This window comes from Lycorma delicatula, chromosome 1 (genome assembly GCF_047948215.1).
Source record: "Lycorma delicatula isolate Av1 chromosome 1, ASM4794821v1, whole genome shotgun sequence".
Classification (NCBI taxonomy): Eukaryota; Metazoa; Arthropoda; class Insecta; order Hemiptera; family Fulgoridae; genus Lycorma; species Lycorma delicatula.
Window position 1 is genome coordinate 293,445,182 of NC_134455.1, and position 144,179 is coordinate 293,589,360.

The following is a 144,179-nucleotide window of genomic DNA, read 5'->3' on the forward strand; positions in this document are numbered from 1 at the left end:
CCCAAACACTAAATAGTTTCCATCATATTTTTGCTTTTTTGTACTGCCTTCTGATAACTTACATTTCTTCATATCAGGTAAATGTTCTTCGGTTTCAGAAGGTAAATTAGAAGCACTTTTTTCACTTATTGTTGTGGCTGTGGCAGTATTGTTGTCATTTCTTTTTAATTGTTCAGTTTTTAACCAGAAACCCATCTGTAATAGATTTATTAAAATTATATAAATTTTATGATTCAAGTACTAAAACTACAAAAGGCTTTCCTTGAGTACTTTTACTGCAATATATGTTGCAGCAAAATAATTAACACAAACTTCAGAACCAATAACAGCCAAATTATAAACGTACAATTTACACACACTTTAACCTTTTAACTGCTGACTACTGAATAAATAGTGAGTAGATATATGCTAGATACTGATCGAGGTCACTGTACCCACCAGTCTCAATACTTTTTCTATGGGCTAGAAGAATTAACATAGATTCATAGAATATATGATAGATTGCAGTACAACACAGTAAAAATATAAACTGAAAACATGCATATTTATAATGAAAAAGCTGTAAATACATAATGTGTACATAGTAAGACAGTCACCATTACTGCCAAACACATATAAATATGATACATGTTGATACAAATATGAAATAGACACATATATATGTCTATAGCAAGTCAGGCTCTACTATTGCTGAACACATATATGTGCGTGTAGCAGTTAAAAGGTTAATTATGGTAAGCAGGTTGAAATGCACACTATTCATGGCTGGAACAAATTCTTGCATTCATATGTGACCGGTTGTCAAATGAATATGCACATTGATGATAGTTTGGCACTCGAGCAGTGTTTTGCTTCCCCACACCCACACTTGCACTAGTAGTGACATATCATTGTAGTAGCTAGTGCATAGCCATGGGCGCCACAGGCTCATTCAGTCAATTCAGAATGCTTCATTTTATTTTAATAATTTTATGTATGTTTATGGAACCCTTTATGACATTTCGTGGAACCCCAGAGTTCTGTAGAACACAGTTTGAATAACACTGATCTAAGGTTATTATTCAATATTTTTTTGTTTATTTGCTACAGGGCAAAGGTGGGTGCAAAGATGGTTTTGATCTAAGAGTTTAGCAGAATGAATGATATGATCCTGTAGTTGAATGTTCCTACTTTTTTTAAATTTAAATCCAAAACTTACTTTAATTTTACATCTTACAAATTTTGTTTACTGGTAAGAAAGGTAAATAAAATTCTTTTTATCATATTTGATTCAAATTTTAATCATATGGTAGTGTATACCGTATGTGTTTACCCAAAATTGGTACTTCTTTACCACAAAAATATTTTTACCTAATTTATTTTTATGTGCACTAAAGCAGTTGACTTTGAACATGACACGCTATTGAATGTACACAACCTAAAATGTAAAACTTAACAACTCAAATTGTCATAATATTTTATAATACATTTAGTTTTTTATTGATTCATTTTAACTTCTGTAAAGAAGGTATTTGTTTTCTTTCACATTAAACATGGAAAGTTACATTAAGATAAGCATTTTACATAGAAATACAATATATTTTAGTGCATATAGAAGGTAATGAAAAAGATGGCGCTGTAGAGAAACTTCAAATGGATTTAAATAAAATTACCAAACTGGTAAATCTAAATTAGCTAAAGTTAAATGTAAATAAAACAAAATTTATGGTATTAAATAACAAAAGTCAGAAACAGCTTTCAGTAAGATCAGATAATCAAAATACTAAAAGAGTAGAGTATATTAAGTATTTAGGGGTAATATAAGTATATGTATAACTATTTATCAATTATTATTGATGATACATTGAAATTCAACATAATTGATCAAATGTAAAAAAATTTCAAAAAACATTTTGTGTTAGAGAGAATTAGAAATAGATTATGTTCAAGTTATTAATTTATATAAAAGTATAGTGGCAGCATATGTAGATTTTTGTGACTCAATATTACATGGATGTAATGAGGTACATGATTGTAATGTAATTGGTAGAATACAGAAGTTACAAAATAGAGCAATGCGAGTAATTTTGAAAGTTAATCAATTTACAAGTGTTAATTTAATGTTGAGGACATTATGTTGAATGAAAATAAAGCAAAGGATATTGTTCTTAAGCTTAATATTAATTTTTTAAGTAAGAAATTGAGAGGTTCATATGTACTTATTGAAAGCTATCACATTTACTGAAAATGTTAGCAGTATTCTTTAAGGACTAAAACAGGTCTGAGGATTGAAAGAATGAAAAAATAGCCACACAAAGATCATTATGTTCAGAGAATTTAAATTGTTTAATGGTATGCTAAGAGAAGTAAAGGATGAAGTTAAAATAATAAGATCTAGAACAATATTTAGTAATTATGTGAGAATGAACACTCAATAATCATGTAATATACAAAATGGAAATTGAATTAATTTTTGTTAATGTGATAAATTATTAGCATTAGAGTTTATCAGACAGTGATGATTTATGGTGATGTATTATGGTGAAGAATTATTTAATATTAAAGTTTAGTCTTTAAGGTTTGTCTATGGTATACAAAAATATTATGTAAAATAATCAAAATGGTTTAATAAAATTCTCAATCAATCAAAAAAAATAAAAAATAAATAAATATATATATATATGAAAAATTGGTGAAAGTTCCTTTGCGAATTATTCAGAAAACCAGGTTAAGAATGCTACAGACAAGAAACAGTGGAGAAGACTTTAAGATTTGTTATTTGAAAGTAACAAAATCAGCAACAGGCAATAAAGTGAAGTGTAAACATGTCCCTAATTTTGGTGGATAGTTCCTTCATCAGATGAAAAAAAAAATAACTGAAAACATTTTAACAACTTCTTTGCGCAACTATTAACAACTTCTGAATTTGTTTATTTGTACAATCATATTTAAACCATTGTGAAAATATTCAGAGATAATTTACTAGGAAAATGTGGGTGAAAGAGTTTTTGCAATATTTTAAACATGTTTCACATATTTAGTTCCAAAATATGAAGTATGCACTATAACTCATGAAGTTGTTAAGAGTGTTTTTAGAATTGCTGAAGGATACTATAAAAAATTTAGAGCAACTATGATGAATCGAATCTTACTGAAAATCCAGAAGAAAAAGACAGTAATATGTAGAAGAGGAATAAAACATCCCCTGAGCCTTAGAGGCTCTGACCAAACAATGTTTATCAAACACAATGTTAATAGGGAGAACAATTTTGTATAAAAACTGGGCTGTAACTGGAGCCTAAAGGAGCAAGACCAGTTTAAGTTTAGAGCCTAAAACCAGTTAAAAATTGGCTGATTTACAAGTGAATTAACTGAAGATTGCTAAGGTAATACTTCTTCGGAAGTGATTTAACCCATTGACACCTCAGTATTTTGTACAGTCTCAACTTTCATGTTATGCCGCCAACCTCCATAAGAAATATGGTCTGGTGCATGACATACTTCGCACTGCCCACGTGTCCTCAAGGTCGAAGTTAGAGAGAATCTGACTGTGTAGCATTACAGCTAATGTAAAACTTTGGTTTCATATGTCAGTGACCGCATTAACATCATTCTTATTTACAGTATTACATCATTATTGTTAGCATAAACTAAGATGTAGAATCCCAGAGACCATTTATCATTATATGTTATTCTATCCTTCAAAAAAATTCCTTCAAGAAAATTTATGTTCAACAAACATAGCAGCATGTTCATAAATTACACGGTACTTTACAGGGCATACAGATATTCTTTTGTTCTGCTGTAGAGCCATATAGAACTTGCTTCTGGAAGCAAGTTCACATTCAGTGGGTTAGGACTACACATTCAGTCTTCTAATCGACACCATGGCTTCCTCAAGTAAATCTTTGACTGAACTGATCTTGAGGAGATTTTAAGTGATTCCAATGAAAGTTTATTTTCTGAGTGACACTGGCATTGAAATTAGTGAAAATCATGAAGATGACATTGGGGTTGTTGACGTTGCTGCTAATGAGGAAGATAGTGATGGTGAAGTGAGTGTACATAATGTTTTCAATCTCCATTTATTTGAGAGGACATGGGAAATTATCGGGGGCAACAGGAGTTATTTGTTGGTTATTCTGGACCACAAAATGCTTCCATAAACGTAAATTCAATTGTGTCTGTCTGTCTTTTGTTTTTTATGGAAGAATTAGTAAATACCACTGTTGTAGAAACAAACAGGTACACCAAACAATTTATGAATGCAATTTTGATATCTTGTACACCAAACTTAATTTCTAAGGTAAAGGATGCACATATTTTTTTGTAAAATCTACATAATGCTAACAAAGCTTGCCGAAAAGAAAATGCAATACGTGCTTTTCACTATGTTGTAAATAAACACACACATATTAAATATTTTCAGCAACAACTATTGTAAACACATGCTGAAATGTATGGTAATTTAATTACGAATTATAAAATCTTAAAATAATGGTGAGTTTAGATGTACAATAGATTATATTAAGATGTGAATTATTGTTTACTGATGTTAGTGACGCTAGATAACATTCTGGGTTTTTTCCTTGTGTCATTAGATATAATCAAAAGAGATGGAGGATTTTCAGACTGCTACGATGAAAGGTCAAATTTTAGAAAACAATTTTTAATGCATTTCCTACCAACAGGTCTAGACTTCTAGGTGACCTCTAAATTTAAAAATCCTACTAATCTGTTGTACTTCAAATTGTTAATTTAAAAATTCCCTGCTGACTGGGAACAATGAGCTGGAGTTTTATCTTGCAGCTTAATGGCACTTAATTATGTATCAATTAATCAAAACTGAGGAATAGAAAAATTTTCAAGCATGTTAAATGAAATACTGTTAATACTTAAAAAAAAACATATTTGATATATTTACATAACCTGTACATTATATCCAGGAAATTGATTTTGTTGCCACTCTAGTATCCTATTTTAAAGTTGTTTTTTTTTTTTTTCATAATGTTAAATTATACATAACATTACAAGTTTCTCAGAGTTACATAATTTTTCTATGAAACTTTTAAGATTCTTCCATGAAACATTATCTTAAATCTTTTTAATTCATTGCAAGTCATTGTTCACAGCCTAGGTGTCTTTATATAAAGACGCTAAGATGCTAAAGGTGCTAAAAGCATAAGCCAACTTATTTTGTGGTTCATCAAACGATTTTTACTACTGGGTCATTATCTCTAGGTAAAAATCTTGGAGTGTTATGGCTTTAAGGGTAGATGCTTAGAGCTTATGAGAATTTATTAATGCTTTGGTGCTGGAAGATTTAAATGCCCTGACTTCAGTCCATGGATGGAAGAGATTTAAATAATTTCAGTACAAAATGTACATCTTTATTAAAACTTCTATAATACAGGAAAAAAATCTCCATCAGATTAATTGTTAAATGTAAGAGGTTAACCTTCTTAAACATATCATTTCATCTAGACATTCTATAACTACTTTTATACGGATTTGAATACTAGATCATGGATACTAGTGTTCTTTGGTAGTTGGGTTCAATTAACCACACATCTCAGGGATGAGCGACCTGAGGCTGTACAAGACATTTCATTTACATTCATACATATCATCCTGTGAAATAATACCTTATGGTGGTTCTGGAGGTTAAAGATATAAAGAAAGAAGAAAATCTATAACCAATTAAGTGGCGTGTATACAAGGTTTCTGGAATGAACTTTTCACACTTTGATAGACTGCTGTAATTTACTGGAATCCAGAATGTAAACCATTAAATATTTATAGAAAAAAACATTCGCTAATGCATTTTTCTACTTATTACCTATCTTTACGCATGCAATGTGTGTCAGTATAACATTTCTAATTAATAAAATATTACTATTACGAATAAATTGTAGAATTTTTTTTTAAATTTAGCGCTTTTTCAAAATAGTAAAAAATAAAAATTTTTTTTTTCTTAATGTTTATTAAATTAAGATAATTATGTTTCAATAATTTCTTTAAAGATGTATAATTCATATTTAGTCAAAACAATATTTTTTTCACATATTACATGTATACACATTATTTAAGACAAGAAAATAATTTCAGCAACTAGAAAAATTACATCAAATATTTCAATAAAATGCATTTTAACTTGTAAGTTTAATAATTTCTGAAAAAAATTAACTTCAGGAGAAATGCAAAATGTTTTCAGCGATACGTAACGACTGCTGTTGGTGCGGTAACTTATAGATCCAAAGCAGGTAACCTCGTTTTTAAAAAGTTGAGATGTTACCTAGATAAGTTCCGGTAAATATTATAATATTCGTTTATTTAGGATTTTATTGCAATTTTTCACAACGTCTTCCATTAAGTTCCTTAATAAGCGTATGTTGTATTTTGGGAATGATAGGAACCAAAATATTTGTTCTATATTTTTATTTATAGAGCCGTTTTGAATTGAGATGAAAGTGGCCCATTGTGAGGTAATCTTATATTAATATTTTTATTTGATTAATTAGTTAATCCCTTTTGTTTTTGTTAATTTCATTGTGTTCCGATAACTAATTAGTTTTAAATTACTTATTTATAGATTATGAATGAGGTTATACAAAGTATGATCCAATCATAAGCTGTTACATGTGTCTTAGGGGAAACGAAGAATAGCTTTTTTCAGATTTTTTGTTAATTCAAAAAATAATTTAGCCACAATTTTGTACGTAATATTGTTTTTACTTGATCCACTACTTTTGGTTTGTAGATCCAACTGTAAACCCGACCTTTCCTAGTTTGGTTGTATGTCAGATAGAATATACATCCGTTTTTATTCCTTTGCTTTTTTAAACTTAATTATCTCCAAATTAGCCTAGACTTTTTTTTTGCTGTTTCCTATATTTTACTGTTTCTTTATATTTACTGTATAGCAATGTCAACTGTCAAGGAGTAAGAGCATCTCAGAATTTAAATTCATTTTCTGTTTTGTAGTACTGTGTATCTGTAAACGAAAATGGTAAATATTCTAATCAGATTGTTATCAAACAATTATTTATCCTTATCTGAAATGATCCTTTATTAAAGGCAGTTAAAAACCCTTCACACTTATCCCATACAGTATAAAAAATTAGAGTTAAAAAAATTAAAGCATGTTAAAAGTATGTTTTATTTTTTCAGTAAAACTGTTTACTTTATTGCCGAGAAATATCTGAATATAACTGGCTGTAGCAATATTATTAGGCCTAATTAATATAAGATAATAATGGTCATTTTTAAAGAATGTACAACTTGTAATAATGAAATCATGCTTGGTAGATTTCAGACCTACTCCACAAGGATAGTTTCATAGGAAATATTTCAGTGCAGATGTAACATGCTAACAATTAATTTATATATGTTAATTAAAAATACCAAATGTATTCAGAGCTCATTAGTATGATCTGCTGTGACGATTATAGAATATAAATCTCATTTTGAGGTAGTTATTGTTTTTCTAAATGTCTTTTATGAGCAAATGTGTTTTTCTTTTTTACATTAACTTCAAATCACACAGTTAAACAAAATGTAAGTAGAGGTAATGCTGCTAAATAATAGAGTAGCTATTTATTTATTTATTGTGTATATAGTTATAGTTGTTGGATACTCAATCAGGTATTTCTTTTCCTTCCAATGATATGAAACAGTAAAAAGTATACCTTGACTATGGATTGTAGCTATGACCAACTGGTTTAGACATTCAGCATATTATCTTTCTACTTAAAAATTAATATAATTCTATTCAAAACAAATGAGATAATGTGATAAGTTAGTTATTGGTAAAAAGAGAAAATTGTCTTTTATTAACTTTTTATTGTATCTTTAATGGATCATAAAAATAATCTCACTGATTCTTTTAGATGTAAATCCAACTTGGATCATCTGAATTTCTTTCTTTCTTTTTTCCATTAGAGAATTGAACATAATCTTCTGAATTTGAACATAGAATAGAATTGAACATAGTCTTCTATGTAATTAGTTTAGGAATTTTTTTCTTTTTTTGATTTCTAATGCCAACATTTTGGCATATAGAAATAAAAGATTATGGAGGTAGAAGAATTTTGTTATTTGGGAAGTAGAATTACTAAAGATGGAAAGCAGTAGCGATATAAAATGCTGAATAGCCCAAGCTAAACGAGCCTTCAGTAAGAAATATAATTTGTTTACATCAAAAATTAATTTAAATGTCAGGAAAAGATTTTTGAAAGTGTATGTTTGGAGTGTCGCTTTATATGGAAGTGAAACTTTGACAATCTGAGTATCTTAGAAGAAAAGATTAGAAGCTTTTGAAATGTGGTGCTATAGGAGAATGTTAAAAATCAGATGGGTGGATAAAGTGACAAATGAAGAGGTATTGCGGCAAATAGATGAAGAAAGAAGCATTTGGAAAAATATAGTTAAAAGAAGAGACAGACTTATAGGCCAGATACTAAAGCATCCTGGAATAGTCGCTTTAATATTGGAAGGACAGGTAGAAGGGAAAAATTGTGTAGGCAGGCCACGTTTGGAATATGTAAAACAAATTGTTAGGGATGTAGGATGTAGAGGGTATACTGAAATGAAATGACTAGCACTAGATAGGGAATCTTGGAGAGCTGCATCAAACCAGTCAAATGACTGAAGACAAAAAAAAAAAAAATGCCAACATTATTCTCATTTGTATACATGAGCTGTATTGGAACATGTATGTTCATCCTATCCCTAATAGAAAAATCTGGCTATGTTACTCAATTACATTGTATTCTTTAGTTACTACAGGCATATATAAAATATGTTATCAAAGAATTTAAGTGATATAAATAATATACAAAAATTAGAAAGATTATTTTTGCAAAAGAGTATTCAACCAGCTGTATGTAATTATAATAATAGAAAATCTCTGTCAACTGTTGCCAATCTTTTGTGCTTTGTTTCTGATCATATGCAAATCATCAACTCTCACTTTGAAAGATTTTGTCCCTTTTCATCATGTCCATTAAAATCTTGATTTATTGTAATTACATTGCATGAGAGGGAATGTGGGATGAATTGTGCAAGAGTGGTCTGAAAAGTTTTCGTCTTGATAGTGAAAATGAGAATTTATGTTTTCAAAGAATTGTTATTTTTCAACATAATTCCTTTAATATTAATACATATCATCCAGCAGTGTTCCAGCGCCATTATCCTCTTTAAAGTGTTCCTCTGAAAGTGCTGCAAAGTACCTGACTACATCCACAGTTGCTTCTTGATTTTTTTCTTCTGCAAGCTGGGTTTGCTTTCACAAATTTTTGTATCCAAGTTTCATTAGAAGGTTAAAATAGTATTCCTCAGTTATTGTTTTACGTTTTCAAGGTAGTTGTTTAATAGAATTCCTTTTGGATCTCATAAAACCAACGCCATGACCAATCCCACTGATGCCATCGTTTTTGTCATCTTCAGAGCTGAAGAATCGGCTTCTGTCCACTATATAGATTGTTGTTCCATTCTAGTCTGCAATGGTGAATCCACGTTTCATCATTGTCACATATCAACGTAGAAAATCACTTGTATTTTTGTGTTTTACATAAAACATGTCAAGCATTGTTAGGAAAGTGTTGTGCAAATGTGTTTTTGATTGCTGTGAGCTCGCATGGCACCCATTTTGCACAAAGCTTTTTTATGTGCAATTCTTTGTATAAAATGTAACCAACATGTTCTTTTGAAATCTTTACTGTCATAGAAATTTCACGCACCTTTGTACACTGATCTTCCAAAATCATATTGTGCAGTTTTTCTATGATTTCCAGTGGGTTTCACTTTTCAGATGTCCTTCACGTGGATCACCTTGGACATTGTAACGGCCACGTTTAAACTCAGCTGCCAATTTCTTCACAATGGAAATTGAAGAAGAGTCACCATATATATATATATATATATATATATATATATATATATATATGTTTACAGCTCTCAGTTGAATTTCAGTTGGTGACAAACCTTTTTACAAAGAATTTTATCACTGCACGATACTCAATTTTTTCCATTTCTAACAACACACGCATTACAACTAATTCAGGTAATTGTCTATAACCAAATGCTGGATGGAATGACTTGCAGTTTAACATGGCACCTTCTAACAGTTGTGCTAACATGTGGAGGGAATAAATCATACGCTAGTGCGGCGATCCATGGACTAGGTCGAGAACTTTTCAGACCTCCCTCGTGTATACTGTTTTCATTTATTTAAAGCTTTCCATATATTGTATAGTATTTTATGTTTATAGTGTATATAGTTTTTTCTCCTGAAAATGTACATGATCAAAAAATGTTATGGCTACAACTTGTGGATAGTTGCCCTTTTCACTATTGTCTTCACTATCTGTATGCAGACAAAATTTTCAATAAAATTTTATTGACTTGTTCTTCCTTTTCATGCTTATCTGACATTTTTAATAGAAGGTAATAAATATGAGGTGTGTAGATGCCTTCTTGCTTGAGAACTGAATACATATTATTACCACTTTGTACATTCTTTGAATGTTTTGTAGTGTATTGATCCATTTTTCTCTAGTTGAAAAAAAATTAAGCCCTAAAACTCTTGGTTCATTGAGTATGTGCTTTTGAAACTCAGTCCATACTGAACATCTTATACTGGTTTTAGAACTACTCTTCTGTAAGTAAAAATTTCCTTTTTTCTATAATTGATATTAAGTTCAGTTTCCTTAATGTAAGCATACTAAGTATTAAATAAAAATATATACTTCTATTTCTTTTGTCGTTTTGTTAGTTTGACTATAATAACTGCATTTTACTATCTTGTACGAAGTAAAGAAAGTATTGTGATTACAGAAAATTTTGGTTTTCAGATTTCAACGGCAATATCCATTTTGATCATCGTTGAATTCATTTTGACTAGTTTCGGCATACATATGTATGTACATATGTATCTCGCATAACTCAAAAATGATATGCCGTAGAATGTTGAAATTTTTGATTTAGGACTGTTGTAACATCTAGTTTTGCACCTCTCCTTTTGATTGCATTTGACTGGACCAAAAATGTAAAAAAAAAGGCCAAAATTCAAAAAATTTGGATTTTGGACTTTTTTAACTGCAGTGATAAGCCCTCATTGAGAGCTTTTTAACGATATATAATATGGTACTTATTTTTATTGGTTAGAGTTATAGCCAAATAAAATTTTAATTAATGAAATATTTGGATCTTACAAGGGGAAGGCTTGAATCCAACTTCATCTCACTTTTTTTTTTTAACTTTTATATTTAGATTTATTAATAATGGTTAACCTTTGATAATAAAAAAACGTTTTACAGTAAATAATAATTTAACAAAAAAATAAAAGATATCAGAAGTTATTAATGAAATAAAATTTTATGTACTTTTCATTTGAAAAAAGTGTGTATATGTAATTTAATGGGTGTACAAGGAAGTCATAATACACCATATTTATAAAAAGAAATATTTTTTATGTAGATTATGATAGGCCTATAGTTGAAGTTGGTATAAACATGGGATATATATATATATATACTAATTCTGTTATTTCAGATTCAGGAAAATAATATAACCATAAGCAGTATGTTGGAAGTTGTTCCCTCTTGCCTGTATTCTTTTACATAATATCTATTTATTTATATATGATTTATATTTCTGTTTTCAGGTATTATAATGCATATTTCTACATCTATTATTGTTGTTTCATAGTACATATACTGTTAATTTTTCAATTTGGTGAATGGACAGTGCAACGGTTACTGAAATTGAACTCGGTGAAAACCAGTTATCAGTGGTGAAATTAAATAACTCTGCTACAATTAACAGTTTTAATAATAAAAACATCATAAGCTCCACTTCCAATATAAATAATAATAATAATAGCAATAATAAATGCAGAGTCATGGGAGTTGAAAATACATGGTACATTATAACATTTTTTTTTATTACTGTTTTATCAATATTAGTTTAATATAGGCACATTTTGGAGTAAATAATCATTTTTGATATATCAAGTTTTCTTTCTGTTTTAATTATTTTGTTATTTACTGTTTAGTACATATTAAAAAAATCAACTTGCATTTGTGTCAAATTAATTGATTATAATTGTCAATTTGGCATGTCAGAATGATTTTACGATGCGTCTCCATTATTTTCCATCTTTGTAATTGTCTAAGGACAGTTAAAATTTAATTAAAATTAAAATATATCTTAATAAATTTTCTTACTTAAAAGAAATTGCCCTATAACGTAAATATTTAACATTATAAAATTTGTTTAACGCAGTAAATTAGCATATTTTCTATGTAAAGTAAAATTGATATTGCAAGTGTAATGGAACATTCTGCAGTCGGAAATGCAGTGTTTATTTTGTATAAAGTTTGTTCAAAAAGTAATGAAACTTTAGTCATATAAATATTACGAGCTAGTCTGAAAACAGTTTATCTTATCTTTCTTAAAAGAAGTCCACTCCCTCTATTGATACACTTAACCTAACGTTTTTTTTCCTTCAGGAAGCAGTTATAAAAATTTTCATGGAATTGTCTGCACCGCTGTTTACAGGTTTCTTTAATTTCTTCGGTTGTGTCTGATCTGCGTACTTTAAAATTGATTTGGGGAGAAAGGTTTTCTGAGGCCAAGTCAGAAGAGTTTAGAGGCTGCAGAAGTACAATCATCTTAATTTGTGCATAATTATACTGAATGACTAATAATTATACACATGACTACATTGTCATTGTGGAGCAGCCAAGACAATGTTATACGTAAAGCCAGTTTTTGAAATCATCTATTTGTACATGAGAGTTTAGGTCTTTTCCTTATGACAATTTCTCATTTTTATTTTAAAACTTCAAAGATAATAGTGTCAATTTACAACTTTCCCATAAGACAAGTATTTATAGTGAATACAGTATTGAACTATTTAAACTTTGGACAGCTTTGAACTCTTACTGTCAAAGCTCTCAATTTGACAATGACATCAGTTGAACTTAACACACATTCTTTGATATTGGAAAAATTTTCAGTGAATGACAAAATTTAGAAATAATAAATAAAAATAAAATGCTGAAGAAAAACAATAAAATAGACTAATTCACCAAAAATATGTTTAAGTATGCTTTTATTTTTTGTATGTTTTCTATTTAAGAAATCGTATCAAAAGTTTCCAGTAAATCTGAATATATACTTCATAACAATATGCTCAAGTAAATTTTTCTTTTTTTTTAAACAAAATATATTTTGTTACAAATGAAATCAATCTATTTTTACTGTTGCCTAAATCAGGTAGTGAATTAAAATTTTATTTTGTTTATTTTTCATTGGCAATTGACAATGGACAATGAATACAATTAATTTATTAATCTCTTGTTTTACAGGAATGAAGAGGAAAATTTCTGTGTACCAACTGCAGCTGATTTTCCTATACCTCTGCCTCCACCACCAATTGGATTTGATGATTTGTCATCAACCGGTTGTTCAATTGATGGTGTTGAAAGTGGAACATTAGAGGTTCTGTTTTCAACTAATGATGATCACCAGAGTCAGACTGATCTGATTATTAATGATGGTGGGGGTGATGTATCAGGTGAGAATGTAAAGAATGATTACACGTTATATAGCCATATGTATAGGTGTGCTTCTATGAATGTGCAGAGTTCTGTTGTGTAATGTGTCTAAACAGTGGTAGTAGAAATTTTATTACATTACAACTTTCAGGATAACATTTTTATTATTAAGGGAAAAAATGTATTGTGAAATTGTAGAATTGGATGCAATTATGTGGTTAGTTTACCCCAAAATGAACAAAATGCAATCCCTGAAGATAAGTTTTTTTTTGGTAGCCTGACATAAGGCATCTTATGTCACTTGCAAAAATAGAAAAGCCATTCTCAAGAATAACAAACATATTACAGGTTCTATGAATGTGCAGAGTTCTGTTGTGTAATGTGTCTAAACAGTGGTAGTAGAAATTTTATTACATTACAACTTTCAGGATAACATTTTTATTATTAAGGGAAAAAATGTATTGTGAAATTGTAGAATTGGATGCAATTATGTGGTTAGTTTACCCCAAAATGAACAAAATGTAATCCCTGAAGATAAGTTTTTTTTTGGTAGCCTGACATAAGGCATCTTATGTCACTTGCAAAAATAGAAAAGCCATTCTCAAGAATAACAAACATATTACAGGTTTTCTAAGGTAAGTGTGGAGTGAAGTGACCTTCACTGAGCCAGATATACTGTTACATATCAACATGCCAAGTCCACACCACTGACTGTAGGCTATTTCAGACCAACAAGTGACAATTTATTCTACGTTAGATTAATTTATACATTACATTGACTGACTGTATAATAAACATCTTTTCTCTCAGAAAGAGAAATTTGTTAAAATTAGTGCCATTTGTTCCTTAGATGTTTTACATGTATCATAGTCTTAAAAAGCAGGGGCCAGAGAAGGGAATTAATGTATCACTTTCCTGAAGAAAAAATTAATTGTTGAAGCTCCCCACAAGTAAGGGATTCATTTTTCTTAAATTTTAAAAGCAGTTTTTGTTTGGTGAATGTTTCTTTCATGAAACATTATTTTTAAATATCCAGTGATCAAATTGTTATGAAAAATTTTTTTATTAATTTTTATCAGTTGTTTTGGTACTATTCTTTGATTTATCATTAGAAAATATATTTTGTTTAATATATTTAGTTATTTGTATTTTTAATAACTTTGCTGTTTTAGCCTTTTACTGCTTCTTTTGGAATATGTTTGTTGTTAATTAGTACATTTTTATGATTTTCTTACATTATTTTATAAATTAGCATGAACATTTGTAAAACTGGTTAATCTATAGAAAGTTTTTTGTATATTAACTGAAACAAAAGATTTATATGTTTCTGAAAACACTGTTTGTAATTTTTTAGAATATAAATAAATATTTAAATAAAAAAACAATTTGAACAGAGTTATTAAGTAGCTATTGTGGTATTACACCTATTATGAATCCGATTCTCATATTTTATTTTATGGCCAGCATTTTTAGTGCGATTCTTTATTTTCGCATTATCTTACCTCCTTATTCTTATAAGCAGTTTGATCCTCCATCTTTTTCTTTTGTGTGTCAATTTCTAAATCTTAATTTCTTAACATCCTACATTCTTAATTAACTATTTTCATTTTATCCTAATATTTATTTTTCAATACTGTTTTTACCTTTGCCCTTTTTTTTATCGTCAAAATTCCTGACTGCCTTAATATTTATGTCCACCAGATTTGTCCTTTTTACTAGACTGCCTTTAACTCTTTGTTCTCCTATCATATCCTATCTTAAAAGACTCTCCACTATTACATTTCTCATTTCCCTTTCTTTTCATATATCACATTGGGTGCTGCACTCTATTCAAATACATTTAGAATTTCTTTCTAATTGCAAACTTATGTTTTGATACCAGCACATTTTTTTTTCCTGTATGAAATCTGTTAGCTTACCAGCTCAATTTTTTTTATTCATCTTTGTACTCTGGACATTCTTCATAATTTATTTCCAAAATTATATTTTATGGCTTCTTGTAAACTCTATTCTATTCTAATTTTTAATTCTTCATTATCCATCTTACTTTCTGTCCCATTGTATTAAATTTATTAATGATGTCATTTAAAATAAACTTTTTCTTACCTAAAGAGGCTTAATAAGTTGCTGTTAATTGAAATATGGTTGTAGTTAATTTTAGTATGAGTTGAATTATGACAGAACACTTCATTCTATCTAAAAAAAATTCCTACTGGAATGAATTATGAAACTGCTGTTGAAGAATTGGCTCATTTATAGACTTCAAACAATTAAACCAATGTTAGTAGTTATATTGGGTTAAATAATCAAGCGAACTCATGTTGGCAGTTTGGCATTATTGGCGATAAATGAGAAAAACCTAGATTCAACAATAAAAGATTATCATAAACACTGGATTGAAACACATTTTGTATCTTTTTAAGAAGTATATAAGACATTGGTAAATATAAGTATCTTTCTGAAAATTCAAATATTTCATCAACTTATTGACCACTGTGCCAAATAACAAAAACAACCACCAAACTCAGTAATAAAACTTAGAAAAATAATACCAAAAGTCAACTTCCGTGGTATCCCGCATCAACATTCAAAAACAAAAAAATAAATGAATAAAAACTAAAAACTTAGAAACGTAAACTTCAGTACCCTCAAAACTTGAAAAACATAACCTAATGCCAACTGGAATGATAATAAATTTAAAATTTTAAATGTATCATCACCAGGCGTGACGATATTGAAGTTTATGTTTCTAGTTTTTATTTATTTATCATTTGTTTTTGTTGATGTATTTTTAGAATTTTGTACCAGCTGATGATGCAGTATACCGTGAAAGTTGACTTTTGGTAATAGTTATCTAAGTTCCGTTACTGTGCTTGGTGGTAATTATTTAAAGTATAAGTATGTAAGACATGTTGATAACATTTCTAGATTTCAAGAAAGCTTATGACTGCATCCACAGAGAATCCCTGCTAAAAATTCCAAGACACCTTGAACTACATACCGAATTAATAAACATGATGAAACTGACCCTCACAAATACTAAGTCAAAGGTAAAATTCAGAGGTGAGCTCTTGGAACCATTTGAGATCAAAACAGGACTGTGCTAAGGCAGTGGGCTCCCACCGCTTTATTCAACTGCACTCTAGAAATGGTAATAAGGGAATGGATCAAAAAATGCCCCCTAAAATTAGGTTAAAAAATCAAAATAAACTGTCTTGGTTTTGCCAACAACTTGGCACCACTAGCAAACGACATCGATGAAGCTAAATTACTGATATTAGAACTTCAAAACGTTGCAAATAAAAAATTGGTTTCAAAACATCATTCGAAAAGACAAATTATGCCCCAAAAACCAACATGATAACATCAAGTTAACATAAATGATAATAAAATCAAAATAGTAACCCAATTTAAATAGCTTGGAGAAATAATAACAAATAACCTAAACAAAAAAAATGTCGATCCAAATAAGAAGAAACAAACTAACTAAAGCTAAAAAATTAACTTGGTACTTTTCAATAAAAAATGTTTATCAATAAACACAAAAATAAGGCACTACAACACAGTTATAAAACCAGAAGCCACTTATGCAGCAGAAAGACTCTTCTACCTGAACGAACACTCAAAGACAGACAGACTCCAGAATATTGAAACAAGAATTGGAAGAACCTGCATCAATAAAAAGTACCAGAAAGATGGGCGGGCACTAATGTATTGTGCCCAACAAAGACATGTACAAAGTGTTAGAACATGGCTTCATTGATACCATGTGTAAGAGTAGAATTGGATTCTTCAGATATCATGATGATGCGAAATTCAAGACTTCTGAAACGGCTGGTACAGTACAATCCAAACTCAAAAAACACCAAGACAGGATGTAGATGGATCAGAGAAATAAGAGAGGATCTGAAGGAAATTGGCCTTAGACCAGAAGAGACCACAGATAAGATAAAATTAAACAAGAAAATCAAGAGAAAAAACACTCACTTCACACTTACAAGAAAAAAATTCAGAACACAAACATTTTCAACAAGAAAGGGCACAAAGATCGGAATATATGAAAAAATACTGAGAGAACTGCAAGGCCCAAACAGTCTTTTGAAGAGACTTGGATAATGGACTGACTGAATGGATATGTTCTTGTGCGGTCATAAAAGATAATAATATAAGTTATTAATTCTAATGTTAAATTATTCTTAAAACAAAATTAAAATCCTGCAATTTTTAATATCTTATAATTCTTGTTTAACTAATTTTAAAGATCTTCCATTATAAAAAGTATTTTTAACTGCATATTTAATGTGTTAATTAATAATCCACTAATAATAAATATTTTTGGTGAATCATTTCATTTATTGTGGATTATTTAATTATTGTGAAGTTATTAAGTAACACAGATATCTTACTCATGATTAATTACCATATGAGTAATTATCTATTATTTATTTAATAGAAACAGTTTAGGTATGAAATATTTTTGATATATATTAAAAATATATATATATATATTTTTATATATTGTATTTTCTATATTAAATTCTTGATTTTTCTATTTTATGGTTAAATGTGTTTAAAAATTGCATTTGAATGGAAAAGTAATTCCAGGAAGCTACTGTGAAATACTGCAGAAAGAGGTGGAAATAATGTCAGGAGTGAAAGAGGAAGAGAATGAAAGTTAAAACATTAAATAACATAAAAGCGAATTTAGGAGGCTTATTTAAGTAATATTAAAAAAAAAACATTAAACTTAAAGAAAGACAAACATATTTTAGGCTATATTATGTATTATCGCGTTTACATTTTCGTAACTAACATTGTTCTAATTAACTACAACTATATTAAAATGATTCATGCTATTTTGTAAATTAAAAGAAACTTTTAGAAACTAAGAAACAACCTTAGTAAAAATAGAAATTTCATTTTTAATACTTAAAATTCGCCAAGGAGTACATTCCAACCCCTGTAGGGGAAGACACATTCCGGTCACCACAACACCCTCCCCTCACCCCTGTTCATAGCCCTGATTGGCTTTAACAGAGGTCGTCTTTTGACCCTCGAACTGATTAATTCTCACAGTAATCGGCCACGCCTTGGTTGGGATACCACTGATGTAAATGCCTCTGTAAACATTTACATTAGTGAATATTTTGACTCGACCTTCACCTTCGCTGTAGGCTTCTTTCGAGCATCTTGAATGTCCTACTTCATTGCCCTCTGAACTAGCTAACTGAGTTTGCAGAAGCACAAAACCCACGCCTAGTTCTACCATAAAGTAAGTAAGCTAATAACTGTAAATGTCTCGTAAATATTCGAGTTCTAACAGCAAAATAAAACATACCACAAGAAAATGTTCACAACAATGAAATTTATACCCAGTTCCCTTAGTGAACTCAACTTATTTGAAACCTTTGGTATTATAACAGTATGGACTCTGGTCTCCCAGAGAAAGGAGGACAGACCTCCTGCTCCCACTCAGCTCCATCAAAGAGACCCGGGTGACATTTACTTCATACTTCCATCATCGAGATGATGCTACACCTCATGGCTGCATGGTAAAACCATGCCCTCGGCAGTGCAGTCACCAGCTCGCTGACAGGATCTGCCCTCGTGAAAACGGTGCTACATCTCTTGGCTGCATGGATAACCATACCCTCGGCATTGCAGTCGTTTTTCTGCCGACAGCTGTTCTGTCATTTTTAGGTATTTCTCTAACCGTGGTTCGATGTCAACATGCCTGTCTCCAGCTAATCAACTGTCCAGGTGGTCTCTAGCCACCCGGGGTACTATGCTACTTGTACCCCCCTCAACTGTTCTGCTCAGTGTGAGGAAACTGATGAAGCCACTATAGTCCATTTTCTGCAGGCCTTCCAATTGACCCGCAGATCAAGAAAGTTTACTCTCTCACAAAGGAAGTACAATTTAAAGTATGAATATTACTGTGTATCTTTATTTAGAGAAAACATAACGCTTATTTAATTTTAATTTATTCAAAATATATTCTAGCTATGTTGTTTTACTTAAGCTAATTTAGTACTTCTTAATTAATTATACTTTCGGATATCATTTTTTCCTAGAGAAAATTGTCATAATTTAATGTACTAGAAACTGCTGCTTTAATAAAATTTAATATTCATATCATTTCCTTTTACTGTAATACTACTGTTATTTTCCTCAATATAGCTATTTCACTTTGCCATTATGGTATCAGTAGTATTCAGTCAGATGTGAAGAATGAATTAGGTTTAATTCACATAATGCAAAGATCGTATTGTTATTGTTACTAATAAAAACGTTAATCATAAGTGTTATTTAGTTTCTGTCATGTTATTAATAAATAAATATGTATATTCAAATATCAGTTACATAAGTTAAATACATGAACTATACACCACAAGTCAATCAAAACAAAATAAGTTAAAACAAATGTCAAAACTGATTATCTTTGCAAAACTATTTCTGCTGAATTGTTCATAGTAGATTATATTGTTTTATATCTTTTCATAAGTTGCTGTGAATATAAATGAGAATTTTACACAAAACATTTTGGTGTCAGTAATTTGTTGAGGGTTAAAATTATAACATAGGTTCAGATTTTCCTTTTTACAATAAACTCTTGACTTTTTTAACACATTCGCTCATATATCTTATAGAGTTCATCTGTGGTGCAGTGGTTGTTGTAGCTGAGTTACTGTACTGTACCTTTGTCCTTGAATATGTTGCAGCCGGTATTGTCCTCATGATGATGTATGTCAGCTATTTACTTTCATTCATATACGCATGATCAGTAATAATTTAAATTTTGAAGCTTACATTTGATGAATTGTTATGAAACATAGCTCTTTGATTTGTGAATATCTGTGTATTAATGATTTTTCAGTTCACAGTGTATAAGAAAAAACTAAAAACAAAAATTAAATCTAAATCAATCTTATTCAGGAGACACTATTCAAGAAATAGGCTAGTAATAATTTATTGTTACACATTAATTAAGATCACATTTAATTTCATTAAAACTTCCAAATTATAAATTTCTTATATTGATACTAAAGAAAAAAAATTAATTAAAAAAAATCATAAATAATTCATGACAAGGTAATTTTTTTTTCCAAATAAGTATTAATTTTGGCAATATTTAAAATAAAAAGAAAAAAACAACAAAGAAACTACATATTTTTTTTATAATCATGAACATATTTCTGCAGCCATGATTTGCATCTGATATACAATATATAGCTATTTTACCACATTAGCTTTAAATTGTGTGAGGATTACAGTGTTTTTGATATGCAATGAATGTGTTTTATATGTAGATGAACAGCATCTGCAGTTATGGTTTACTGAACACGATTTCAAATTTTTATTAGAACTGTTATTGATATATTCTTTAGTCTATTTGGTATTGGCCCATCAAACTGCAAGTACAAAAATAAGTAAAATAAAAGGAGATAAGTTGCAATTCAAGTTTGAGATAAAATTAATTCATTCATTAATCATTCTATATTCCTGATTTGTAATAGTTTTAATTTAGTTTGGTATTTCTCTACTTATAATATCTTTATTTTGAACAAATTCATATACATATGTAATATTTTTGCCCAAGGATTTGTTTAAAATTGGGGTTTGTGTTTGTACTTTAGGCATGGTAATTTTAAAAAAATTAATTTATCCTGTGCTTTTTATTGAAAAAAGTAAGTAAGAAAAATGTTAATAACAAAAAACATGTAAAAGTAAATAGTTCATTTTTTTTGGTTTTGATGAGTTGGAGGAACCCCATTTATGGGCAGTGTGTTGGACTTGCTAACAGGTTCTGCAAGGTATTACTAAAAGTGCATATGTATGCTTGTGCCCTACCGACTAAACCTCCTATCTCACTGGACTGCCCTCCTGGGGCTAGATTGGCAATTAAGCATTACTCAGCCCTGGGAGGTGCCTTTGGGCTTGGGAGGTTAGGAGTCCTCATGCCTCATCACCAATGCCCATCCTTGCAAGCGTTTATGAACGATGGCTCAGCAGAGGGCTCCATCACCCCTTCGCCCTCTGGCTTTGAACTTATAAGGATTACCTTGAAAGTCACATCGATCACTGAGGTCCTCTGAGGTCCTGCTCTTTGGCTTTTAGAACTTCCTTGATGTATTTCTTGACATCTTTCAATTGTTTATGGCCGGACAGCATGTAGCTCACAACTGTCTCTGGTAATAACCTGTCTAGTCCTGGTCTTTCCTTGATTTATACCCATCTTGGGCATTTAAAAAAATGTGTGTGCCGGAGTGTCTTCCTCGCGTAAAAACATGTCGGTGAGTCTCTTCTCCCAAATTTATGGAGATATGTGCAGAATACCTCGTGCTCAGACAGGAACTGGGTTAGATAAAATCCCACCTCCCCAAACTCCCATCTGAGCCAGGGCTCTACATGAGGCATCAACACCTAAGTCCATCTGCCCAAGCTAGTGGCTTCCCATTTCACTTGCCACTCCTGGATGATCTGGGATCTGTCTTCTTTGGTGCTCATACCTGCTTGCAACTTCTGTAGTTGGGCAGCCTTCAGGTGGACTGTGTGGTCCCAGCAATCACTTGCACAGCATTCTCCGAGACGGTCCTACATGCTGCAGAAATCTTCATGGCCATCTTTCGACAGGGTTGCCATTTTTTTGATATTCCTTTTAATCCTAAATGCATCAGTCACACTGGTAGCACATGGAACAGGACAGATGCGGTCGCAGAAAAGATTATTCTTCTCTTACTGGCACGCAACCCCTGTCTTGGTCCTATCAGCCTGCCAACTTTCTCCACGACTTCTTCAGTTCACTTGAGCCATATCCTTGATGTGAGAATTAAAGAGCCTAGACTTGTCCAACCACATGTCCAGGTATTTGATACAACTGGATGTGGTGATTGGATAACCGTCCACTATGATCTTAATCTGACAAATCTTCCTGCGTCCCACCATGGCGACAGCAGAGGTCTTGTGAGGTGCCAACTGCAAACTTCTACAGCCAGTTGTGGATTGTACTGATGGCATCTGCTGCAATGCTGTCAGCCTCATCCTTCGTGTACTCGTTAACTAATAGAGTAAGATCATCAGCACAGGCAATGGCAATAGCCTTGCCAGGCAGTTCCAATTCCAGTAGGGGATTAAATACCAGGTCCCATAAGATGGGGCTGAGCACCAAGCCCTGCGAGACGCAGCCATGCATAGAAAACTCGACCTCACCCTCGTCAGTCAAGATTCTCACCTCCCTGTCTCAAAGGTAACTGCTCAGTGTTGCTGTGATGTAGTCATCGAGGTTCTTTGTTTGATACTGTCAAGGATGATGGACCAGGGAATCCTATTAAAGGCTTTCTTTATGTCCAGTGGTATGATTAATGGTATCTTCCTGGTTTGCCAAGTACCAGCCGCTTTGTCCTTAGCCCAGGTTAGGACATGGGAAATCGCATCGACCATAATTGTATGGCGAATAAAGCCATATTGTCGAGGCGAGAATCCACCCCTAATTTCCACCACTTCTCGGACCCTTTCAGTGATCATAGATTCATACAGTTTTCCTATAGCATTTAATAAACATACAGATCGAATGTGTCTTTATCCTTCTTCAGGATTAACATTAATCGTGCCTCTTTCCTGAGCTTAGGAAATTGGCAGCTAGACAGAGCCATATTGAAAGTGTCTAAGATCTTCCAGAGTCATTGTGCTATCAATGACTTCAAGAGGGATCCCTGATTGCCATCGGGTCCCGGGCTCTTCTCGGCATTAATCCTTGCAGCCACACTCTTCAGTTCCGTAATGGTGAATCTGTGCATGTGTGGGCATTCAATTTCCAGCAGGTCTTGCGTCAATATAAACAGGTTTGGGTAGGAATGCATGAAGCGCGGAACTGGTAGGGTGGGAGGGGACAGCCGAACTTCCTCATCACTAGCCTATATGCTAGCCCCCATGGGTCCACGTTAAGGCTGTCAACTACCTTATGCCAGGCTTGCTGCTTTGCCCTTTTAATAGCAAAGCTTAAGTTGTTTCTTGCTACCGTGTACTTTTTTCAGCCTATCGCATTTGTGCGCCACCTCTTCTCCTCCTCTACAGGTGCCTTCTGGCACATGTGGTCGTTGCCCTTAAGATGGCAATACTTGCTGACCACCAACGGACTTCATTTATGAGGCCCTATTATTGATTTAAGTTTACAACATTCCTCCTTCAAAATCAGAGTAAGGTCTTCAGGGGCCCATATTAGCCTAGCATCAAGCCTGGTTGCAACAGATTCAGTGAACTCGTTGATCTGTATAACTAATGATTTCTATCTGTAAATCACTCCTGAACTGGATTGTCTGTTAGAAAGTATATTGAATTTGATGGCACGATGGTCACTGCCACAGTCTTCTGTAATTATACTCCATTCAGGCACACGTGTAACTGATCTTTCTGGAACTGCAGCGATATCGAGCATGTAACCATTTCCTCTACTTTTATAGTTGGTTGGCGAGGGATATTAATCACTGTCATGTTGATTGCCCCAAGCATGGTTGCCAGTACATGGCCTCGTGCCATGGATTTCGTGTTGCTTAATTTGACGCTTTTGGCATTTAAATACCCCTAGAGAGTAATTGGTTGACCAAGGTCCTAATTAGTGTTTCAAGTTTTTCAATCTTATCTCCAGGCCGCAGTTGGGGGATACGTTGTAACATCCCACAAGTAAATCTGTGGTTAGTTCCACCTACAGAGCTACACCTTCCGCCCACACCTGCCACTGCAAATCTACCAAACACATTAATAACCGCCATATCCTCATCACAGTCTACCAGCCATCTGCCTGAGGCAATTGCCCTCTGATTGGATTCCGTAATGATAAGAAATCAGCATCACGGTCTATTAGGCCCAGTCCATATCATGTGCGGTAACACTCCTGTTAGTATTAAGAAGTATACATCTCATTATTTACACTGGGTACTGTCCCGGCTTCCGGTCTAATGTCCATTCTTCCCACAGAGGACACAAAAGGGTTTTTCTCTTCAGTCGGCCCTTTTATGCTCTTTCCTGCTGCAGTTGTGAGCAAGGGGGCCGGTCTTCCCCCTTGCTCACAGCTGCCACGTGCCTGTGCTCCCAGAGCCTATGGCAGGCTGTGTTGGGATTGCGTATTTCCAGTCTGCAGGAATGCCACCCAATCATCACACATCCCACTGCAGCTAGCAAGTTGGCCTCCGACTTGGTATTACCATGGTAGCATTTTGGCAGTTGCCTGCATGCCAGTCTGAGGGAGGTTATTCGCACTTCTACATGCTATTTTAAGGCTGTCTTAACGGCCTCCAGCACTTCTTCCCTGGTGGAGTCTGGATGTAAGTCCTTGGTCTGAACAATAGCCATTTTGGACCTAGGTACTTTTTCTGTGGCCATAATATTATTTGTAGTTGTGGCCTTCAACGTGTCTTTCAGGCTCTTAGGGAATGGTGAACCCTTCCTCAAGAAGAGTATCTGCAACGCCATATCGTTCCCAATTGTGGTTATATCAGGTCCGCATAAGATCTGCCTTCTTGCTTAAAAAGAATCGTTTTTGTCAGTATCACTGGTTGGTTAATTTGTTTCTGGTTCCCTTGTAAGAGGTACAGTATCACTTCCTCGCCTAATATTCTAGGACTTTGCATGCGCTAGTCCCCAACTTGTCTCTAGTGGTTGCCCCCCTAGTATATTCTCTACAGCAATCTGTCCATATCCCTGAACCAAGAGGATGTAGTTATCACCATTATTCATCATAAAGTCCTCCTTACCGAACAACCCAGTAGTGATGGTCTCCTTTATGACAGCACCAGGAAGGAAAGATCTCTTGTGTAGCCACCTCCTGGCACCCAGTGCACTTATACAGATATGTCTCGCAAAGGTACCCCATTTGTCGCCTTGTAGATTTCATTAAAAAATCTTAGCACACTCATTGTTCTGACTAGGGAAACCCTCCATCTCCTTTCAAATACCGCATGTGGCCACCTTTTCTCGACAGCGTCCATCATTTCTCGACAACGTTCATTTCATTTAAAGGGAACTTTTGTCCTAGGGTGGCATTCAAAATCTCCAACAGTCATATCTTATGTTATATCCATATAGTTTATATATAGAGTATATGTTGAACTGGATATTGTTGGTTAGTTATAATTGAATTTGATATAATTAGATGCATTATTGCTGTTATACTTCATTAAAGTTTACTTAATAATTTACTTATTTTTTAATCAACGTATATTTCTTTTATGTAAACTTTATAGGCATTTTGGTATTTTATTATAGTCAATTAAGAAGTTTGATTGATAGACTGTTTATTGCTAATTGTAGCCTGTACTATATATTTTTTTAAATGTATTAACTGTTAATTAAAGTATAGTTGTAAATGCAGATGATTGCAGCTTGTAATATCTTACATTTATATGGGTCATAATGCACAATGAAGCAGCTAGCTAATTTGTCACTGCAGTAAATGTGTTACAGAAGTTTTAAAAGCTATTTTGTTGTTGTGATGAATGCCCTTTATGAATAAAAATGTATTTAAATATTATACTTAGATATATTTGCATCTTAAAACATATATGTTCTATGATTGTGGAAATTGAGACATGCTATAACTAAAATATAGATTACTTTCTTGAGGTTAGATGATAAAATTAGTTAACTTATCATTATATTTTTATAGTAGCCAGAACTGCTTAAAAACATTGTATTATTTTGATGATAATATCACGTTGATATTTAGGCTATAGCATTGTTGCTATTAATGTGTATTAATCTCCTCCTAGTTGCTCTTTGATAGTAGCTGATGGTAGTCCAAATTCTGAATTTGTTTTGAACAATTACCAATCCTGCTTAATGAAATTAAACAAATATTGATTAATAACTATAAGATTAACCAATGACTAATTGATTGACGTTTTAAATTTTTCCAGACACTTATATTATTTTATAATCCATTTTTCAGATGCCAGTAGTGAAGCAGGTGTTTGTGGCCTTCGTAATCTTGGCAATACATGTTTCATGAGCACTGGTGTTCAGTGCTTAGTGGCAACTCCATCACTAGTACACTGTTTGTTAAGTAAAACTATGTTAGACACCGATGTCACTGTGTCTTCAGATTCTCTCACTGCCCAGCTGGCGGTATTAACTAATAAAATGTGGAGTGGCGATTATTCTTCTGTCCAGCCAGCTGATTTTAAACATTCATTAGGAACTCATTATCCACAATTCAAAGATTTCAGACAGGTCTTTTCTGTTATTTATTTTGTTAGTAGTATAAAATTAGTAAGTAATGATAGTTATTAAAGTAGTAGAAAATAAAAAAATAATATAGTCAGTTATTTTACTGGTATTGGATTTAGTAGTGACGGCAACGTGGTTTATAAGTTTCTATGACATTATTTCTTAAGTTTTCCAATCAATTTACATGTTTTTAGGAAAATTGGTTATTTATTTATTTATTTTTAATAACAATAACAGAGTTGTATTCTGCTATTTAACATGTGATAGTTCGTTAGGTGAGATATATAAAGCCTTCACCTAAAGTTTCATTTGAATATAATTATGGGATTACCTGTTGATACAGTTCATTAGTTAAGGATCATAATAATGTTGTTGCATCATAAAGCGTATTTTCATTGTTGATTGAGAAACATCAGTCATTAATCAATTATTTTTGAAGATATTCGAGACCACTGTAAAGTAAATCATTTACTTCAATTCTGTGATTATTAAAATTAAATTATTGATTGCATTTTGATTTAAAAAATCAATATAAAAAAATGTATGTCTCCTATTCAAGTGGATGATCCCTAGACATAGCCCCTAAAATTAGGGGCAACTAATTCCTGAATTAGTTGAATCATATATGGGTGTTAACCAAGATCTTTATGCAAAATTCACCCACCATGTTGTTGGAGAAAGGATCAATTCCTGTGAATGATGTGAAGACAATAACTTTTGATTTTTACAAATACTTGCACTTGCAGCAGCAATATTCTCATGATTCCTTGCATTTCTTATGTGAATTGTTTTAACATCAAGTAGAGAAAAATTCTCTTTGAAATTTTTAACCAAACGATGAATTTGCTTTTGTTTGGCCAATAATTTTGATTTGTAAACGTTACTGAGGTGTGTAGTGTTCCATGATGATTTGGTCATGAACTACTGAAAAAAAATAATTTTCAAAAAATTAAAAAAAAATCGGTGTTGCCCAACAATCATTCAATTTTTTGTGCTCAAAAACACCCATATAATGGTCACTCAGTTATACTGCTATTTCATGTAGCTGATAATGTTTTTATAAAGCAGACATGATAATTAAATGCTTTTAGTTTGAAAAAACAGTTGTAGCTCATTGTTTGGTGAACTTATATCTGCAACAAGATTGCTACAGCATTTTATATATATATATATATATATTTATTCTTTTAAAATATGTAATGTTAAAAGTTCCTACTAATATTATTATATGATTGAATCTAAATAAAAGTTTTGTGTATTAATAATGAATACAATGTTTTAAAACAAGTATTTACTGAGATTATTAAAAATCCATGTTCTGATCAAGGTTCCTTTAACCAGCATAGGTAAAAAGTTGAACTTAATATTTTAGTTTTATCTATTTGAAGTAATGGTGTATTACTGATATCCAGGATCACATTTTGTACATTTATAACCATTTTAGTTTATTTATAATTATCCCTAATGGATTTTTAAATTATTTCATGTACTTTTCTTTACAAACTTTTTTAAGTTTAGATGATTCTGTATCATTTGATATTTAATATTTGAAAGGGAAAGGGGAAAATGGTAAAAATGAAAGTGGGAAAATGGGAAAGATTACATTTTGTGAAGTTCCGTAATGTTAATTTTGTTAATGTTTTATCAGACTTTCAATTGTGTTCATGTTCAGTGTGTTAGAAAGAGCGAACCAGTTTGTTTAGCTCCTTCGTTCTGCTCTGTCATCAGTAGAATCATGAGTAAGCTAGAGGTTCTGTTTGTTGCACAAAGTATGATTATAAAGTTTTTAACTAATGAAGGTGTTATAGCCGCAGAAATTTTAACTCGTTTAAAGTTCAGTTTGGGGATGCTACTCTGTCACAGAACCAAGTGTATAAGTGGGCCAGACAATTTAAGGGCGGCAGAGAAAGTGTAGAAAATGAGTCATGATCAATGTATAAGATCAAGTCTTATAGCTGACAACATCTGTGCTGTTCAAGAGTTTATCGAAGGTGATAACTAGTTCACTGTTGAAAAAATCATGTCAGAAGTGGGTATCAGCAATGGGAGTGCTCAATCCATTATCACTGATCATCTTGGCTTTAGAAAAATTAATACTTGATGGGTTTCAAGGTTGTTGACCGAAAATTAAAAACAGGTTAGGTTGGAGATTTGTGAGAGACTTCTGAATCGATTTTGGCAAGAAGGGGATGATTTTTTGAGACGCATCATCACATGTGATAAGACATGGGTCCGTCATTACACTCCAGAGAAATGGTGAGAGAAGATGAGAGTTGCACAGTGAAGGCCAAAACCTTTCTACCAGCCAGAAGATTCTTGCAATGTTTTTTATTCACTCAAGGTGAGTTTTACTTATTGATTTTCTTCACAATCAACAAATTGTGAATGCAGCTTACTATTGCCAGCTGCTAAAGTCATCTGCCGAAACAAAAGACAGGTATGCCCATTAGAGATGTCATCATTCTTCATGACAATGCCCGGCCGTACACTGCAATTTTGACAAGGGATAAATTGTAAAAAATGCACTGGAAAAACCTTAAACATCCTTCCTACAGTCCAGATTTGTTCCTCTGTGACTATTTTTTGTTTGCGCCCTTGAAAGATTTGCTTGGAGAGGAACGTTTCAAAAACAATGAAGATGTCAAGGAGTGCATGCACAATTGGTTGATGGCTCATCCTCAAACTTTTTATGAACAAAGAATATTCAAGCTTCCAAATCATTGGCAAAAGTGTGTAGATCATGCAAGAGGCTATATAGAGAAATGATGAAGGTATGAAATATATATATTATTAATCAATCTGTAAAAAAAAAATCACTGTTTATATTTGATTTACCCTTATGCGCACACATATATATATATATATTGAATGATTTTTTTATGAGAGTATTATGTGAATAATTTTAATAATAATATTTGTAGTATTCTATAAAACTTCAATCATGGTACTAACTTAATCTCTTACATTTTAAAAATCTATTAATTGTTATTAATTTTATTTAAATTTATTAATTTAAATCTTTTAATTTTATTTTAATCTATTAATTTTTATTTTTATAGCATGATTGTCAGGAGTTTCTAGCATTATTGTTAGATGGATTACATGAACAAATGAATTGTGCAAATAGTAAATTATCGACTCTAGTCAGTAGTAATAACAACATGACAGAAAAAATGGAATATAATAATTATAATAATAACGATGAAATAAATAGTTGTGATATTAAACAGGTATTTTATTTATTGTTATTATAATATTAGTATTTATTTAATTTAAAATTGTATTGTATGATGTGTGCTAAACCTGGCTTGCACAGTTTTCTTTTATTAGTAAAATAATTATTTAATAAAACAAATACTGTAATTTTGATTCATAAGCTTTTATTGTCTGCTAAAAAAAAAAGTGCCTGCAGTATGTGACAAAGTTGGCAGTATTGTAACTTACTCAGAATAGTTTGAATTTATTCATTACATTTAGATCAATTACACAGATATACATTAAAGTTGGTCCTTGTTTCTTTGCAAATAAGTTCCTTTTCTTCATGACTTTAAACAAAAATTGTATACAGTAATCTTGCTTTAACCTTGAATTTGGATTCGTGGTCGTAAACAGTTACTCTTGTAGTGTTACTTTGGTTTTGTGATTTCTTTGTTAGAATTGCAATTTACATCCAACTATTACTTAGGAATCTCATTATTTCTGTTCCTAGTCTATCATTGTGCCTCAGTCTCTTACTCTTACAATGCAAATGCCTGTAAAGTATTAAGAAAAATTTAGTATTTTATAGGTGATGAAAAATTAAAATTTATGTACTATGATGTACTACCACTGCAGTACATCTGATCTACTGTACCATTGTGTGTATAGTTGTATATAATTTGTATATTTAATGATAATTAGACAAGCAAAGCGAGTGTTAGGTTAAGTTTGGTTAGGTTATGTTGATGTAACCCACCGGGTTGGTCTAGTGGTTAACGCGTCTTCCCAAATCAGCTGATTTGGAAATCGAGAGTTCCAGCGTTCAAGTCCTAGTAAAGCCAGATATTTTTACACGGATTTGAATACTAGATCGTGGATACCGGTGTTCTTTGGTGGTTAGGTTTCAATTAACCACACATCTCAGGAATGGTCAAACTGAGAATGTACAAGACTACACTTCATTTACACATACATATCATCCTCATTCATCCTCTGAAGAATTATCTAAACGGTAGTTACCGGAGGCTAAACAGGAAAAAGAAAGAAGGTTATGTTGATGTGACCCACCGGTTTGGTCTATTGGTAACTGAGAATGTACAAGACTACACCATTTACACTCATACATATCATCCTCTGACGTATTATCTTAAAGGTGGTTACCAGAGACTAAACTGGAAAAAGAAAGAAAGGTTATGTTGATGTATTTGGAACTTCTGACCCACGTGGTTGGTCTAGTGGTGAATGCATCTTCGCAAATCAGCTGATTTTGAAGTCGAGAGTTCCAACGTTCAAATCCTTTATACGGATTTGAATACTAGATTGTGGATACTGGTGTTCTTTTATGGTTGGGTTTCAATTAACCACACATCTCAGAAGTGGTCGACCTGAGACTGTACAAGACTACACTTCACTGACACTCATACATATCATCCTCATTCATCCTCTGAAGTAATACTTGACAGTGATTCCCAGAGGCTAAAGAAGGAACCAAAAAAGGTATCTTGATATCATACAAAGTTTAATATGCAGAAATGGCATTACCTAACCAAGCTTAGTGTTACCTAATACTCACTTCGCTCTCAATCTCTTCTATTTAACATTAAATGTACAAATTATGTATAATTTGTTTACAATTTATGATATTAGTTTATTATTTAAAATAAATTAGGTAGTACAATGCTACCTTAAAATTCATGATGATGGTAGACCGTATACCAAAGTAGCACCTTTTCATCAACTTGTTTAACATTAAATTAATTACAGTAAAAAAATTAGATACATTTTTATATCTGTATGAAAACGCTTTTCTATGTAAAAGAAAATTCTGCAGTATAGGTGTACACTGAATTAGTTATCGTTTACTTGATTCATCTGTTTTAAGTCATTGATTTTGACTTAATATTATTGTTTTCAAATCCACATACTATTTGATAATAAACTAATTTAAATTACAATTGACTATTGGTCTTGTTTGTACCCAGTTTAATTAATTTGAATAGAGTCATTATGTTAATCAGTGAAAGTTTACAAACAATGCAAAATGTTATGAACTACCTCTATCTTACCCTTCTGTTAGTTGATTGATTCCTTCATTATCTTAATTTTGTTCTTTCTTCCTTTGACAGCTATCTTGAGAGTTTTATCAGGACCAACCTGATTCCACCATTACCATTCTTTTAGCAGATGCTGCTTCTAGTAGCTAACAGAGCAGTTCCTTCTTTATTTCTCCACAGTAGTATGGTGACCATCTAGGTATCTTTATATCTTATTTGGTGAGAGGTTGTACAAAAAACCAAATCCTACTATCCTTCCTAAATTCTATATCCATTTGTATCTTTCTTGGATTTGAACTTAGGTCATGTAATGTTATTGTACAGCTGGGAAGGGCTGTTAGAGTAGAAAGGACGACACCCCCTACACTGTTCTATGCTTAATTGTGGGTCTGGCGTAGGGAAAAAAAAGTACAAGTGCAAACCCGCCGGGTTGGTCTAGTGGTGAATGTGTCTTTCCAAATCAGCTGATTTGGAAGTAGAGAGTTCCAGTGTTCAAGCCCTAGTAAAGTTAGTTATTTTTACTTCGTGTAAAAATAACTAACTTTTTTTTTTTGATTGTGGATACAGGTGCTCTTTGGTGGTTGGGTTTCAATTAACTACACATCTCAGGAATGGTCAAACTGATACTATACAAACTACACTTCATTTACATTCATACATATCAACTTCATTCACCCTCTGAAGTATTATCTGAACAGTAATTACCAGAGGCTAAATAGGAAAAAGAAAGAAAAGGTACAAGTGCAAGCCCTGAAATAAAGTAATTTAAAATCTAATAAATTTACATTTGGTCAGGTGAGTTTGTTGCCTTTTTTTTGTTGTATTAGATAATATTCCTTTATTTGCTATTTATATTTTTTTGTTTTCTTCATTCTTTGTTGTTTGTTTTTACAGAAACTGGACTGTAGTAGCAATTTGCAGTGTAGTGAATATTGGTCTCCTAAAAAAGGAATCATTGATTCGAATAACTATAGCTGTAATAGTAATAATAATAACAATAACAATATTAATGGTATCTTATTATGTAAAAAAGAATTAAATGATGTTAAGGAAAGCACGGGTTTTACAACACCACAGTCACTGTCGGTGTTCACTTTACAAACATCATTACAGCCTAATGTCAATAAAAATACAATTGAAGCGGAACAGAGTGATAAAAAATTATTTATAGCAAATAGTAACAATAGTAATAATAAAGTTGGTGGTGTTAGTTATACTTATAATAATAATAACAATAGTAATAGTTACAGTGGTAGTAAAACTAATAATTTTAATAATAGCAATGGTGTTTTGTTAAGTGATAAATTAATCAGTGGCAATGAAGGAAACGGGGGTATTGGTGAAGTCGGGGGAAGTGGTGATGCTGAGTCACTGTTGATGAGCAGTAGTGATGATCATCATAATCACTGGTATAGTAGTACGTGTTTAACAGACATACAAGATATAATGAAAGATGCTAAAACATCAAATGTGAATGTGTTGGTTACAGAACAAGAAACTAACAATGAAATACGTTTTGATTCTGATAAGTTTCCAAAAAGTGAAAATTTATTGCGTAGAAGAGAAACATTAAATTTCAGTGCATTTCATATTTATGATAACAACACTGGTAGCAGTAACAATAACAATAGTTGTGGAAAACGTGTTAAAAGTACAGTAACACATTATAATTGTGTTACTGAATTTAGAGAAGGTTTGGATTTAAAAAGAATTAAGATGCATCAGCTTGATTCGGATGATGGTGAAAAAGAGAAAAATCGGCTTATGGAATATCAGAATATTAAAAGTAAAACATTAGATATCAATTTAGTTGAGAAAAATTTAAGGTAAGTTTTTCAGTTCTTAATGTTATAGTTTTATATATATTTAATCAATTTGACTATTGGTTTTATCTATTATATGTCTGTGATTTTTAAGTTTATTCTTGTTTCACTCAGTTTGTATTGCAGTAGCAGTTCCAAAAATAATTTGAAATTATAAATTCATTTACTTTCATATTTTTAGAAATTTTTTATTATAATTTTACTTAATCTTAGATTAATTATTTTTGTATCATGGTGGTGATGATGACTTCTAAAACTGTCTTGACTTCCTCCTGGTGGGTAAATAAACCTTCATCTCTCAACAGATCACCTCCTTACAGCCAAGTCAGGCTGTAAAGGTAATGATAAAAAATCTACCATTTGATCTATTTTAATAAAGACTTTGCGTGATCTGTTCTGTGGGGGCCACGCATTATCATAAAGTATGTTTTATGCTCATCATAAAGTATGAAAAAACTTTCTTCATGTGCCATTTGTTTGCATTTGAGTATTTCACAAAAAACTTGACATTGTTGTCCAGATTCCAAGAATTTTATTGGCAAAATTTTGTTTTGGTTCCAAAAAACTAAGTCATGTTTTTCATCTTACACACACACACACACACACACACACACACACACACTCTCTCTCTCTCACACACACTCTCTCTCTCTCACACACACTCTCACACTCTCACTCTCACATTTACATTACTTGTTGCCCATGGCTTTGCTCATGTGGGTTTTGGAAGTCAAAAGAAGACTAAAAACAAACCAAAATACCGTAATAAACAAACATACTTCTTTATAACCAACTTGAACATTACCATTTAATTCTAATTTCACTATATTTCAGTTTTGATCTTATCCACTTGCAATGTTGTGTGCACTCAACATATATACATATATACAGCTATATGCCTGTTTGGATGGTATATTTGCTGATATTCATTTCATGAGTTTCAAAAACTTTCTTCATTTCTCATATGTGCATATAATGTCAGTTCTTTGAATTTAAAATGGTAGTTTTAACATGAAATGAATCAAATATCATCTTGAGTAATAATAAAAATTCTAAATTAGATGTAGATAAATTTAATAAATTAATTAAATCATGTGATATTATCAATTTAACAAAGAAAAAAAAAATTAATCATATATACAAGATTCAATTTACTACCAATTTTATTTTATCAAACAGTTTTAAATAACTTTAAATTTGTCAATAAAGCCACAGCATGTGCCTTTGTAATCCAATGTAATTTGTTTTCGTACATGTGTTCAAATATTTATGAACTTAAATTGCACCATGGAATTATATAGACATGAAAACATTACCAAATGGAATAACACAGGGCAAGCCCATGCAGCAAAAATAAGTTGAGTGACAGAGTAACAATATTTTGTATCAAATTTGAACTATATAAGGATGAGAAAGTTGATCTGAGTCGTCTCCTACATATTACATATTGTTAAGATTTAGAATTTTTATACAAAATTGTGGTCTGCCCTTTTGCTCTCCAAATTGGATTTTTGAAAAATGAAATGTGCCTTTTTCAAATACATGAAAATTGAAATACCAATTTTGGTATTATTGATTGTAACACCTTACAATTCATATAATTTCATAGAAACTTTGCCATCCTCAAATTTGATTTTTGAAAACTGGTGAAACTTTGTCAGTTTGTTTTTGAAGAAGTTGTTAATGCCAGTTTTCACAATTGTAACACCTTTCTAAGATAGAATTTCATAAAAAACTTCTCTTTCCCCCTTTCACTACACTATTATTATTATCATTTATGATCATATAGGATCACTAGTCTGTCCATTATCAAAGTTTCTTCTCTGGCATTCTTTGGGCCTTGCAGTCCTCCCAGTACTTTTTCATATGTTCAGATTTTTGTGCCCTTTCTAGTGTTGAAAATGTTCGTGTTGTGAGTGTGAAGTGATTGTTCTTGAATTTCTTTTTTAATTTTATCTTATTTGTGGTGTCTTCTGGTGTAAGGCCGATTTCCTTCAGATCCTCTCTTATTTATCTGATCTGTCTGTATCCTGTCTTGGTGTTTTTCAAGTTGAGATTGTACTGTACTAGCTGTTTCAGAAGTTTTAAATCTTTTACATCCTCATGATATATCTGAAGAATTCTAGTCTCTATGCATGGTATCAGTGATGGGTTCCAACTCTGTACCTGACTTTGTTGGGCACAATCTACCATTACCTGTCTTTTTGGTACTTTTTGTTGATGCAGGTTCTTCCAATTCATTAGATTTTCTGGAATCTATCTGTTTGATTGTTTGTTCAGATGGAAGAGTGTTTCTGCTGCAAAGTAGCTTCTGGTTTTATAACTGTGTTATAGTGCCTTATGTTTGTTTGCATTTATTGATAGGCATTTTTTATTGTAAGTGTATTAGGTTAATTTTTGAGCTTTAGCTAGTTTGTTTCTTATTTTAATCAAGGTTTTTTGTTTAGGTTGTTTGTTATTATTTCTCCAAGCTATTTAGATTGGGTTACTATTTTGATTTTATTGCCATTTATGTTAACTTCTTTTAATCATGTTGGTTTTTGGGACATAATTTCTGTTTTTTCAAAGGATGTTTTAAAATCAATTTTTTATTTACAACATTTTGAAGTTCTAATATCTGTGATTTAGCTTCATCGATGCTGTTTGCTAGCGGTGCCAAGGTTTGTTGCTTTCTTTGGGGAGTAAATTTAATTTTATTTTTGATTACATAGTGATCTGAGCCTGTGTCTACTTCTCAGAGGACTTTTACATTGTAGATCTCCTTGTGGTGGTGTTTGTCTGTGAAGACATGGTCTAGTTGCCATTTTCCTTTAGTGTAGTCACAGTGTTTCCAGGTTTTGAGTTTTTTTTAATTTTCTCTTGAATATGTAGATTTAAGGATTAGGTTGTGGTTTCTGCAGAGATCAGTGAGTATCTGTCCGTTTTTGTTTCTTTTTTCTTAGGCTGGCCATTCTTCAATGATGTCACAGTATTTTCTTTCTCTGCCTAGACGAGCATTGAAGACTGCTTAATTGTTTAACATGGTTTTTGGGGATGTTATTTATAGTCAGTTCGAGTAGATCCCAGAACTTTTCTATTTCTTTACTGTCTTTTGGAAAGTTGTTTTTATTATTAGTGGGTGCATGGTCTTTTATTACAGCGTAGATTTTATTAGATGCTTTTAGGGTGAGTGTTGAGATTGTGACTTGAATTCTTGTATTGTGTTTATTATTTTGAAGCTGACTAAAAAACCTGTTACAAACTGTGGAACATTTTTCATCACTGTATTCCCAGGTATGCTGTTGTATAGCCTATATCCTTGAGATTCTATGCCGTCCTGATTGGTGTTTCTTATTTCCTGCCGACCCATGATGAAAATTTTGTTTGGTTCATTAAGCCTGTAATTATTTTTAGTTTACTAGTCTGCATGAGGGAGTTTACATTATGTGTAGAAATGTAGGTGATTTGCTTTTGTGTGATTTTGGACTTTGTATTCTTTTTGTTCATGTGTAGTGTTGGGGCATTCCAGTGCTTTTGATTGCATGCTATTTCAATCCATTATATGCCTACATATTTTTTAAGATGTAGACATCCACTAATTCCTTAGTGGGATGTCATAAAAAACAATGTACCCTCCAAATTCTTCTACCAAAGGTAAGCAGTTAAGATGTATGTGTTGAGGAGTCAGTCAGGAAACTTTGTTTTATTTATATTTAGATGCATGTGCATGTATTTTATATATTTAAAAAACATCATGTATATTCTATTTGAATATTATTATTAATTTTTTTTTCTTTTGAATTAAATAGCAAAGAAAAATGTTAACAACAAGGATAAGTAGATAAACATAACAGTATTTTGTTAAAATTGTTATAATTTAAAAATAATTAACTTTAAAATTAAATAAATAACTACTAAATATGCTGATCTCCGTGGTGGAGTGGTAGCACCTCGGTCTTTCATTTGGGGGTCTTGGGTTTGAATACTGATCAGGCATGGCAATTTTCATACGCTACAAAATTCCATTTCCATATTCCCTCATAAGTTTTTTCTTCACTGTGAAGTATTGAGTTCTTGTATTCATCTTTAAATAAGTGTAGGTTGTTAAAACTGTAGTGCAATGATTTCTGAACAGCACCGCAGCTCCCTGGGGAGCCTTGGCCTCTTCACAGGGGTGCCACAAACTATTATAAAAGCTTCATAATTAATTGAACCAAGACATTTTAATTATTAATTTAATCTTAAAGAAAAAAAATAATGAAGGTGCATGAGTTTTATTTATTTTTGTCTCTTACTTACGAGTAGTCATACGTTTACTTAAGGTAGGACGCCATGGAAAATTTTTAATTGAAAAAGGGGGGCGCCACGACTCAGAAAACTTTAGGAATCACTGCTGTAGTGAATGATTCAACTTGACTTGTAAGTAAAGCTTCATCTTGAAGAATGTTTTGGATAATTAGGAAAGGTCCATCATACTAACATGTAGCAGAAATTATTGTGATGATTTTAATAGTCTCATAATTATTCAGCTTCATAAATAAGCAGGGAAATTGACAATAATTTCAATCTCACTAAGAGTAAAATGTACTTATTTTCTAAAATACAAAATTAGTACAGCAGTACTAGTATGTATATATGCATTTTAATTTTAAATATTTTAAAATTTATTATTACATTTATTTATTACAATTTATTACATTTGACATTAGTCAAATGTTTTTCACTTAGATTACTCAGGTAATGCATAGACTGAACAACAGATCTCGGTTCAAGATTTTATCCTTGATTAAACTAAGTAAAGTTGATTAAACTTTACTTTTCAGGTATCCACTAATACAGAAATGTATCAGGATATCTTATGGCTATTGCTGTAGTGGTAGTGGTGTTACTGTCATGAAAATGAGTCTGTTGGGAAAAAGTTACTGTAGGCATTCATTATACTTTTTTTAAGTCTACATAATGGCACTGTCTTGTTAAAATCAATTCACACCAAGGTAGTCTTATCAGATAAGTTGTATCTGATCATTAAGAAACATATAAATCGTGTGTATACTTTTCAGAATTAATTATTATCGCTCCCTTCTTTGTCTTTTAAAAAAAAAATGGACCTAATATGCCAGCTGATGAAGTAGCACTATCATGCAGTTGCTCTTTCACTATGAAGTGGTAGTAGTTCGTGGAGTAGTTTAGGATTTTCATACAACCAAATGATTCTTTTGTTTATTGACTAAACTAATGAATTAATCAGGTGCCTCATCATATATCCACAAGTCATCATTAAAATCTTGTTCGTCTAAACATAGGAAAATTCTCAGAAGCAAACTACCCAATTTTCAATGTCAAAGTTTGACTCTTGAATGATATAAATTTTATGTGAATGTTAATCTGAATTTTCATACAAGATCTTCATAAACCAGTTACAGAAATGTTTAGTCGAAGGTGTTTACTAGAAATGCTTTGGACTCGATTGCTGCACTGAGAAATAATGTTTTGAATGGATTACTTTTGATTGCTGCACTAATAGAATAAATGTTTTCTGGCATATGAACCCTTCATTTTCCACCTGGTGACTTTATTTTTGTAGCAGATCCTATCACTTCAAATTTTCTGACCCAAGTTTCATTAATAAGGCCAAGTTTCAATGATAAGGATGCAATCTTAATGCCCACTACTTTGCCGGACACCATTGCTTAGTTCCTTCTCATAATAGTGAGGAATAAAGTCAGTCCAGTGTATACTCTTTAAGGGTCAAAACACACATACTTTAAACTCATATTATGAGTTCATAAATTTCAAGATTGTTTTCTGTGTTATTTTCATAGTATTTATAATGAAAGTCTGATTTTCTCCTTAAATAATTGTAAATGTTTGTTGGTTGTCAACAAATGTCCAATTTACGATTAGCAGTAACGTTCAGTGTTTTTTATAACACAAGAGGGAAAAAGAAATTCACTATAAGTTACATCCCATGCCCAGCAATATTTACAAGTTAAATATAAATCCATTACAGCATATATGTGAAAGTATTATATAATCATTATTTCCTTTTATGTTTTTCCCTTGTGTTTATAAGCCACAAAGGTCTCTCTGTATAGAGTTTTCATTGCTAAATATTTAAGTTTGTATACTGAAGGCTTTGCATTTTGAAAATATTAATTTATAAATTTATTTATATATATATATATATATATATATATATATATATATATGGAGAGAGAAAGGTTTTTTGCTATTTAATTTTTGTTCCAGTTTTATTTGAAGTTTTTTTTTTATGTAAAAACTGCTGTCTTTATTGTTTATACTAGGTCCCTGTTGCAGCTTTGCCTATGCTATATGGTTACTTGTGTTTCCCGCAGCGGTCACTTTTTATTTTATGTTTTTTAGTCAAGTAACCAGAGGCAGGTATAAGACAGTCACACATACCTTTTAAGGTAAAAAAATTTGAACTTTCAAAGTCGAATTTCAAAAATCTAGAAATTGGTTTATTGACTTGAAGATTTTTTTACCTCCAGGACCACTGTTAGGTATTGCGTCAGAGGATGATATGAATTTCAAGTAGCATGTGAAAATGCCATCCCTGACTGGGATTTGAACCTGGGACCTCTGGATGAAAGGAACATGAACATTAAATACCACATTGATTTCTTCATTTGTTACAGAGAAATTAATAAAAGAACAGGGTTTAAAAAAAATTTCAAAAATCCATTTTAACCCTTGAAACTCAGAATATCTTAAGTTAGAAATTGGTTTTTAAACATTCATAATCATTCAGTTCAAACCCAGCTCACATAGTAATACATACTCACAGTTTACAATTCATTAAGTTTGTGCTTCAACCAGCAAATCTCCACTATTTCATATATATATATATATTTTTTTTTTTTTTGAAATGAAATCTATCTAGAAAAACTCAGTTATGCCAAGGAACAAAGGTAAATATTTGATTTCGAAGTCTGTCTCTTTTAACTACATTTTTCCAAATGCTTTTTTCTTCATCAATTTGCCACAACACCTCTTCATTTGTCACTTTATCCATCCATCTGATTTTTAACATTCTCCTATAACACCACATTTCAAAAGCTTCTAATCTTTTCTTTTCAGTTACTCCGATCGTCCAAATTTCACTTACATATAAAGCTATGCTCCAAACATATCCTTTCAAAAATCTTTTCCTGACATTTAAATTAATTTTTGATGTAAACAAATTATATTTCTGACTGAAGGCTTGTTTCGCCTGTGGTATTTGGCATTTTATGTCGCACCTGCTTCATCCATCTTTAGTAATTCTACTTCCCAAATAACAAAATTCTTCTACCTCCATAATCTTTTCTCTTCCATTTTCACATTCAGTGGTCCATCTTCATTATTTCTATTACATTTCATTACTTTCGTTTTGTTCTTGTTTATTTTCCTGCTGTAGTTCTTGCCTCGGACTTCATCCATGCCATTTAATGTTTCTTCTAAATCCTTTTTACTCTCAGCTAGAATTACTATATGATCAGCAAATTGTAGCATCTTTATCTTTTCACCTTGTACTGTTACTCCGGATCTAAATTGTTCTTTAACATGATTAACTGCTAGTTCTATGTAAAGATTAAAAAGTAACAGGGATAGGGAACATCCTTGTCAGACTTCCTTTCTTATTACGGCTTCTTATGTTCTTCAATTATTACTGTTGCTGTTTAGTTCCTGTAAATGTTAGCAATCGTTCTTCTATCTCTGTATTTGAACCCTAATTTTTTTAAATGCTGAACATTTTATTCCAGTCTACGTTATCGAATGCCTTTTCTAGGTCTATAAATGTCAAATATGTTGGTTTGTTTTTCTTTAATCTTCCTTCTACTATTAATCTGAGGCTTAAAATTAGTTCCTATACTTTTTTGAAACCAAATTGGTCTTCTCCTAACACTTCTTCCACTTCTCTCAATTCTTCTGTACAGAATTCTAGTTAAGATTTTTGATGCATGGCTAGTTAAGCTAATTGTTCTGTATTCTTCACATTTATCTGCTCCTGCTTTCTTTGATATCATGACTATAACACTCTTTTTGAAGTCTGACGGAACTTCCCTTTTTTCATAAATATTACACACCAGTTTGTATAATCTATCAATCGCTTCCTCACCTGCACTGCATTAATTCTACAGGTATTCCGTCTATTCCAGGAGCCTTTCTGCCATTAATGCTCTCTTAAATTCAGATCTCAGTATTGTTTCTCCCTTTCATCCTCTTCAACTTCCTCTTCTTCCTCTATAACACCATTTTCTAATTCATTTCCTCCATACAACTCTTCAATATATTCCACGCACCTAACAACTTTGGCTTTCGTACTATAAATCGGTGTACCATCTTTGTTTAAACCATTATTAGATTTTATGTACCCCAAAATTTTGCTTAACTTTCCTGTGTGCTCCGTCTATTTTACCAGTGTTCATTTCTCTTTCCACTTCAGAACATTTTTCTTTAATCCACTCTTCTTTCGCTAGTTTGCACTTCCTGTTTATAGTATTTCTTAATTGTCTATAGTTCTTTTTACTTTCTTCACCACTAGCATTCTTATATTTTCTACGTTCATCCATCAGCTGCAATATATTGTCTGAAATCCAAGGTTTTCTACCAGTTCTCTTTGTTCCGCCTAAGTTTGCTTCTGCTGATTTAAGAATTTCCTTTTTAACATTCTCCCATTCTTCTACATTTTCTACTTTATCTTTTTTACTCAGACCTCTTGTGATGTCCTCCTCAAAAATCTTCCTTACCTCCTCTTCTTCAAGCTTCTCTAAATTCCACCGATTCATCTGACACCTTTTCTTCAGGTTTTTAAACCCCAATCTACATTTCATTATCACTAAATTATGGTTGCTATCAATATCTACTCCAGGGTAAGTTTTGCAGTCAACAAGTTGATTTCTAAATCTTTGCTTAACCATGATATAATCTATTTGATACCTTGCAGTATCGCCTGGCTTTTTCCAAGTGTATATTCTTCTATTATGATTTTTAAATTGAGTGTTGGCAATTACTAAATTATACTTCGTGCAAAACTCTATAAGTCGGTCCCCTCTTTCATTCCTTTTGCCCAGCCCGTATTCACCCACTATATTTCCTTCCTTGCCTTTTCCAATGCTTGCATTCCAATCTCCAACTATTATTAAATTTTCATCTCCTTTTACGTGTTTAATTGCTTCACCAATATCTTCGTACACACACTCTACCTCATCATCATCATGGGCGCTTGTAGGCATATAGACGTTAACAATCGTTGTCGGTTTAGGTTTTGATTTTATCCTTATTAGAATGATTCTATCACTATGCATTTTGAAATACTTTACTCTCTTCCCTATCTTCTTGTTCATTACGAAATCTACTCCTGCCTTCCCATTATTTGAAGCTGAGTTAATTATTCTAAAATCACCAGACCAAAAGTCATTTTCCTCTTCCCACCTAACCTCACTAATTCCTACTACATCTATATTTATCCTATCCATTTCCCTCTTTACATTTTCTACCTACCAACATTTTTTAGACTTCTAACATTCCACGCTCCGACTCGTAGAATGTTATTTTTTAATTTTCTGGTGACCCCTTCCTTAGTAGTCCCCATCCGGAGATCCAAAAGGGGGACTAGTTTACCTCCAGAATATTTTACTAAGGAAGGCGCCTCCATCACTGCTATATGAAAATGCAGAGAGCTACATTTTCTTGGAAAAAAAGCAGCTGTAGTTTTCCATTGCTTTCAGCTGCGTAGTTGTCAGAGAACTGAGTGATGTTGATATGGCCATTTAAGTCATCCTGACCTATGCCCTTACAACTACTGAAAGAGCTGCTGCCCTTTTCAAAAATCATTCCTTAGTCTGGCTCTCAACAGATCCTCTCTGATATGGTTGCAGCTTTGGTCCAACTACTCTGTATCACTGAGCACTCAAGCTCCCTCACCAACGACAAGGTATCATGATTCATAGAGGGAGATTGAGAGTAATGATGCTATAATATTTCACTACCTTCATTTTTATGGATTATCACATTATCACTTGATAAATATTCAGACATGAGGGTATGGCATCAGTGCCAACAAATTAATGAAAATAGATTTTTTTCAGTGCAATGAAACAATTTTTTGAACATTTGCAATGGCTGCATGTAAAAATCACAAACAAAATGCAGATAAAAATAATTGAATCTTTCTAAATATTATATTGTTATAACAGTCATAATGTGGTCTAATGCCTCAACAGTTGAGAAACAAGAGATAGACTAGAACACAGATTTAAAGTGTAAGAAGTCAGGAAGTTCATGTTATCTGCTGTGTTGATTTTATGTCTGGTTAAATCAAATACCATGTTTTTAATTATATTTTTGTTTATTTATTCTTCCTTAGGTAGGCCTAATCCCAATTATTGTTGCCATTCTCCTTTTCTTATTTGAGAATAGAAATTAATTTGTTGTAGTGTGAATAAATGCTGAGTATGACCTAGATTTGAATCCAGAACCTTTCAAATAAAAAAAAATGCTATCAACCCATCACAGAGGTCGGTAAAGAATTGCTTGTGTGCTAGGATTTTGGTGTTAAAAAAAAACTCAAAAATTAATTATGTGATCAACTTATGTATAAATGTCATTAATTATTATGATCATTTCAAGTGTTCTTGAACTTATATTTTTTTGAAGTGGAGGAACCCCATTTACGGGCGCCAAAGCAGTGTTGGACTTGCTAACAGATTCCGCAAGCTGTTACAGAAAATGCGTATGTATTCCTGCACACTGCTGACTAAACCTCCACCCTTGGCAACTCCACCTCTTGGGAAACCGCTAATAAAGCATTACTTATATCTGATTTTATCATATGCCAAAAATATAGTCATTTATTTTTAAGTATCTTATAGCATAATTTACTTATAAGGAATTTGTTAAAAATTCAGTTAAAAATATTTGAGAACTCAAAGGACCCAGGGTCTTAAGTCCCGTACTCACAGAAGTTGAGAATCCCTGACAGAAGCTGTACAGTAACTAGAAAATAAATATTTCAGTCATTTTTGCTAGTAACTCATAGGTGTTTTTGTGTGTCCTAAAAATTTCATAGAAATAAATGGTTGGAATATGTGATTTACATTGATGATCACCAGCTTGAAGTGAAATATGCATGATATATGGCAATCTATATCAATATGCTATATGGCAATCACTTTTAGATGATAACAACAGCTAATATACCATCCATTTATACCCTTCATCACCTTAAGTAGAATAAATGAAATAATCATCACAGTTTAGAAACATCAAAATTGTTTAAGTTTCGCAGTTTGTTACTTATAAATTTGTTTCCTTGTTAATATTTTTATGGACATATTTCATAAGCTTTTTAATTATTGTTTTAGAATTGAATGTGAGAGAAAACAAAGAGAGTTAGATGGTGGTGGCCATCCTATTGATGTTATGGCTGCTGTTAGTGAAGCAGTAGCTGGAGCCAGCAGTGGTTACTGTGCTGTTAGTCATGCTCACAATGATAAAATGCACATTACTGCCACTACTGATTCTTCTGATCGTTTCCTAATTGCTGACAATGCAGATGAAGATAATAGTGAAGGTGAAAAGCACTGGGAAAAACATTTGGCTACTAATCAAAGCGTTATTGTCGATACTTTTCAAGGACAGTTTAAAAGCACTGTACGTAGAGTAAAGTATGAACTGTTTGTTTGGTGATCATTTAATTTGTTAGCAAAGTTTAAATTTTACAGTTTTAAATTACAGTTTAATTCTCAGTTAGTTTGTACTTAAAGTAGTTATTTCTTACTGTCTTGTAATGAGTATATTGTATTCACATTATTGTTTTATTCTTTACAATTTGAATTACCGACTTCTCTTCAGTTAAGAAAGCCATCGTGAATAAAGATTTTTAAATATGCAAACTACAATATATTTAAAAATTGTTCCAAATTAGTTTAGGTGTTTCTCCTATCTTTTTTGGGATGTTGATAGAAGTGATGGTTGGAATTCATATACCCAATTTTTCTACTTTTTTAATTTATTATATTTTTCAATTATATGGTTTTTCAGAAGATTAAACATTGTTATGAGAGCAGCTGTCTGCATTTTTACCTATTTTGTAACTTCAGTTTGTTGTTGACAACTACTCAGATACTTCTTAAGAAGTTAGTATATTTCAGGGAATTAAGGACAGTCCATAACGAACATTTTTGTAGGCCCTGTGCACAAAATAATCATTCACAAAAACAGATATCCATTAAATATCCTGACTCGCTTCTTAACCATGGTACCAGTGTCATATTTTCACTTTCTTTTCACAGATATTTGATGAATTTCACTGTACTACATATGCATAGCATCAGGAAACAAATTTCAAACTTAATTTCACAATTGGTGAGCTGTTCCAATCTTACAGTTAACAGTCTCTAGAATCTCTCTGCTCTGCTCTTTGTTAGGTGAACATGTTACTTTACACTAACAGGCCATTCGCAATACATAATGTGTTTTCTACCTTCTTGTGTCTGAGCCATGTATATTACATTCTGTTTATGTAAATCTCAGTCTTATTAGTTTCCAAGCTCTGAGTTCTGTTTTGTTGAATAATATATAGTTATTTTTATGAAGTATACCATAACAAGTATTTTTTTTTATACATTTATTTTCTTTTAACATGAATTTTATTTTATTTATTAATTCAAATATTTGTTTACATTATTATATTTCTTGATCTAAAGGAATAGCAAATGATACTGGGATTGAATTAGAAGACTGACCAGTACAAAAGAAGTGCGAAAGAAAAAACTTAAATTCATACAATAACTTGGAGAAACCTGGCGTAGTCCTTAAAGTTACAAAATACTGCAAAGGATATTGAGGAAAAACCACAAGGTCTTATCGAAAGAAAAAAATTTATTACCAAATGTTAAATGTGATGATAACCTTGAACTGTGATAATATTTCTTTGAACCGTTTTAAAGGATATCATAATAAATAAATTGTTTAAGGATCATCTAAACTGATAAATTTTTTATTACTATTATTATTATCATCATCTCAGTTTTTATTTAAAAATGCTTTTATGTGTTATTTAAAATATCAAAATGAAAGTTATTTTTTTCAATATTTTGTATGTTTTTTGTTAGACACCAATTTTGGTTAAAATAATGCTTTGTTTCATTCTTATGTAAAAAAAAAAATTAAAAACAATTTCCATGATTTACAACAAGCGTTGTGCCTAACAGGGCCAGAATAGTCTGATAAAAATTCACAGTTAAATAGTTTGAAGGACAGCATAACAATGTAAACCAGTAACTGTATTGGCACATATGTTGGCGCAGGGATTGAAAGCCTACGTACTAGCATTTTGCATGCATTGGCCTCTGTTACAAGCAAACTAAAAATATTGTCGTTTTCTATATTTCTTTTGTGGTATGGTAATATATATACAGGGTTCATAAACTTACTGTAGCATATGTAATTGTTGAGTTTTATTCTAAATTATATATTGATGTGATCTAGGCCTACTTCCTGTTGTATAGCAACTAATAATAGTAGAATCATACATGAATAATTTGCTATTTATGAATTATAAACACAACACATAATTCTAAGAATTTCATTTACTTATTTTTAATCTACTCTGATCATTGGGCTGTGAAGAATCATGTCACACATCGCTTGTAATTATTTTGTAGAAGTTATTATAGAAACATTTATGGCTGTGTATATTTTACCTAATGAAGTGAATAGCTGTTAGCAATTTATTTTTACTACTTGTGTTGTTTTCATTTAAGGCCTTGTCATAAATTCAGTCATTTAAATTTTTAATATTACAATACAGTTATTTTCTTTTAAAATGCCCAAGTTAGAAGGAAAAGGTACAGTAGTTCATAGTCAGTGAGGGAAATTTTATTCAATGTTTATAATTTCTTTTACAAAACAATGCCAGAACCGGAATAATGAGGAAAACTGAAGTGCTGAATATGATTGTACAAGCGACAAAAGTATCAAAACGAACAGTACACAGAATTATAGCAGTAAGGAAATCAAATGAAACTGAGAAGCCATCCGTGGCGAATTCATGAAATTCCTTTAGAAGTCATTCATGAAATTAATTTCAAAGGGAGTTAAAGATCTTTAAGGAGAATATTATGTAAAATGGGATTTAGATGGAAAACAACAGAAGACAACTGGAAAATACTGATAGAACGGCATGACATTAAATTGCAAAGATTGAAATTTCTGTTACAAATTTCCCTGTTTTGCGAAGAAGGAAGACTGATTGTACACGCAGATGAAACCTACATTCACAGTAGTCATGTGACATCAAAATTGTGGGTAGACACAACAAACCTTCAAGAGGGACTGAAAACGCCAATATCCTAGGACTCACTATTAATAATTGTTCATGCCGGTTGTAATAAAGGACTCATTAACAGTACTTTACTTATGTATGAGTCAAACAAGAAAAGAGATTATCACAAATCGATAGATTTTGAAAAGTACATGAAATGGTTATGGAGAAGTGTATTCCCAACTTGCCATCTCAGTTGGTCATTGTAACAGATAACACATCGTATCACAACGTTCTGCCACAAAAGCAGCTAAATTTTAACTCTTTAAAAAGTTGTATGATAAATTGTTAGCCAAACAATGAATTAGCTGTTCTCCTGCAATGATGAAGACTGAATTGTATATTATAAAATTACACAAAGAAAATCAAAAGAAATTTCTAATAGATGACATTTTCAAAAATTATGGTTACACATTTCTGCGGTTGCCACCTTATCACCCTGACTTAAATGCCATTGAAATGATTTGGAGTCAAGTGAAAGGGCAGTTAGCTAAAAGAAATACAACTTTTAACATGTCAGACGTTCTTAAGTTAACTGAAGAGGAATTTCGTAAAGTGTCTGGAGCAATGTCTGCAAGCATGTTGTCAATGTTGAAAAAATACAGTGAAGATGAACATTTATATGATGTGCACATCGACAATTTTGTGATAAATGTGAATTCAGATCACACACAAGATCTTTAGAATCTACTGACGATAGCAACTTTTGAATTTATGAGCTACAGCAATAAAGTAATTAGAAAAAATAATTATTAAAAGTATTTCTAAATATAATATTAATTGGGATACTAAACTAGTTTTAATTAAATAGCATCTTATGTATTTTTTGTTATAAATATCATTTATATTAAACTGCCAATGTTTTCAGTTGGCCTAGTACCATGCCAAATGTTTGCTTAATGCTAGTAGTTTTTGTGCCAACTTATATCCTGATAGTTCCAGCAGTCTGTGTTTTGTATTGACCTTTCAGATGTCAAGTTTTGGTCTCTAGGGACTACTGTGGTTTAATGTGTTAATAAGTAAGTGTCTAGTAAAACAATTTCAAGTTCTGTACTTTGTATTTTTTTATTTTGTAATATTTTTTTAGTATTTTTTATTGTAAAAATATTTTGTTTGTAGTATTTGAAAATATTAAAATAGAATATTTAATATTATGCAACAAAATCTGTTTGTAATGTTATGTTAAAATTTAAAGGGGAAGTCAGTATTTTGACTAGAATTAGCAAAATTATGATTATTTTACACCAATAATTTTGTTTGAATAAAGCAGTTAAAAAATTTTGTGTAACTTGGACCTAGTTCTCATTTAAAAAAAAAAAGTTGCTTCCTAGCCTCTTTGAGATGGGCGTAATGCCTTCTATTTTTCAAAGTGTGAAAATATTTGCCCCTCGAGTCTCAATTAATCTGTTATGTTAAGATTTAAAAAAGTCTAAAATAAAAAATTTTCTTTAGAATTAATAAGGACCTGCTATTTATCAATAAAGACATACATTATGAATTGTTTTAAAAAATAAAAAAAATATAAAATAATATATTCATGAAAGTTTTATGTTAATGATTAACAAATATTTAATATTACAATGAAGCATTATTGTGGTTATATATGAAAATAGATATCATAATTTCATTGAAAAGTATTATCTAATTTATATTCAAATTTCATTCTCAGGTACTTGAGAAGTATTAAATTATTAGTTTCATAATATGCGTAGTAGTGATCTTTCTGCTGCTTATATATTAAATTTATCTACTTGATAAATACAGAAATAAAACAATCGTTCTTTACATTACATTAGGGCTTTTTGGCCTTATAAACCCCTACTTTTTCTATGTGAAAGCTTTAACACTGTAATTTCCTGTTATATACTGTTTGTTCCTGTTTATTTGTTTAAATGTGTGATGCTGGTTTTAATTTTAAATGAGCAGTTGGTAGTTGGTATATTTAAATTAAAATAATCTGAATATGTATTTATATATATATATATATTTTATTTTTTTGTATAAAAATCTGTGTTAATATTTTCAGGTTGTTTGCTCAGGTTGTAAGTATGTATCTGTTACATATGAGCCATTTATGTACCTCTCTGTTCCATTACCACATGCTATGGAAAGACAAATATGTGAGTATATGATATCTAAAATAATATAAATTTCATTCAATTTTTTAACGACAGCTTAATTCTTATTTAAGAATAGTTATACCAAATTCTGCTGGATTATGATTAATATGAATATGCCCGATGTTTACATAATTTTCAAATGATTAAATCTTTGTATTACTGAGCTGATAAAATAAATCTATATTTGTCAGGATGGCTTAGAACTGAAGTGCTTATTTTATTCTAAGAAGTACCTCTCTGCTGTTATGATTGCTGCATAACGGATTGGATGCTCAATCCATATGTCATAATACTGACAATTTCTTTAGAAATGTGAAGATAAATTCTCAGAAAATTGGAATAGTTGCTATGACACTGACCCCCAATTTTTATAAAATAAACAAAAATTAACAGCTTATAGCTTTTTTTATAAAGGTGTGTACATATTTTATTTAAAGAGAAATTTATTTTAACAGTTAATAAAAATAAGTAAAGGCTTTTATTTTAAATAAAAACAGAATTCAATGAACTCTAATTAATATTACTTGATTATATTTTTATACTGTACCCTATTAAATTTTCCCAGGGGGAGTAATCATTGCAATTGATTTATTCTAATAGTATAAAAAAATTAACATAATTTTTATATTCTGTAAAGAAACTTGCAAAAGTTCAATTAGAAATAACTGAATGATTTTGTATTATTTATTTTGGTTCTTTGTGTAACTAGTAAAAATAAATGTGTGGATTTGCAGGAGATGTCTCCTGCAAAACCACAATCTGAAAGATAGTCACAGATTTATGACTTCCCTCTGTAAAGTCAGAAATGATTCTAATTATTTTATCTGTGATTATTTAGTAATTTTATGAAGTGATTTTTTTATATGTAAAAATTTTTTAATTGCTAAGATTTAATTTTTTATATCTATTTGTTTTTAAAAGGTGTAACATTTATCTCTGGTGACATCAGTAGTAATCCTATACAGTATTTAATAACATTGAATAAAAGAGATAAAATATCTGAATTAAAAGAACAGTTAATTCAACTTCTTAATAAAGAAGACAAGAATGGTTTGACTATCATATTAGCTGAAGTATTTGATAACCACATTGCTAAAATATTAGTAAGTATTTCACTAGTAATCTGGTTTTACATTTATTTAGGTGAAAACTGTTTAAAATTTTCTCATAGAGTAACATGAGGTTTATCTAGAAAGTAAGTTCTGTCTATAAATATTGATGCTGCAGTCCTACAATTTGTATCCTCCTCTGAGTCAACTGATACATTAGGAAGAGTTGATAACAATTTTATGTTGTCCCTAATCTGATTCTTCTTAGCATGTGTTTATAATTTTTGTAAATATTATACTTGCCACAGGTGAAATTCAGTGTGCAATACATTTTTAAATATATTCTAAAATTTTTAAATTCACTGTTAGATGTGCAGCGTTTATAAAGAAAATGCAGTGAGTGATTCCATAGTACAAAGATGGGTGCAGCTGTTTAATGAAGGATGCAATAACTTGCATAATGATGAACACAGAGCAGGCAACCATTTTGATTACTGATAATTTTTTAAGTGTAATTGATAACAAGATTAAAGAGAACAGACTATCACATCTCTTTCTGTGTGCTTTCCAGAAATCTTTCTGATATAAGAAATTACATATTAGTCTGTTGTAGTTAAACAATATAGATATTGACAGCATTCACTACAAAAAAATTATGTCGCCTAATAAAGAATAACATTTTCTATTATTTTATTACTGTTGACTCAAGAATAGTTTACCTACTTTTTATAAATGAAATGTAACTGTCCTAGTTATTAAACTTACTAGTGTAAAATTTATATATATGTAAAGAAAATACATACATCTGCCTGTGCTGAGAATATTTTGCACAATATTTGAGGCTTTATTTCTAATTTATTTATTTATTGTACTACATTCAAATATTAATTTAGGGGTTTTTCTGTTAAGAAAGCTATTTATGTATTTAGAAGAAAACTTGTGGGTTGTAAAAACAAAATTCTGCTGGGTTTGTGAAACTAGTACAAAGGCTACTTGTTTCTACCACTATTTACAAGAGAAAAATCTGGTTATTTTCAGACTTCTCTTTTAGCTATAACAGGTGAAGCTGAATTATTTTTGTGTGAATTTTTTATAAATCTAAATGGATTTAATGGGCTGTGTTCATTAGCCACTAAACTGCAGCAGAATGGATTTGCCAATCAAAGATTTTTATTTTATTTTTACTTCTTGTCCTTATATTTTTATGATCTTACTCCCTGAGACCAACTTGAAAGTGAAAAAATTTTCGAATAAATAATGACCTCAACATTCATTAAAGGTATTATTTTATATGGTATTATTTTTGTTGTAAAATTATTTACAATGTGTCATCACCTATATATTCAAAGTATTACAAGAATCATCTGGTTCTGAAGAATGCAATTTACTATCATTTCCAGAACCTGTTTTTTATTCTCATTCTATTTTTTTAATTGCACACAATAAAAAACATTGACAATGTTTTAACAACAAACATATTAAAGCTTTAATAAACTAATTAATATAAGTTTTATCCGTGACTAATTACAATATATGGATGCATTTATCTTGCATTAAAAATGTACATGAAATTTTTTTACTCTGTTTTAGAATGATAATCATCTAATACGTTATGTGGATGATATAAATAGAAGCATTTATGCTTTTGAACTTTTATCAATTGTTACAACATCAATAGTAACAAATTATGATACAATGGAGCAGTCAACTGGTGACAGAGATGCAACACTTTCTTCAGAAGTTAACATGAATGGTGATGATAGCAACTTTTGTGATTTTAGTCCTGAAAAGGTAATATTTTAATTAAGTGTACTAGCTGTTATTTATATGTTTGTATTATGATTTTAAATTTCATTTTTATAAAAAAATCAATCTTTACTTAAAAATATATTTATCTAAAACAGTTTTTACTACTGAGTAAAATGAGTTTTTTTGTATTTCTTTAAATTGTGTACATTTTATTGATTTACATTTATAAATTCATAGTTAAACATGGTTCATATTTGTTATTGATTTCAATTTTTCTGAACTAAAATTAGCACCTTTAATTTTTATTTTAAGCTATATGAACCAGTTTGGGTTAACAGCACGTACATTACAACATTAGGGTTACATTTTCCCAAACCTATCCAAGAATTGAACCCAAGGCCAAGCATACTACTTCCTGTGCCTCTAAGGATTCCCAGTCAAACATCTATTTTATATATAAAAGAAATTTGGTGAATAATAAAGAAAAAAGAAATAAAACAAACAATTATTAATAAAAAAAAAACTGGTGTAATTTAACTTAGCTTGTTGTGCAGTTAAAAAGGTTAAATTTTAACCCTACAGCTTGGTTTAACATATGTGGTGTGTTCTTTTTCAAGTAAAAAAAATACTTGTTCCTTCTCTCTTTGTTTCTAATTAAATTTGTAGTTATATATATTTAGTTAAATTTAACATGGAAATATATATATATATATATTCTATCCTACTAAAGGGAATTTGTATATGTTTCTGTCTGTCTGTGTGTACATCTCCCTTAGCTGTGAACATGCTTGCTTACATGATCGAACATACTGCCTGATAAAATATCATAAGATTTTTTTCTTAAATGTTTATAAACAGTAAATAACAACTGTAATAATAATTGTAAAATAAATTAATAAATTTTAATAATCCATCCATTCAATATCATAGATCTTAAAACAACTATTTTCTATATAAATAATCGGTATTGAAAATCCTATTGATTGTGCATTTAGATTAACTTATTTTTACACAATGGGTAATTAATTTTGGACATTTAATAATAGCATTCCAAGATGCCACCCACCCGGGTGTGTATGTGTGCGAGCGTGTGTGTATAAAAGTTAAATTTACTGTATTAATTCCAAGGATCGATTTTCACAGGTTCCCTCAAATTCAGTTATTAAATTTATAATTATATTAAAATGTATTTATGTATGATTTAATTTGTCAGAATTGTTTTTTGAAAATTTTTAAATTTATAGTGGATTACTGGAATTCAGTTACTGAATTCTAGTACTGGACAGCTTTTTATTGTTTTTTTTTTTTTTTTAAGTGATTAAGAACACAAAAATGAGTTATATTATAGCTGACCATTTGTTAGAATGCAAACTAGTACTGATTATAAAAATAATTTAGAGATTTTAAAAGTTGGTAATAATGTTAAAAAAATTAATTACTCGAGAAATATTACATTTATAAATATAAACAAAAATATAAAGTGATGAACCACCAAATCACATTTGAAGATTTATGTGATTAAAAACATATTAAAAACATTTGACAACACCACTATTAGAACAAAGGTAAATACAACCTTTAAATATTACATTATGTATTCATCTACAATAAATTAAAAATTTTCAAAAAAACAATTTTCTTAAATTAACAAATCATAAATAAATATGTTTTAATATAATTATAGAATTTAATAACAACTGAATATACAGGATTCTGCAAAATCAATTTTTGGAATTAATATACAGTGAAATCTCCTTATATATGATTTGTTATTTGTGATGCAATATTTTGCAATGTCTTTTCTATATTCACAGCTAAATTTTTCCGTATCTGCATACATTACATTATGCAGTGACATTAAAAAATAAAAATATTATTATACATTAAAAAAATAATTAATACAGTATGAATGTACACTGCGATTGTGTACATACTGTACTGTGCACAGTACAGTGTTTGTTTTTAAAGATAAAATAGAGAAATTTCTCCATTGTATTTGCTTTTCAATGATGGTCAGGATATAATTTGCCTACATAAATAAAAAATTGTCAACATTGCACATGTTGAATTTCAGATTACGGCAGTTCAGTACATAATTCAACTGAGCAGAAGTATCGGTCATGTAACAGTTATTACTGTGTGCGTGTTGTAAATAAGTAGGAAGTGTTTTTATTCAGTTCAGTATTGTCGATCTTTCCGACTGTGATCGTTAATCTATTTTACTGTATGAACAGAATAGTAGGTCTACTTTGTATTTTTGCGTGGTTTTTGTTTTTAAACTTTAATAAAGTTTATTTTTTAATTTAAATCAGTTTTTATAGTGTAAGGGGATTGAGTTACTGTAAAAATGTCTTCAACCAGTTGCAATGAAAGAAAAAGGGTAAAAAGTTATGTCGTATAATAAAGTTGAAATCCTGGATAGACTTAAAGAAGGAAAATCAGTACCTTCTGTTGCTTGAAGGTTTGCAGTAAATGAATTGACCATTTGGTACATTAAGAAATCTGAGCAACAAATTAGGAGCTCAGCGGCTACTTCATCATCTCAGAGTGTTAGTATAGTTAGGGATTTTGCTATTGAGCAGATGGAAACTGCACTAAGTATTTGGATCGAAGATCAGAATCAAAAATAGGTTCCAATAAATAAACCTATTATTTGTGAAAAAGCTAAGACTGTATGGTCATTTTAATCAAGGCCAAGCCAAAATGATGCCGTTACCATGTTCAAAGCTTCAGAAGGCTTGTTTAATAAATTTAGTCAGGCAATCTTTACACAACGTAAAAATTGTAGGGGAAGCTGCATAAGCAGATAAATTAGCCCCAAAAACTTACCCAGCAAAATTTTTAAAAATCGTTGAGAATAATAAATACAAGACAGCAAGTTTTTACCGTGGATGAAACAGGGCTGTTTTGGAAACGAATGCCTGAATAAACCTTTATCTCAAAAAATGAATGATCAGCACCGAGTTTCAAGCTAACAAAAGACAGAATAACAATTTTGCTTTGTGCAAATGCAGCCACTTATTGTTTAATTAAACTGCTAATGATTTTAAGTCCCAAAATCTGCACGCATTGAAAAATAAAAATAAGATGCTGTTGTCAGTTTTTTGGCGATGCAATAAACAAGCATGGATTAAACAAGCACTTTTAAGACTGGTTCAATAACTGTTTTGTACCTGAAATTGAAAAATATCTAAAATCAAAAAACTTTGATTTTAAGGCTCTTTTAATCTTAGACAATGATTCCAGTTATCCATAGGAAATCCAAATAGGTCATCCCAAAATAAAAATAGTTTTTCTGCTGCCAAACAGTACCGCTTTATTGCAACTGATGAATCAGGGAATTATTCAATTGTTTAAATTATATTACATCAGAAGAACATTTAAAATTATTTTAGACATGATGGATTCTGATTCTGAGCTAAATGTTACAACATGTTGGAAGAAATTAAATATTGCTGACAGCATTATTTGCATCAAATCTTCATCAGATGAACTGAAGCATCCTGACTCCGTAGGGGAAGACATCATCTATGTGGCAGTTTTGGTTGCCATGCCACCCTCCTCAGTACTTAGCCCTTATGGGCTTTACTAGAAGTCATCTTCAGAACCCTGACAAAAAGCAGCATCCCAGCCTTGTTCTTGCCTCAGTCAGGATGCCATTGATGTGAATAACATGTGATATTCCCATTGGTGTACTACTAGGAAATGAACTCTATAAAACAGAATACATTAATGTAGAGTCTTTAACAAGACTAAGTGACATGAAGGAACTGAACTTAAAAATGCAACTACCAACCCAATAGGTAAGAAATTGAGTTCAACACGCAACCATAACATAACACAAAACAAGCAAAAATAAACTTAAAAATACAACTAAATAAACAAAACACTACAAAAACATCATCAAATCTTATAACACAAGAACAAAACCAAGACACAGAAGAGACAAGGTGGAACCCTAAACTCCCTCGGAAATCCGTTCTTTGGCCAGGTACCTGATGAAATTTTCAACAGTTACTCATTTGACCTGATTTTTCCCAATTCTCATGGAGATCTAATGTCAAGCCGACAAATAGTCTCTGTGCACAAAAGTTTGTATTTTGCGCATTCGTAAATTACATGGTATGCATCATATAGTTGTCCACAGTCTGGACATACACCTGAATCAACCTGTCCAAATCACTGGAGTCTGTCTCAGAAGATGCCATGACCAGAAAGAAATTGCATCACACACTTGTTAAGGTGAACCCAAGGGGTGCCCCACAAACCAACAACGTCTGGGAAGAGCTCATGTGTATACTGCCCACCCTTTGCATCATCCCATCTGGCCTGCGGTAAAGCATTGCGATGTCGCTTTATCTCGCAAATATTTTCTGAAGTCAATTCACCTGACTTCTTAGCAACATAACCCTACTGCTTCTCTGACGCAATTTAATCTATCAGTTTCACGCTTGTAATCATCAAGATTGTTAAATAGTACAGTAACTTCCCATTACCACTAATAATATAAGGCAGTGAGCTCTTAATAATATATCCCGTTAGATTTTAAGTTTTAGCCTATTTGCCGACACAGGTGCTGCATATATTATAATTGCCTTGCACACGCCTTTATACAGGATACTCATAATCTTAATAATAAGACTCCAGTCAGGTTTGACCACTTGTCAAATGCCAAAGAAGGCCCGACAGGCCTTTTCCGCGATGTAATTAAGGTGCTTCTTGAACTGCAGTTTCTCGTTAAGAAATGCTCCGAGGTACTTTTGAATTTGAACGTATTTAATACGAAGGCCTGACATTGAAATACGAACCTGGCACCTTACTGCCAAATAGCCTTTAAGAAACATCATTGTTTTCTTCTCCAGGTTGAACGTCATCTTATGTTGATGACTCCACAAATCAAGTATACTGCATGCCTGGGTGGCTCAGAACTCAACCTCCCTCCATGAGCTTCCTTCAACCAGCAGGAGCCCATCATCGGCATAAGCTATGATGAGACACCCACTGGCCATTCCCAGCCGCAGAAGAGAATCAAACTCCACCACCCATAACAATGGACCTAACCCTGAGGAAACCCTTGGACAATGTTTTGCCTACCTCATGCCCTCACTTGTGGAACAGCATTCCCCAATGCCTGAAGTAACTTTTTGAATTATGCACAGTTCATTATCAGTGCATTGTCTCTTTTGTAATTGATAGACAGAAGGCCACCACAGGTTATTAAACGCACCAGAGATGTCCAGGAAAATTCCCAGGACACATTCCTTCTTGCTAGGTCTTATCACACTGAGTATGGCATCCTTGGTACCCTTTCTGGGATGAAACCCATACTGATTCTCGATCAATAAGCTTTGTGAGATCAGCCCCTTATTTATACACAGATAAAGAGCCTTTTCCAAGACCTTATCAATAACTGGCAGCAACATCAGGGGCCTGTACAACGGAGTGACAACGGGATCCTTGTCAACTCCTTTAAATAACAATTTAATAATACCCTTCTTCCAACATACCGGAAAGTATCCTCCAAACAGTAATTTGTTAAGCACCCATGTGATAATTTTCACACTAACCCCTTTCAAGCAAACAAGGAGCTCTGCTGTTGTTCCATTGAAGCCTGGGGTCATGACCCTACCTAAACTGTAGATAACTTTACGCACTTCAGCATCGGTAATCTCCAAGGTCACTGCACCCTTGCGAAAATAAGCAACCTCACACCACACCCGCAGATGGTATGCAGTTTCTCCAGCTTCACTGTCATCAGGCAATTAAATCGTCAATTAATTTGCATAAGATCTCAGACATGGCTGAAATTACACCAAACCAGGTTGAGAGGGTAGACAGAAGAACGCCCTTACGTCAGTTGTATTCCAATACCATATAGACAACTCCAAGGAATCGTTGTTACCTTTTCATGCACAAAGGAACACCAGGAATTCCTCTTCGTCGTCTGAACTGTGTCAAAGTATTGAGATCTACGACCTCTGTATTCAATCACAACCACTACTCGCCATTCCGGATCTTTCTCATGTTGAGAAGCTCTCCGCAAACAACTGACAGCATGTTGAGAAGCTGATAATTGACATGTTGTTGACATCAATTCCCTGCTCCACCATGGTGCAAGACTCTCTCGACCAGAACGGTGGGGGAATTGAATTTTTGGCAGCATCAGTAAAGACTACTGACAGACTCATTGCCAGGTTCTCCAAATCCAGAACCTACAGATTCAAATCCAAAGCTCTAAGCCTGGCTGAAAGAAAATCAAAGACTTTTTTCCAGGCCGCATGCCTGTACAGAAAACAACCCTGCTGAACTGGAACATTACATTGGTAGTGCTCACCCAAACCACCAGCAATCATAAAGAATACATGTATGATCACTTGAGCAAACATCAACTTCCTTGCAGTTGCATACATTGGCAGGCATATACCCACCAACGATAATGTCGATGTTCGTTCCTCTAAACAACCATTGCCCATCTACATTACCTGCGTAGGTGGACAGCTCCCTGGGTACATTAATTACTTGAAGACCATGCTGGGCTAAAAAGCCTTTTACTAATTCATCTCCATCATCAGTAAAACCGCTATGCCACAAAACCGACTTAGCATTCACATCCATACCAATAAGGATTGGACTAGTACCAGAGAATCTAAGGATATTATCCCAGACCTCAAGATGACAATCAGTAGGATTTCTATATTAAAAATATGAACTTGCAACATACAGATGCAAATTCAAAACATCCACACGGACCACAACATGATGATTATTTGAGAGCTGTCCACTGAAGACGCAATCGACCTCTCTTCTGCACAAAACAGCAGACATGCTATCTGAACCAAAATAAATTCTCTTCCAACAAGAAAAACCTGTCAGTTCACCAGATACAATGTATGGATGCTGTAACAGAACAACATCCAGCCCTCGATGTAGCACTGTCTCACCAAGCTCTGAACAACGTAGGCACTCTGTGTATTTAACTGACCAAATGTAACCATTAAGTATTAAGATGAACTGAGACAGTCAACTCTGGTATCTTGCTAGAAAAAGCTGCTTCAAACAGATATGCTGGAAGGTACTGGTGACATTGAGATCCCCAGCAAATATCGCCGAAAGTTGAAAGTAATAGCTCATTCAATAGGGAAAAATGGATTTGATGAAGTAGATGACACAGATATTGAAAATCTCATAAACACGTTATAAGAGCTTAATGAACAAGATATGGAAGATATAATAGCGCAGGTAGAGTATGAAGGTGAAGTGGTAGAAGATACATTCCCTGGAAAACAGTTAAATGTCAAAACGCTTACCGAAGGCATTAAATTATCTCATCATTTTACTCAGTTTTTTATAGATCGTGATCTATCTTTGAATGTAAGCTTACTCTTTAGGTGGAAAATTGAAAATGATATGCAAAAACCCAGAACACAGATTTAAAAACAAGAGCAAGGCAAGGAAAAATTACAATTTTTTTAAAATGTAATCCAAAATACTGTAGGTTAGTTTTGTAAATTTCCTTTACAGTGATTTTGGTTTTATGTAGTACTGTTTTCTTGACTTTTTAAGGCGATTACTGTGTATGATTTGAACAAGTAATAACATTTTCTAATATAGTACATACTGTTTTTACTGTAGTGAGTTTTTAAATCAAAATGTTTGGTAAGTGCTTATGAGGAAATAATACTGTATTTTGTTAAATATTTTCTCTGTATTGTACCTCTGTACTGTACTAAACCAGTGCTTGTAATTGATGTTGCCATCTGTAACATTCGCCTAAGTAAGTATGCATGATTTTTTTTCATTTTACATAGACCTAACCATTCTTCCTTAAATGAGTATTCTTGTTTTATATTCCCGGTATTTTTACGATTTCTAACCCCTGCAAATAAGTAGACTTTACTTTATATATATATATAAAATATTTAAAAAATATAAACAACCAAAATACAGTAAATAGATAAGTTAAACTAACTACAGTAAAATCACCTTATTTGCAGGGATTAGACCATAAAAATGCCGGGAATATTGAACAGAATACTCTTTTAAGGAAAAATGGTTAGGTTCTACGTAAAATGAAAAAAAATCATGTGTGTGTGTGCGCGCGCACGCATGCGTGCACGTATTGTCACCAAATGGCTTTGACAGCATGTGGCACTTACTAATCTTATGGTAGCCCTGAGAAGGACTGTTGTTGTCGAATGGCTTTGACGGCTTGTAATTCATAGCCTTGTGGTGGCCCTGAAAAGGGCTGTTTTTTCATTAGCTCTGAGAAGAACTGTTGGGTCAGGAAGCTGGTCTCTGGCAAAGTTGGGGTTTTTTGGCTTGTACATTGAAGTCAGACCAGGCTTTCCCTCAGCGGCAGTTGTGTCCCCACAGCTTGGCAATGGTGGCCCCCAGAGCCCTGCAGTGTCAGGTTGGCATCAGTTGTCCTTTGCCGATGCGGCCAAGGTGGTTCTCCTTGAGCGATCCCATGCTGGGCCGACTACTGCTGTTAAGTCTGCCAGCCAGGGCAATTGAAGCCCAACGAACTGGAGCGGGAAGGAGTGTCCGCATCCAATGACTCCCTTGGCAGGCAAGCCAAGCCTACTGCTTCAGCAGGGATGTTGGCATCCACCGGGAGGTCCCACGTTGATGTGGTCAGGGAAATTCTTCTGTCCTCTTCCATCTGCTTCTTTTTTTCTTCTTGGTCTTTTCCATGTGGTGGTCGACAAATTGAAAATTCACTCTCGTGCATGCTTTTTTTATTGGAGCCTGAGAGTGGTGGGGATGCAGCGCCACTATGGTGGGAGTGATGCTTGTATCAGCATGTCTGTATACTGTGTGCCAGCTCACATTGTTACTATCTTGTTTGCCTGCCGATATTAAATTAGTCATATATGTGGTAACAACATCTGTCTAGGAGGGCACATACCGGATCCAAATCTGATGGATATTGCTGTAGTTGAGTTGTCAGGCCATGGTGTGCAGGTTTCAGCCTGGAGATGTGTACCTTTAGCCGTGTGTCTTTCCGGTCAGTTTCATAAACTTGCCCTGTTTGTTGAAGGATATGGGCCTTCCCAGGAGCCTCGAACCCTGCATATAGACCATTGTGAGCAGGGCTGGCATGTTCTCTGAGGATCACTTGGTCGTCCACCTGGAATGTTGGTTGTTCTTCTCTGTTGCCGGTAAACTTTTTTTTGACAGTAGACCTCCTGGTGTGCTGCTGCCTTCTCCTCTCTTTCCTCAATGGGTTGAGGTAGCGGTTCCTCTGCTTTTGGGTGCCGCCAGTCCCTGGGTCTCTTAACTGTTTCCCAGTGAGCAGTCCACTAGGTGGCATGCCAAGTCGCAGCTTTAGCTCGATTTCTTAATGTGAACAGCATTCATGGCACACTTATCCCACATTAGGTGTTGGACATCCTGCTTGAGGGCTATTCTCAGAGTTTTCTTCACCTCCTCATTACAATGCTCCGTGGGATACGATCATGGATGGTATACGGGTGTAGTTCAGTGTGCAATGTGTCGTTGGCAGCACAACTGCTACTTCCAGCTTGTGAGTGCAGTCCTGTTGTCTGTTAGGACGCCCGCAGAGAAGCCTTAATGGCAAAACACTTCCTCCTCTAAACAGCTGAAGATGCAGCGGAAAAACAATCAGTTGCCACCACTAGGAACCCGTTGCCTTGTTTTGTTTCTGGGTATGGACCCATTAAGTCAACCGCCTCGTGCTTCTAACAAACTGTAGGCCTCTGGTGGAGGGTTTGACCCTCATTTGTAGCAGGCGCATATGTGACACTCCTGTATGTACTGCCGAACATCCTTCGTAAGGCCCTGCCAATCGTAATATTGGCAGATCGCCCGACAGGTCTCTTCTGCTCTGGGATAACCGGCATCTGGAGTGTGGTGGTTGTTGTATGATAGCCGAGCAATTGTTGGGTGGGACATACTACCACTGGTCAGGGTTCTGCCCTACCGCTGCGTTCTGCTGTCCATCTTTGTCCACTCTGAGGTGGGTGCCTGGAGCCAAATTTGGATCCTGGCATAATCATTGGCACTCTTCTTATGCTTCCCACACTTGGAACAGGGAAGTGGCGACGACTTCTTGCAGTTGGGGTGTAACCACTCTCCCCTTTTGGCCGTGTTCAGTCGGGTGTAATCTATCTTCATCACGCACCATCTTAGTATTTTCTTCTTCCCCTGGTTCTCTTGACAACAGATCTGATAGTTCGTTCTCTCAGCCAGGACAGTGCTCTAATGTAAACTTGAAACTTTGCACCAATAAGGCCCAGCGAGCATATTTTGTTTTCAGTCCAGTGGCCTGCCTTAGCCAAGTCAAAGCCTTTTTGTCCATTCTGAGGATGAAAGTTCGAAATTCGAGGTACAGTCAATAGCATTTGATTGCCCATACCAGGGTGAGACAATCGAGCTCATTGGAGTGATATTTTCTCTGCCTCTGAAAGCTTTGTGTTGGCATACGAGATGACTCTTTGCTCCCCGTTCTCGGCTTCCTGGTAAAACATGGCTCCCAGTCCTAGCTGGCTGGCGTTGGTTTGCAAGACTGTAGGAAGTTCTGGATCCAGCCGAAATAACTTCAAAGGTCTGCTGAAGGCCTGCCAAGCAGCTTCGAAGGCTTGCTGCACGGGTGTCTGTCCATTTCCAGTGTTTCCCCTGCAGCAGGTCAGTCAGCGGCGCAGAAATCTGAGAATCTTGGGATAATTCTCACAGCCACTTACAGGTGCCGAGGAACTTCTGCAGCTCCTTTCTTGACCCAGGAGTCTTGTGTAGATGATGGCATGTAGGTGTTGCTGCTGTGGAATATTGCTTGTGGGTGTGATTTCATGGCCTAAAAATGACACCCCATGTCGGCCAAATTGATATTTCTCAAAATAGCACATCAGGTGGTGAAGTTGTAGGCGTTAAAGAACCAAGTCTAAGTGGTGTAAGTGTTCTTCCCAACTACTGCTGTAAACAATAATGTCATCCAGATAATCCAGGCAGCATTGGCAGAAGAGGCCAGTGAGAGCGTCCTGCATTAGATGATGGATTGTGCTAGGGGCATTTTTCAAGCCAAATGGCATGACTCGGAATTTGTGTCAACCACCATCTGGAACTGAAAAGGCTGTAAATTATTTGGTTAATTTCTCCAGGGGTATCTGCCAATAGCCATTTGATTGTTGAGGAGACGCGGGCGCTTGCCAAGTCTTAATAGTCTCATAGATCAGTGGCAGTGGTGGGTGAGTCTGCATCTTCCATGATGTCATTCAGGCGCCAGAAGTCTACACATAAATGTGTTGAGAGTCCTTCTTCGTAACAATGACTACTGGAGAGTTGTAGGGCGATGTCGACGGCTCTTATCACCTCTTGCCTCAGCATCTCTTCCACTTGGTCTCTTATAATTCGTTTCTTTTCTTTGCTGTAAAGGTACATCAGTAAGTGAAACGGCTGGCTTTCTTCCCGAAGTCGGATCCCATGTACTGCTGACAAAGTTGGTTGCAAGGGAGTGCTAGAATATACTCCTCAACTTCAACTTCAACACTGTCTGCAATCTTGTCTTTATCTCAGGGGATGCTGCACTTTTCACTGCCGACCAGTCCAGTTTCAGTGCCGCAGTTTTGGGTTGATCATGCCAGAAAACGGTTTTGCAGAAGTCAGACCAGGCTTTCCCTCAGTGGCAGTTGCGTCCACACTACAGCATGGCAGTGGTGGCCCCCAGAACCCCTCAGTGTTAGATTGGTGTCGGTCATCCTTTGCCAGCGCGCCTGAGGTGGTTCTCCCCCAGCCATCACACCCTGGGCCAGGTACTGCTGTTGATTCCACCAATTGAAGTTCGGTGAGCTGGAGCAGGAAGGTAGCATCTGTGTCCAGCAGCTTCCTCGGCAGGCTGGCCAGACCTGCTGATCTGGCAGGGATCTTGGTATCCATCGGGTGGTCCCACGTTGAGGCGGTCAGGGAGCTTCTCTCTTCTTCCATCTGCTTCTTCTTCTTCTTGGTCTTCTCCAGGTGGTGGTTAACAATGAATTGAAGATTCACTGTCATGCACGCTCTTTTATTGGAGCCTGGGAGTGATGGAGCTGCTGTGCCGCTATGGTGGGAGTGATGCTTGTATCAGTGCATCTGTATACTGTGCGCCAGCTCACGTTGTTGCTATTGTGTTTGCCCGCTGATATTAAATTAGGCATATGTGTGGTAACAGTATGTACATATACACACACATACACACATGAGGTATATAAAACTGGACTGATCGATCTACAGATAGCATGTGTATGAAAGTCAAACAGCATATGACCTATTCATGTGACATCCCCTCTTACCATTCCTGTCGTCAAGTCGGCTGCGGACCCCTTAGTTCGTATTGCACCTTATATTTGTAACCCGTCAGAAAAATGTGTTAAAAGAGCAACACGTTATTTCTTGTGAAACTCGGAAAATCCGCCATAGAAACTCATTTTTTGTTTAAAGAATTACAATGATGAATATTTATCACACATTCAGGTTTTTGAGTGATTTAAACGATTCATAGAGGGACAAGAAGAGATTGAAGATGACCCACATCAACAACAGACAAAAACATTGAATAAAATCAGTGTTTTAATCTGAAGAGAATGTCAGTTGAGTATTTACACACAATTGCTGATACCATAAGACTCTACAAAGAATCTGTTTGGCAGATTTTTCATCGGATTCTTCAGGACAACAACCCCCACCCCATACTGCATAATCTATAGAGAATTTTTATCCAAGCATGGGATCCTGTGTTGGAACATCCACCCCCATTCACCAGACTTTGCCTCGTGTGACATTTTTCTGTTCCCCAAGGTGAAATCAGCAGTGAAAGGAATGAGATTTGAGACAGTTGAAGCTGTGAAAGACAAAGCAACAGAGACTGTGAACATTCTTTCTGAAATTGACATCTAATACTTGCTTATACTTTGCAGTACTTTGCTTATAGTATTGCTTTGACCAGTGAAAAATTTGCTTGGAGTGGTGTAGAGATCTTGAAAGGGATAATGTTAAAATTGTGAAGAATAAAGAATACATGTTTTTGTAGCATTAATACAGTTTTTTTTTTTTAACCACACCTTGTAAAGCCAAAAAAGCTTTGCTTTTTTGAGCCAATCTGCCTCTACTTACAGTAAATGCTCTATATATATATATATATATATATATATATATAGAGAGAGAGAGAGAGAGCATTTACTGTAGAACAGAGTTTACTGTGTATAGAATATAACCAGACTAAATAAAAAAACTATTTATTTCTTGTGAAAATCGGAAAATCCGCCTCAGAAACTCATGTTTGGTGTAAAACTTTAGTGAAGATGAACACATAATCCCTAACCTCACTAAGAGCTTCTTATGTTGTAGCTGTCGGTGGTGGTGGTGGTGCAGGCTTACCTTCATCTTCATCGTCATCACTTTCCTCATTTCTCACCTCTTGTATCATTTCTTGCAGCTGTTCTCTCCTCATGCTGAGCTTCTAATATCGTCGATGGTGGTGCAGGTTTATCTTTATCATCATCATCACTTTCCTCATTTCTTACCTCTTGTATCATTTCTTGCACTGTTCTCTCCTTACATGTTAGTACGTCGTCATCAACTAATGCATCCTCCAGAAACTTTCTTATATTTGCAACCTTCTTGATGTCAGTACAGCCAGTTACCAGTTATTCTTTTTCTTTTGTCACTTTACCATAACTGACAGTTTTCTATAACTTTGAAGTTAACTGCATCCGATGCCACAGTGACAAATTGCATTACATCCAAAACTGTTACCCTGGGAAAATTGAGTAAACTTTGATCCATTGCATGTGTAAAGTTGGACCAGTCTCTTATAATACTGTTCTTTCACTACTTTAATTACTCTGTGGTCCATGGACTGTAGATGACTAATAGAATTACTCCCACCATAAACTCTCTGCATCACCTGACTTATTGGAGGATTGTGTTGGTTTATCAGCAGATGCGAGTTGGATTGTTGAAATTCAACTAAACATTAGAACTGTAAATTTACAATATGATTGTTTCTAGTTGTGTATTGCTTATTAAAATTAAAATAGTATTTTCATTTATACTTTTACTCTACTAAGATAGATTAGGAATTATAATTTTAATTTAGGTAGGCAGTACTTTTCATTATTATTTTTCAATCTTCCTTGCTATTAAAAATGAAAAATTATTTTTTAAAAATATGCTAAAAGCAAATAATTATGTTAAATTTGTTTACTGATGAATTCAGAAATAATTGCCTAACAACTTAACTCTAAATCAATTTCTAAATATTGTAGAATCTCAATTTAATTTATTCCTCAAAATGTTTTTTCAAACATCTGAGCTATAAAAATTAGTTTATGGTAAAGATGATTCATGTTTAATTTATTATGAAACTATAGAGAAGCAGCTGTAGGCTATTACATCTTCATTTGTTATCTTCATGTAATGAAAACTATATATGACAGTCTTAATCAGTCCCTTAGTGCAAGCCATCTTGGAATCATTAAAATTTTATACTTGGAACATATATGATTGTTGTTTTCAAATCCCACATAAGTCAGCCAGGTTTGTTCTCTTGCAGTTGCTTTTGCCATCTGTTTGGTTTAGAAATACTAGAGATCCATTCAATGAGAAGTATTTTATGGATATACTTCTATGTTTAACAAATAATTTAAGGTTTTATTTGGCTAAAATTTTAGAAACTAGCATGTTTATTTCATTTCCTTCATCCTGACACCAGTTGCAATATTTATAGGTCTAGCATCCCAAAAAATAAATTTCTTGTCAACCTCAGTGTAGAAATTTAAGTAATACAGAAAAATTAAATTAAAAGGTAAAACCAGTTACTGGTTGAAATACCGCCAAGCAGAAATAAATTTCAAAACATTGCAATTCTAATAATGAATTATCTCAAAGCAGTAATGTTTCCATCCTAGATGACATCGGAAAACTTGATTGTACAAGAAAGAGTGTGACCACATCATTGTTAAAATCTCAAAATTATGTGCAAAAATGATGTATCTTAAAATTTAGGAAAATTGTATATATAATGTAAACATTGTTCAGTTAAAAAAATCTGGAGAGAAAAATTCAAGTGTGTTCCAATGGAAAAATACCAAATAAAAAACCACCTGAGATTCCGCAGCCATCAGAACCATTATGTTGCCATATTTTAGGTATTCCCTCCAAAATTTAAAAAAAAATTAATTCTGGTTTAAAATTATTTTTTAGACACAATAAAATAAATCAGTATTAGAAATACATACATGTTTTTATAATTACAAGTATACTACAATGAGTTCAGACTAAAGTTATCCAAAAGTAAGGGCTTATATTTAGAAAACCAGTCGGCATAATCTTTTAAACATAGGTACAATTGACAGTAAATACCGCCAAGATTTGTTGTGTATACTCAAGGTCAGTGGAATACACATGCGCAAACAAGCCATGCAGTAATATTCAGTCGAGATCTGGATCCCACAACAGAAGGTTCAGAGTGTGTACACTGGTTAGCAGACTTTTTCAGTTAAGCATGTTCAAAGGCATGTACAAACTGAATAGTATATCGATCCTGCTACATCCCAGTCCATTGTCAGTGGAATATAACTGAAAGCGTGGTTTCACAAACTGGAAATCATCTAAAAATTTCAGTTTAAATCGTCTAAAAAATTGACGAGGCTGTGGATGGTTTACTGCCTGTCCTGGAAAGTCAATTAGGCAGGCTTGTTACAAACTGCAAATTTCTCATTTCACTGTTTATGACTGGTCATAAGCAGCTCCATTTACAAGCATACAGGTTACAATTCCATCACATTAAACTAAATGATCGCAGTCTACGATTACAGTTTGCTGCAGAGGTAATAATGCATCTTTCAAATACAATCCAGTTATCTTGATACGTTGTTATTTATTGATGAGGCAACCTTTACTGACATACCTGACATATGTGTCAAGTTAACAGATACAATAGTCAAATTTGGGGTACTGAAAACCCCCATACAGTAACTGAAAATGAAAGGGACAAACCAAAAGTCAATGTCTGGATAGTACTGAACAAAAATGGCATCATCGGTCCATTTTTTTTCATGGAGCTCACTGTGACAGTTTCAGTTCCCAACACAACAAGATATACTTTCCTTGAGTTGTTACCATGTTCTTGAACAACACCTTCCCATGTTGGATCAAGTGAGAAGGTCCAACTGCATGACCACGTAGATCTCCAGATATCACTCCTCTGGACGTTTTTACTTGGGAATTTATTAAAAGTTGTGTGTACCAATGAAAAGTTTGAGATTTGGACGATTTAAAACAGAATAATTGAAGCTTTTGGTCTAATAATGCCACGTGTATCTGTAAACACCTGGCAGGAGAGATTGTTGTGTAGACATCTCCCGAACTGCAAAGGTTGCACACATTGAACTTGACTTACCTACATTAAAACTCATTGAATTGCTGTGTTTATTAAAAAAAAATTATAATAACTGGTTTTCTTAATGTAAGTAGTTACTTTTGGATACCTTGTATTTAATATTCTATTAAAAATAAATAGAAATACCCAATATAGTACATAAATAAATAAACAAAATAAATCTCTACAAAATTAAAAAAAATTCCAAATCCTGTATTTTAATAAATAAAACAAATATCTGGATAACTAGAAAGCAATAGAACTTTGCTACACACATCTAAAAAAATGGATTAAAAAACATAAATGACAAGTTTTTCTTTTTATTTATTTTTAATGTTATCTGTTGATTATGATTATTTAACAGTTAAATTTTGAATCTAATTTTGTAGTTGCATCATAAAAGAAAATCCTTATTTGTTTTTTTGAGATTACATCTTAAGTAAACAGAATATAAATATAGTTTATTTTATTGCCTGGAACAAAATAAGGCTGAATTTTTACTTTTTAGGTGAAGAAAAATTAGATATGGATAAAAGATGTTAATTTTTTCAATTGATAAATGAAAATTTGATTTCAGACATTCAAAATCATTTACACTGACAATTCTTATAAAAATTTTTAATTTGCTTTGGAAATGTCCCAAATGATCAGTTGGCTAAAGGAGTTTTAAAATTAAAATGAGTGCCAAACATAATCTAGTAGGAGACCATAAATAAGTGTTCTAAGATAATGTGTAGAGAAGCATGAAAATACCAGAATATATGAGACATAGACTATTCAAATGAAGGAGAAAACAAGATAATTTCCTAAGTATTAATTAAAAGTTTATATTATTTAAAATATATGAATGTAAATTCCTATTCGCAATTCTAAATTTAATTCACATAAATAAAAGGTGAAAGCCTATTAAGTGTTAATGGTTAATTATAATTACTTAATTCATAAATAAAAACTAAGATTGTTTGATTATTTCACTCTGCAAAACATTAACATAGTGCATTTTTTATTTTAAAAAATATTTTTTTTAACACAAATTACAAAGTTGAATAAAACAAGTAAAAGAAATTTATTAGCCCACTCAAACCAAAAAAGTAGTTTGAAATAACAAATGTTTGTCATAGAGTTAGTTTGGATAGAGCTAAACATATGATATTGTATACTCTCATGTTTTGCATCATCACAGTATCATTAAAAATATTCAAAGCTGTATAGTTAATCATTCTGTTTCAGCTCAATTGTCCATTTATTCCATCTGTGTACCGCTTGACCTAATATTTTGAAATTTCATGATTTTTAAAATTGAATTATATATTGATTGTTTTACTTATTTTTATCCATTTTGTTTCAGATGTGGAACAGTAATAATTCTGATTGTTATGGTATTGCTGATGATGACCAACCAGTAGCTATTAGCAAATCATGTACCATTTGTTTAGAAGAAAAAGAATCAAACATGCGCCGCCATATTGGTTGTAGCTGTATATTGTGTGATGGATGTGTTTTGGTATGCTTTTTCTCTATGATTGCTAAATTTTATAATTTTGGTTTTAATTATAAAATCTTAATTAATTTTGTTAAGTCATTATTTGTGTTTAGCCCAATATTGTACTTTAAAATAGAAACGATTATTTAATTTGAACAAATTACATTCTCACCTCATGTTCTTTTTATAAAAATCAAGATAAAAAGTAATCTGTACTTATAGACCCAACAATTTTCATTGCCTTTTCTTCTGATATGTTTATGTAGGATGTAGTTAATATTTCTTGATTTTTTTTTTTTTTTTTTTTTTTTTTATGACTCGTTAACATTGCTTGATTTTATTTTAAGGTAATGTTTTTAATTGCCATTACTGTAATTAGACAACACATTGTATTATTAGAATGCAATGAGCAGCCACAAATGTGCGTCACATCTCTTGCCCCTTGTTTGTTAAAACCATTCCTGATTGCCAGAATATCGCTAGAATCACCAAATTCTATTCTAGTGTAATGCTGTGGCCTTTGGGTAACTTTTGGCAATGTTGATTTCTTACAACTTTTCTTCTATTTTTTTATTATGTATTTTTTCTTTTTTAATTTTGCACAGTATTTTGATGTCCATTTGCCTATTTAGCAGTTTTCTTTTAATAAGAAAAACTGTTTAAAATATATTACAAACTCAGTGTTTTATTTAAAATACATGAAGAATAATAATAATAATACAGGATAAAATAATGCTACGAGGGTTATTTTTTTTTTCCATGGTCCGATCGGTCAAAAAATTAAAACCACAGTGAAAATAAAACATTTTTTATTTGTAACAAGTACTTACATAGTTATGCTATTTCTCTACATAGTCGTCACTCCGATTTAGACGTCATAGCGTGGTCATAACGGAGCCGCCTGTCTTTTCAGCCATGTTTCTACGCTGGTCTGCAGCTTGATGTCTGTCCCAAAATGTTGTCCTCCTAGCCAGCGTTTCATGTGAGCAAAGAGGTGAAAATCGGATGGAGCCAAGTCCGGGCTGTATGGTGGGTGATCAAACACTTCCCAACGAAAACGCTGCAGGAGCTTCTTTGTTACAGTTGCAGTGTGCGGCTGAGCATTGTCATGGAGAAAGACAATGCCTGTTGACAGCATTCCTCTCCACTTATTCTGAATTGCCCTTCGTAGACGTTGAAGAATCACGCGTTATGAGGCTGCAGTGATGGTCATACCACGTTCCATGAATTCCACCAAGAGAACTCCATTCCGGTCCCAGAACATAGTAGCCATACACTTTCTGTTGGAGAAGGTTCGCTTGAACTTCTTTGGTTTACTGGGAGAATGAGAATTCATCCACTGTTTGGGTTGTTCTTTTGTTTCTTCAGTTTCGAAATGGACCCATGTCTCATCCCCTGTGACAATTTTGTTCAAAAAAATCTTCTCCTTCATTGTGGTAGCGCTGGAGAAACGTTAGGGAGGCGTCCATGCTCATTGTTTTGTGATGGTCGGACAGCATCTTGGGAACCCATCTCGCACACAGTTTGCGGTACTGAAGTCTCTCACTCACAATGGTGTAGAGAGCTGACCTTGAAATTTCAGGAAACTAATCACTCAATACAGAAATTGTGAACCAACAATTTTCTCGAATTGCCTCATCCACTCGCTCAATGAGATAATCGGTTGATACTCGCTTCCTTCCTCGACCGCCTGCATCATGAACATCTGTACGTCCTGCTTTAAAGTTCCTGCACCATTGTCGCACTTTTCTGTCACTCATTGAAGTTTCACCATATACATTACTTATTTGTCGATGAATTTCAGCTGCATTACACCCCTCAGCCTGAAGAAATCGAATTACTGCTCACACTTCACAGTTGGTGGGAGATGCTATTGTTGTAGACATGTTTACGTGCTAGCTGTGTGTTCAGAACTAAACGAAGTGACACTGCTTGATTGAAGGCCATACTAGAGATGCTGCGCAACAGATATGCGGAAAGGTTAATCCGATTTTTGCGCGGGTTTTTATTTCACGACCGATCGGATCTAAAAAAAATAACCCTCGTAATATAAATTTGTTTGTTATTTTAATTGAATATAACTCCTTATAAAACTGTAAAAATAATGATGCCATTAATTGACTCAGTCATGTGCTGAAGCACTGCTTCATCTTATATTTTGAGTGATGATTGACTGACTATTTCAGTACATTTTCTTTACTAGCTGCCAAAAATGGTTAGAGTTTCATGTTGTCGGAAGAAATAAATTAAAATGTAATTATTATATTAAAGAATCGTAGAACATTGTTCTAAATTATAAATAAAAATGATTTATAATTACCATATTTATTTAAGTACTCCAGCACTTTTTTTCTTGAAATTGGAGAGAAAAAATAAGGGTGCGGGGCTTACTTGAAACATAACCTTCAGCCAGGATAGTTTATGCAAAGTAAATGTTTTCTTAGAAATACCTAAATTCAATCACATAAATATAGTTACATTAGGCTTTCTTTTATCAATACCGCTTATACAGAATACATCCTTAATTATTAACATCCTGTTCACATTATCGATAGGAACGAAGTTACGGTATTTTTATAAAACTGATTCATTCTGTATAGGCTGCATCTGGTTCTAATGACACACTAAAGTTACAGTATCAGTTACCCATCGTCGTCTTGTCTATTCACCTTAGTCATTGGACTGTTTATATATCTGGACGGTTATGTGCATTTTATCTGTTTAGTTTATCTTGTAAAGTTTAATACAGTGATTTATTTTAATTACGGCATTAAAATGAGTACAAAAGGACAGCGTCTTTGATCTACAGTAAATGAAAAAATGTGCATTATAGAAGATGCTGAAAAAATTGGAAATCGGGCGGCAGGAAGAAAATTTGAAGGCTGCATTCTAGACTGGTGTAAGAAAAAACAACTTCTGGTTAAAGACACTGTTAATAAAAGGGCTTTTCGTGGCTTAATACCAAAATACACAAACATATAAAAAAAAATTGTATGACTTTGTTATGGAAAAAAGAAGGAAATGTGGTTATGCTGTCACGACAGAAATATGTCAATCATATGCTCATGAAATCACTAAATCATTGAATAAAGTTGATTTTAAAGCAAGCCGTGGATTGATAACATGATTTTTTGCACAAAATGATTTATCAATAAGACGAAAGACGACCATTTCTCAACGACTTCCAGATGCTTATGAACAAAAAATATTACATTTTCACAAATACATAATAAATCTTAGAAAAGATAAAGGCTATTTGCCTTCTCAAATAGGAAACGCTGATCAAACCCCCGTGAATTTTGAAATGCCATTTGACAAAACCATAAACAAAAAAGGGGAAAAAAGTGTTACGATTCGCACTGGTGGTAATGAAAAACAAAGGTGTAGTGTTATGCTTTGCATTACTTCTGATGGATCAAAATTACCTTCGTACAATGTTTTTAAAAGAAAAACTCTTCCTACCGTACAGGTAAATGGAGCTATTATCAGCGCACAGGAATCAGATTGGATGGATTAAACCTTAATTTTAGATTGGATCAGGTGTATATGGCTAAAGCGATCAGAAGATTTACTTAATAAAAAAAATACCCGTATGCTAGTAATGGATAGTTATCAGGGGCATACAACTGATAAAGTGAAAGACATTTTAAAAAAGGGTATGACAGATCAAGTAATAATTCCAGGCAGATTAACATCTCTATTGCAACCACTAGGTGTCTGCATTAAAACAACTGTACAGTAAATGGATGGCTGATGAAAATTTCTTTCTTACACGTACAGGAAGAATTAAACGCCCAGATTTTAACCAGATTTGTGTTTGGATAAAAGATGCTTGGGAAGGTATTTCCACGGAATTAGTAAGGAAAAGTTTTAAAAATCCGGAATATCTAATGAACTAGATGGTAGTGAAGATGATCACCTTTGGTAGAGCTACGTGGAGACTACCAGTAACTCTTCTATAGACATTGACATTGACAGTGATTAATTAAAAATAAAATCCTGTATTAAGTGTATTGAAATGATCCTTTTCAACATAATACTTTTTTTTCGTTTTACTGGCCTATTGATTCTAAACCAAACTAGTACTTACGGTAATTAATTATTAATGTAATATTAATATTGTAATTTAAATAACAAATTAAATGCTATACTTTTTGAATATTTTCATATTTTTTTTATCATATCTGTTGCACTTTAAAATACCCCGGTATATACTCGATTTTTTTTTTAGATTTTCGGTCCGGAAAATCTTGGTACGGGGCTTATTTGGGGGTGGGGGGTACTCGAATAAATATAGTAATTATAAATTAACCAATTAATTAATTAAACATTTTTTTTCCCTTTTAAAAACGTAAATAAAATCATATATTAGGCGTTATATTTTTAAATAATTTAAATAGTAAATTGTTATAAAAATAAATATAAAAAAGAAAATGAATTAGTTACATAATTAAGAAATTAGTAAATAAACAATTTCTTATCAATCTCATTTTAATTAAAAAAATTAATTAAAAAATTCTTATTAATGCCACAATAATTCTCAGATTAAGAATATTTTTACAAATTAAAACAAGAAACAGTACAAATGAATTAACTTAGTTAAAAAAAAAATATTATAAAATTTTGTGAACCTCAGTAGAATGTATGTTTCTATTATTAGAAGGAAGTATAATTTAAGCATTGTCAGATCATAAATAATTAGTATGCATTTCTGTTCAGTGTTGCAGTTGCATACAATCTGTTAAGTTTCTTACATGAAACCAGGAAGAGGGTTCTTAATAATTTTAACATTGGATGACCCTCTCTCAATCATTTTGTAAATCATGTTTTTATAATTAATTTTATTCAATTTCATAATACAATATTACTTTTATTGACCGCTTTAAGCTCATTAATGACATTAATTTCAATCATTTTAATTTCCTCATGCGGTTTGGTTTAGAGTGCATATTAATTTTGCCCACTTCATAAATTAACCTAATTTTGGTCTTTTCTGTTTTATCAAGAGTGTTTAATATTGGTTTCAACATTCACCATAATAAGTTCTTTTGAGTCTGCCGCAGCAACCAAGTTGAACCTTAAACATTTGGACAGTAAATCCCTCTCATCATTAGTGAACTGTACAGAGGATATTATTATTAACTAATGTTTATTTGAGAATAAAAACACTTTGAATTCATCTTAATCCTGTTTTAAAATTGTTGTGTATGTAATAATACAATAATATATTGTATAAAAATATTGACAGGTAAAAGCTAAAGGAAGATAATTAAGCACAGATTGGAGGATAAACTGAACCAAAATGTTATTCACAAAAATGCTTACTGCAGTTCTCAAAGCATAACCAAATATTTTTATCTGTTTTTTATTTTTGTATTTCATGATTTATTAAATTATTGATTTGTATATTTCTTATTGTTTTAGAGTTCATTTCAACATTATGGTGGGGAGAGTTTAATGTGTCCTGTTTGTCGAGTTAATTTGAATCCAGTTACAGACTTTGTTTCTGTTGATACTATTGTACCATCATATCCTGTTGTCAGGTAAATAATTGCAGTAATCAAAGTTTCTTTGCATTTCATTCTTCATTATCATATTTTTCTTATAATTAACCTTACATATTAACATAAGATTTTGTTTATTAGAATGTTTTTATTTGTAATTTTAACCTCCTAGGTGCAGTCAGCACTGTCAGAAGAATACTTTCTACTCAACAGTTATTTCCAATTTCCAACTAAAATGTAAATCATAATTTTAGGATGGTATCTCAGAATGGATTTGATAACAAGCTTTTGATGGTGATATGTAAGATTATGTGAGTCATAGCTTCAAATTAAAAATTTGATGATTTTACCAATTTTTTCTTATGCATGGTGAAAGGCCTCTAAAGAATGGGTTGCAAACATCCATAAGAAAAAATTGGCAAAAACATCACATTTTTAATTTTAAGAAATGACTTTCACATAATCTTACATATCATCATCAAAGCTTGTCAAATTCATTCTGAAATGCTGCCTTAAAACTATTTTTTACTTTTTACTCTGTTTAATCTAAGAGTGTGGTGTTATAAAATTTTTTTGCATAGTTTTTAATTATTTATGCGATTGTTTTTCTTCATAAAGTAATGAACTGTAACCAAAAAGTAGGCACCAGAATGTATCGATTACTAGCGGAAAATCCCGATTCAGTAGTTATCAATTTCTAATTTAACTTTCATTATATCAATTTTCATCATTCAAAAAAAATATTTTTTACACAAGAGGTAATCTATTTTGGACCCTAATAAACCCATTCCAAGATACCTCTTGCCAGGGCAACCCATGCAGAGGGCCTAGCTGTGGAGGGAGGCATGCCATAGGCACACCCTGCAGTAGTTTTTGTTATAAAATTGTTCACAGATTTTTAAAAATTGTTTTGATGTGGTAAACAAGAACTCAGTTACTGAACTATTCCCAAAACTATCACTGCAACGATCTGGAATTATATAAGTATTAATAAAGGTCTTATTTTAACATATGTTAACTATTTCCAGTAAAATGTAGTAGTAACTATGCAAGTTATATTAGCTGTTGTCATATGAAATTTTAGTAAAATAATTTAAAACAGAATTGGCAGAATTTCTAAACCTACAAAATGTATAAACATGTCTGTTTGAGATACAGTCACCAATGTGAGTTGTTTCTTGCATTCCGGCTCAATCTTGCAACATCACTCAATCTTCTGAGTACTGTGCACCAGCAAGCAATGGGGAAAAGTACAGCTGCTTTTTTTCCAAGAAAATGCAGCTCTCTGCATTTTCATAAAACAAATATGGAGGCGCCTTCCTTGGTAACATATCCTGGAGGTAAACTAGTCTCCCATTGGGATCTCCAGGTGGGGATTACTAAGGAAAGGGTCTCCAGATAATTAAAAAATAACATTCTATGAGTTGGAGCGTGGAATGTTAGAACTCTGAAAAAGATTGGTAGGTTAGAAATTTAAAGAGGGAAATGGATAGGATAAATGTAGATTTAGTAGGAATTAGCAAGGTTCGGTGGGAAGAGGAAAATGACTTTTGGTCTGGTGATTTTAGAATAATTAACTCAACTTCAAATAATGGGAAGGCGTGAGTAGGTTTGATAATGAACATGAAGATAGGGAAGGGAGTAAATTATTTCAAAATGCACACAGCGATAGAATCATTCTAATACATATAAAATCAAAACCTAAACCGACAACGATTTTTAATGTTTATATGCCTACAAGCGTCCATGATGATAAAGCAATTAAACATAAAAGGGGATGAAAATTTAATAATAGTTGGGGATTGGAATCCAAGCATTGGAAAAGGCAAGGAAGGAAATACACTGGGTTAATACAGGCTGGGCAAAAGGAATGAAAGAGGGGACCAACTTATACAGTTTTGTACTAAGTATAATTTAGTAACTGCCAACACCCAGTTTAAAAATCATAATTGAAGAATATACATGTAGAAAAAGCCAGGTGATACTGCAAGGTATCAGATAGATTATATGTCGTATAGTACAAGCAAAAGAGTGATTGGGGGCTAGTCATCTATAATCTTTTTTTAATTCATAGCACAGTTAAATGGGAGTACACACAAGTGATTGATTCATAATCTGGCGAATTCATCTGGCATCATTGATAAAATAATTTCTGTCCTTTTTTTTATATACAGGTGATTCAAAGAAACGGGAAATTAAAAAAATTAAATAACGTTAATGAAAAATTTTTTTAGAAAATTAATTTTATTTCATGTAATTGTACAAATGTTGCCATTTTAGGATACTTACATTTTAGTTTATTTTTTAAAGATGACATCTTACAGGTGACCTCCTCTTCTACGTAAACACTCGCAAAGTCTCTTTGTTAAATTGTTCATGGTTTGACGTAACATCTCAACTGGAATTTCTGCAATTGCTTCTCGGATCTTTGCCTTCAGTTCTTCCGTTGTAGCAGGTCTACTGTGGAACACTTTGCTTTTAAGGTGACCCCACAAAAATTAATCGCAAGCTGAGAGATCAGGCGATCTGGGGAGGCCATCTAATGTCACCATTTCGTGAAATGACACGTTGCTCCATCTTGTTGAAACCAGGCTGTGTTAAGAATTGGTGAAAATCTCTTTTGTTGTTCCACAACAAAGGTTTCAAGCATGGCTACGTAACGAGCCGACATCACTGTAATCGCAAGACCGTTGTCATCCTCAAAAAAATAAGGGCCTATAACACCATAAGATGACATAGCACACCACACGGTCAATTTCTGGTTGTGCAACGGATGCTGGTGTAGCTGCATAGGATTTTCTTGTGCCGAGTATCTGAAATTTTGCTTGTTAACAAATCCACTGAGGTGGAAATGCGCTTCGTCTGGCATTCACAGTTCGTGAACAAACTCCTCGTTAAGATATTTATCTTTTGAAGCATTACATTACAGAATTGTGCTCTCACAACTGCATCGTTCGGTTTCAGTTCCTGGACGATCTGCAACTTGTATGGATGGAATTGCAAGTCCTTCACTAACATTCTTCGAACTCTTGAACTATGCAATTGTAAAGATGCTGAGAGATGACAGATTGACCGATGTGGACTTCGTGTGACAGCATCTTGTAAAGCTTGAACATTCTGTGGTGTACGGATGGTTCGCTCATGGCCTGGAGGTTTCTTTTTCATTGCCGAACCAGTTTCCTCAAAATTAGATATCCATGTTTTAATTGCATGTGCTGATGGAACACGGTCGTGCCGTCCCAGATTAAAATGACGGCAAAATTCTCTACGCGCTCCCTCCACACTGTTATTGTTTTTGTAAAACGCTTTGATAGCAAATGCACGTTGCACTCCACTCCAAGGATCCATGACAACTAAATGGCAGGTTAGGTTAGAGAGGCTGGCACCACTTATCAAGTGGTACCAATCGCCCACAGCAACCAACACAACTTTCAAAATTTCCCGTTTCTTTGAATCATCCTGTATAATAGTATACAATATTCATGTGTTTTCAGTGAATTTTTTAAAACCAGAATAATTATTCAGGTGCATAATATTCTGTTGAATGAATACTTTTAACTTGAGATAAAACTATAGATATTAAGGTAAATAAATGATTAAATAGGAGAAAAATGTTAGATAAAAAATATAAGGGGGTTAAAGTTAATCTGAAAAGTTAGTGTTAGTAAAATAAAATAAGAGATAAATAAAAAAATTATAACAGCTCAATTTCCATGTCTTTTATTAGCTAGACTACAGCAGAAACTATTTGCTGTACATCAGAAATTTTACAACTTTCCTGCTGCGTATTACGAAAAATTAAGTAGAATATCTTGTCTATTTTTTGTCATAATTTTGCAGATTAATATAATATTTTCTTATTTTGTATTTACAGAATGCTTTTAGTACCAGTTGTTTATCGTATAGACTTATTGGGTGATGGAAATAATAATAAAAAGACTGTTAAATTGTTTGGGCATCCTAATGTTATACGTCTGCGTAACAATATTACTAGTGAAGAATTATATAAAGTGATATCCAATATTGTTCCTTATTCTTTATCTTATAAAATATTATTAGTAGATGGACAGGTAAGTGGCGTGTTTAAGTAAATATATTTGTAGTGTAATAAAAAGAAAGTTCCAATAATTTCAAATTTAATTTTTTTTCTCATATATAGTAGTTAAGATTACAGAAACTTGTTACAAAAGTAACAAGAATATATAATTACAAATTGTAGTGAGTTATATTTAATTAGTGCAAAAATTTACTATAGTGAGTTGTAACAGTATTCAGTCTTTCAAATAAGCCCAATCAGACTTATAAAATGTGCAATAACGTTAATTGGGTTGCAGTTGCTAGCACCATTAAACAAATAATTTTCTTCTTCTCTACCAGTAAGAAAAAATGGAGTTAATTCCTTGTAATTCTCATTTCAATATTGTTAAATGTCATGGCCTAAGGCATGATCCTTGCCCATATCTGAATAAAATATTCATTCAGTCATGATTGATTATAATTAAGTTATGTAATCAAAATTAGCGCTCAGCAGTGTATATAAGTTATGTTACACAGTTTATCGATTGTAATCCATTAAAAGAATGTTAATTGTTGCTATTTAGAGATTCTAATAGAAACTGATAGTTTTTCTTTTATTTGTAGTAACTGTAGAACATTTTTAAACAAATAACAACTGTAAAATGCCTTGATGAGTTAAACTTAGTAGCTATACATATTCTGCTTCTTGCCTGTTGGAAACGTATTCATGTGAATTATGTTTCTACTATGTATCAGAAAAATCAAACAAGAATTTTATAATCAAAAGCATTAATTTTGTTACATGTTTTATTGACATCTGTCAAGAGTCCATATTAACTTGCCTATCAAACAATATCTTTATTATTTACCTACACACATTATTTCTATATTTTAAATCTTTACTTTGGTTATGATACATATATAATTTTTTTTTGTTAAATAAAAAATTTGTCATGTTATACTTAGCCCATAACAAGTCTATGGACATATTTCATAACAAATCCAAAAATAAAACATGTATTTTTTACTTTTTAACTACTCTCTATAGTTGAGTTAATATAATTTTGCATTCATATAAAACAAAGTAATACTTCCAACAAATAAACTCAATTAGTTTAAATTGTCATGTAAGTGGAAATAAATGAATTTGTGTTAAAAAAAAAAGTTTACTTTTATATTTACTTATTAAACTGCGTATAAGCCAAAAAAGGCATTCTAAATCAATATTTTATCCTACATCTGAGCTGCTTCAATATGCCAATTTAATTCAAACTTTCTGTGAGATGATTTTAAGTCTCTTTTTTGTTTACGCTAGTTACTCCACATTTTCATTAAGTCAGTGTTTGCAAAGCCACCCATACAACTTAATTTGTTATGTAATAATAATTACATTGCACAACTTAAACCATTCTGCAACATAATGAAGAATATCAAGGTTTTTGAGTAAAAATATTGTTGAAATGAGTGCTATGAGAAGTACATTAAAATTTGGGAAAGTATACGTAAGATTTTAATAGAGTTTGTTTACAAAAAAATTTCATCAAGTTCCAAATGAAGTATTAAGAGAACATAATAACATAATCATTTATTTATATTTCATTTAATGAAATGCTAAGTTTATTAAATTCTCAGATGTTATTTTCATTCACACTGACAAAATCAAATATGGACTGATTCTTTGGTTACTTTACAAAAAAAAAAGTACTACAAAAAACTAGTACTACTACTAGCATATATAACTTAAATTTCTATTAATTGAAATATAAAGTAAGTTTTGTTACAAGTATTTTGAGTAATTGTATTTTTTCTATCTATTAAAAAACTGGTTGTTTACTGTCTAATGATAGTATATTTACATTGTAAGTGATTAAATTTTTCCGTAATTTCTTAATGTGTTTTTTATGTTTAGGGTCGTCATTGTTCAAGATGTATGTTTAATGAACACTGCCGTGGTTGTGCTGTAAATAATACTAATGGTCCATTGAATTTAACAACTGGTGATACATTAGCAGTAACATTCACTGAACTAGTTGATGAGCCAGTCATTGAAAGAGATTTATCTATGGCCAGTATGAGATTACAGCAACCGCTTACATTATATGACTGTATACAAGCATTCAGTCAAAGGTAATTAAATAGTTGCAATAAACAGTAATATTTTATGATTGATTTTTTTAGATATTTATTATGGTTTTTAATGTTTATATTCTACAACTCAATAATTATTATGTTGAAAATAAAGACTAATACTTCCTTATAGATGTTACTCCGATATCTGCTTCTGATTTTCATAAATTCTGAGGTATTTCTTTTGATTATTATTTTAGTTATATTCTTTGATACATTATTTCTTAAATTTGTTGGATGACTGCTGGATCTAACAGTTTCCTTTGCCAATTAGCTAGAATTTTAAGAGAAGTCTCTTTTTTAACATTTATTCATTCTGAGGTTGTCTTCATGTTTTTAACAAAAAATTGTTGAAATTGATATAATTTCTGTATTAATATTTGTGTATTAATTTTTGTAATGATAGCTTTGGTTTGAATTTTTTTAAATTTAAAAAAAAATATGATTTCATTGTTCACATAAAAAATTAAATATTAGGAGTTAAAGTGTGGAAGTAAAATCATTACTTTTGTTAGGTAAAAAAAAATGAATTAGTTTGTTTGGCCGTTTTTATCACTACATTTATTCTGTTATATATAAAAAGCTCATTCACTTTAATGGCTTTGGATGTGACAGTTTTGTGTAAATGCTCATATTGTTATAATAACATATAAGAATATTTACTATATAACAGTATTTACTCAGTTTAATTAATATCCAATTAAAAGTACAATCTGTTAAGAAATTTTCCTGGAGAACATAAAGGGAACTAACTAACTGATGGAATATCATGCAAACTATTATATAATACTGAAGAACAACTACTACATATACATCCTGACGCGTGGGGGAAGACATCCACCACGTGACAGTTTCAGTCACCACACCACCCCCTTTGTACCTAGCCCTTATGGGCTTTACTGGAGGTCATCTTCAGCACCTCAACAAAAGGCATCTCTCAGCCTTGTTCGTGCCTCAGTCAGGATGTCACTGATGCGAATGCCACATTTGACATTCCCATCAATGTTCTACATGACGTTAATCTCAAACGAGATTCACTAACAAAGAAAAAGGAACTGAAATCTACTACCTACCTGAAGGTAAAAGAAGTGAATTCAACACACAATACAATGAAACTACAGAAAACAAACCAACAACAAAAACTTAACAACTATAAAACAAAAAAAGAAGGTGAAAAAGCCCAGGTGGCACTCTCAATCCCCTTGGCAATCCTTTATTTTACCAGATAGTGTATGACATTCTCAATTATTATCCATTCGGCCTTGTTTTGCCAATTGACGCCTTTTGGGTGTACCCAAGAGGCGCCCTAAAAAACTAGCAACGTTAGAAAAGAGACCATGTGTATAACATCTGCCCTCAGCCTCATCCCATCTGGCATACAACAAAGCATTACAATGTTGTTTGATTTCCTGAACTTTGTCAGAAGTTAACTCACTTTACTTTTTGGCAACATAACGCTGTTGCTGCTCTGACACAATCAAGTCTATCGGTTTCACACCTGCAATCACAAAAATCACCTCCTGTGAAATCATTCAGTAGCAAACTACTACCATTAAAAGTAAAGTGTTGAGCTCTCAACAATATGTCTCAATGCCTCTGCAGCTTTTCTTCCCATTACACTCAGAGCTGCAGAACACTTTACACTATACACATACACAAATTACAACATATTCTCTTACACAACTAGACAACATCCTACACTGTTTTTCTTACATTTACACTTGATGGTGTTGCAACATCTTACAAAAAAAAAAAAACACAACCGTAACCTAAGATGGAACTATCATGCCGATGGGTGAATGGCTCTACATAGTGAGTCTCAGATGTTGTCCTCTGGACACCAGGGTGAACCCAGTTGTATTTAGCATGTACGCATGCACTCTGCTGCAGTGGTCCTTTATATCGCCAGTACTTGTGGGAACAAAATTACAAATCCACATGAAATTTTTGTGATGGTTGGTGGTCCATCTGAAAAAACCACCAAACTTAGTCTTGGTAAGAGACCTCGGTCAGATTTGTCTGATGAGGATAAAAGTCCTGCAGAAGAGAATTGCGAATCATCAAACATGAAATATAAAAATATTCGATTTGTTGTTCTCCGAAATAATCAGGAAGATGGCTCCTTCCAAAAGGTCTTCCTTTCTTTATAAACAAAGTTATAACAGGTGCAAGTAGTTCCTTGAAGAACATCAGAAAATTACATGATGGATCGATTCTGATTGAAACATTTAATAATGAGCAGAGTCGATCTATCTTATGTTTTCGTAATATGGCCTGTATAAATATAGGTGCAGATGCCACAAAACTCTAAATACGAGTCATGGAGTAATTTTTTACCAAGACCTTATGGATATAGATATCACTGAAATAGCTGATGAGCTTCGTGCCCAAGATGTAGAAGTGAAGCATATAATGAAAAGGCAGAACGAAATGGAAGAACCTTCTCTTATACTGACTTTCAACCTTCCAGCCCCACCGAAAAAAGTAAAACTTAGTTATCTTTCAGTTCGAGTATGACCTTTCATTCCCAACTCTCAATGATGTTTTAAATGCCAAGGGTATGGTCATACTACAATATCTTGCTCGAAAACAGAGGTCTGTGCTAGATGTGCTAAGGAAGGCCACAATGATACTAACTACCAAGATGAAAAATGTGTTAATTGCAGTGGTTCACATACAGCTCGCTCCCGAGATTGCCCAACTTTTAAGGAAGTAAGGGCAATTCTCAGAATCTCTACCGAGCAGAAGCTACCTTTTTCAAGCGGCATACAGAGAATATAAAAAAAAAAAACAATTAACTCAAGGAATCTGGTTAAACCAGATCTATCTTTTGCCACCGCTACATCAAAACAAGGTTCTATAAATTTGAGTAATCATCTGTTCGGATCCTGCAATGAGCTAAAGAAACTTGTTCAGATGTTTTCTGGTCAAGTTGCATCACTTACAGCCACTATTTTAGAGTTGACAAAGATGAACAAAAAGTCTTTCATAGAAGTTAGTAAATCCAACAGTGCGATCCTTATGAAAGTTCCTGTCTCCAAAGTTTTACCTGTACAGGCAGGAGTAATCACAGCTGGTGGTAAGCCATCTAATAAGCGCCCTGTTAAGGGAATCCATGAAACCATCCCCTCTGGATGTCATCTGCAGCATCCCATTCTACTTAATCTCCTTTTCCATCACCTCGTATACTGGAGGATATGGCTGAGGAACGATGCACCCCCAGTGTATCACCATTCTTTAAAATCAAAAATACGAAAAGAAAAACCAGATCACATAAAACTAACTTTTATATATTTTCCTTAATTTGTATCTATAACTACCTTTACTTATGAACAATATTCAGTGGAACGTTAGAGGTCTTCGGTCCCGCATTGAGGATATTAGAGTGTTAGCACGCGCACATAAACCGCTATTCATGTGCTTCCAAGAAACATCTTTTACAGCAGGATGCACAGTAACATTCAGAGGCTATTTCAGTTAGAGAAACGACTGTCTAGTAGGCAATAGAGAGAGTGGTGTAGTTGCTATTTTCATGAGGAATGAGATGTCAGTTACAAGGATTCCAATAGCCACCCTTATTCCTGCTGTTGCTGTAAAGGTCTCTATCACCTTCAAATTGCATAACTGCAATTTGTTTCTCTCATCGAACTTTGAGTTCAATGCCTTAGAAATCTCAAATCTCCTCGGGATGATTTTTTATTAACCACTTAGTGTGATTGGAAACAGCCATTCAAAACACTTTCCTACTCCCCAGCGCCTTGTCGCTATTCTTTGATATCAGAAAGGCATGTGACACGGCCTCGTAATGTGGTATTCTAAACACCATCAAAGAATGGGGAGTCAAGGGCAATATGCTTGCTTTTATTCGAGGTTTGTTAAATCATCAAAAGTTCCATGTCCATGTTGGAGATTCTCTCTCCAGTAGCATCAGCTTGGAGAATGGAGTGCCTCTAGGTAGTGTATTAAGAGTCACCTAATTTTCTATAGCTGTCAGCAGTATTACCAAATGTGTGCAATCACCTGTCTCATGTACTTTATTTGTTGACAATTTTGCTGTACACATTGTGTCCTGTTCAACACCCACTGCAGAGAGACTACTACAGAACATTATATTTCGCCTTGAAGCTTGGTCCAGGGTTATTGGCTTCACCTTTTCACCTAAAAAAACAAAATGTGTATGTAGTCTTTTCTCGACTGCAGGATCCTTCCATTCTGCAAGTTTTTCTGAACAAATAGCTTATTGCTATCTCTCCTGATGTCAAGTTTTTAGGTTTATTTTTTTATAGCCTCCTTGCTTGGGTCAAACACATCAAAGAATTAAAAACAAAATGTTCCAAACTTTTAGATATGACGCAAGTCCGTAGCAACATCAGTTGGGGAGTCGATTGGTCATGTGTGATCCGTTTTTATTATTCCTTAGTTCATTCCCATTTAGATTATGTTTGTCTCGCCTACTCTTCAGCTCATCATACCATGCTTAAAATGCTGTTTGCTGTACAGAATGCTTTCCTTCAGCTTCCACAGGTGCATTTAGATCAGACCTTGGCACAAGTTTACTTGTTGACTGTGGTGAGCCATCACTTTGGGATAGACGGGATCAGCTTTTAGCATCTTATTTTTCCCGTCTCAAAGGACAGCCAAATCACGCAGCTTTTGACTCAGTCCTTGGGAATCCTAATTTACAAAAGTATGATGACCATCCACATTGTACTGCACTTGTAGGTGTTCGTACCCGATGTCTACTGCTCCTTATAAACGTCGACACACCTATTTTTCCTATATATCCATGCTCATATCCTCCATGGGGAATCGACCTTATAAATTTTATGTTTGACCTATAGTATACAATAAAGGATCAACATCACCTACTGTCTTCCAGCAAATGTTTCACGTATTCTTTCCATGATAAAACCAGACACATTGGTTGCGCATTTTTTGTCAATGATAGAACTTATATGTTTGGTCTACCTAATACTACTAGTACATTTACTGCTGAACTGTATGCTATCAATAGGGTTTTAAATTATCGTTTACCCAAAATACTATCTTATCCTTATTTTTAGCGACTCGTGTAATGTACTGCAAACTTTAGAGGATTTTTACTCTAGACATCCTTTGGTCACTGAAATCTATAATGCAATCGCTGAGTTGAACTATCGCAACACACAAGTGAGTTTCTGTTGGATTCCTAGCCACATAGGAATTCCAGGTAATAATCATGCAGATTTTGCTGCTAAAGACACATGTAATCAACCTCCTTTCACCACTCGTGTTGCTGCTTCTGACTTTATTAATTGTATGAAATAGTCTCTTTGAGTAAAGTGGCAAAGTGACTGGACAGCTACTGTTGATAACAAACTCCGGCACATTAAGGATTCTGTGTTGCCATGGGACTCCTCATACAAAAAAACTTGTCGTAAGGAAGTGGTCCTCTGTCGATTGTCGATTATCAGGAGGTATACATGAGTACCTGATATCAGCAGGACACGCACCCCTATGCGCACGTTGCAACTTCCGCATGACTGTGCCACATACTTGTGGATTGCATATGTTATGCGGCATTGTGTCGTAAATTTAAACTGCCCAGAACATCCACGGATTCTTGGGCAATGATAATGAAGTTTTAGAGCAGATGTTTCTGTTAATGCACAGTGCTGGATTTATACAAAAAGTCTAATATTGTTGCATTTATGTTTCGTATTGGAAGAGTTTATAATGAGTTTGATTTTGTTTTAATCTTTGTGGTTCTGTGTTAGCTTTTGATTCTGTTATAAGAGAGCCTTTACTACACCCCCTCTTAGGCTTAGTTAAATTTTATGCTATTTTTGTTATTATTTTTATTTTTATGTTTCTTTTAAATAAATTTATTATATTTTTAAGACTCCGACTGTGATATTAGGTGTAAGGTTTTAGTGATACCAGTTGTTAGTTTTAAGTTTTATTTCATTTTTATTATTTTAATTTTTGATCTAGTTTTAACTTTTATGTTAGTTAAATTTTTTAGTCTTTCTGTTATCTGAGAAGGAACCCATTACATCCTTCTTGGACATAGTTTGATTTTATTTATTTTAAGTTAAATTTTAGATTTTAACTGTGATATTAGTTGTAAGTCTTAGATTCCTTTATTTTTTTATAAAAATAAAATATTCCAGGCGATGATAACGCGTAGGCATTTTTGCCCCCCCCCCCCCAACAAAAAAAAATTTCCGATAGCTTTTAAATTTTAGCCTATCCACACAATCAGGCGCTGCATATAGCATAATTGCTTCACAGATACCCTTATACAGGATACTCATGGTCTTAAAATTAAGACCCCAATCAGGATTGACCACTTATCAAATACTACTACATATACAGTCTAGGAAATCATAGAAGGTCAGTTTCCTAGAGGAAATAATAATATTAAATAAATTATTTTTATTAATTGTATTTAATAAAATACCTAATAATTAGGTGTCTAATTCTATTTAGATAATACATTATAAAGGATATAATGATTTGTAGCAAAAGTTAGAAAGAGAGATCTGACACAAAAGACTCGGAAGTTTTCAAATGAAAGGCAGACACTAACATTTCATTTTAGTACAGAGGTCAATAACTACCTTTTGTGTCTAGGAAATAAAACAATATCACTCTGCACTAATTTATTAACTAAAAGACATAAATATGAGTTAAACTATTCCTTTAGAGCAATGTTTAATAGAAAAGAATTGTAATGTACCGTAGTATTTTTGATAATAGTGAATTAAACTGTTATTGTGTACTTATAATTTTGAAATATATATTGTAGCGATATGATTTTCTTTTCAGTGAAGTTTTAGATAAGCAGAATCCATGGTATTGTCCAAAGTGTCAGCAGAACCAGTGTGCTACTAAAACTTTATCTGTGTGGCGATGTCCTGACTACCTTATTGTCTACCTCAAAAGGTATTTTTTTTAATAAATTATTGAAGATAACAGTCACATACGTAAATAAAATATTTAATCCCATATGCAATGATGGTTTATAATATATATTCATGAGACCTAGGGAATGCCTCTACTAACAGACTTTTTCATCTGAGTTAGCAAATGCAGAAAATAGTAAATACGGATTGTGTTTGTATGTCTTACAGAAAACATACAACATATATTTAGAACTCAACTGTTTAAATAATTAGAAGATGGTGGTTGTGCCTTTGTAATTTTCTTTTACTTCTTTAGTCATGTATGACGTTTATAGCAATTTTTTAGCGAATAGTAAAAAACTAAAATAATCGCATTGATTTTAATATTCTTAAGGTTCACATTATTGTAAAAAAAACTTGATAGTTTTCATATATTTTAATATATTTTTTAAAATGTTCACCACAAAGATATCTAATAGAAAAGCTCTAGAGAAAATTATTAGTTTATCCTTAAAGTGGTTGTTATAATACCTTAAATTGGCCCCTCACTTTCATTATTTGGGGAAATTTTTGTTTTTATTTGTTTAAACCATACTTTATTTATCATAGTATATTTTATTTTAGGAAAAAATGCTTATTTTTGAGTAAGTTTCTTAAAAAAAATCTCATCAAAATAAGTTTAATTTTTAGTTTCTAATTATTTGTTTTTTTATACTGAATTATTTAAAATAAAATTTGGTTAAATAGTCAAAACCAAAGTAAAGATTCTATTTTAAATGTCAGATTGGTGATTAAATTCTAAAGGCGGTTTTGTTACTTATCAGTAGGGACCACGTTAGTATGAAATAGAGAAAAACTGAGATTCTGCCATAAACTAGAACTTAATCTATTAGTTTCATATGATCATAGCTCAATCTGAACAAATTTCAAGTTTTAAATACATATTTTAAAAACTTACTAATTTTAATTGTTTATTATTAGGAACTGTATAATTTTATTTTCTATTATAATTTTTGTATTAATATTTTTTTATTTACTTTTCTTATTCTTTTTTCTGTTTTAGAGCTAAAAATTACTTAAAAATTTCAGATTTCATTTAAAACATTTATTTAGAAATCTAATAGAAAAACTTTACTGAATATATCTGTGGCTCGGAGGTAAAGGACACAATCTCCATTTTTACAACTTTACAGTAGAGCAGTTTGAAATTTGATTTTTCTAATATCCTTTGCTCTTCACCGTCCTTCCATCATAACTTTTTCTACTAAAATACCTTATTTAGGTCTACTTTAATATATGCTATTGCATATTTATTAATTTTTGTTTTATATTAAAAAAATGGACATGTTGTCTTATGGTCCTTTACCTTATTTTTAATGAATTTTGACATCAAGTCCACTTTGTGAAAGAAAAGCAGTAAGTCGAAGAAAATTACGTTTTATTTTACAAAAAGATATTTTATTAAAAAATACTATTCATAAAAGATAATGGCACGACACAACCTCCTAATTGTATTGTCCAAGAAGCAAAAAATTGCTCAATATTGTAACACTGTTACTATGAAAAGAAAAATTTAATTAACACATTCAGTGGTACAAGGAAATTATCATACTCTTCAAAAAACGTGTGCATTTTTCTTATTTTGATTTAATTATGAATGTAACCTCCATTTACAAATAAAAGATAACATGTTTTACATTTTTAGTGATAATTTTTCAAAAATGCCTTTAGCATCTTTGGTACCTTAAATGAAAACATTAGTTATAGGACCAGTGGACGCCTCTGTAGCACCAGCCTTGTTGAGATAATAAAATACTTACATGTATTGTTTTTTTATAGTATTGGTTTATCGGTATTGATACAGATTTTATGTATATTTAGTACATTTTTTATATTTATTTTACAAGGAAAATAGGCCTAAAATTAACATCAAAAATGAATGCTTTTCAGTTTTGTTTATTATGGATAAATGTAATAATTACTTAAGTAAATACTATAGCATAAAAATTAGTAATAATAATCAGTAATATAGTTGAATTATTATCAATAACATTGAAAAGATTAAGTTAGTGTGTACTAATTATACACATATCAAAAAACTCAAACCAAACCAAAGCAAGAATAAGAGATTACAGAAATAAAACATAATTAACAAAATTAAAATGTCATGAATGAAATAGGCCATTATACTTAATACTTTAAAACTTATGCTCAGAATGTAGAAACATTTTTTTTCAAATTTTCATATCTAAAAATATTAAAAAAAAGTTTAAGCCTTAACACTTTTATGTGTGGTTCATAATATTCATAACAAACCAAGAAGATCAGGACATCTCTTACAATAGTATATTATATCTTTCCGCTTGCCATTTTTAGCACATTGACGGCATTTGTTAATGAAATGATTTCCTTGAACAATTAGACCAGGCACTAATTGTTCTCATGATGAACTTTCAGATAACAATTCCTCTATTAAAACCAATCGGAAATCGTGAAAAGGAATTTTGATTTTTTTGTACTTGCAATAAAGTTTGAAAGAATTTAGTAGCATCATCTCACTAACATGAAAACCCACTTTTTCATTGATAATATTATCATCAGTCACATCTTCCATTTCATCGTCACTATCCCTCCAACAATAATCAGAGTCATCATCCTCATCAAAATCATCACTACTATCACACTCTAAAATCACTTTTAGTTCATCAACTATCATAAATTTTTGTGCTGATAAATGTGTTCTCTTTGGTTGTAAAGGAACTGCAATTTGATCATCAGCCATAATCACAACATAAGAAAAAACTCAGACCAAGTGCAATACACTTTCTATAAACACAAGTAACATGCCATGACAAGAAACAAAACATAATTGTATAACCAAATGACTATGACAGCTATAAACAAAGCATTGCACAGAGCACATCTTTGGCATTACCGGGCGGCAAGATGATAGCTCGTCAGGCTCCTTAGAGGCATCTTTGGTGCTGAATATGTTAAAAGACTTATTTTGCTCATACAAAAAAGCATAATATTATTGTTACGGACACTCAAAAAAAAAATTTACAAAGAATTAAAAAATATAATCATTTCTTCAGTAGTTATATTATCTACTGTACAATAAAAATTCACAAAACATTCAAAATTAATAATAAAAGATGATTAAATATCAGAAAATCTACGGCGTATTCAAATACAATTTATTAATAAAACTATTATTTTAAACTAAATCTTTCATTAAAAATAATTTTTTCCCCTAGCCTTCATCACTTTCTTCTTCAGGTCATTTACTTCACTACAGTTACACATGTTTAGATTCCTAAACAGATGACACTCTTATGGTAAATACTTAAGAGTTAACGGGTTTATGTATTTTAATAGTGATATCAGTTTTGGATTGACTCTAATGACATCAAATACATCTGAAATCTTGACGTCATTCTTTCTCAAATTTCTTCATAAATTAACTGAAAAAAATTCTTTGTCAACATCAGTTTTGTATTTATAAAATAATCCACCAATATTTTCTTGCTAAATTTTAATGTGAACAAATTGTGACAGCAGTATTGGCTGCTTAATAATAATTTTCCTGTAAATAAACAGAGATGTCTTACCATACAGTGATTTAAAATTCTTAAAATCATGTAATTTCATATTGCAAACATAATACCTTTTTGAACATTGGCAAACCAGCTGCTGCCAATTCCTAGATGTCAATATCTGTTAGTAATCATTATGTTCTTGTTTCATTCCATCAGCGCATGGACATTGTCTGCTTCCATATGCATATGGCATATCGCTTCTCGGCCTCGCCCTGTGCTGTAAAACTTGTATTTACTGCTACCGTTAGCGATATCGCTTCAACAAGTACAGCATGCCTACATTCATGTCGTCGAGGATGACAATGATCAGTGACTGTTAGTCAACCTGCATTGCTGTGGTGTTTAGGCAACACAGCTGCGTACTGTGTTGCAGAAGTGTCACTGTCGGCTAAATAAGGATGTTTCCTTTGAATCTTGTCCCCATTTTCATATGTTCATGAGACCAGTAAATTTTTCTGATCTGGCAGGTTTGGGAAGTGATTTTGCTCTGACCTTGCCAGTGGTCTATATTAGAAGCATTCAAGATTGACTTTTTTGGGCAGGGTTGCGTGAGAACAGGTGGCCTTGCTCGGACTAAGCCAAACACTCATCTGTCTTGTGATAGGTGTTAGGTTCACTCAAACTGCAGCTCTAGTGCCTGGCAGTGCAGTTGTTGTATTGTTTTAATAGCTGCGATGGAGCAGTCCGGGGGAGATTGCCTTGAGGACTTGCTTGGTTTAGCCACAAAGACTTGGTTACCGGTGACCCCTTTCTGCCAAGAAAGGCATTGGGGATTGACCATCTTGACCCGGATATTTTCTATCATCTGCTGCCTGTCATAACAGAACCGCTTGGCAGACTGTTCTCGGGGTGCCTAAACTGGGGTTGCTTTCCGACTTGTTGGAAGGTGGTTTTGGTGAGTTGCTCTTAAAATCAGGAAAGGATCCGAGTGAGGTCAGCAGTTATCGACTCATCAGCCTCTTGCCAGTAATCGGCAAGTTGCTTGAAAGGCTGGTTGTGGGACGGCTCTGGGAAAGCATCAATATGAACTCAATTCTAATTCGAGACCAGTATGGCTTCATGGAAGGGGTTGGCACCGAGGATTGCATCTTAAATGCTCTTGCTAAGGTGGAAAGCACTGACTGTAAATATGTTTTGGCATTTTTTATTGACAGAGCAGCATTTCCTTCCTTGTGTTGGAGTTCTGTTCTCTGTGAGTTGGAACGCCACAATGTTCCATAGCCTGCAGGCCGTAGTACATGACTACTTGTCGGATCACACGGCTCTGTTTAAGGATGCGCATCTAGTTATGAAAAAGTCCGTCACCAGGGGAAGCCCGCAGTGCCCCATTCTCGGTTTCTTGCTGTGGAACCTGGTATTTGACGGATTTTTGGGACTGACATTCCTGGAAGGAGTCACAGCCCAGGCTTGACTGTCTCCTGTTAGTTCATGGTAATTCATGACCACAGCTAGAAGACCGAGCACAGGCAGCTTTGTCAACCGCAGAGGGCTTGATGGACATTCAAAATTTAAGGATTTTTGTGCCCAAGACAAAGTGTGTGCTTCTCAAGGCTGCAGACAAATTATACAGTCGTAACCCCTGTATTAAGTATAAAGGCTGTGTAATCAGTCGAGTTTGAGTTCATAAGTACGTAGGTGTTTTGTTTGATGAAAAGTTGCTGTTTAGCAACCAGATTAGGCAAGTAGCGGCGGATGCCGTCTCTGTGATGCACAAGCTTAGGAGGATTGCTTGAAAGGATTACGGTCTGTTGGGCCTTCATTTGTACATGGTGTACTGATGCGTCTTCGAAAGAATGACCACTTACACTGCGTCCGTTTGGTCACATAGGTTGGAAAGAGATCGAGCTTATTCAAAATTTAAGGAGTGCCCAGTGCAAAGCCTTAATTGTATGATGCACTGTTGTTCTTAAAACAACCTCCTACAAGGCTACCACTGTATTGGAAAAGGCTCTCACAATCGATTTAGTGGTAAAAGTTAGGGCGGCCATGTGGAAATTGCGATGAGGCAGTGAGGCCATGGTATTTGGGATGCAGTTTCGAGCCAGGCCTGTACCGGAGCAGAACGGTGATCTCAATGCACTGTACTAAATTTCATACAGTTGCCCATCTCCCGCCTGCAGAGGAGGCTTTACAGCCTTGTGAAGGAAGCGTGGCAGCAACAATGGCACACTACAACTAAGGGAAGGTCCTTGTAGAGATTTATACAGGATCTGGGGGGATGATATGCTCCCCTAGGATATACAGGATATGGATGCTATTTTTAAGGGCAATGGGAAGTGCTCTCCAACCATGTAAATTTAAACCAATATTTGTTTTGGTTCCCTCTGGCAGCTGATGAGCTGTGTGTCTGTGGGGAGGTCCAATCGAACAAACTCATGATGTTCAATTGCCCAGCTCTTGGGGGCGGCCAGAGCTTAGGCCACCCTGGAACTTAGAGGTTGAGGGGAAAATTGGCCACTCACAAGTGGCGAGTCAATGTGGCGAGAGTAACATTGTTGGACCATGTGGGAATTCCTTGTTGCGGTTGCTTTGTTCAACTGACATCAGTAGCTTATGTAAAGGAAAAGACACCTACTGCACTGCTGTAGGAAGCTAATTGAGACATATGGCTGACTACCAGCCAGATTATGTTTCCAAGCACTTTAATGGTGGACAGGTACTTGCTGGCATTCAGCGGCCTAGGCGTGGCAGCAAATTGCTGTCTTTGACAAAATAAATTAATTATTGATAGTCATATATGTTTTAGTAGTTGATGGGGTGCGCCTACCCACTTTAGTGATATATGACAAGTGGGCGGTGGACATGCAAGTAAGTGGTGTATGGTACCCTGCTTATTCTGCTCACACTTTTAGGTTAGCTCTAGGAGCTAGTTAGGACACTGGTCGGTAAACTTTTTCGTGGCTCAGTAGCTGTTTGTGGCACAGACATTCACTCTTATGCTTTAGGGCAACCAAATTGGGTGATGGCAAGAGAAATGCCAAGTAAACCAAAAAAACCAATGCATATAGCATATGGAAACATAATTTTTAACAAAAATTTATGACTAATAGACTTTATCTGTAGATATCAGTGTAAAATATAGAAAAACATGTAACAGCCAAATTTTCAATCTGGCCATAGCAATTGTTTGACCATAATATTATTTCTTCAATTTCTGAATTGGGAATGTTCAGATCTGCCCATTTTAGAATGCAAGAAGTTATTTCATTCCCACCACATCCTGCCTTAAGTTTCATCCCACATCGTACAGAATGAAGTTGCATCATTGGAATAATAAATTGTGAAATTAAACATCCACAACTTCCTCCAGTAGAATCTTTCAGTGTTTAACAGTAGTGTTGGTAAACATTTTTGTAAATCAGATGTCAACACTTTTACTGTTTGGCTGTTCTTTGCATTTTGAGTATCTTTACTTAATTACCGCTTCTGGGATTCCTTAAGGTGCATTTCATAATTACTTTGAATAAATTTTTTTACCATCTGAAACTAATTCACTCTTGAATTTTGCTAGATATGAATCAGTTATCGCAGATATTTGTGGCTGCTTAAACAACAAGTTGAATTTTTTGTTGAATATATCTATGTAAAGCCACTTTTTTGTTACTTTTTCTTTATCTATTTTATTTTCAGCACATAATTCTTGATGCAATGAATACAATTTATCTAAATTTAAATCAGGACTTAAAAAACTGTTTTCAAGCATGAATAGTGGATCTCATATTTTAGAATAATATTTATGTGTCTCACATTTATGTTTTGAGTAACATTTTGAATTATTTCTTTGGATGTTTTCGTGACAGGTGTATGATATCCTCTTTGGTCTGTTTCTCTGATCCCTCTAGGTTGTTGTTTTTTAATTGTATTAACTATGACTGTATTAAAAACTGTAGCTAGTGTATTTAAAAACATCACTTCACATACATAATTTATGTTTAAACTATAATGAAAAGAATTTTCTTTCAGTTTTGTACCATCTGCACCTCTACATCTTTCTTTTGGTTTTACTTCAATGCAGGATGCAATGAACTGTCTTTAAATCGTGACTTTCTTGAATCCCAGTAAGCCTTAAAAATTTCATTCCATTGCAGTTCAGTAAATTTTGGTAACAATTCATTTTACACATACAGGGAAGGTTAATTTCTTTTGCAGCTACCTCTAGCTCTTTTTATTTGTATAGCTTTCACCAGCTAAGTACTTCTGTTTACGACTATTACAAGTCCACTGTTCAATGTTTCTCTGTCATTTTCAACTTGGTGTTCAATAACTTTTAATTTAAACCTTCTCTTAGGTTTATGCATTTTATTCTCTGATTCAGAGCTTACATCTGGAGATGGTACATAATCCTCATCCTCTGAAGTATTTTTGAAATCACTTAAATATAGATATTTTTGTAACAAATCTAACTCTGCAACTTGATGGAAGAAGCTGAGGTTCCCTTACAGATTTGTTCATTTGATGATAAAGGATATGGTTCATTTACATAATTTTCTACATCAACATTTTTTCCCTGTTGTTTTACACAATTAGAGTTTCTGCAAATAAAATGAAAGCTTGGTAATTATGGCACTAGCTGAAAAGTTTAATATTTTAACATGGTTTTTAATTAAAATTCACTATTACAAAGATACAAACTATTGTAAACCTTCAAAGAGATACAAGAATAATTAACATAAAATCTGACTAAGATTAATGCAAAGCATTCACAGTAAGATTTTTCCCAAATATCATTCTGTGACCCATAAAACTATAATGTAATTTCCATAAAATTTCTTTATTTACTTACTGAAGGTTATGAAGATAGGTATTTTGTCTAAAAGCTAGCTGATTTTTTTCAATTTCAATTACATAATCAATTTCATGATTATTGAACAATCATGAAGCAAGTTTCTTATTGATACAGTATCTTAATCTAATAGCCAGAGCTCCATATACTTTTCAAGATGGCCTTGCTGTAGATTAAAGCCTGAATTGGTGACGTAAAGGAAGTGGCACTAAGATTTTCATAATCTTAAAATAAGCTAGAGTACAGTTGCAATTAGCATGTAAAGCATCATATTGCGTAGACCACTGGAACTCTGGCACATCATGAAAACTGCTTACATCATTCTAGTGATTAAGTAAGAACATTAGGAAAAATTAGCACATTTAAGAGTTTCTTTGAACTGCTATTGAAACCTTTATGTTAACTGAAGGCTAAACCTAGGGGTAGAAAAATGTTACTTTCATCCTGATTTGATGTTACCTCATTTGTTGTTTTAACAAAACAGATCCCGTTCAAGGGAATAAATATGAATAATAATTATAATTAACTGAATGAAAAGTTTATTTAGACAAAAACTACTACTAAATTATTAGAGTTGCAAATACCAGAAAGTTTAGATGGGCAATAATATGAAATGAAGATAAGTATAGTTGGCTTAGAAATAATTGCTTTACATAATATGACTTTAAAATATGTTAAAATACTGTGATATTATATGTTATGAAATTCATTCTTGTGACATATTATATCACATTGTGACTTACCTCTCATTAGCCACATTAAAATTATAGATACAAGTTAGAGGTATGAAACATCATGTGCACATGATGTATTTAAGTCTTAATTGTTCTAAGAGTTATATATGATATCTGCACTTGATATTGTTTACCTCAATAAAATTTGTATTTTCAGTCTTTTTAAAGGTAGCTTTCTCTGGAAAGATCATAAAAAATACTATATTATTCACTCGTAAACCCATTTTTGACAAAAAGGACATGGTGTCTACCTCTGGGCTCAGATATAATAAAAATGTTCGAATTTATAAATTATAAATTAGTTTATCCTCAAAGTGGTTGTAATTAAATGAGTAATATATTGTTTATACATTAACTTTAACAAAAGTCTTTGATTGTCAGTTGTGATTAATTATCTGCCATTTAGCTTTTTATGACTTTTTCATTCCCTCAATTATCATTCATCTTGCTGTTTTTTCTTACTTCAAACTAATTTTGCCATTACTATAATAGAGCATTCATTGACAAATATCATCCTAATGTGAATAAAAATAAATGTTGGTAAAAAAAAAAGGTTTTTTAGGAACCAAGTGAAAAATTTAGAAAAGTGATTATTGTGGAAGTTTGTTAATTCTCAGGTATATTCATACTCATTTTATGACTATTGGTTTTGACATTATAAGTTTGATTAGAATTTTACAATTAATTGGCATTATCGTTATCATTTGTAATAAACTGTTATTGATAATAAAACAAGTGACACAAAGTAGACACTAATATAATGTGACTGTGGATGACACCTACATATCCTTAATTCATAGCTTTTTCATCAGTTGTTCATAAAATGAAAGCTGATCAAATTCAACATCAAAAAATTGACTTTGTTACTCAAGATTTAATAATGCTAAAATGTAGTAGGATGATGTAAAATTTCATACCAAGCATTAAGGAAAAAGGATATAGTAAGGAAAAAATTAGCAAAGTAAAATAGCACAGTGCTATTTTACTTTGCTATTTTTTTTAAATATTAAGCAAATTATAATAGGTGATTTACATAGTATTACGTAGGAGCATTATACAGTTGTTACATTATGCAGGCAAAGTGTTTATTTTCTTAATTTTTTAATTTTGTTTATATCTTTAATACAGTACTATTTTTTTATACCATTGCAGTTAGTAGGAAACAAACATGATTCATATATGTAATTCCTTTATTTGCATATGGTAAGTGTTAGTAATAAAATCAAATTTCTTGAACTTGTTTTTTATTGGGTTATTTTAATCAGTTTACTCAGATTCAATTTTGTACATTGTTTTATAATAAATTTTATTCATTTATAGTCATTTAGCAAAGTTTTTGTATTACACATGTAAAAAAAAACGTGTTTTTAGACAATAAATTTTACTGTTTTATGTCAGATATTATGGAACCTACTGGAGGTCTAATTCTGGAACCTGTTTTATTCAATTTGTCAGGTCAAAAACTATAAGAAACCATCAAGTTTACCCCTTAATTTGTGTTCCTAGAATTTCAATATGTTTTTATTTCACTTTGCTCAGGAACCAAGGCCAAATATTTTGCTAGCCATAACTCACTAATGGAGCATTTCCAGACCCATGTTTATACAAACTTTTTTCATTACCTTTGCTAGTAGAATGAGCTCAGAAGGACCAGTAACACTTAGTAAATCACCTTGTATGAGCTAGTTGTGTCAATTTTATATTTTAACTCTAGTGACAGGCTAATAAGAAAAATAATTATTTCTCCTTACAAGTTTAAACAATAAAAGAGCGCACAATTCATTATTTCTAGAACTTTAGTGTCATTCAGACACTAAAGTTCTAGACAATAAATTTGTATTTGTTGTCTTGTTTGCCTACATATTACTTTAAATTACATATTAAGAATGTATGACATTGATTTTAACTAATTATAATTTTACCTAACTTTAGGAATGGCCTATTTTGCATAATATAGATATTGTATTTAAATAAATTAATTTATCAAAACTGTATTCAGATTAATTTTTTTTTTTTTTCTCTTATTACCTCTTTCATTTTTGTTCTTAAGGAAAAATTTTAAGTAATCTTTCTGTGTGAATTTTTGAAAATAGAATATGCTCAAAAACCATTCATAAATTTGTTTAAAATCTAACCCTATATGGCCACGATGATTGTTAAAAAAAATTGTTATCAACAGATACTAAAAAGATTAAAATGTTGCAGAAAAAGTGCATGATGTAGAATTGAAAAAATAACTGCTGGCAAAAAACTAAGCAGTATCTTTAGACAATCCCAGGTAAAAAAACTTTTGGTTTGTAGGTTTAGTAAGTGTTATTTATTTAGTTCTTTATCTTTATTTATTTTTTATTATAATTTAAATGTTCCCATTTTTACTAATTATTCAGTATTTATTGATGTAGTAGATTGTTAACAATCAAAATAATCATCTAAATTTTAGATTTTAACTGAATTTACAAATGGTTTTTGAATATTTACTATTTCTGAATTTATTTTATTAACTATTTAGCATACCACTGCCTTTGCATTTAATTTTTTTTTTACTTTTCAGATTTGTTTTTCATGATGGAATGAGTACAAAATTGGAAGATAAAGTTATGTTTCCATTTCATGGTTTAAACTTGTCTACCTCTGTTTCCTACACAACTGTTTATGATTTATATGCTTGTGTCTGTCATATTGGTGGTAATTATTGCATTAAATTTGTTTTAAATTATTTTCTCTCTCTCTCTCTCTCTCTCTCTCTCTCTGTGTGTGTGTGTGTGTGTGTGTGTGTGTGTGTGTGTGTGTGTGTGGGTATTGGGTGAAATGGTAGGATCTTGTACCCACCCATTCGCTAAAAAAAATCTAGATCTTAATGATTATGTGTCATTTGTAAATCATTTATATATTCATGTAAATTGTTTGTTCTACACAGTACTCATAGTACCTACCAAGATAATTTATATTACTTTCCAGTTTTGTGTAATTTACATTTACATTTTTTTGTAAATTAAAAAACAAGGTGGTGTTAAAAAAATATTAATAGAATTTCTTAAATCTACTACTAGAGGACCATTTCAATTGTTAAACATTAAATAAATAGAAAAATGATATTGAAGTAATAATTATTTAACCAAAGAACAATAAATTTAAAGTAGTGATTTAGACTGTTAAGCTAACTTATTGCTTGCAGTTGGAATTGCCTAATTTGATAATTTTTTTCTTTTTGAATAATAGGTAAGTGTTTTTATTTTTATAAATTTTAATAGAAATATTCATTCTCTAGCATTTCGTAATTACCATTCAGTTATTAATACTATTTCATCAGCATCATTTATGTATACATTCCTTCAGTATCTACTGATTGTGGTTGTTTAACAATGAAAATGGTACTTAGGTTTAGATTTAAGTAAATTTATTTGTGATTAGTGTCCACTTTATTTATTTTCAAATTTATTTCAAAAACCACTTTGCGTATCTGTCTTTATATATTTATTATTATAATATTGTCTCTTTATTTATTTTTATAAGTTGGTTAATTTCAATTTTATCAATAGTACTGATAAGTAAAAATAAAGCAGTTACTTTATGACATTGGTATAGTGATAATATAAATGAGGAAATCAAGAATATTCCAATATATTTGTGAGATGAATTATAAATCTATAGTTAAGAATGATGATGCTTTTATTGTACATTTTATACTAATTATTAGCAACTTTTGGAGAGTAATTATGTTATAACTGATCACAAAATTTCTTTATTACTCTTTAATGAAAATGAGGTTAATTGTAATGATGTGTTGGTTAAATTGGGTTTCTAAAATTGAAAAGATTTGTAAATGAGTTAAAAACATATTAATTACCAAAAAAAGAATGTAAAAGTAGTAGAAATATCAGATTGTAAATTTAAAGAAGTTAATGTAATTGAAATTATTTTAAATTTTGTTGAAATTGCATTCAACAAAATTCATTTACTTTAGAATAAACTGTGTATTCTTCAATCAGAAATCTGTAATATCAGTTTAAAGCATTATGGAATGGATTGTTATATTAATGGCATTTATTTATAGGTAACTGAAAACCTTTTTATAAACATCAGGTTTCTGATGACATCTTAATTCATCCTCAGCTTATTTCTTAATTTCATTCTGTATCTTAAAAAGTTGTTGGATTTAACCCCTGTCCCTAAATCATTGCCCTCAACTCCAGTGTATTGTAAAATCACGATCACTAAGTAGGTCTGTTCCTGATAGCTTAAAGGATTGTGTAGAAGTTTTTCACAAGTGCAATTTAGTTTTTATGTAATCTGGGACTAATGATGTGACTGCAGTTTCCTGGGCTTATGAGCAACCACTAAAGGATAAGAGTGCTACTCATATCATTTATATAATTCATAACCTAATATAATTCTTAGTACATTTCATTGGTATTACCTGCCACAGTCCAAGGGTTGCTGTTAATAATAATCTAAGGGATATATAAATGCTGCTTTCAGCATTTCTTATCAAGACATACTATTTTGAAAAGAAGTTGAACCATTAGTTCATGGTGAGGCATTTGATACTTTAAATTTAATTAGTACAACCTGTTATTAACCTCAGGTTGCACTTAAATTTCACAGGAAAAAGAACCTTATTTGTCAGTTTTTGAATTTTTTTTTTTTTTTATTGATGTTGGTTGGTACTAGCAAGTAACCCAGTCGGTGATGGTAATCTTTTGAAACCCTTCCCTGATCACTGATAAAATATTCTGTGTGCATATAGAACACTGAAATTAAAATTAATGAGTCTTGTTGTAAATGATCTGATACTGTTAATTGTTTCATACAAAGTGATGTCAGTGAAATAAGTACTAGTGATGAGTGTTTTTGATTGTATGTAGAGTTTACATAATTACAACCCTGCAATGCGTATTCCAAAATAAAACCATACAAATTGTCTTTGTGTTATGTTTTTGGTCTACTTTACAGTGTTTTTTTCTAAAGAGTGTGTTGATATTTCTGACTTTAAAAATGTGTTATTGAATGCACAAACAAAACATAAAAACACAAAAGGACTATTACGTCAAGGATTATTTGCAGCAACAGAATAGGTTTCTGTAGCTATCCTGCAAGAAATATTTAGCTGTGTGAATTTTGAAGTAACTTTAAAAACCTAGCTCCTACTAGTTGTAAATTAAAGAGAACAGTACAGTAGTGAGATTGCTGTGAAATAACAGTAGAGGTTATAGTTGACAATAACATTACATATCTACCTGATGGAATTTACTAGGTTTTTCAACACCTAGCCCTGATTGCAACACTGCAGTTACTTAACCTACCATTAAGTGTCTGTACTTCACACCCAATTATGATGCCAGACCTTACATGCTACATCAGCTGTTATATTGGCAGGACTGTATCCTCTCAAGAAGGGATTTTCTATATGTAATTGTGTATGACTTGAACAGGTTTTTTTTGTTGAAAATCTAAGTCCAAGATGTCTTCAAGAAATACCAGAAACAACCTTCTTTGCTTCACCTGGCACTACACCAAGGACAACTGATTTTTGATATCGAGAGCTAGCCAGAGTTCTTGATTTTTTATATCAAGTTAGAGATAGTTCTGGAGCAGTTATTGTTATTTGAGAACAATTAACCCTTCCATGTCATCTGTCCTATTAACAACCAGTGACAGGTGAAGATGAAGTATTGGTGGAACATCCACTTTTAACACAGTTCAACTGGATGTTCCAAGTTCATATGTAGTTAAATGTAACTACAAAGTTTGACTTATGAGAAGAAATCTAAGGAATTCAATTTTTATGGTAGTAGAGCATAAAATCTTTAATGATACCATGCAACAGTAATCAATTGCAATGGTGTATTCATTTTAAATTTTCGTAATTATATGAATACATCAGCTAGTTCTCTAACTAACCTCTGAACTCTTTCATTGTTGATGGCATTTTTACATTAAGCATTGGATATTGTTAAAACATGGCCCAGCATCTCAATACTTTCTACCAGAAATATTACATTCTTCATTAATCTTGGGTATTTAATCAAAAACCACTGACCCTGAATAATATATTATAATTTATAGATTCTTTTTTTTAGTCCATAATTAAAATACAGGTGTGTGTATGAAAAATGTCAGGAGTAATTGGATATTTAAGTTTGACAGAGTAAGAGATCAAATAACTACTAGCTATTCATTACAAGAATATATGTCTGATATTCAAAGAAGACTTCATATATTTTAGGTTATTAAACTAAATTCTGTGGTTTTTTTTATAAATACTTAGATAATTCCTTTTCCGTATACTGATTTTTTTACAGGAGTATCAGCTGGTCACTATACAGCTTACACACAGCATCCAAAAACTGGAGAATGGCATTATTACAATGATGATGTAGTTATTAAACAGATGCCTCAAGAGGATGATTACAGTAATGCATATATTTTGTTTTATAAAAAGAGAGGTGTGTTAATTTGTCACTATTTTTAATTAGTTTCAGATTTTTCTTTTAATTGTTACTTTGGCTGATTTTGATGAACATCATTTACTTGATAGTTAATAACCAATAGATGATTAAAAGCCCATAAAATGATAGTATTGGTTTAAAGTGAGTTATATGGATCAATCTTCTTATGGAAGACAAGCCTGTTTTGTTGTTAATCTCTATTATGAATTGTACCCATTGTTTAAGTTCTGTAATTTACAAAAACCAGTTTAATTAAATTGACTGTTTTTTCTTGTTGTTTTATATTTATTTTGTATTTTTTTTTTTAAATTCGTTTTCAGAGTTTCTTTAAAACAAATTACTGTTTCCATTACCTTGTAAATTTGTTTTTTCTGATTTCATGGTTATAGTTTATTCAGCTCTGCTTTAAAATTAGGTAGATTTTGATGGTTTACTACAAGAAAAATAATCACTCTTCATTCTAAAGGTTGCTTCTATTTTGAGGTCTTTATGGTTTAGCAGAATCATCACGTTTTATTTTTTTACTCTCATACTGATCTGATTTTCTGATAGCTTACTGATATTTTTTCTATCACCATCATTGTTATTACTAATCTATCAAAATGAAAAAATAATCTTCTCAGATTAAAGTGATTTTTTACAGTTAACCAGAACAGATTAAAAATAATCTATTATAATATGTTTCTTCTGATGGCTCGCTATAAACAAATAAATAAAAATTTAAGTAAACATTGAGTAATTAAGAAAGTGACCAATAATAATAATTCCATTTAATAGAATCCCTATTAGTCTTAAGTGTTTAAAAATAAAATATAAAGTGTTAAAATAAATGAATAAAAAATAGCCTTTTTTAATTACTACTAAAAAAATACATTAGAGCAATATCATTCATTATATGTACATATTAAGAATTATTAATATGGAATCTAGTGTTATTAATTATTTATGTATTTATTTTTAGGGCTATCTGTCGTTTCTGAAGTGAATGTTAATGATGGTGGAGAAGGTTGCAGCTCATATAACACAATATAATTCTTTCAGCAATAAAAAAATATTTTTGAATGAAATTCTATTTCAGTATACAGAGCTGCATAATAAAGTTTTAATGATTTTTACCATACTTCTCATAAGATTATTTTCAGTCCAGGTAAACATATATATATATATATATATATATAATATACATGTGTGTATGTATATATGCATAAGTTTATCAGACATCATTGTTTCAGTTAATAAAAAAAAAATGGATTTCTGTTCATATTTAACTGTCAGGATCTGTATTTAAAAAAAATATAAATGCTTATAATTTATTATGATTAATTGAAGAATTTTTTATCTCCATTTTAATTTTAAAATACATTTTAATTTTCTTTTCATGTTGTGATTATATGTTAATTATTATAATATTTGTATGGTTTTTATATTCCAAAATTAATTTCATTTATAAAATGGTTTTAAGCAGGGTTATTATCATTATTTTTTTAATTTGTAGAATATTTAAATAAAATTAAGCAGTTTTAATTCTTATTATGTATTACAAATTTTACAGAAATCTCTTTCTGATTATTGTAATAATAGAAACTGCTTCCTAAATAAATTTGTTTTGATGCTTTCAAATTTTAGTTATTGTGAACATTGTGAAATAAATAAACTTTTAAAACCATTTTATATTATACAAATTAAAATATTGTTAGTTCTTTAATGTCATTTCATTATTGACTTTACAACCTTTTTGTAGGTTGAAATAATGTTTTACCCAATATATATACTTTCTATTTAATTTTATATATTTTATAATTATAAATTATTCTACTTATATATAGACACTACAGCATGAGTGAGGTTAAAAAATGTGCGTATTACTTACATAAGTAGCCAATAAATTTAATAAGAATTATACTTCTTGCTCTAACACTCAGTACATACTGCTGTTGATCAGATAATGAATAATTATAGTAATGAAAGAAATTGATAATGCTGACAAAACACAAAAACAAAAACTATTTTCATAAAGCTGTAAGGATAATATGTAGCATATGATGATAAAATATTTTCATAATGACCTTGATGATAAAATAAATAAACATGTAGTTCTGTGTTTTGTTTTTAGTGATCTGTAAGGAAAAGGGTACATTTTCTTTTACTTTTTTAGTTACAAAATAAATGAAGAGTCTAATTCCAAAGTTGATAATTGTCCAAACAACACCACTTAAAAATTAATAAAAATTTATTTTTATCCTTATGTCAAAGGGAACTGATTAAAATTATTAAATTCTCATTCTAAATTTTTTTTATTTACATAAATTAAAGACTATGAAAATAACTTTATAATGAGTCAAACAAATGTGCATAAGCTTGTTTTAAGAACTGAGAGCTTTTTTAATGAAAAATAATTGTATAGTTATTAAGATTAGTAAAAAATATTACCAGTTAAATAAAACTGAAGAAATTAAATTGCTGATATTTTATTAATATTTTCAGTGACATTTTGTTTTGATCTGCCTGAGTTAATTTTTCTTAAGAGTTGCTTTCAGAGATCATGAAGTTTTATAAATAAAACTAGAAACTATATCCAGTACCTGCAAACAAGATTTAACCTCTAGAGTTGCAACAGTCAACTTATTCATTAAATTTGTAAAATTTCTTATTTTGGAATGAGCTGTTCCATAAACCACTATAAATTATTTTTCCTTTTTGATATTTTTCAAGATGTGTGATTTCTGTCATGATTCTCGTTTAAAATTTTACCATTACGTATACAGCCTCTAGATTTTTCTTTTATTTATGGCTAAAAGGAAAGAAAATGTACACTCAATACTGAATCAAATCTTCAGCTGATTGTAGAATTGTTGTAACAGTTCTGAAATTTAATTATTTGATTTCCGATTATCTTTATTTGGTCTAATTTTGGTAATTGAAATTTAAATCTATTGTTGCTTTGAAGCGCTTGTCCTTGTGGACTTGGTGCAATTTCCTTGTATTTTAGTAAGCATTATCTTGTATTTAAATAAGCATTTCAACATATCTTACTACTGAAAATAAAATATTGTCAATAAAAATAAAAATGTATATAAAAATTGTCTTTTTGTTAAAGTATTATCGTAACTATATACATACACACCCACCTACCCTGTTCCATTTTAGCCATGCTGGGTGGGTCTGGGTGTACATAATCTCAACATTTTCCATCCTCCCTTCATTTCTCCTGTCCCATATGTCACCAGATGTTATCCTGTTTCCTCCTTGCTTTTTTTAATCCGTCTTTCCATATCACATTTGGAGATGCTCTGGATCTTCCATCCATCTGTAGTTCTTCCACTACTCTGGATAGCCTTTTCCTTCTTTTTAACATGTCCATTCCATTACAGACTCATTCCCTCAACTCTGTTCTTTACACTATCCTCTTTCATCATCTCTTATATTTATATTTCTCACCAAATGTCTTCTCATTTTCCTTCATATTGCTCATTAAAACCCTTGGAAATTTCATTTCACACTGAAAGTTCTTTCAGTCTAGGTTTCAGGATGAAGGTTTTCAAAATCAGTTCAATAAATTTACACAAGTCTGTTAAATACATGCTTTTTCGTGGTTAAAAAAAAATTGATTTTGTTTATGAAAGGGTACAATAGTGTGTCGCAGATATTAATAGCTTTTTTAGCCAAAATAAGTTAAAATGAAGGAGTAATTTTTTTTTTTATTAACAGATAATGTTATTAATTCATAAAGTTGAAGCTGCATATCTGATACTGAAAAATTTACCCCTCTCTACTAAAACTTTTCTCTGAATTGTTGGGGTGTTCTCACATATTGCATTTTATACATTGTTATGTACTTATATGTTTGTTGTATTTTTTTTTATCTCAAAAATATATCCCACCTTATATAAGATTACAGACTTAATTTACACCACCTTAAAAGTTTTTGATGTTGATCAGACTCAAGTAGAGTTGAGGCCTCTTTAAAATTATTTTTTTTTTGTGGTTTATAAGATGTTTTAGATTTAGAATTGTCATTTTTTAATTAGTAACCATATAAAAATTCATGTTAAAAAAATTGGATAAATGCCACTTTGGATCTTGGACTATTAAAATATCAAATGTTCATCAGCATTATTTATTAATTAATTATTTGTAAAAATTTGGATAAATTTTTAGGTAAATTGTTAATCTTTCTTTTAAATTCTTGTATTTGAAAATTCTTTTATGTTACAATAAAGCAGTTATATTTTGTCAGTTTTTAATCATTTATCATGTATACAAACTTCAGCACTTTAACAACTGCATATCCTGCAAGATGTTTTTTAGCTACTGAAAGAAATGAACACCTGAGATCTGTCAATTTTTATATAATAGTGTTCTAAAAAGTAATTTTATACCAAATTAAAAACTGTTCTGTTCTCATAAAATGCTACTATTTTTATTAGAGGAAAGAGTCTGTTAAATTCATGCTTTTTCAGTAGTTAACAGAAAATTATTGATTGTGTTTTTGAAGAGGTGTAATAGTGTGTCATTTATTAATTTAAATGTCAGGAAAAGATTTTTGAAAGTATATGTTTGGAGTGTCACTTTATATGGAAGTGAAAGTTGGACAATCGGAGTATCTAGATGAAAAGATTAGAAGCTTTTGAAATGTGGTGCTATAGGAGAATGTTAAAAATCAGATGGGTGGATAAAGTGACAAATGAAGAGGTGTTGCGGCAAATAGATGAAGAAAGAAGCATTTGGAAAAATATAGCTAAAAGAAGAGAGACTTATAGGCCACATATTAAGGCATCCTGGAATAGTTAATATTGGAGGGACAGGTAGAAGGAAACAATTGTGTAGGCAGGCAACATTTGGAATATGTAAAACAAATTGTTAGGGATGTAGGATGTAGGGGGTATACCGAAATGAAACGACTAGCACTAGATAGGGAATCTTGGAGAGCTCTGCATCAAACCAGTCAAATGACTGAAGAAAAAAAAAATAGTGTGTCTGCAAATATTAATAGTTGAACAGTTAACTTTTTCAGCCAAAGTAAGTTAATACATAGGAATAATTTTTTTTTATTGATAGATATTCATTATGTATGGAGCTGTATATCTAATACTGTAAACATTTTTCTGTTAATGGTTTTATATTTACATATATAAAGAGAACATTTCAGTAAATGCTGTAACACAAAATAAAATTCTTATTATTAATGAAATTTTCTTTGATAGTTATATTTATAATTATTTTGTACTAGTTTTCAAAAGATACTAAGAAATATACTTGGATTTTAACTAATTACTAAACCATTTTCAGTATGAAAAGCTTCTTTTTTTAACATTGTGCAAAGCTGTAGATATAAGTATTTTTATGAAATTTTTGATAATAAAAATATTCTCCTTAAATGATAAGATACCATATTTTTTTCTATAATATTGCTAAATAGAATAGCTGTGTTTAAAGGAAAAAACTCAAAAACCATATTTGTCAGAGAGAGAGCGAGAGAGAGAATAATACATTCATAAAAATATTTCAAGGCAACATGATTATATGATAGGAGGCATTTGTATGTTGGGAAAGTTGATAGGGTTAAATGTTAGTTCAGTATTCAAAAAAAAAGAAGAGATTAAATATGGATATTTTATGTCCACATCTTATGACAAAAAACACAATAAAATTTTTTATTTCACATAAACTTTCCTTAAGCTACTTTTATACAATCTGACAAGTTTCTTTATTCCCAGTTAATATTCCTTCACTACCAGTTTATTGAGATTGATAGCTACAAGATCAGGAGTTGTAGGCTAGATGATCAAAAATTTTATGAGTACTCAGTTTATTTATTTTTTATTTTTTTTTGAATTCACTAATTTTCTAAGGAGCCACCTTGCATAAATGTTTCCTTAAAATTAATAGTGTTAGTGGATAATGGCATAAGACAAATTAAATATTTCAAACAAATAAAGAATTTTCATCAAGTGTGATGTACTGAATGTGTTTGATGAATTCATCAGCATGATCCATAATGACAGATGGGAGACAAGTTTCATCATCATGATGTTCTCTTCATATGTTAAAATTTTGACTATTGCTATAATACTGATGATTCATGTATTACATCTGTAAACTTCCTTGAATTGACGATGAATATCGCACAGTCATGTTTCTAGTGTAAGGAAATCCAATCACAGCTCACATTTAATGGCATTCTGTGTTTTTTTTATTAATTTTAAATATGCAAGTTAATATATACAAGTGTACAAGAACAAGATGAGAACTTACGCAGACCAAGTAGATATGTGACAGACAATCTAATTATAAGCAGACAAGCATGAATGGGTATTACGTTCCATACAATCATAGTTTCATTTTTAATTTATAATTTTTATTTTTTTGTAATAATAAAAAACAATCTTTTTTTAGTAGTATTTATCTAATTACTAGATAATAAATACATTAGTTATTTATAACCTTTTTACAATAAAAACAAAATCTCTAAGAATTATTTATATTTATGGAACTTTTTTTAACAAATACAGAATTATGTGCATATATCTGCTTCAGTTGTTTTTACCATTATTAGTAAGTGGGCTCTGTTGTGCAATCTGTTAATGACTTTCCCTTGATCTTAACAATATACCACTAGGGGGAGAATGCAGGTTTTAATTTTCGAGGCTGAACATCTGCATTTTAGTAGATCTGGCATGCTGATGTTCAATAGTATGTTTGGTTTAATAATGATTCTAATAGGAAACCATTTCTTCTAATATGCCAGGAATGGAGTATTTGTTTTCAAGTACTTCTTTATCATAACCTCCCATAATTCTGTCTGACAATGAAGTATGTTTACTATCTGTAGTGCATTTGTAATGGTAACATTATAGAGAAATGGTACAATCATCATCAAACTTCCATCTTACAGCAGTATTATTCTTAATCAGTTGTTTTCTTTCCAAGTAAAAACTGTTATTGACTGCACATGTTTTAGTACACCAGCATGAAGATGCAATTACTTTAATTAGAACTACAAACTAAAATACTAAATTTTTTCTGTACATAACATAAAAAAAATGGAAGTGAAATTATGAGGTTTAGAAATTGTTTATAAACTGATAAATGGTTATATGCGTGAGTGTACTTTTTTCAGTTTTATTGTTAAGCAGTAGCAAAGTTGAAATTTGACATTATCTTTAGTCACGGGGTCTACCAGTTCACTCTGAAAGAAAGCAATAAAATTCACAGTGGAAGAATGCTGCTTCACCATGCCTAAAATTTGGCACAGAATTTTTTATTTATCATGTTATGTGCTTGACTATCCACTTTTCTTATGTATATCAGTAATAGCTTAGTACCTTGAAGGCAAAATTTCTGAAGAGTATTTCATATGAAAATGTTTGAAATTTTATTTGCTTTATTTTTATTTACTAAAGTTCAGCAGTTAAATAAATCACAAAAAATTGTATCTTAAAATGAAGGAAGTTTCACAATTTTTCTTTGAAGTTTAATTACAGTTCTGTTTAATTGCTGAAATTTAAATTTTAATTTTTTTAATTTAAATTGCTGAAATTTGTTGCTAAAGTGAACAAATAAATGAAAAAAGGTTTTACTAAAATTGGAGGTGCTTTAAATTTGTATCCTATTACTTTTTTTTTAGAAAAATGCATAGTAACTGCCAAACCTATTTTTGTTGAGAGGGTTACTGGTAAGAATTTGAAGTTAAGACATTGCTATATTTCAAATGTATAAATTTAAATAACTTCATTTTTCAAGTTTCAGTAGAATAGATTATGTTATTTATTTGCAGTTCTGTAAAAAAAAATAAATAAAAATAGAAAATGCAAATGAAATAAGCACAGCCACTGCAGAAAGTAATTTTGTTAATGTTATATGGAACACCAGTAACTAGAATAAAATTCACATTTGTGGCTAACCATTTTTTTTTTTTTTTTTTTTTAAAATGCACACACAGTTATGTCAATGTCTAAATACCTACACAAAAGCTGATATTAATATTTAATCCTAAAGTAGTATTGAACAAGCATAGACGTTTTATAAATGTAATGTAGATTATGTAGTGTTGGTACCATGGTTTGGCTTCACTTGAAAATGGTTTGCTGTTGCCATTTGTTGAATTCAGACCATTGTCTGATATCTGTTTCCTATGATATCAGGACAACTGATCTGGAGTTGTAGTGGTGGATATTTGCATTCAAGTTTATCAGTAAATTATCCTATTTCTGCAAGTAAAATTACTGCTTAAAAATCAGTTACAGCAGATGCCTTTGGGATACTATTTGTGCAACACCACCAAATTTATTTATCTTTAATTTTAAAAGAATAATTGAAGCCCATTTTGTTTTTTAGGCGACAGAAAATTACTTGGAGAAGTTATTTTAGATTAGCATAAAAACAAAAAATTAATTTTTTAGTTAAATAGATAACAGCTATAAACAATTTATAATTTTGAGTTTACGGTGGTAAAAATTTAAAAAACTTAAAGGATTTACTGGATTTCTATATTTTGTTTATTTTTGCATGAAAGGTGTTTCTATAGGTATCAATATAAATTTTTGTTGATTCATGCTTTTGCAGACTAAAAATTATGAAGACCAAATTGATCCAATCTATTTATAAGATATTTATTAAAAAATGTTTTTTTTAACATAAACCACTTTTTTGAATATGGTTGATCTTTACCTGAAAATATTAAAAACCATAAATTATTTGCTTAATAATACATCCTACCATTTTCCTCAATATATTCTTGTGTATGTATTGATGATTCAACAACAGACTGTGCAGAAGGAGGAGGCAGTTCATCAATCAAGAACGAACACAAAGACGTTCCTAATTTTTTTCTATATGGATGCTTATGTTTTAAAGATGTTAAGAGTAATTGATTTTGGTAACTAAATGATGTTCACTTACGTTCGATTGCTTCTTTGTCTGTCATAACCTTTTCTAATATCACTCATTTTTTAAGCTCTTAAAATTTTGTAAAATTTAACATAATTTATAATATAAATTTAATATAAAAAGAAATGATGCATTACGAATAAAAAAAACAAATCGCATAAACCTAAGAGATTAGAATTATATTTTTAATGTAACACTTTTTGTAAAAAAATGTGTACATTTTTTGTACATCTTTCACAAAATAAAAGTTATGAATATTTTTTTATACGAAAAACCAGTAATCATAATTCCCCTCAAGTTTTATGAAACTTCTTAATTTTTTTTTGTTAAACTGTACGATACTGTATATGAAATATTATTAGTATGCATGTGTGTATAAACTTGGTTACACTTCTGAACATAAATCCTTGCTTGAAGTATCTTTGTGAGTATATGTTCATTTCAAAAAAGATGTGAGGAGCAGAAGTGAAGCTTATAGAAAAACAAAGAAATTGGCTTTTTTATGAGTGCTCTAAGTCCAATACAAAGAGAGTTATGGCTTGTTGAAGGGGACTTACTTTTTGTGAAGGACTTGAGTCGAAGTATTTAACATCAAATAATGGAATGGATACATTTTTTAGGAAAAATTCAAAGAGCATTTAAAATGAATACTGATAAAAGTCTATTAGATTAAAACTAAGCGAGTTACGATGAGAAAAAGATGGGTCGCCCTAATTTAAAAAAAAAAGTGAGCAGTAAAAGTAACATCATGTCCACCATAATTAAAATTTATTGTATTCCCTCTACGATTCACTTGTTTCTTGTATTTTTTATGTGATCCAAAAGTTTAACCAGCTTAGAATGCCTGGTTCTGGAAAAAATCGATAATGAAAAAACTATTTTTTCATTTTTTTGAAAAATTCACTTTTTTTTAAAATTAAAACTAAAGATTAAATAAAAAATGTATAGATATTACCGTTTAAAGTTTGTAATCAAACGCAACCATCACCTTTCTGAAGCCCTTTAAACTCAAAAATGTTAAAAATGAATGATTTGAAGGTTTTTTTTAATTTAAAGGATCTTGTAGCCCTTAAAATTCCCTGCAAAATGGTTTTAGGATGATTCAGATAGATTGAAAATTGACGGAGATATCACAAAAAACCGATCGTGTTTTTTCTACTACAAATTTTGAAGCATTTTTCTTGTATATATTTTCTCGTATTATATATTATATGTGTGTGTGTGTAAGCTATGTTGCAAATTATTTTATATTATATTATATTTTATGTTAATTATAAAAATGTAAAATGAAAAAGTTTTTCAATCTCCTAGAATAAAGAAATGATTTAAGAGATCAAGTAGAAATCTTTCATAATAAAAATGCAGAGCTTGAAGACATTTTAAAAGCCGGTAAATATTGTACAGCTTTATTATACAGAACTGGTAAATACATACAGGTGAACAAATTAAATCGTATCAAAGATTTCTCAACATTTCTTGAGAAAATGCGTTACGAATCATTTATCAAGGCAACCACCAAAAGTAATGCTGTACGATTATCGTCACTTGTTCCAACAATTGATGCTATAGATGAGGAAGACATATTAAACAGGTATAATACCAAACACAGGTATGGTTGGGAAAAAAATATATTTGCCCTACTGATTGGGGATGAACTAGTGACAGTGAATTGTTATACCCAATTAAAATGAAAAAAACGCTTGCACCAGAAGAACTTCTCAAAATTATTTTCTACAATTGCAAAAAAGGATGCGGTGCAGCATGTAGTTGCCAGAAAGTTGATCTTTTTTGCAATGCTACATGTGGGACATGTTCTGGCAGTAGTTACAATAACTACGCTTCCATCACCGATCGTATGATGAAAGTGATAATGATGAATGATTCATGTTTTTGTATAATTTATGATATTTTGTAATAAAAAAAAATGCAATATTAATCCACTGCAAGATATTAAATACCAATTTTTTCTCTTTATTTCCTTATAAGGGGGTTGTTTTTCAAGGGTTGAAATATTTTTAATAAAATTTCATTGAAAAAATGTGAAAAGACTTTTTCAGCATATATTTATTAATAAAAACTTTAAAAACTTGATTTTTTTTCATAAGTGTTGCAATGTTAAATTACATAACAAATGATAATTTGAGAATAATGTATAAAATGTTTCATTCTATTGGTTTTTAATTTTTTTTAAAAAGATATAGTTTTCACCCTTAAAAAATAAAAAGCAGGAATCTGAAATATATAACTTTTGTAGTAGAGGGTCTAATAAGCTTAATTCTAAATTTTCACAAAAATCCATGTTTATGGAAAAAATTGGGAGGTGACCCTATTTTTACCCTATTCAGAGCATAAACTTATTTTCCAGTTTATATTACTAATTGTTTAGTTTGTGACTAAGCAAGAGTTGTTTAATTTTTATTTCACTAGTAGAGTATACTTGTTAAATCTCAGCTCCCCGACTAGTAGTCGCTGAGATTGATTCACACCTAATAGCTAGAGTAACAAAACTATCAACAAAAAAAAGGAAGTATTTATTATTAATCTACATGGTTATAAGATGGCAGTTATGACTATCATGTCAATTTGCTGTCTATGGTCTCCTTAAGGTATTTCAGATCTCAGAAAGGGAGCGTGCTGACAAAATATAGTACGTTAAGCAGGTTCTGTTTATTCATAACATCCTAAAAGTGCCAGCAGAAGAGAGTATTCTGACGGTCCTCTAATCTGATCGCACAGCATGCAAGGACTAGCATTGCCATTTCATCGTATATTTGACCTTCGATATTATTATACTTAAATTGTCTGGCATCATTATTATTATATAATGCATTTTTCATTGACTTTAAAAAAAAATGCTTACATTAATGTATTACAACCGCTAAAATTCACAATGAAAGAAACAAATATAAAATATTCAGTGGAATTAAAAGTAAATTAGTAGTGTTAAAATAATTTACATGTAGTTTTTCTAAACACGGAGCTACTTAAATTTATGCATAACAGCATTTAAGTAAGTCATGTGCAATGAAATTTAACTATTTTAAAAAGACAAGAAAACTGAACCAGGTGTCAGAAATGCGAAGGAAACATGGGAAAGTGACTTACTTCTTCACACAGTTTCTTTTGGGACACGGGAGTATGGTTCGTATCTTCACAAATGCTGGAGACGGCTGCCTCGGAATGTCTGTCTGTGGCCAGGTGGACACTCCAGAGCATACCTTCTATAAGTGCGACAGGTGTATGGGATGTTGGCATGGTTGACCCCAGACATAACAGTGGAATATTTGCTCAAGGGAGCAACACAATGGGATGAGATATCCACGCTGGTTCCAGGCATACTGTGACCAGCAGTACACGAACCTTGGTGCTCAGATACACGATCCGAGCACCTGTATCCAGGTGCTCGGATGCGAAACATGGAACCATGTAGGGTCAGGGGGCAGCCTCATTGCTGAGGGCACCAGGCCCCAAACCACAAGCAAGAGTGGCTTGGGTTGGCGCATGCTGATGACACAATGAGGACCCCCAAGGTAAGGTGGGCGCACTGGACAGGGGTGTATGCGTGGGGAGCATACCTGGACCCTGAGTAGGTATAGGCACAGGAAGGTTAGTCCTCTTGGAGAGGGGTACCCTGGCCTTCCAAAATTGGAAGGTCAAGGAGTTCTGATGAGCCAGGAGGGACCAGTAAGGGCCCTAAGCTAGAATGGGTTTATTCGCCGTCACAGCTCACTGGTGCGACAGGTAACGTCTCACAAGGTCACCCCTTGTGAGTTTAAAGATTATATAAAAAAAAAAATGGCGTCAGAAATAAAATATTCTTTAATCAATTCAAATAACTGCCCATAATGCATGATTTAAAATAATCCATAGTGACAATGTTATGAAAGTAATACTTTTTACTTCCTTGTACAAAGTAAAGGGACATATGTATCTCGCATAACTCAAAAACAGTTAGTTGTAGAACGTTGAAATTTTGGATTTAGGACTGTTGTAACATCTAATTGTGCACCTCACCTTTTGATTGCAATCAACTGTACCAAAAGTTTCCAAAAAAATCTGTATTTTGGATTTTTTCTCAACTGCAGTGATAAGCCCTCGTTGAGAGCTTTTCAACGATATACGTAAGTGGTACTTAGTTTCATTGGTTCCAGAGTTGTAGCCAGATAAAATTTTAATTAATGAAATATTTGATCTTACAAGAGGAAGGCACATCGGTTCAGATCTGACTTCATCTTCTTTTTTTTTTAATTTAAATATATTGATTTATTAGTAATTATTACCTACCTCTGATTGTAAAACAAATATACAGTACATAATAATTCAATAATAAGAATAAACACAAAGATATGAAAAATATCAGAAGTTATTAATGAAATAAAATCTTATGTACTTTTCATTTTAGAAAAATGTGTATATGTAATTTAATTTATAAAAAAGTGAAGTGGTGTCCACATCAGATAAATAAATACATTATAATAATGTATTATCGTAGTTTTTCTGAAGAATCTCCATTACGCTTCACATTTCTGATTAGTCTGAACCTTAATATCTTCCTTCATGGAAAAACTTGAAGCTGGTATTACTTATCGCTGATCAAATTTCTCTTAAATTAAAAATTTGATTATATTAATGAAATTTGATTTCAAAATCTGAACAATTAAAAAAACTACCTTTTAAAATGTTTTTAAAGATTTTCTTTGTAAGTTAATGAATGATATGAAAGTTTACAATAACCTCCTGTTTAAAGCTACTTGCGTTCATATAGAAGGTATTAAGAGCTATAGCACTAAGGAGATAAAGCGATGAACTTAACATTAGCTTATTAAAACAAACAGTCAAAAATTTATGATGTCACCAACAATCAGATGTTCCCCAAATAATTTAATTTTGAACATAATTCAATTTTTTTTGTCTTCAGTCATATGACTGGTTTCATGCAGCTCTCCAAGATTCCCTATCTAGTTCCAGTCATTTCATTTCAGTATAGCACCTACATCCTACATTCCTAACAATTTGTTTTATATATTCTAAACGTTGCCTGCCTGCACAATTTTTCCCTTCTACTTGTCCCTCCAATATTAAAGTGATTATTCCAGGATGTCTTAATATGGGGCATATAAGTCTGTCTCTTTTAATTATACTTTTCCAAGTGTTTCTTTCTTCATCAATTTGCCGCAACACCTCTGTCACTTTACCCATCCATCTGATTTTTAACATTCTCCTATAGCACCACATTTCAAAAGCTTCTAATCTTTTCTTCTCAGGTACTTTGATCGTCCAAGTTTCACTTCCACATAAAGCTATGCTCCAAACATATACTTTTAAAAATGTTTTCCTTAATTTAAATTAATTTTTGATGTAAAGAAATTATATTTCTGAATGAAGGCTCATTTCGCCTGTGCTATTCAGCATTTTATGTCACTCCTGCTTCGTCCATCTTTAGTAATTCTACTTCGCAAATAACAAAATTCTTCTATTTCCGTAATCTTTTCACTTCCAGTTTTTATATTCAGTGGTTCATCTACATTATTTCTACTCCATTTCATTACTTTCTTTTGTTCTTGTTTATTTTCATGCGGTAGTTCTTGCATAGAACATCATCCATGTCATTCATTGTTTCTTCTAAATCCTTTTTACTCTCAGCTAGATTTACTATATCATAGCATCTTTATCTTTTCACCTTGTACTGTTACTCCAGATCTAAATTGTTCTTTAACATCATTAACTACTAGTTCTATGTAAAGATTAAAAAGTAACGGGAATAGGGAATATCCTTGTCAGACTCCTTTTTCTATTACGGCTTCTTTCTTATGATCTTCAATCATTACTGTTGCTGTTTGGTTCCTGTCTGTAAATGTTAGCAATTGTTCTATCTCTGTACTTGAACCCTAATTTTTTTTAAATGCTGAACATTTTATTCCAATTGACATTATCAAATGCGTTTTCTAGATCTATAAATGCCAAGTATGTTCGTTTGTCTTTCTTTAATCTTTTTTCTACTATTAATCTGAGCGCTACAGTTGCTTCCCTTGTCCCTATACTTTTCCTGAAACCAAATTGGTCTTCTCCTAACACTTCTTCCACTCTCCTCTCAGTTCTTCTGTATAAAATTCTAGTTAAGATTTTTGATGCATGACTAGTTAAACTAATTGTTCTGTATTCTTCACATTTATCTGCCCCTGCTTTCTTTGGTATCATAACTATATCACTTTTTTTGAAGTCTGATGGAAATTCCCCATTTTCATAAATATTACACACCAGTCTGTATAATCTATCAATCGCTTCCTCACCTGCACTGCACAGTAATTCTACAGGTATTCCATCTATTCCAGGAGCCTTCTGCCATTCAAATCTTTTAATGCTCGCTTAAATTCAGATCTCAGTATTGTTTCTCCCCTTTCATCCTCATCTTCCTCCAATTTTCTAATTAATTTCCTTCGTATAACTCTTCAGTATATTCCACCACCTATTATCTTTCTTTTGTATTATAAATATTTCATATGTATTATAACACATTGTTAGATTTTAATTTATGTACCACAAAATTTTCCTTAAAGGTCATGTATGCTATGTCTATTTTACCAATGATATTTTGTCTTTCCACTTCTGAACACCTCTCTTTAATCCACTCTTCTTTCACTAATTTGCACTTCCTGTTTATAGTATTTCTTAATTGTCTATAGTTTCTTTTACTTTCTTCTTCACCATCATTCTTATGTTTTCTACGTTCATCCATCGCAATATATCCTCTGGGTTTTCTACCAGTTTTCTTTGTTTCGCCTAAGTTTGCTTCTGCTGATTTAAGAATTTTCTTCTTAACATTCTCCCACTCTTCTTCTACATTTTCTACCTTGTCTTTTTTATTCAGATGTCTTGTGATATCCTCCTCAAAAATCTTGTTTACCTCCCCTTCCTCAAGCTTCTCTAAATTACATCAATTCATCCACCTTTTCTTCAGGTTTTCAAACCCCAATTACATTTCATTATCACTAAATTATGGTAGCTATCAATGTCTGCTCCAGGGTAAGCTTTGCAGTCAGACGCGTTGATTTCTAAATCTTTGCTTAACTATGATATAATTTATCTCATACCTTGTAGTATCACCTGGTTTTTTCCATGTGTATATTCTTCTATTATGATTTTTAAACTGGGTGTTGACAGTTACTAAATTATACTTCGTGCAAAACTGTGTAAGTCAGTCCTCTCTTTCATTCCTTTTGCCCAGTCCGTATTCACCCACAATATTTCCTTCCTTACCTTTTCCAGTGCTTGCATAAAAATCTCAAACTATTAAATTTTCATCTGTTTTATGTATATAATTCAATATTATAATAATAATAATTGAAACATACGTAACCTCAGAGTTATACAAATGGGACGAAGTTATTGTTAGTCATACTGTCCAGATTGATAATTGGAGAACCAGCCAGACAAATTAAGGACGAATAGCTATCACATTCCTGGACATTGTTAGTGTACAATATATCCTAGTTATAATTTATATGGAAAGAGGAACACTGCAGCTTACTAGCCCCAAATCAAAAAAGCTGCTCTTAATATCTGAATATTTCCTTAATATCATAATAATAATTGTTTTTTCTTCTACTTTAGAAATTTTCTGAACTTATTTATTTATTATTCTGAAGAAACCTACCACACAGAATATGTTTTCTACAGAAGGTTAGAATTTAATTGTAATGATAAACCACTTTACTACTTACAATTCCCTGGGATATCCGTTATAGGGTCTTTATTGGAATGGTTATGCCATTTTAAGATATATATCTTATATAATTATAAAGTTTTACACACATATAAATAAAAATAATGTAATAAATGTACGAGTAAATGAAATAAATAATAAATAATACAAAATAAAAGTAAATTATTTTTTCACAAAAAAAATAATAGCATTTTTCTCTAGGAAAAGAATTGTCAATTCTGAATTTTATTGATTGTTGCAGTTTATAACAAGAGGTAAAGTATTGCTTACTGATAAAAACTTACCTCCCTCTTCCAATAGATTTTTGTACTCTTGAGTTAAAACATTTTTGATACAAAATTCTGTATGTATATTTGTCAATCTCTTAATTGGCTTTTTATTTCAGTAGAGATTTATGCATGTTTATTAATTTGAAGTAGGTTTTATTTTAAAACTGATTATTAAATTTTTATAAAATCGGATGAGAGCTGGTGTTCTGGATGAGATAAATCTAGAAGGGCTGGACTAAATTAAAATGTTATTCATATTTATATTTTAGTATAACAAAAAATTACCATTGGAAATACTAAATTTAAATACATTCAATTTTCATTCATTTAAATACATTAAATTCAACTTTCATCTGTTTAAACCAGTCTAGTAAATGTTTATTTTATTATTTTTTTATAAATTTGATGTTTGGTAAGAAACATTTTTAAACCTTATCAGAGATTAAAAGGGTAATATCTATAAATATAGGATTTCTATAAGTTTTTTTTTAATCTGTTTAATTTGATTTTTTTTTGTAAATTAGTTATTAGGGTTTAAATAATATATATAGACTTTTTCGTAGATGTAAATTCAAATTAATAATTTTTATACAAATAACTGAAAATATTGATATAAATTAAATTAAATTTATAAATGGACATAAATATTGGCATGTTATTAACTGAGTTTTATGTTAAATTGTAATTGAGAAGTTTAGTACATACATGATTTGAGTTTTTAATAATTTTTGTAACTTTTTTTAATTCAGTTTAAAAAACCATTTCTATTATTTTTTTCTGTTTTTCCCCTTTGTTCAGAAAAATAAAAAATAAATATGATCATTGTTTAGTTTTTTGAGTTATTTTACTGCTAGGGATGAAGAAATTTAATCTCTATATAAAATTATATGGAAAATCCAGGTTAAATTCAATAGCATTTTTATTTTACATTAATTTTTTTTTTTTTCTTTAATTCATGTACAGGTTTGAAGTTTCCGTGTAAAAATACGATATGGATATTTTAAGATTTTAGCCTGAATAAGATTCGAACCCAGAACCTTCTGTAAAAATTAAAGACTAATGAGTTAGGAGTTTCATTTAAAAAATTAAACGTGAAAAAATAGTGTGAAGTATCACCTTGATTACCTTCTGGAAAATTAGAGATTAATTTCTATGTATTTAGGCCTTTTTTAAAATTGATATTACAGAAACTATAATACATTCATAATGATGATGATCATTTATAAATCCAGTTGATAGATGAACAAGCATGTAAATTATTCCACATTTGATTAAATTACTTATCTAAAATAATGACTAAAAGAATTTTTCATAATGTTCACTTTATTTTAATGAAGTAGAGTGTTTAGATTTGGTTAACAAAAACACGATATAAAAAATATATTATGTGATATATAATAATAATAATGTAAAAATAATAATATAATAATGTAAATATCATAGATGTTGAAAATAAAAAGAAACTTTAAAAATACCACTTCAAAGAAAACTGTGAAAAACTATTTTCCAGTACACAAATCTATTGTATATTTTATTAAATTCATAACACAAATTGACTGTTTCGTTAACAAGTTAAATAATTGCGATCACTGTTAGAAGTTCACCAAATAATGCCAAAATGAGTATGTTTAAAATAAATCTAAAAGATTAGCTAAGAATTGACTGGTAAGATCCAATTTACCTCTAAAACTTTTGTTGGCTTCTTTCAACAGCTACAGAGGGAATTAATATTTTAACTGTATACGTATGGTTACTCAATACAATACTGTTACGTAAAATAAACAGTTTTATAACATAATATCTTTTTGTTATTTTATATTGGATGATTAAAAATGTTTACTACATACACAGACTCAAGGGGGAAGATATTTAAGACATACTCCCTCTCAAGCGTGGGATAATATTTACAACATTTCACTTATGCAAATACCATATGAGCTCGAATCTAAGCCGTCTCTTGTTCTAAGCCCCATCATAAATTTTCAAAGGGTTTTATGAAAAAAAGTTGATAAATTAAAATAGGAGTAATATTTATTACGATTTATTTACAAGAATTTAAAAAAATAATTACTTCAAAGGATTGCATAAAAACAAATAGATAATTTGATAAGGTAATTGCTAGTAAAACTAATAATGAAATTTACATATTAAAGAGTCACAGTACATAAAATAATTCCATCAGATAAACACTCACTATCACTACTGTCTTTAAAACGATGTCAACATCATAATTAACCCATATTAGGTCATCTTCTGTTCCATCATGGCATTTATAAAACTGCATTTTTTAAAGGGAAAAGGAATTATTTTATTGTAGGCGATAGAAAACCATTCCGTTATTGTTAAAGAATTTAACTTCTTTATTTTGCTCAAAGCAGTTACAGGATTGTTTGCTGAATGTTAGTTTCCCTATTCTTTTCTTACGTGGTCTTTGAAAAGCTTCATCGAGTGGCTAGAGTTGGCTGATCATAGAGCCTGGGATTATCACAAAGTCCCAATTTTCTTTCTTCAATCTACTTTTCACTGAATCAAATAAATATACTTTAAATGTATCAATTACTAACATATTTTAAAATTTCCTGAGAGTTCTTAGTCTTCTCTTCCATACGCCATTTACCCAGTCTTCAATAATTTCAAAAGTCATCCGATCATTCTTGTAGGTGTCTATTATCACATCATTGGAAAATTTCTTGTTTTTGGTCAATTTTGTCTTGTTTAATATTAAGAATGGCAGTAATTTCTGGCTGTCTGCAGGTAATACATATCATTACAGTGACATGTTGTTTTTTTGTATCCTGTACTAACTATTTTAACTTCTTTTTCACTCTCTCAAAATAAAGAGGAGTTTCAACAGCATTCCCAATATTTTTAAATTCATGTGTGTTTTTCACAAAATCCAGTGACCTGTCGCTGAAACGTGACAAATTTCAAAATCCGCAGGAAGTTTCTGTCTGATTGAAGTTCTCCATCTAAGAGAAAGTTTCCCTCCCTTTTCATAAATCTTCTGTACCAGCCAATATGGATATTTATAACCAAAAATATAGATGATGCTATTTAATTAAAACAAGTTAAGTATTCCAATTAATATTATTATTTTAAAATACTTTAAATAATTATTTTTTCTACTCACTTTACTTCTGTAGCTCGCAAATTTCGATTTAAAAAGTAGATTCTAAAGAGCTTGTGTCCGATTGTGAATTCACATTTGTCACAAAATTGCCAAATGTTCATCTTCAATGTATTTTTTTTCAGTGTTGACAACATGCTCGTAGACATTTTCCACACAGCTTCAGACACTTTATGATATTCCAATTAGCTAACTTAAGAACGTCCGACATGTTAAAATTTGAACTTCTTTTAGCTACTTTCCCTTTCACTTGATTCCAGATCATTTCAATGGCATTTAAATCAGGGTGATATGGCAATCGTAGAACTGTGTGATGATAATTCTCGAAAATGTTATCTATTAGAAATTTCTTTTAAAATTATTATTTTCGTAATTTTACATCATATAATTCAGTCGTAGCAGGAGAATAATTAATTCGTTGTTCGGCTAACCATTTTATCATATCACTTTTTAAAGGGTTAGAATTTTGGCTGCTTTTTTTAGCAGAACATTGTGATATGACGATCGACTAAGGTGGCAAGTTGAGAATACACGTCTCTCGTAACCATTTCAGAATCCATCGATTTGTGATAATTTCCTTTCTTATATGACTCCTTTCTTATTTATTTATTAAACGCTTCAAAGCATCCGTGTCAGACTAATCTAAATTTCACACAGTTATTGGGGGTTTTCTCGGCAAAAAGAACATGGATGTCTTGTCGGTTTCATTGATTTCCTTTCTGCTATAATTCTTTGGACCGTTCATTTTGATATTTTGACACGTTTGTCAACTAACTGCATTGAAAAACTAAAATTTAAATGACTGAATTTATGACAAAAGCTTTAAATGAAAACAACAGTAAAAACAATAGTAAAAATAAATCACTAACAGCTATCCACCACCCCTGCTGCTTCTAAGCCACAGGCTTTTGTCAGCAGTCCTCTTAAGCCCTCATATCTTACTTGTACAACACTGCACTTGGCACTGGGCATAGATGTACCCCCTCAGCCTTCATTGAAATCAAAGCAGAACTGTAAGCAGTTAAGCCGCTAATTCTCTAGCCTTCTCGGGTATATTTTTACGCCTTGTTATGCACTGAAATTTCGCCTTCTTTTAAGACTAAGACTGGAATGTCTTTCTTCATCTTCTTTTTCCTCATTTTTCTTCGCCTTGACGTCTTCTTTTTTCCCCCAACCTAACTTGCTGGGTGGTTCGCTTACAATTTTTTTTTCTTGCCTTTAACACACTAGTTAGTTACATCTCACGTACCGGGTCTTTTTTTTGGGAGGGGGGCATATTCTAACTACTCAAACATTGCTACGGCTCTATGTAATCTACTCTATCCTAAATATTTCAATTAATTTTTTTTTCCCAATTAATTTACTGTGACCTGCCGACCATTACGCGTTATTCTTCTTTGCCTATCCCACCACCGATCTGAAATCTTCACATATACACGACATCTTCCCGCGCTCACACGTCCACGGACAATTTTCTCCGTTCCTATAATCTAGCATTTCTTTTTTAGTCAATATATCCTTTACATAGCAACCAAATTTCTTATACGCTAATCTATTACAACAAATATCTTCTAATCTAAATCATACATCTAATTTCCGAAGCTGTCGCGTGAACTGCCATTTCTTGTCTTCGTATATATATCATATCATAACGAATATTATATTTATAATTTTATTTATTTATTTGTGTTTATATGAAACTGCATCCAATTTGACCAATATAAAATATTGTGCCGTTGGAATAGCACAGTATATGTATCCAGGGGCAGAGCATTTTGATTATTGTGTTGTGTGAATAGTGATTTGTTTTGTTTCGTTGTATTTTATTTGATTTCTGAAGGCCACAATTTGTTTTATCCAGAATTTTGAAGTTTGAGAACTACTTTCTCAGAATTTTTGTTGATGGTTTGCTATGTTATTTACTGCGGGTTTTGTAAAAGTACAGCGTATGATTTAAATTTAAACATTTCTCTTATATAACCTATAGTTATAAAAGAATTGCATAATAAATATGTCAAGTTTCAAGAAAAATGAAGTGTTCATTTTACCTTTTTAATTTTATTTTTATTTACCCTAATAATACTTTTGTTCTTGAAAATGTATTATTTCTAGTAAAGCAGGTAAATTATTATATTTAACGAATCCCTTGCACTATAAAGAGTTGGAGCTTTTTTGTGGTTCATTGCCATTATGTAATAATTGTTCTTGTATTTGATATCATATTGATGCTGATCCTTATTTATAAATTATCAGTTAAATTTGATGGCATTAGCCTGATCCTCATCTTAGGAAAAGAAAAAAAAACATTAAAATTAATAATAAAAAAAAATTTGTAAAAGTCATTGTTTAAGCATGTCACAGATTCTCGGATTTGATAAGGTACATTTAATAATCTTATACATTTATTTCGTAATACTAATTTTTGACATTAAAAAGTTCTAGAATTGTGCAATAGTACTAGAAGTAAGGCACAATAATATTATTAATTTAGATTAATTTATTTGGTTTTATATAACCAAAATGCATTTTAGAAATCAGATTATTGTCTGGACATAATATCTAAGTATTGAATTTTTCTAACTTCCTAAAAAATTTCACCCTGCAATGATTAACCAAATTATACAATTCTTATTGTTTTTCTTGTGACATTGTGTAAACTAAACATTTTATAGTGTTAAATTGTACATGGTCTTTAAATGAAATATTGTGAATGAGAATGTTTTTGTTGCTGGATTTCTGTAGATTATTTCAAAAGTAAAGCTGTATTGTTAAATGTGTAATGTATTAAATGTGAATTACATTAGCAGTAGTTGCACTTACGCTTTTAGCTATTTCTATGAGTTGATATAAAATTGAAAATAATTACCCAGTAAATGTCTGATCAGACACTAAAGTACATGTAGTTGACACAAAAGTTGCTTTATTCCTTATTTCATTCATATAGCTTTCATATCTAGATTTGATTTTGTTGAAAATATTTCTCATTGGCATTGATATATAACCAGAACATTGAAAAATCCCACCGTGTGTGGAGTGCAAGCCCTCTTTGAATATCTCACTATTGCTAAAAATGAAAAGCCCACTATCATCCAAAAAAAAATTGTTTCTGTTAATGGCGATGTGATGTCAAGTAATGAAAGTAACAAAGTGGTGTAAGTAGTATTGTATTGTAAGTGTATGTATTCATGATGAACAGAAGAGCAGAAGACTTTCGATTGTGACAGATGAGTTAGTTGGCAAACTCAAACAACTGATTCATGAAAATTGCTGTTTGACTATGGATGAACTTCATGAAATGAGTCCAGAAATCGGTATGCTGTATAGAGTTGTAACCAACTGTTTGAATCTTGAAAACTGTGCATGTGGAAGGTATTAAAAATGTTAAAAGAACACAAAACAAATTGATTTCATTGTGCTCAGTAGTTTCTCGACCATTATGAGTTCAAGAATGAAGAATTCCTCAATTCTATTGTGGCTGGGGATGAAACCAGGGTGGCCCAATAGACACCAGAATCCAAATGGTAATCTATATAGTGGTGGCATACTGGTTCCCTATTGTTATAAAAGTTCAAAACGCAAAAATATCATGCCAACATTTTTCTGGAATTGAAAAGAAATTTTGCTCATCAATTTTTTTTTACTCCAGACGCTTTTTAGCTGATGAAGAGGTGAAGAATGTTGTGTGAATGGTCAAAAGAGATGGCAGTGGGAATGTGTAACACAGGAATACAAAAGTTTATACCCTAGCTGACCAAATGCTTGTTACTAAATGATAGTATGTAGAAAAATAGTGGTATACTTGTGCAATATGTCATGTAAGTTTCATTAATAAATATGGATTTTTTAGTTCTTGTAAAATTTAACCTTTCTGAACATACCGCATAGAAAGTGCTTTTTGTTTTGAGTGGTGGGGTTAGGGATTTGTATAGTTATAACATGTGCAGTACAACATACAATGGTTTCAATCTAATTTCTGCTGTAGTTATTTTTTATTAAATTTTGTACTTTTTAAAAATTAATTACTTTTTGTGATTCTTAAGTAATTTTCTCTACTGCTTTTTCTTGAAACATAAAATACTTTTATCATTGATAAATAATTTCTTTCTCTCTCTCCAGATTTTTTTTTCTTTTTATTTTTGCAATTATTTCTAGGTTAGTACATTCAGTCAATGTACTTTACAATTGGTACCAATTTCAAACTTTTATAGTATAATCAGTATATAATAATATATTATATTGGTAACATCAGTATAGAAAATAACTGCGCCAGCATTTACTGGATGGGATTTAAGGTTTGTTTATCGAATACTGGTATTTCATGCTATTTTGCAATTTTGTGAAACCAGAATTTTCTAAGGTAAAGTACTGGTATTTTTTGTATTAGCTATAAAAAATAAATATTTTTTTTTATTAAAGGTTTATTTTAAGTTATTGGGCATCTATTGTTGTTTGAAGTACGTATTTTTTTTTATCAATGTGGCAGTACCAGCATTAATCATTTGCTGTTTCACTTCCTTTCTGATCTCCTCTCTTTGTCAAAGTCATGTAAGAAGCGTGTATGAAACCTAGCCTCACATTTAATGTTGTCATAGTGAAATTGCTTGTAGTATTTAAATGTTTAAACATTTAGATATTTTTTAAAGTGGCAAGTTCCTTTTTCACAAATAAGTACACATTTTGTAATATACTTTATTGTTCAAAATATTTATATTTATAACGTATATGTTTTGAGTTTTATTTATCCATAATGAATAATAATGACTTCAAAGAACATAGAAAATTTGTTGATAATACTACTATGGCTTGGTTTTACTATTTATATGATGAAAAAAATGTGCCAGCAAGATGCAAAATATGTTCAAGGATTATTAACGTTTTTGGAGGAAGTACAAGTGGACTACAAACACATTTAAAAACACAGCATAACATTAATTTATTAAAAAGAAGAGAATTTAAGAAATTCTGACTCACCAAAAAATTATATTACTAAACCAAAAACATCACAAATTACAGATGTTTTTAATAAAAAAATGTTTGCTTTGATGAAGTTTTATCTAGAACGACAGCATTAGATGGTTTGTCAGAGTGTACCTCAATTGAATTTGAGAAAGTCATTATTGCAAGATATTTCAAAAATATACCAAAATATGTTAATACTATAAGAAGAACTGTTATAAACTATAGTAACAGTGCAATTGAAAAAAGAATTAAAATGAAATTGTACAAAATGTAGCCTCACATTGAATGAGTGGACAAGAGTACGAAATAGACATCACTTAAAATAAATGTTTTTTTCAGAAAAGAAAATTTAGGATATAGGACTCACACAAGTTTCAGGAAGGTATACCAGCTAAAAAATGTGTAGAAGTAGTTAAGTGCAAATTGGAGGAACATGGATTATCTCTGAAAGAAAATATTGTCTTTGTAACTACTGAAGGAGCAATGGTGATGGAAAAAGTTGGGAAGTTGATTGATGCAAGTCAGCAATTATGTTATGCTCATGAAATTCAACTTGAAGTAGTAAGTGTGCTATATCAAGAAAATTAAGAAGCAAAATACTCTAGATTTAGAATCTTCTGGTTTTGACTTTGAAGAGAGTGACAATGAAGAAGATAATAGTAATGAGGTCGAAATATTAACTTACCAAGGACTGGTTCCTATAATTAAGAAAATTCAAAAAGTTGTTAAGATATTTAAACGTTCCCTTACTAAAAATTATGCTTTGCAAAAATATATATTTACTGAAATGAAAAAAGAACCTTTGTTAACGTTAGATTTTAAAACACCCTGGAACAGTTTGCTATTAATGATGGAATGATTTTTTAAATGAAAAAATCCACTTCAGAGAGCATTAATTGATTTAAATTTATAAATTAATTTTTCCGATAGTGAATTCAACTTAATATCTAAAACTGTATCAGCTCTGCTTTCAATAAAGCTAGCTGTGGAGGCACTATGTTGGAAGGATTCAATTTTATTAGCAGCAAATGCAACAATAAATTTTAAGTTACAATCACTTAAAGATCATGACACGATCAGTAATTATACAGTGCATTGAAAATTCACATGGAAGAACAGCATAGTGAAATAGAAAATATTTTAAGGTATTTTCATAATTATAAAACGAAAAGGAAGAAAAGAGGCTAACAAGGTCAAACTTAATAAAGTTAAACATTTATGAAAAGCAAACACAAACCTAAAATCCAGTGGAATTCATTGAAAATGATGTTGATGTTAATATCGGAAAAGAATTGTCGCATGAGAAAAAATTACAATTAGCTATAAATAAAAAAAATTGCCACAAACAATAATACAAAAAATAAATTTATCCAAAACAGTCAGACACAAGACCGAGTTGTTAGAAGATTGACTTTGAGGCAACTATTTAGAGGAAGTATATCACTAATTAACTGTACTACCAACCAGCGTGTATGCAAAAAGAGCATTGTCAACTACAGGTAATTGGTGCACAAAGGTACATCCAGGCTTAATGACAGTTCAATAGATGCATTATGTATTTTACGATCACATTTCAAAAATATGCAGTTGGTAAATTAGTTATTTTTTTTGTATTAGTAGATTATATAATAGACTACACAACAAAATGTTTAAGTGATATTTATTCTTCTTAATAATAATAATAGTAATACTATATGTTTTTTTCCTTTATTGTATTGTAATACTGTAATGGTTTATTTTTTATATTATATTTTTTTGTTTCTAATGTTATTAATTATTATTTTATTGCTCTTAATAATAATAATATTTGATTATAAAATTTGTTCCTTTATTTTATATTTGTACATAACAAAATTGTTTGTATTTTTATAATTTATTCATTTTTTGTGTAAAACTAATAAAATATGGCAAAGAAACAACTGTGTTTTTGTACCTTTTTTGAAAAATTCCGAATATCTGTATTAACACCAGTATTCTGGAACACTCTTTAAAAAAATACAGAATACCAGTAATGCATTTTTGGTCTGGTATTGCAATCGCTAGTTATGTTTAAAGAATGTATTTTCATAAGTTATAATGATCATTATATGTTTAATATTTTAATTTAATTTGTATTACATTGTTGAAGAACACTCATTAACACTTATTTGTATTACATTGTTGTAATTTACTGTATGTACATTTTAACTGTATGAAGTGTAAATTAGGACTGAATGATATTAGAATTAGATACATTGTTCCACAATATAATATAAATTAAATTAAAATGTGAAACATATAATGATCATTATAACTTATGAAAATATATTCTTTAAACGTAACTGAACAGTGTATTTTATTTACTACTAAAAATATGAACCAGTAAGGTTAATATACAGAATAAATACACCTGACCAAAGTATGGCATCAAGGCAGTTTTTTTTAAAACATTTTTTGATCCTCTGACCGTGGATATTGAAGGTTCTACAATTCAGTACTTTAATTTATGATTAATACCAGAGAAAGGAATTATTGGAGGTTCAGATATAATTCAACATTGGAATTGAGTTTGCAACAGTTCATATTATATCATTTTAATTATTCATATTTCATTTATCTTTATTAATATTATTATCATCAAAGAGCAATTGCTATATAGAGAAGTACTTTTCGTTAACTTTAATTTAATTGTGAAGTAAATAAAGAATGATACTGTAAAACTTAACTCTATTTAAAATATTTTATCCAAGTGTTTTTAGGCATTGTAGAAATAATATTGATAAATTAGTTTATCAATAAATGATAACAACACAGGACCAGTGCCATCATCAATGGGATATTTTAAATTAACTGCCCTTTCTACAGTAGTAATTTACGCTATTGTAATTATTGTCATGTCAGATATTGTAAAACAGAAACAAATATTTCTTGTTATAATCACATTAAACACTGGCTTAAAACAAACTAATAGTAACTTACTGAGACAAGTTTTCTTGCATGAAACAGAAATGAGCTCATATCAACATGAAACCAAGTGTTTTGAGAGTGGACTTATTACAAGGCTTCAGATATTATTTGAAAACACTTTAGATAGTTTATTTCCTTCAAACATTTCATATTGTAATCCTACACCTATTTCAGAATTCAAAACATGATTCAAACATGGTTTAAATAAAGAGAATAATTTAGAATTTAAACATTTTGATCAAGATAGAAAAAAATCAGTTACAGGAAGATAACTAAAAATGTTAATGTTGATTTATTGATTTGACAAATAAATAAAATATAGTAATTTAACATATAAATTGTTTAAACTGGGTAGTGAGCACAATCGCGTATTTGATACTGGCAGAAATGGCAAAAGGTGGCCGAAATGACTTTATCAAATTCTATGGGTTTAAAAAACTGTTATGGAGATTTTAAATGTCTTCCATTCATTAACAATAAATATAAATTGGATTTTGCTGTTGAGAAATTATTATTATAATATTAAATTTTACAAATACTTTTTATGATGAAATATTATTTGAGTCCTCACATATTTACAATAATGTAAGGTTTTTATTGAATTTACCATTTTGTTTGAATCCACATCAATTCAACTGATTATGAAGAACGATATAAACATTAAAGAAAATAATTTTTTATCTGCTTTAAAATTTAATTTAAAGCATAACAAGTTTTGGCTGAAAGATTTATGAATGGCAGGAGTATCAGTATAGGTGTGCTGCTTATTTATTTAGATAACAATTAAGGAAAAACATTCTTTGGAGGTTCAATATGGGCAAAAGAAAACAGTTATGGATTAACAATAAGGTCAACAATTAATGATAAAAAACCATTAAGGGTAGAATAGAAGTGGGTCTGAACAAGTATAATCCTGATCTAGTAGTAAAATTTATTTATGATTTGAGTGAAAGCTATCATATGTACACTGATATGTTAAATAATCATTTGTTAAAATCTGAATTATCACATTCATTGTATGAGTTATAGATCAATGATCTAACAACAAATATACTAATGAATATTATAAGATTTTGTTAGGTTATTTCAGTATTCACAGATATTTATATTAGTTTTATTGAAATTATTTCAAATGATTATGGAAAAGTAAAGGTGGTCAATCAATGTAAGATTTAACATTTAAAGTAGGTACTGTGTTCGAAGACATGACGTTTAAACACAGCTTGCATTGCAATTTAATGATTTTCAGGAAAAATATTGAACTTTAAATCAATCGCAAATGGGAATTTAAATGAGTTAAATATTAAAACAACAGCTCCAAAACCAATGCTTTATTTTAAAACAAATAACACACTATTAAAGATGAAAAATGGATGAAATTAAAACAAACAAAGCAGTTGTTAATAATACCAATAAAAATATACAAGATAATAGATTGAAATTTATAAAAAATATTTGTCCATTAAGCAGATAAATTTAATACTCAAAAGAATAAGAATAATAAAAAAGATGATTAATTGATCATAATTAATCATAACTGGCAATAATATACATCAAGTTGATTATAGAAAACATGATATTATTTAGATTTAAAAGAAAATGGTCATTTAATAAAAGTTGTTTTATTTCAGTAAAAATATAAATCAAAATGCATTAGTTTTCATAGATGAGAATCAGTCACCAAATTTGACATAATTATATTTAATTTGAGTAGATCATATTTAATTAATAACAAAAAAAAGTTATTCTGTTATTTTAAAAACAAATTTATGAAATGAATTATACAGAATATCTTTGGGAGAATTATAATGGTACCTCTGATAATAATAGCAATGAAAAAGATAAGTTGAATTACAAAAATAATATAGTAGAAACATCAGGTTGGATTTACATATTCATCATTTGTACTACATTTTTAATGTTAATGCTAAAATAAATTCATCAATAGCATAAACAGGATAAATAAATAAACAAACAATCATCAATAAACAACTAGAATCATTAATAAAACTATTAGCTCAATATTTTGATTGGTTTAAAAACCAATGGTTGACTGACGTCAATCGATTTACACTGTTTGGACCAGGTGTAATAGAATTAATTACTGAATATGTTCAGTTGTAGTTTGATGAACATAAATAGTTCATTAATGCTACATCATATGATGCAATTGAAAGGCATCCCATTGCAATAAATGCTATCAAATGATCTCTAACATAATAATAATAATATTTGTAACATTTATTACAAGATGAAATTGTTTGTAATAATTAAGGCTTATTAGAGATATTCAAGAAAGCTTACACTAGTTATTTGTTCATTAAAATATCATTGACATCTATAAATAACGTTAAAGAAGAATCATTTTTTCAATATCACATTACACTTCTGTTCAGTTCACTCAAGAGTTGCCTACCTGATTGTCAATTCTTTTGGTGCTTCTAAAACTGAAACAACATCAGATGAATACAGAATCAAGTATGATGGTGTCGTGTTAAAGATTCATTGACTATACAAACAGGACATCAAATAATTGTAGACTTTCGATTAGAGTTAATGATTGATGGTAAACAATTAAATTGCCAAAAATGATCAAAGAATCTGTAATAGAATATAGAGAGAGCAACAGTTTTATAATAATACTATTATTGTAAATATTATTACATTTCAGTATAAACTGCAATATGATTCTGACATGTGTAAAATTAAATTGAATGGTTGGTCTTTTGGTAAAACTGGATGTTTACTAGGTACTTACAATAATGAATCTATTGATGATTTCTCATTTATAAATAGACTGTGATTCAATCTGTCCAGTTGTGATTCATCATGGTGGGCAGAGGTCTGGAACCCAAGTTTGACAACTTGATCAGCTACTACCTTTTGGAGTGATTCCATACCGAACATTCTCTTTTGCAGTAGACCATGGCAGCTCAATTATAATTTGTCATGGCGGGAAGAGATCTAAACTTTGAGTAAGGTTTATCTCCTGCTTTATATGTCTTGCTAACAAAGCTATTCATTTGGAATTAGTATATGACTTGACTTCAGTCATTTATCGCAACTTTTGAAAGATTCATAACAATTAGGGGTAACCTACTTTTCTCACAACGGTTCCAACTTCCATTGCGTCAAAAATATCGTTCATAATTTACTCAATTTTTAAATTGAGAACCTCTTATCATTGGAACACTGTTTCATTGAATGTCCATTCACGTCTTTACCTGAACCCAGTTACCAGAAAATTCCAATTAATCACTTAGGCCGTTTGCAACTACTTCAAAATATCATGCAATCTATTTGCAGCTGTTGAAAATCATTTATCATATAACCATGCTGTTGAAAATTTAGTGTTGATCACCTACGAGAGTACTTTACCATGCATTGGAAGCAACTCATACATCTACATTGTGCAAATTATCCACATCTACAGTTATACTATCAAGTTATCCACATTGTGTAAGTAACACATTATTTAGTTTCTGACTAACTAGCAGGGTTGTTGATTTAAATACTTTAATAGTAAATTTAGAAGACCTGTAGATAAATTGTTTACTACTTACCTCTAATGATTGAGTTTATTATTTAGATACGTTATTGTTATTACAATTTTATTTAATTTGTATTCCATAATATGATTGATTAGATTTTTATATACTATTGCTATTGTAATTTCTTTGATTTGTTTTCTCAAAAATATAATTATTATTGATATGTTGATAAATTTTGTATTATTGTTTGTAACTTAGGCTGCATATTCTTATTAACTAATTGTAATATCATGTTCATATTGCTCTTACACTCTTAGACAGTCTTCAGACTAGTTATTGTACGACATATGAAGGTTATTTTTTTTTCAAGAAACGATCGGTCACGAAATTAAAACCACAGTGAAAATAAAAAAAAAAAATTATTTGTAACAAGTACTTACTTAGTTACGCTATTTCTCTACATAGTCGCCACTCCGATTTAGACATTTGTCATAGTGAGGTACCAACTTTCCAATATCCTCGTCATAGAACAAGGCCACCTGTGTTTTCAGCCATGTTTCTACGCTGTTCTGCAGCTCAATGTCTGTGCCAAAATGTTGTCCTCCTAGCCAGCGTTTCATGTGAGCAAAGAGGATGGAGCCAAATCCGGGCTGTATGGAGGGTGATCAAACACTTTCCAACGAAAACGCTGCAGGAGCTTCTTTGTTTCAACTACAGTGTGCGGCCGAGATTGTCATGGAGAAAGACAATGCCTGATGATAACATTGACTCGGGAGTGAAATAATTACCCATATCTCACCATTTGAAATCTTGAAACTTACTTGTCACAGACTTTGTGGAACTCTGGGTGCTTTGTGTTAATGGAATGGCCACTTTTATTTCCGAAGTAATTTCATCAGTCGTAGAATTCCGATCACCTTCAATAAGGTCACACATTTCGATCGATATTGTCATTTATCACACTTGACCTTGAACGACTATTGCGTTTCATTTTCTAGAGCTTCTTGCCCTTCTTTAAATTTGCTGATTCAGTTGTAGAATTCGCTACATGACGTCATATCCCCAAACTACGCAAGAAGGTTAGTAAAAATTTCATAGATTTGAGCCCTCATTCTAGAGATAATTCTCGGTAATAACAATTTGCTCTGACAAGACACTGCTAATCAGAAATACGGAAGCTGAGGCTGCTGGAATCTTCAGTCTCTTCTTACATCTCCCTTTGCGCCAGCTCTCTCATGGTCATATACGAGCCTTGAAGACAAAGTTCGTGTTCTATTTGAGGGGGATATATTAGGCTTATATTTGACTCTCGTACATACTGTTTAAAATGATATTTGTTATTTACATAAAGCCCAGTGCAATATTACAAGCATAGGTATCTTTCATAATAGTTCTTAAGCTATTCAGGTGCGTAAAATTTGATCAGTTCTGTAAATTTAAAAAAATTCCTAGTACTATAGTTATTTGTAGAGTGTGCTAGACGAAAATATAAGCATAGCTGTGTGAATAAATGGAGATAATTTTTTATGTTCAGCTTTTTATTGTATCTAGTGAATAAGAAATAATTTTACCTATAATTTACTTAGTAATTTTACTATAGATTTATTTCATTTATATATTTTCACATATTTTTTTTTTTTTTTAATAATAGTAATGAAAAGCACTTATTCTAAAAGTTATCGTTGTAAATGCAATTAATACATTAGTGCAAATTTATTATTTTCTTTAAAAATGTTTTTTTGGTTTTCGTTTCTCGAAACAAGAAAAATTAATATTATTGTGAGGGAACGTTCACTCCTTCCTGCTAATACACACTTGATTTCTACCTCATTTGACAGGCAAGCCCCTACGTGTGAATTCCTACTTGTGTGTTAGTGTATTCTACCATGTAAGTGTAACTTTTGTTCGATACTCGCCCGTCTCGCGACCCTGTGTTGGTGTACACTGTGGAAATGTGAATGAAAATGGCATGTGTCATTGACCTATTCTGACCTACTCTTACCTAATCGGATAGGGCGGTTCCCCACGATGGGGGCCGAGGCCCCCATCGGGAACTCCCCTGGATCTTGAGAATAAGCCGAATTTTTCTTCTGTAGCCTAGGTGACCCTCCCCTGGAGAGATACCCTTCCCGGTCCTAACGTACGTTTAAGTTGAGGGGATGCATGCGATTCCCCTCAACTTTGCCTAACTTGTTTGTGTTGTGTTTTTGGCATAATAACAGGATTGGAGCGGAGGTACCCTCTGTAAAATCAACTTAAAATTCATTCCAGTGACAAAGGCAGTTGTATGTGTTTAATCTGTAACTCCTTTTAAAGAAATGAGAATTTATTAACAACGTTTCTCTAGAAACAAAATTAATCTATTTTTATTTGATTTTTGTTTTATTGTTGAAAAATTATTTAATAATTTTAATAACTCTGGGACTATAAATTCCGTAATTTCTTCCCCTATTCAAATTATTTTAATATTTGACTTCCATCAAAACTTTTAAGCCGTGCAGTCCTATAGTGAAAAGATCCATATGCGAAAGTTATTTTTTTTCAAGATCCGATCGGTCACGAAATTAAAATCACAGTGAAAATAAAAAATGTTTTATTTGTAACATGTACTTACATAGTTACGCTATTTTTCTACATAGTCGCCACTCCGATTTAGACATTTGTCGTAGCGTGGTACCAACTTTCCAATACCCTTGTCATAGAACAGAGCCGCCTTTTTTTCAGCCATGTTTCTACGCTGTTCTGCAGCTCGATGTCTGTGCCAAAATGTTGTCCTCCTAGCCACCGTTTCATGTGAGCCAAGAGGTGAAAATCGGATGGAGCCAAATCCGGTCTGTATGGTGGGTGATCAAACACTTCCCAACGATAACGCTGCAGGAGCTTCTTTGTTTCAGCTACAGTGTGCGGCCGAGCATTGTCATGGAGAAAGACAATGCCTGATGACAACATTCCTCTCCGCTTATTTTGAATTGCCCTTCGTAGACGTTGAAGAGTCACGCAGTATGAGGCTGCAGTGATGGCCGTGTCACGTTCCATCAATTCCACCAAGAGAACTCCATTCCGGTCCCAGAAACAGAAACGCCATTCCGGTCCTTCTCCAACAGAAAGTTGGAGAAGGTTCGCTTGAACTTCTTTGGTTTACTGGAAGAATGAGAATGCATCCACTGTTGGGATTGTTTCGAAATATACCCATGCCTCGTCCCCTGTGACAATTTTGTTCAAAAAATCTTCTTCATTGTGGTAGCGCTGGAGAAACGTTAGGGAGTCCATTCTCATTGTTTTACGATGGTCGGACAGCATCTTGGGAACCCATTTCGCACACAGTTTGTGGTACTGAAATCTCTCTCACTGTGGTGTAGAGAACTGACCTTGAAATTTCAGGAAACGAATCACTCAATACAGAAACTGTGAACAGATGATTTTCTCGAATTACCTCATCCACTCGCTCAACGAGATAATCGGCTGACACTCGCTTCCTTCCCTGACCGCCTGCATCATGAACATGTGTATGTCTTGCTTTAAAGTTCCTGCACCATTGTCGCACCACTTTGCTGTCACTCGTTGAAGTTTCACCGTACAGATTAATCATTCGTCGATGAATTTTAGCTGCATTACACCCCTCAGCCTGAAGAAATTGAATTACCTACCGCACGCACTTCACACTTATCGGGAGATGCTATTGTTGTAGATGTGCTAGCTGTGTGTTCAGAACTAAACGAAGTGACGCGGCGTGATTGAAGACCATATAAAGACGCTGCGCAACACACATGCGCAAAGGTTCATCCGATTTTTGCGCGGAACTTGAAAAAAAAATAACCCTCGTACTTCAATATTAAATAAAAAAATTATACCTTTTATTTCTTTCATTTTATTTTATGTTTTGTATATTTTTTCTCAAAAAATTATACAAAATAAAATAAACAAGTCATTCTTCATGCGCAGAATTTTGGAAAATTTTATTTACTTGTAACAATATTAAATTATTCATTTTTTTGTAAAAACATTTTTTCATTTCTGTGAATACATAGGAGGGAAAAATAAGGTTTTAGGTGATCTGACACGAAGTAAAAGTCATTTCTGATAACAGGAGAAGCATTTGTAAGAATAACAAGTTACCCTTGCTTGACTTATAAGGAAAATGAGGTGTGCAGTGGTTTCCCGTTGCCTTTTTGACCAACCAAATGCACAGCACAAAGTGTAATATTTCATTATTTATAAGTTACATATCGTTATTTTTCTTATCGCTACTTAATTTATCTGCATTGCTTTTTCAATGCATACGTTTTTTTACGAAGGAGGGTTTTTTCTTGTATTCATGAAAATTAGAACACTATACAAAATTATACCTTACAATTAAAATTGGTTTAAGAATGTCCTTTTTAAATTTAAAACTTCGTTGATAATGATAAATATGTTCTGTCGGCGCATTTAAACCAGGTAAACATGAGAAGAGCTGAAATATTTCATTCCATTTTCATTAACGGGTTTCTCATTATTGTTCAATTCCTGAAGTTTTTATTTATAAATGCTATTATACAGGAAAATCTATCCGCTACTACTTTAGATTTGACTGAGCTAGTGTAATTCAGAGATTCTTTTTAACTTCATTCCATTGGTTTCTTAAAAAACGTTATCCATCGAATGACGTAGAAGCTTCATATCTATTAGTAATTAATACGTTTGTTGAGAATTTCGACAAAATGTCCTTTTTTATTAGCAAATAGGAACGCTAGTAAATAGAAATTGATCTTTTGGACTTCTACACTATTTTGCGTATTTATGTTTATGAATATATGGGTCACCTTATAGTCGTTACGTTTCAAGCAATCTGAGGAGCTGGTGAAGGAGAAAAAAGTTATTCCGACTATAGATAGGAAATTGTACAGGAAATTCTCTTACATTTCGAATGCTATCGATGAAGATTTAGTAGATCAAGTTATAGTTAGGCACAGTTGTATGAGGCCTTTCCGCTGCGTGAAATGTGGGGAGGACCATCGGACAGCTGACTGTCCCAGAAAGGACAGGAGCACTCCTGAAATCTGCTCCTTGGGTCAGTCCGACCATCCGGCAAATTACCGAGGCTGCAGAGTATATCAACAGATATTGGAAAGGAAGCGTAGGCGGAAGGCGAATTGAAACTCGCAACTTCCTCCGAGAATCGAACCCGCTAACTATGATAAGAACTTACCTTCGTTGGATCGAGGGGTGTCGAGGACAGTCAACGCAAAGCCTGAATCTCTCCATTAAACGTATGCTGCGGCAGCTTGGCGTGCTAGTGAAGGCAGTGTGGAGAAGCTGGACAGGCTTTCATCAAATATAGACTTCCTGGTTCAACAGATTGGGAGTCTGACAGCCTTGCTCACCCAGGTGTTGTCCAAAATCTGTTGATGTCCAGATTTCTACGAATCGCTGCATGGAACATTAATGGGCTACTTAACGTGGAACATTAACGCTGCATGGAACATTAACGGCCTAGGCGTGAGGAGCTAGGGGTTATGGGAGTTTCCAGTTCATTCGCTGGACGTCATTTTGATATCGGAAACGCACTTTACTGACCGGAACTACCTCAGACTTCAAGGTTATTCTGTGTATGTGACGAATCCCCCCGATGGTAGGGCCCATGGAGGAACCGCGATTCTGATTCGGAGTTCTCTTCGGCATCATCAACTTTCTGGCTTCTGCACTGACCAGATTCAGGCAACCACGGTTGATATTACAGACTGGTTGGGGCCTATTAGGCTGTCTGCTGGGTACTGCCTTCCGCGGCATACTGTAACTGATGATTTATTTTCTGATTTCTTTGCGACTCTGGGTCCAAGATTTATTAACGGAGGAGACTGGAACGCGAAAGACCCATTATGGGGTTCCTGGTTGATTACCAGCAGGGGTACATCGCTGAGGGGGTGTGTTCAAAATCTGCACCTGGACGTGGTATCGGGATTCCAGCCGATGTACTGGCCTACGGACCTGACAAAGATCCCGGATGTGCTTGACTTTTTTGTTACCTCGGGTATATCACTTGCATAATCTCTGGTGGAAAACAACTATGATTCATCTTCGGACAACTCGCCCATTCTGCTTACATTGAGCACGACGGTACTAAGGAGGAAAGAGAGGCCTATTCTTCATACAAGGCTAACGGATTGGGTTTCTTACCAGGATTGGATCGAGCAGAAACTGACTGATCCGTTTCCACTCGATACCCCTGGGAATATTGATACGTATGTATGTTTTGACGTCGGTCATGCATGAGGGAGAATGGTGGTCTACACCTGATGATTTGCACCCAGCCAGAGACAATATCTATCAGAGGGAAGTGACAGAACTAACGGTCTCGAAGCGGCGTCTTCGGCGAACTTGGCAGCGTTTCAAAAGGCCAGAAGGTAAGGCTTCGTTACTGTCTATTTTCATCTTATATCTTAAGACTTCTTCCTTTAGATAAAATAATTCCCCTAAGAAATTTGTTTATTAATTTTAATGTATACACCGCACAAACTCCTAATCACACACACACACACACACACACACACACACACACACACACACACACACACACACACACACACACACACACATACAGAGAGAGAGAGAGAGAGAGAGAGAGAGAGAGAGAGAGAGAGAGAGAGAGAGAGAGAGAGAGAGAGAGAGAGAGAGAGAGAGAGAGAGAGAGAATGAGGGAGAGAGAGAGGGAGAGGGAGAGAGTGAGAGAGAATAACACTTGTTCAGAATAACACTTAAGTTATAGATAACTTTTCTTTGAAAGAACTATGTAAAGTTAAAAAAAAAAAAAAATACTTAATTTTTTAGGGAATATTATGAGAAATATAAATAATAAGAAAACTGTATTTTGCTCTCAGAATAGTGAAAAACATTATACACCATAGAACTGCACACGAACTCTTCTATTTCGGTGTTGTTCCATAATCGATGTCCGCTCACTGCTTCCTTCAATAACCCAAAACAAACACTAATCTTAGGAAGATCTTGATATTACGGGTGAAGTTTTAAGGTTCCTCAGTAAATTTCGTCCAGCTTATCCTGATTGCTAACGGCTATATAATATTCATACAAAGAGCGCTTGTTCCGCTGTTTCCTCCACACCGCATGTCACACAGTCCGGACTCTGCACCAATGCAAATCCACGTAACTTCTTATTGAATTCCTCATGTCCAGATAATGCTTGCGCCGTATAATGATCTACCGTAAGCCATTCCCTCTTGCATCTTTCACGCACATCTGGGAAAAATCGAGTGTGCGTACCTCGCTTTCTCTGATGCGTCCCACCTTTCCTGCCACTCTGAATATCCGTCATCGTTAATACATTGTTCTGTCTACCTTACTATCTTCTTCTCCAGACCCACACTCGACTTCCTCAACTCCTTCACCATCGTTATTTCTTTTTCCGTAATATCTAATGGCTTGACTCCGGTGATCACACACACCAGTCTCCTGATATTGTACGGTACCCCTTGATAACTATCAAGAGGATCAGTCTCTTTTTGCCAGCCTTTACTGGCAAAAAGTATATCTGGATCATTCAATTTTTTGTCAAGCTAAATAGCCTTTACTTGCAAATAGCCCAGATACTGGTACCCCAAAAATTCTCTGTTGCCTAAACCACAAAACGCCATCATATGCCGTTAAAAACTATTCTGACACTTTTAACAGTATTCTTCAATTTTTTTTTGTTCCGTTTCCAATTACTGACGGTTGTTTCTCCGACACCAAATTCATAAGCAGTTTTTTTTAATCGA

The 144,179-nt window shown here is 31.9% G+C and overlaps 1 protein-coding gene across 2 annotated transcripts; it reads left to right on the plus strand.

Annotated features, from left to right (window-relative positions):
- Positions 1–6,198: 6,198 nt before the first annotated feature.
- LOC142332842 (uncharacterized) lies at positions 6,199–109,253 on the plus strand. 2 transcript variants are annotated; one of them, XM_075379487.1, is made up of 18 exons: positions 6,199–6,464; positions 11,645–11,901; positions 13,353–13,561; positions 26,485–26,765; positions 29,822–29,992; positions 32,909–33,840; positions 45,186–45,474; positions 50,175–50,268; positions 51,190–51,371; positions 52,908–53,108; positions 70,787–70,942; positions 76,346–76,464; positions 80,300–80,495; positions 82,352–82,569; positions 89,380–89,496; positions 101,124–101,257; positions 104,875–105,018; positions 105,983–109,253. In XM_075379487.1, exons 2-18 carry the CDS (start codon positions 11,720–11,722, stop codon positions 106,051–106,053), a joined length of 3,696 nt encoding a protein of 1,231 aa, XP_075235602.1. In that variant the 5' UTR covers positions 6,199–6,464; positions 11,645–11,719; the 3' UTR covers positions 106,054–109,253. The 2 variants fall into 2 exon arrangements, with proteins under 2 accessions (XP_075235602.1, XP_075235609.1); XM_075379494.1 differs by lacking the exon at positions 11,645–11,901.
- Positions 109,254–144,179: the final 34,926 nt, after the last annotated feature.

Excerpts from the sequence above, each read along its gene's own strand:
- LOC142332842 (XM_075379487.1), top strand. The coding sequence starts at position 11,720 with ATGGACAGTGCAACGGTTACTGAAATTGAACTCGGTGAAAACCAGTTA. Across the intron at positions 51,372-52,907 it reads ACCACATTGCTAAAATATTA|AATGATAATCATCTAATACG; the intron begins GTAAGTATTTCA and ends ACTCTGTTTTAG. Across the intron at positions 76,465-80,299 it reads CCATCATATCCTGTTGTCAG|AATGCTTTTAGTACCAGTTG; the intron begins GTAAATAATTGC and ends TTGTATTTACAG.